Source organism: Spinacia oleracea, chromosome 1 (genome assembly GCF_020520425.1).
Source record: "Spinacia oleracea cultivar Varoflay chromosome 1, BTI_SOV_V1, whole genome shotgun sequence".
NCBI classification, from domain to species: Eukaryota; Viridiplantae; Streptophyta; class Magnoliopsida; order Caryophyllales; family Amaranthaceae; genus Spinacia; species Spinacia oleracea.
This window is the reverse complement of record NC_079487.1, coordinates 127625681-127769242: the sequence shown is the minus strand read 5'-3', so window position 1 is coordinate 127769242 and position 143562 is coordinate 127625681. Positions and strand designations below refer to the sequence as shown.

At 35.5% G+C, this 143562-nt stretch overlaps 10 protein-coding genes and 2 long non-coding RNA genes across 15 annotated transcripts; 8 read left to right on the top strand and 4 right to left on the bottom strand.

Moving 5' to 3' along the window:
• Positions 1–3337: 3337 nt before the first annotated feature.
• Positions 3338–4484, top strand: LOC110782842 (uncharacterized). The gene is made up of 2 exons (XR_002531986.2): positions 3338–3923; positions 4244–4484. It is a non-coding gene; the product is annotated as an uncharacterized lncRNA (long non-coding RNA).
• A 9289-nt stretch (positions 4485–13773) lies between these two features.
• On the top strand, positions 13774–15674 carry LOC110783005 (photosynthetic NDH subunit of lumenal location 2, chloroplastic). The gene is made up of 2 exons (XM_021987307.2): positions 13774–14374; positions 15384–15674. Exons 1-2 carry the CDS (start codon positions 13877–13879, stop codon positions 15480–15482), a joined length of 597 nt encoding a protein of 198 aa, XP_021842999.1. The 5' UTR covers positions 13774–13876; the 3' UTR covers positions 15483–15674.
• A 116-nt stretch (positions 15675–15790) lies between these two features.
• Positions 15791–17127, bottom strand: LOC110783006 (casparian strip membrane protein 1-like). The gene is made up of 3 exons (XM_021987308.2): positions 16775–17127; positions 16137–16260; positions 15791–16025 (listed from the first exon to the last, which is right to left on the bottom strand). Exons 1-3 carry the CDS (start codon positions 17005–17007, stop codon positions 15807–15809), a joined length of 576 nt encoding a protein of 191 aa, XP_021843000.1. The 5' UTR covers positions 17008–17127; the 3' UTR covers positions 15791–15806.
• A 13138-nt stretch (positions 17128–30265) lies between these two features.
• LOC110783004 (uncharacterized) lies at positions 30266–33295 on the bottom strand. The gene is made up of 7 exons (XM_021987306.2): positions 33186–33295; positions 31813–31941; positions 31549–31611; positions 31381–31428; positions 31206–31259; positions 30710–30767; positions 30266–30616 (listed from the first exon to the last, which is right to left on the bottom strand). Exons 2-7 carry the CDS (start codon positions 31933–31935, stop codon positions 30537–30539), a joined length of 426 nt encoding a protein of 141 aa, XP_021842998.1. The 5' UTR covers positions 31936–31941; positions 33186–33295; the 3' UTR covers positions 30266–30536.
• A 2169-nt stretch (positions 33296–35464) lies between these two features.
• On the top strand, positions 35465–39457 carry LOC110783002 (uncharacterized). 2 transcript variants are annotated; one of them, XM_021987304.2, is made up of 6 exons: positions 35465–35821; positions 37288–37383; positions 37493–37708; positions 37994–38090; positions 38549–38611; positions 38975–39457. In XM_021987304.2, the coding sequence occupies exons 1-6, from the start codon at positions 35531–35533 to the stop codon at positions 39166–39168; spliced, it is 957 nt and encodes a 318-aa protein (XP_021842996.1). In that variant the 5' UTR covers positions 35465–35530; the 3' UTR covers positions 39169–39457. The 2 variants fall into 2 exon arrangements, with proteins under 2 accessions (XP_021842996.1, XP_021842997.1); XM_021987305.2 differs by having other exon boundaries at positions 35680–35821; positions 37283–37383.
• A 4131-nt stretch (positions 39458–43588) lies between these two features.
• On the top strand, positions 43589–51222 carry LOC110783001 (uncharacterized). Its single transcript, XM_021987303.2, has 4 exons — positions 43589–43847; positions 47308–48045; positions 49927–49967; positions 50054–51222. Exons 2-4 carry the CDS (start codon positions 47727–47729, stop codon positions 50885–50887), a joined length of 1194 nt encoding a protein of 397 aa, XP_021842995.2. The 5' UTR covers positions 43589–43847; positions 47308–47726; the 3' UTR covers positions 50888–51222.
• A 41100-nt stretch (positions 51223–92322) lies between these two features.
• Positions 92323–94378, top strand: LOC110783000 (expansin-A10). Its single transcript, XM_021987301.2, has 4 exons — positions 92323–92477; positions 92571–92716; positions 92804–93092; positions 93611–94378. Coding segments are annotated over exons 1-4 (744 nt in total). The 5' UTR covers positions 92323–92475; the 3' UTR covers positions 93918–94378.
• Positions 94379–104379: 10001 nt separating this feature from the next.
• LOC110782999 (organelle RRM domain-containing protein 2, mitochondrial) lies at positions 104380–109971 on the top strand. Its single transcript, XM_021987300.2, has 6 exons — positions 104380–104539; positions 105866–106169; positions 106667–106735; positions 106855–106961; positions 109065–109337; positions 109641–109971. The coding sequence occupies exons 2-5, from the start codon at positions 105866–105868 to the stop codon at positions 109152–109154; spliced, it is 570 nt and encodes a 189-aa protein (XP_021842992.1). The 5' UTR covers positions 104380–104539; the 3' UTR covers positions 109155–109337; positions 109641–109971.
• Positions 109972–111257: 1286 nt separating this feature from the next.
• On the top strand, positions 111258–112793 carry LOC110782998 (pathogen-related protein). The gene is made up of 5 exons (XM_021987299.2): positions 111258–111489; positions 111641–111770; positions 111924–112225; positions 112372–112511; positions 112621–112793. Exons 1-5 carry the CDS (start codon positions 111343–111345, stop codon positions 112628–112630), a joined length of 729 nt encoding a protein of 242 aa, XP_021842991.1. The 5' UTR covers positions 111258–111342; the 3' UTR covers positions 112631–112793.
• A 7157-nt stretch (positions 112794–119950) lies between these two features.
• LOC110782997 (pathogen-related protein) lies at positions 119951–121268 on the top strand. The gene is made up of 4 exons (XM_021987298.2): positions 119951–120159; positions 120265–120397; positions 120520–120821; positions 120905–121268. Exons 1-4 carry the CDS (start codon positions 120022–120024, stop codon positions 121043–121045), a joined length of 714 nt encoding a protein of 237 aa, XP_021842990.1. The 5' UTR covers positions 119951–120021; the 3' UTR covers positions 121046–121268.
• LOC110782996 (agamous-like MADS-box protein AGL30) lies at positions 121117–128390 on the bottom strand. 3 transcript variants are annotated; one of them, XM_056827417.1, is made up of 12 exons: positions 128113–128390; positions 126781–126975; positions 124170–124229; positions 124065–124083; positions 123889–123956; positions 123747–123762; positions 123583–123644; positions 123264–123360; positions 123132–123173; positions 122841–122971; positions 121734–122088; positions 121117–121559 (listed from the first exon to the last, which is right to left on the bottom strand). In XM_056827417.1, exons 2-12 carry the CDS (start codon positions 126963–126965, stop codon positions 121458–121460), a joined length of 1137 nt encoding a protein of 378 aa, XP_056683395.1. In that variant the 5' UTR covers positions 126966–126975; positions 128113–128390; the 3' UTR covers positions 121117–121457. The 3 variants fall into 3 exon arrangements, with proteins under 3 accessions (XP_056683395.1, XP_021842989.2, XP_056683398.1); XM_021987297.2 differs by having other exon boundaries at positions 126781–126966; positions 128113–128388; XM_056827420.1 differs by having other exon boundaries at positions 124170–124226; positions 126781–126966; positions 128113–128388.
• Positions 128391–129874: 1484 nt separating this feature from the next.
• On the bottom strand, positions 129875–132740 carry LOC130466206 (uncharacterized). Its single transcript, XR_008926217.1, has 5 exons — positions 132552–132740; positions 132095–132147; positions 130581–130997; positions 130294–130372; positions 129875–130158 (listed from the first exon to the last, which is right to left on the bottom strand). It is a non-coding gene; the product is annotated as an uncharacterized lncRNA (long non-coding RNA).
• Positions 132741–143562: the final 10822 nt, after the last annotated feature.

The following is a 143562-nucleotide window of genomic DNA, read 5'->3' as shown; positions in this document are numbered from 1 at the left end:
GGTTGTAACTAACTCTTCAAGAATAGAGCTTACTGGATGTTGATGATTGTGAGATGTTTATAGAAATTAAACATAAGTCCCATAGATGGAACTACAAGGCAATTCCTAAAGAGGAACTCCAAACAAGTTGGATTTAACAGAGTTCCTGTGAGGAACTAGAACTCCATACAAGCTAGAGGAACTCGATCTAGCAGAGAAGGAGCAGTTCTTGAAGGGAGACTCGAAGAGAAGAAGTCTATACGTATGAGTTTAATGTAAGGAAACATGAATTGAGATTTGAAAGGAACTAAGTGTCATGGAACTCGTGTAAGTGAAACTCGTGTTAGTGCATGGAACTCAATCTAGGAACTTGGTCTGCATCCTAAATTCAAGAGTAAAAACGCCAGTATTCTTTCATCTAGTTGTCAGGATATAAATGTGCTTCCAGAGTTTTCATTTAATTAAAAGTCTTACTAGAATCCATATTGACTTAGACTATTAAATTAATTGGTTAATTAGAGTCCTATTAATTTGCGAATTCTAGGTAGTCAACGTTTAATAATATGTAACTGAATAAATCAATTAGTTAGGTTTCTATTTACATGTACTTGGAAATCCTATGGAGTCATAGATTAATTCACGTTGCATCTAACCGATATATTAGTGAGTTGATTATACAGAGTAGGAACATAGAGATTATGCCTAGAAAGTAGAAATTATGTGCATTACATGGAGTGGTTAAGATATCATGGAGTACTGGCCAACACTACTACAAAAGTTGGAATACGATACGCTGAATAGAGAACGGTTAAGTTTTTTAAGCGTTTTGTAGAACAATAGAGTACGCATTTCTCTTATAACAGTTGTGCGAAAAAAGAATAGAGAACAGTTATCTTACCCAACTGTCTTGTATCCTTTACCATAATTATAAAAAAATGAATAAATATATTTAAATACTTTTTTTAGGAAAGTTAAATTAAAATACTTGATACAATATAAAACAGTGTTTGTGATCAACGCGCGGATGGTGCAGGGGCCTGCACGTAGATCTACGTGCACCTGCACCAAAACGCAAAAACATTAAAAGAAAACGAAAAAGAACATAACAAACTAAACAGAAAGAACATAATAAAGTAAACGAAAAGAACATTAACTAAAACCTGAAAAGAACACTAATGCTAAAAAACTAAAGAAAATATACAAAAATGAAAATAACATATTCTCTCTCCTGATAAACTATAAAAAGAACAATTATTTTTCAAAAAGAACATCGTGTGAAAAATACGACAGAAAAACAAAAAAAAAATATTATCGATAATGTTATTAAATATTAAAAAACATAAATAAGTTAAAAAGAACACAAAATAATTAAAAAAAGAACAACAACTTTTTTACAAAACAGAAGAAAAAAGAACAAAACACATGGAAAAGAACAACATTTTCTTTTTCCTTATCAAACAAAAGAACAGAATGAAAGGGACGAAAAGAACAACAAATCTATGTTCTTTTATTAGTTGTATTTGTTCTTTTCAAACCACTTAGTGTTCTAATTAAAAAGACGAAAACGACGATATTTTGATGCACTTAAAACTAGATCTATATTTTTATTTAAATGTATTTTTGTTCTTATCCCACGCATCAGAACTATGTTCTTTTATTAAGTGTTATTTGTTCTATTCAAACGATTTTATGTTCTAATTAAAAAGACGAAACGAAGATTTTTTGATGCACTTAAAACTAAATGTATATTTTTTTAAAAAGTATTTTTTGTTCTTTTACCACAAATCAGACTATGTTCCTTTTTAAGTGTTATTTGTTCTTTTTAAACCATTATATGTTCTTTTTTAACAATCTATGTACGTTGATATAAAAGAACAAACTATGTTGATTTAAAAGAACAAACTATGTTGATGACACAGTAAAAGTAAAGTTGTGAAAAGAACATAACAACTTGAAAAAGAACATTAGAGGAAAGAACAAGGAAACGTACCTTAATCACTTGATCAACATGTATCAGCAACATCAATATCTTTTAATAAATCTTAAAAAACTGATCTCAATCCTCGGAAAATATCACGCTCTCTAGAGATTCTCTTGCTTCGAAAACTAACCAAATTGAACTAGTGTTTTTTCTTAATTCACTCATTTTCAACAAACAAGAAACATTCAGAAGGAATTTTAGAGAGAGAATAAGGAGAAAATGTTTTTTTTACTCTATCACTCACCATCTAACTCTTTCTCTTTCAAAAAATCTCTCATATGTTGAGAGAATATAAATCATCTTCTCTTTCTCTCTCTAAAATGCATTTATAAAATGACTAATGGTTATGACTCATAAGTACAATTATTATATATATAGTTGCTGAAAAATAGAAAATGAACAAATAGGAAGTAGAATCAAATAATTGAAGAACAAAGAAGGAGAAAGGAAAAATTGTTAAAGAGTGCATAATGAGAACTGTGCACGTGTTTTTATTTTGTTATTTTAACAGAGTATTATAAAAAGAACAAATGAAAAGACTAAAAGAACAAATATAGAGACTAAAAGGAACAAGTCAAGTACTTTGTCCCACAATAACATATGATTCGGAATCATCATTTTCATCATTCTGTTATGAATTATCAAGCACATTGTTCTTAATATCTGAAAAAAATAATAGGTTAACATGTATAAAAACAAGAAAAAGAACGCAATCAAAGAAACAAAGGATAAATAAAAAGTAACAAGAAAAATAACACAATAAAATAAAAAGAACAAGTTATGAAACGCAAATAAAATTGAAAATAATAAAAAAGAAGAACACAGTAAAATAAAAGAACAAATTATGAAACGCAAATGGTCTATTTTTCTACTATAATGAAACTGTTCTTTTAATACGAGCATAATGAAACTGTTCTTTTAATACGAACATATGTTCCTTTAATAGGTAAAAATGTTCTTTTCTAGGAAAAAAAATCGTAATTACGTAATCAAAATCTTCAAAATCAACGATTTCAACAAAATCACCGTGTTATTACATAATTTGATTCATTAAAATCATCAAATTCATCAAAACACGATTATTACACAATCAAAATAATCAACATAGTCAAAATCATCAAAAACACAATTATTACAAAATCAAAATCATCAAAACATACCATTTATTATTACAAAATTGAAAAATTACCTCCCAAAATCAGATTACCAGCTGCAGAATTCAGGTTTGAAGAAGAAAAATCAACTTAATTTGATGTTGAAGCAGAAAAATCAACGAATTTTTGGGGATTTTCATTACTTTCTCTCTCTAAAACCCATTTAAGAAAACCTAGTTCACACTTTCTCTCTCCTCTTCATAGTTTGAATTTAAACTATAAAACCCAGAAAAATATATATCGCAAAAATAACAACGAATCAAATAAAAACGCGATAAACATAGCTGAAAAGAACAGAGCCTTTAATGTTCTTTTGTTTAGGGGAATTGTTCTTTTGTTCAAGGGCATTGTTCTTTTTTCTGGGAATTTAATAAAAACGCGCGTTTTATGTTTAATGTTGGTCGTTTTGATCCCGGTGCACCTAGAGCTACGTGCACACGCCTGTACCATCCAATTTGCGGTTTGTGATAACCTTTGTGTATTCTAGCTTTTAGAAAATATTTTATAAAAAGAAAAACCTAATTAATTACTTATACTTTTTTAAGGTAATTAATTATCCGTACTTGTATTGTTATAGCCGCATAGGGGGTTCCATACTTGCATATCCATCTTGAGATCTAAAACCCAAAAATACGAATCATTCACATAATCTCTCAAAAGTAAACTCCAGCAAAAACTTAGCACCGCCTTTCCCACCGAACCTTTCACCGATCTCCTCCGTTTACCACCAACTCCAGTGCACCGCCTTTAACCACCGCCTCCCAAACTTCGGTCAATGTCGTGTGTCCCGCAACTTTCATTAATTTGAGGTTAGTATTCTTTTTCATAGTATTCATTCTACAAATAACCTAGGGATTACGAAATTTTTTGTTATCTATTTGCAAGTATGTACTTTTTTAAAATGAATTGGGAGCTCAATTCATTGTGATTGATTATGAATCTTACGACTTGTTTTGGACTTTTGCTATTCTTAATGATTTTAGATCTAGTTAAGTTTCCATTTCTTTTAGTTTTTTTATTAGATCTATGCGGGGGTTATTAATTGTATATACTTCGTATTTGATTTTTCAAGTTATTAATGTTTTTTTTTTATTATATATTGCACTGACATTTTTCCTTTTCTTTCCAGATCTTTGATGTCATTGCAGGTCTGTCAAAATCCAAAGACAATGCCGAAGATGTCAAGCAGATTAATTTTCTATTTTTCAATCGGAGTTCATGATTTCACAACTTTCTTATTATTGTGAATCAACTATCACTTATTTTATAGGAACAATTGTTCATATTTTGTATTCTACTACGAGTATTGTATAAGATAAAATTGTAAACAAATTATTTCATGGGAGCAATAAAATATTCATATTTGAATATTTTTTATTTTGGTATTGTATAATATCAATATTTCATAGATAGGCCCTGTTCGGCAAAATTAGCGGTAGCGGGTAGCGGTTGAGTAGCGGGTAGCGGTTAAAGTAGCGAGTAGCGGTGAATAGTAGCGGGTAACGGTTAGCTGTCAAAGTAGCGGGTAACTAATATGAGTGTTCGGTAAAAGTAGCGGTTGATATTATAAAACAAAATTAAAAGCAAGAATATTATTTAAAACTTTATTATAAATTTGTCAAACGCTACCCGCTACTTTAAACGCTACTAATTTTAACGTTTGACAAAAGCTACCCAACCGCTACCTCAACCGCTAACCGCCACCTAAATCGCTACTTTACCAAACACTTACAAATTTTACAAGTAACGTCTTGACTAGGTCAAAACGCTACCCGCTACTAGGGATGGCAACGGGTAGGATCTGGACCGGATCCTCTAGGATCCAGATCCAGATCCGTTTTTTAGGCGAGGATCCAGATCCTACCCGGATCCGCTGGGTAATTAAATTGAGGATCCAGATCCAGATCCGATGGATCCTACGGATCCGGGTCCAAAACGGATCCAAACTTATTTTTTCATCAAACGACCCTAATTTTCATTTTAACCTTAAAACATAGTTTAATAACTTCAATAACAACGCTATTTGTCCATACAAGCATTCACTAAAATTAAATTTTACAAATCCAACATAAATAATATTAAAAGTTCAACAAACTTCAATAATGCTACAATTCTTAAGTCTTTATTTTTATATTTTAATTTTTTTATTTATAAAAACGGGTAAACGGATCCGGATCCGGGTAATGACTTAGGACCCGATCCGGATCCGTTTTTAAAACCAAGGATCCAGATCCTACCCGGATCCGTCGGGTCCAAAAATTGAGGATCCAGATCCGTTGAAAACGGATCTGGATCCACGGATCCGGGTTGGGTCCATTACCCACTGTCATCCATTATCTTCCACGTTCTTGAGTCAGTACCACGTATTTGTTCCTTTATAATTCCAAGTTCATGTTTCATAGTGTTTATTTATTCTAGTGTCTTTTTATTTTGAGAGAGAGACTTGAGTGAAGTTTTGTTCGGAGTAAGGGTTTGAGTAAACTATTATTGTATAGGCTTTGAATTAAACCTGAGTGTAGAGAGAGAGAGAGAGCTGTTCAAAGTAGAAGCAATAATCATAGTTGTTTGAGGGAACAATTATTGGGAACTTGAGTTCGTAGAGGAACTTAAGTAAGGTCTGAGTTTCTGATAGGCTTGTAACTGGGTTTTATAGCCCTATTATAGTGAAGTGTTTTAGAAAAAAATCCTCAAGCGGTCGAGGTTTTCTTTCCAATTGGATCTCGCTTAGTTTTCTCATGAAATTTTCTCTTGCACTTTTTGTAAAGTGTTTGTATGTAGTTGGAAGGAAAATATGAAATGATACATGTTGAATCTTAAAGGAGGTGAATGTCACATGACATGTCGGTTGTATTCAGAACATTTTTTTAATACATTTTTTTTTTTTGGTGTGAATGAGTCACAAGGGTAATATAAATTACAAATGGAACCGGGAAGATTCGAATCTGAGATTTATTGTACATAGGCCATCGGTCTTAACCACTAGACCAAGACATTATTGATTTTTAATACGAAGTATTTTTTAATTTTTTTTTTTTTTTTTTAAAAGGTAAGAAAAGGAACTTAGGTACCCCTTCGCACAAGGGTGTAGCCTAAGTAGTCACTCTGTACAATTTCATCTAACTTGGGGCTGGAGTTCGGGGAAATACACATAGGATTACAAATAAGATGACCTACATTAGCAATCCAATCGGCTGCTCTGTTTGCTTCTCTGTATATGTGATTGATGTGAGCTGAGTCAAAACGCTGAAGGAGAATCTTGCTGTCATGAATAATGTTTTGTAGTTTCCAAGGGGGCTTCCAAGTACCTTTTAAAGAGTTAATCACTAGAAGATTATCTCCTTCGATGTGAATATCCTTTATACCTAGTCTTATTGCTTCTTGGATTCCTTTGTGGAGGGCCAGGGCTTCAGCCATATAGACTTGAGAGTTGCCGAAATTGAAAGCCTTAGCCTCGATAGCAGTCCCGGTGCTGCTTCTGATAATGATTCCTCCTGCTGCTGACGAAGATTTGCGAGAACCATCGAAGTTAAGTTTGAAGGCGCCTGTGGGAGGCGGAAACCACCTCACAAGGATGGTGGAAGGAGTGGAGGATTGGTTAGGAGTAGTAGAATGAGTGGTGAAATGGGTACCTCTAAGTTGATGAGAGTCAATAAGGATTCTAAATTCCCATTCTTTAAAGGTATTGAGGGCTCTGAAGAAACAGCGGCAAGTAGAGACCTTAGTGTTGGAGAAAACTAAGGCATTACGTTCCTTCCAGATAATCAAGCATAGGTTGATGAATTTGCGAAGAGCAACCTGGTTTCGTCTGAGGTAGTCTAGAGTTTTGAAAAAATCGATCATCGGGAAGGTGAAATCTAGCCAGTTTTTGGTGAGTCTGTGGGTCCAGACATTTTTTGAGTGTTCACAATGGAGGAAAAGGTGGTCTAAATTTTCGCTAGCTTGATTACATCTTGGGCAGCAATTTGTAGGAATGATTTTTCTATGGAAAAGCGTTTCGTTAGTTGGGAGACTTTTATGACAGATTTGCCAAAGGAAAAATTTCAGTTTCGGAGCTAAATTAAGCTTCCAGATCCATCTAAACTTCCATTTGTCGTCAGTTTTGGGGAGGTCGTGAGCAAGCCAGGTTGCAGATTTAACTGAAAAGTCCCCAGAATTTGTGCAGCCCCAGATGGGAATATCCTGAAGGTTGTTCACAGGAATAGGAATTCCTCTAATCAATTGGACCGCATCAGGAGGAAGAACTGAATGTAACTTTGCAATATCCCAGTTTTTAGTCTCGTCAATGAAAAAGCTTACCGTCTTGCTATTGTCAATAAGATTCGTAGCTATACCCGGAAATTCAGCCAAGGCGTATTGACCAACCCAATTGTCTTTCCAAAAATTAATGGTGTTGCCATTCCCTAGTTTCCACCTTATACCTTTTCTAAGAATCTCTCTTTGATTCAGAATATTGGACCAGATAGGCGAGTCTCTAGATTTCTTTTTTGCTGAGAAAAAATTGTTATTTTGGAGATATTTCTTACGCATAATTTTAGCCCACATATTGTCTTCGTCTGTTAGGACTTTCCAACCGAGTTTAGCTATGAAGGCTCTATTTAGCGGATAAGTTCTTCGAAGGCCGAGACCCCCTTGCTCCTTGGGTTGACAGACCTTTTTCCAGGCGATAAGAGGGATTGCATTCCCTGCTCTGCTTTGGTTCCAAAAGAATTGACGGTGAAAAACATCCATTTGATGACATAGTTTTTGCGGAATCAGGAAGGAGGAGCAGATGTAGGCTGGAAGTGACTCAAGGTTACTCTGAATGAGAGTCATTCTTCCTGCTTTCGACAGAAAATTGGCCTGCCATGAGTTGATGCGGTTTTCATTTTTTTTCAGAATGCGTTGATAGTCTGCTTTGGTGGGGGTGAATCCCGAGAAGTGGGCGCCCAGGTATCTACCCAGCGACATGGATTTTGTCATGTTGAAAATGCTAGCAAGTGAGTCTCTCTTTGAATGAGTGATATTCTTTGAGAAAATAATAGCCGATTTATGGAAGTTGACGAGTTGTCCCGAGAGTTGACAGAAATCAGAAATGATTTTTAGAAGGTTATGGCAAGCAGAGCTTGTGGCTTTACAAAGGAGTAGACTGTAGTCTGCGAACATAAGACATGGAATTTTAGCGGTCTGCGGAGCAATTTTAAACCCCAGTCCCTGGTTGGGCCTCGTACTAGCATTGTTAAGCATAATTATAAAGACTTCCATACAGATGATGAAGAGATACGGTGAAAGAGGGTCGCCTTGTCTTAAGCCCCTAGATGGGGTAAAAATCTTGGTCGTCTCGTTATTAACTTTGAGGGAGTAAGATACTGTTGTGACCGTTGCTTTAACCCAGTTGATCCAGGTTGCCAGGAAGCCCAATTTGTCTAGAACTGCCCATAGGAAGTCCCATTCTATCCTATCGTAGGCTTTTTCCATATCTAGCTTAAGCGCACACCAGCCAGTTTTCGATTTTGATTTTTTAAAAACATTCAGAATTTCTTGTACCAGCAAGAGGTTATCGTGAATTGATCTACCAGGGGTGAAGGCATTTTGAAAGGGGCTAATGTGTTTCTTAAGAAAAGGGCTTAGCCTAGTGACTAGGAGTTTAGAGATAGCCTTATAGATCGTATTACAAAGACTGATTGGCCTAAAGTGGTTGGGATTCTCAGGATTGTCATTTTTAGGGATAAGGGCTATCAATGTGTGATTAAGAAAAGGCGGTAGATGACCATGAGAGAAAAAACTCTTGATCGCTAAAGAGATCTCTGGCCCAATAATTTTCCAGTAAGTTTGGAAGAATTTCGGACCAAACCCGTCTGATCCTGGAGCCTTAAGTGGATTCATACTGAAAGAACTCTCCTTGATTTCATCCTCAGAGAAGGGGGCAACTAGGTTTTCACTCTCTGTACTAGTAACTAATTGTGGCAGAAAATCCAGATTAAAAGTCCTGTCATTTTGGACGGCGGACTTAAACCTTTCTTTAAAAGATTCGTAAAGAATGTTTTGAACATTTTCCTGACCTTCTTCCCATGCATTGTCTTTATATTTGAGTCTGTAGATATGATTTTTAGCCGCTCTATGCTTCATAATCTGATGGAAAAATCTGGTATTCCTGTCACCTTGGTTAAGCCAAGTTTTCTTTGCTGCGCTTTTCCAGGCATACTGTCTATGAATAAGAATTCTTTCTCGTTGCTTTAGCATTCTGAAAAGGTGATTTTTCCATATAGGGTTGAAAGGTTGTGAAATCAGTTTATCTTCCAATTCTTGGATTTTCTCTGCGTTTGCTTTAAGTTGCATGGTTTTATGGGAAAATCTTTCCTTGGCCCATAATTTTAGGTCATCTTTAATATTAGAGAGTTTGGTTCTTATTCTAAAGAATCTTGAACCTTGAATATTTGAGTTCCACTTTTGTTTAACAATTTTAGTTGGTTCTTCATATAGAGTCCATGAGTTCTGGAATCTGAAGATTCTGTTAGACGGTAACGCCTCTGCGTTTGTGTCGAAGAACATGGGGGCGTGGTCTGAGCTCGTGAAGGTACCATACTTTATAAAAGCGTTCGGGAATTTATGGGCGAAGCTAGTGCTAGCAATGGCTCGATCTAGTCGTTGATATAATCCTGGGTGGGATTGGGATTTCCAGGAGAAAGACTGTTGCAGACAAGCGATGTCTGTAGCAATGGTTCTATTGATAAATCTGGGAAGTCTTTGACATTGGTTTAGAGTGACCGGGTTACCTCCGAGCTTATCTGAAGGTTGTAAAAGTTCATTGAAATCGCCGACAAGAATCCAAGGGGTGTGGATATTTTCGTAAAACGTAGACATTGACTCCCAGAAAGGGTCTTTGTCTGGGTTGTGAGCGGGAAAGTATGCCCCTGATACTAGAATCTGTTCGTTAGTTGGTTTATATAAAACATTAAGGTGAGCACACCGATCCACAAGCGTGTAGTTTTGAACCAGGATTGAGTCGTTATTCCAGCAGACCCAAAGTCCACCACTATGCCCCATAGGGTTGATGATTATATGTTTTTGGAAACGAAACCCTCTGATAACATTTCTACTAGTGGAATTAGTCGTCATAGTTTCAAGAATGAATAAAATGTCTGGTTTAAAGGTGGTGATGTAGTGGTTGATATCACCAATTGCTTGGAGTTTTTTACCTCCTTGAATATTCCATGTGAGAATTTTCATAATTATGAATTAGCATAAATAAAAGGCCTTTAGCCCATACGTTTCAAAGCGGAGCAAAGTCCGGTTCCAGTTAGCCCAAGCAATGGAGGCTAAGATCAAACGAATAAAAGCAACAACTTTGTAATGAAAAGGAAAACTTATTACATAACCAAAGTTAAGAGGCACATTATTAACATTCCAGGAGAAGGAGCAAAAGATGTTCGAAGTCCAGGAGTGGAAACGCCATACTTGTGCATTGAAGGTATGAGTAAAATACCAACTGAGAATGCAAAAAACAGAAGTGAGAGTTAGCCAGAAGTTTCTAAACAACATTTGCACAGTTGACCAAGACCCCAAGTAAGGGAGCCAAATTGACATGAGGAGGTGATGGTTATTTAGAACAAAAAGGTCCTCAGGTAGGAAACATGTAATGTTTCTTACAACATCATAGGAGATGAACCAATGGCTATCTTTGGACTCAACCAAAAGGCACCAAGCAAAGAGCTTCCTGAAACTTAGGTTCCTCCATTTGAAAGGGAACCAAGAGGTGGTCCAAAGACTAACCTTGATTCTGATCAAGGCAAAAGAAATGTTCCACAGTTTAAAGTCCAAGATAACATGAAGCCAAGGCAAACAACGAAATAAGGAGAGCCAACACAGAACAAAATCCATTAAAGTCAAATTATCATTAATATTACAATTAAGCACAATACAAGATTGCTGAAGCTGATTAACTACAGTAGAAGTATGCCTAGCTAAGAAGCTACCTACAGGTTTGCAAAAGCAGAAAAAAAAGAACCTGTAGGAGACAATAGACCAGCAGCACAAGCTAAGCATATTACTACTAAACCCTAAAGGCATAACTACCAGTAAGAACTGGTCAAAAAGATGTGTTGAGATAATTGACATCAAAAAAGAAGTAGAAGGAGACACACAAGTCAACCAGCAGAAGGAGAAGGAGAGAGATCACCATCACCTCTCTTCCTTCTCTTAGAGTTCTCAGTTTCCATGGGAGGAGCACAGTCAGAAAATATTGGGTCATTCTCATCAAAACCATCACCAACACAAATCTCCAAGTCCATATCAAGCTCATCATCCCCCTGAACATCCTTGACACCAAGTGGAGCAAGCTCCAGTGGGTCAAAATCCGGCAGAATATCCTCATAGGGTTGAACTGCAGGAGGATTGAGAGTAATGGTGTCTCCAGTAGACACTTGAAAATCCTGCAGACCCTGAAAGCTGTTGGCAAGGGGAATGACAGGCAAACCAGCACCCAACCCTTGAGAAGGGGAGTGTAAAGGTCTAGTCTGGACAGGAGGAGGATGGTGATAAGGCTTGGCATGGGACTTCCTTGTATTACTCCTGGGCTTGGCTCTTCTTCTTGGCACCACAGCCAGCCAGTCAGAAGGAGTGGCTTGGCCTCCACTATCCCCAGGCATCCCCATGGACAGTTTTGCCTCATCCAGCTGAGCCACAACCAGCTCAAGACAGGGAGGAGGCCTCTTAGGACAAGCATTCAGAAAGTGGTTTGGATCACCACAGAGAGGGCAAACCTCCCAAACACCTTCATAAGACAGAAAGTACTCCTGGATATCATAACCAAAGTTAAGATTGATAGACCTAGGCACAGGCTTGGTTATATTAAGGTTGAGACAGACTCTAGCAAACTGACCCTTTTCAGTGTTTTCAGAAGTGAATTTATCAAGTTTGATGGGTTGACCTACACAACTGGCAATCTGGTTTAGGTAGTGCCAAGTCCAGTACTCAGTAGGGAGAAAGGGGATTTTCACCCATTGAACCACATGGGTAATGGAGCTAAACTGAGCTTTGAAGGAGGCTCTCCAAGGCAAAAGAACAAAATTAAGACCCTGCACAAACCAAGGTCTACCCTCCCAAACCTCATCCTTGTCAAGGGGGTTAGAAAATTTGATGAGAAACCAACCATTCCCAATGAACCTAAGAGAAACCTCACCCCTTAAAAAAGACCAGTCTTTCTTCATCCTAGCTATAACAGCAGCCTGAGGCACAAATTCCCCCCATACTTTCCCAAACAGACAGGATGCTTCCATAAGCTTGACTTGCTCATTGTCAAGTTTAGGGGCATCTAAGGTGATGGTGGCACTATTCGAACCAGGAACCTGTGGTGCATTACTGTGTGAACTGTCCTTAGGTGGTGGATTGGAATCATGATTAAGACTGCTACCTCCCAAGAGAAAGGAGCTATGGGTGGGGTGGCTGAAGAAGCTGGAAGAACCTGGATCACTAGGTAAGCTGGTAGGTTGAGATTCATTGGAAACTGGAGAATGGTTCTTCTTAAGAAGTGAGGCATAGCTAGACACTACAGGGTTGTTAGACATTAAAACCCAAAGACGAGGACTGAAACTGGGAATTTTCACTAAAATTTGGAAGTTTAATCTTGCAAACACACAAAGAGAAAATACAGAGCTAAATTGATGAAGACTGGAAAACGTGGAGAAGATGCTACTACTGAGGAAAAAAGACCAGTATTTATAGGCTTGATATAAAGACTTAAGAATACTAATGGTTGCAAGAAAAAACCACATCAGATTGAAAACAACCACAGAAGGATCTAGAAAGCCAGAAATAAATTGCAGCAACTGAGTAATCATCACACAGCTAAAATCGAAACACAAACCAACAAAAAGCAAGCATTGAAAAAACGCGAACCCAAGTAATAAATGACAGAATTGGAGTGAAAAGGCAAAGAAGAGTATAGAGAAGGACTTCCCTGCGACATTTTTTGGAAAAAGAAGAAATCTTAGTGCTCCTGCAAATGGATAAGCTCCTCCATTGGCCCAAACAGGACGGTAAAAATGCATTAGCGGAGTAAAACCTTTAATTAACCCCATTAAATCATCATTATTGTTGAAAAACCCAAGATCTAGTGACTCAGCATCGATCTCCACCTTTGGATCAATCTTGCCTTGCTGAAGAAGGCAATCTGAAGGTCGGAAAAGAGGAAGAACACCTCGATACAAACGAGGCACCAAACTGCTGCCAAGGAAGCCATAATTACCCCTATTAAAGCTTAGTCTAGAGATTTTTTGGGGAATCTCATTCCGGTAAGAGGACAAGGAGGAAGACGAAGAGTTTTGCAAGGCAAAACTTAGATCTGTGAACAATTTGAGCTTGAGAAGGGGGCTAGACCAACCTAGGGTTTTCACTCTCTCTCTAGAAAACTTAGGCCTCTCATGTTTCTTTTTTTTTCTCTCTCTTTTCATTTTTTTACTAATAATACGAAGTATTAGTATTGAACTATTGAATATCGATAGTAAGTTCCGTATCACGTATAGAACTATAAATTGCAATAATGGAAATATGGATATCATTGGACTCAAAATAAGTTATGATTTTTCCAGATCAGCCCACAATCAACAATGAAGATATCATGATTAAAGCCCAAAGAACGTATAGATAACACATGCCACGTTAACAAAACCATAGGTCCAAATTACACCAAGAAAAATCGGTCAGCGCCAAAACTTGCCCAAACAAATTGAATCCCTTATCCACAAAAACACAACCAAAAATGCAACCAAGCTAACACTGCAAAACCATGACCACCATTTTGAATCCTACCATCACATTACTCCAAACCAAGATTAAAAAATCACCACCTTACACCCACCAACACCCCCATAAAACGTCGGCGATTCGATCATCGCTCTTCGATGAAGTCGAAAACCTAACGAACCGGCGAAAGATATTGGTTACAACATTGCTAGGAGGGTTAGGCCTAAATGTTGCATGTTCACCATTGAAAGCACAAGCAGAAGAATTTAAATGGGGCACACGTTCTTTTATTTGGGAGCGGTTTTTTGAGCCCGGTTTATCACCGGAGGATGCGGTGTCTAGGATAAAGAACACGGCTGAGGGGCTTCATAGCCTAAGGCACATGTTGGAGACTATGTCATGGAGGTATGTCATATTTTACATTAGACTAAAACAAGCTTATTTGAAGCAGGATATGAAGAGTGCTATGATTATGGTTCCTGAAGGCAGAAGGGATGATTATTCTAATGCTGCTAATGAGTTGGTAGATAACATGGCTGAGGTAATTACATTCATCCCTTTTGTCATCATTCCTTAACTCATTAATGTTTAAGTTTGGTTATTTTTGTGTTGGTTATGGATTTATTTATTCCCGGTTAAATTTAATAAGACGGACCAATGAAATGAAGTGTAATACTCCCTTTGTCCCTTAATACTCGCACCGTTTTTACTGGACACGCTTGCCAATGCACAACTTTAACCACCAATATCTTTACTACATATTATAAAAACTTATAAAAATATTAATATTTTGAAAATATATATTAAGATGAACCCAACAATATATTATATACTAACATTTGTTTTCATATACTATAAATAAAATAGGGTCAAAGTGAATTATGTAAATAGTGCAAAAAGTCAAAACAGTGCAAGTAGGAATAAAGGGAGTAGTAAATGACTCCGAATGAGACGGCAATTATGGGACAAAGGATTCGAACTGATAATCAATAGTAAAAAAGAATTGATTGAGTGAATTCTATTTCAATTGTATGAAAAGCTAGAAGTTTGAGTTTCCAAGCCCAAGCCCAATTGTAGTGGTCTCACCTTCCTCAATTCTCAATACCCCCAATTTCATGGTCGGGTAACATGGTGATTCTTTCCTTCTAGATAAAAATTTACAATTGGAACTTGGAAGGTTCAATTGTATGTCATCTATGTAAAAAAAAGTATGTTTTAGTTTTACCACCAAAAAAAATAACCACCTTAAAAAATAGTGAAACATACATACTCCGCAGTAAGTTTTAATCCGCAAAAAGAAAAGTTAGAAAAAGAAAAGGGGTGTGGTTAGCAGTGGGTTAGGTGATTAGGTCATTGGGGGATAACATTGTTATCCTAGTTGATAGAATATCACAAGTTTAACTGTTTAAGGGTAAATACGAAATACCTTAAATTGTCACACAACTTGCATTTTCTCTATTCTATACTCGTTCATATTGCTAATTTTCATGACTAAAAGACTAACATTGGTTGTTGTTTAATGCTAATAATCCTAACACTTTGTTGTGCAGTTTGATTACTATGTCCGAACACCAAAAGTATACGAATCATACGTATCCTATGAGAAGACATTGAAATCAATCGACAATCTCTTGGGATTCTTAGCATAATAAAAACAGGGGACTCTGTTTAAGCTCTGCCATTATATCGATCTGCAGCACAAGTTCAGTAAATATAATTCTTGTTGTAATATTGAACATTACTCAGCCCGACTTTTTTCGCTGATTAATGTTCTATTTTAGCTTGATATTCAAGAAGATGATTAAAAATTCACTTGATTAATGATCATGTTCAAATATGAAGTACACACTAAGATAGATACATTCACAATTACATTACAGTCTCAGATAAAAACCAGTAGAAGGTAAAGAAAAACACGCAAATTCAAGTAAAAGAAAAATATACATAAGTCCTTGAGGTTGATCTAACAGCTATCAGTGATGGCGGGAGATAGCAAACGATGACAAGAATATAAGTAGTACGAACATAACGATTGCAACAAAGGAGCCGATCAATGAACCAGAAATACGCTCACAGAAGCTGTTAAACTGCTGGCAGATTGCGAACCAGTTGGCTGAGGTATTGCCTTTGTGTGCTAAGTATACAATTGCTGTTGCTGCTGATGCTGCTGATGTTAATAGACCCAATGCAGCCTGCATACCATGAAAATTACTGATTAAAAGATGCATAAAACTCGAAAAAAACAGTTACTCTACTCGAGTTATATATGAATAAGGAAGGCGATGGAGTTTGTGTAATATTACCGTGTCAAGAATGACCAACAAAATCCTGGTTCCTTTAGCTCCACTTCGAATGACATGGAAGATTGAGAGTGTAAGAGAAAGCACCAAGTAACCTGTTATTATCGCGTTTGCCACCACGAAAAACCTTCATACAAGTAAAAGGAAAACATTTATTAGATTGAAAATGATAAAGGTCGCAACATGCGACCTTTAAGCCGTGTCACAATGATGACATGTCATGTTTTTGTGTCGTGATTTAAATTGGAAACTAAAATATTTGACTTATATAACCTATTATATACGGAGTATATTTCAAAAAAATGTAGGAAAATCTTAATACTTTAATTTGTTTCCTTCTTATATCGATTACCTTATTTACATATTTCATAGTAAAAATATTGCATTTATAGTAAAAAATTGTGATGACGCAAACCTATGTGGCGCCTATATGTACCAATTAGATTCCAACACGTAAGATTGCGACAACTAAATGTTGTCGCAACTTGCGACCTTTATCATCCTTATTAGATATTAGAATAAGAGGGGTAAGAGAGTGAATTTTTATGTGAGTAAGTAGTTTATAACACAATTTAAAGAAATTATAAAGCAGACTACAACGGAAAGTGTACAGATCATTATGAAATGGAGGTAGTACTTACGTGAATGTTGGGAGATCATCATATTCAGCTCTAAACCGAATAAATTGTGTAAAAAAAGGGAGAGTCTCATTAGTTGTTCCCATGGAAATCGCGCTTGCTAGAGTAGCAAGGCCAGCAACAACCCTAAAGATGAAGTCAAGGATGGAAAGTGGTCGGCTTGCACCAGCACCAGCACCAGCACCAGCACCAGCACCCTTAGAGGCCACACCGGCTTCAAGTCCTCCCTTTGACATTTTGCTTCTTTCTGAAGATGATTTGATTGCTTTTACGCGTAATTTGTTAGTATGTGGAACTTCTTAGGCTTTTTAATTACTCGAAAGTTGTAGAAGAATGGATGCTTGATGATGGTAAATGAGTTGCAAATGGTATATATACTTCAAAGAATAGAAATAATCCAAGAATGAAGAGACAAAGAAGGATTGGGTTAATGGGTTTGCTAGAAAATAAGTGGGATTGGTATTTTGCTTCTCTAATAAGGACAAATATTAATGTATTTGATAATTAATTGATTACATTATTTTATAATTTATACTTGCTAAAGCTAACAATTATGATGCTCTAAACTTTTCATAGGACTTTCTACCTGCTTTGTATATGGATATTTGGTTAGTTTTATATTGGATAATTTAATTTCCAGCTCAAAATAATTTCAATTTGTTTTATAAAATAGAAATAATTGAGTTTCTTTTTCTTTCAGAAATTAATTTTGGAGTGGGTTTCTAATATTAAAACATTTTCTTATTCTTTTAAGTCAACTCTTTGACGTCTATGTGTAATTTAATTTTATAATTTTCAGTCAAAAATGAATGGAGTTGGGGGTTTTGGATGTTCCTACGTGGAGTGAGACATAGGTCAACTCTTTGACGTGTTAATTTTTTTAGGAAAAAGTTTAAAGGTGAAATTTTTAGGTATTTCTTCCTTTAAGAGAAAATTTTATCTATTTTATTAGAGAAAGTCTGAAATTTTTTATTTCTTCGGTTTCCTGTGAAATACCTAATATTTAACACTTGTATACACCTGCCTGACACGCTATTTTATATTAGGAGGTCATTAGCAAAGATATACTACCAGAATAATTTTTTATACCGTAACTTAATCATTTCTGATTTTCAAAAGTTATTCCGACCAATTTGTTCATTTACCTTACCTAATCTCTTTCTTAAATTTTGTGCCATTACACACACTAATGTGTTAAATTTGTTTAAATGAAAAATATAAATTTATATGTTTCTAGAAAAGGTTATTTCAAACCAAAATATTCAAGTATTTCTTTCTATTTAAGCAATCACATACTTTGAATGAATTTTATTTATCATTAAAACAGCTTATTATTCTTCTAGCCCGTTGTAGAAACGAGTTATTAAGCTTAGAAAGATCGAGTTACAAGCGAAAGCTAGAAAAAAAGTTGTTTTGTTGGAAATGAGTACTGCAAAATCAGAAAACGATATAAAGAATATGTGTATAATAATTATATATGCATGGGTGAAATTGTTAAGTATTGTTGGGGTGTTAAAATGGGCCCACCATTTTAACCCAAAAGCCAATAAAATCCACTCAAGCCCAATACCACCAACAAGGCCTCAAAAGGCCCAACAAGGCACTATATATACCCCTCAAAGGGCAAGGTAAAAGGGGTCATTCTCTAACCCTAGAGAAGCCACCCTACTCTCTCTCTCCCCTAAAGACCTCATTTTATACATCAATTGTACTGACTTGAGCGTCGGAGGCTCCGCCTCGGGGACCCCCCCTTGGCCCGGAGTTCATCTTGCAGGCACCGTACGTGACCAGAACTCAAGATATCAAGGACGCTCCTACCATCGTTTCAACCCCGAAACAATTTGGCGCCGTCTGTGGGGAGAGAGTACAATAACCCATGAAGATCCACTCTTCCATGGCTATCCTGTTCAAGCACAAAAGTGACCGAAAAATTCAAAATAGCCGGTCAAGAACTACCATTTTGCCAACAAATATCAAATATTACAAAGTGGTTAATATTCGGTCACAAATATTTGATGACATCTCAGCCCTGGACTCATCACTCATCAAGGTGGGTGATAACCAAGTTGGTAAACTTACACTGACATCTTAGTCAGAAGCAACAAATGGCAAAATCCAAGAAGATGATGGCATAATTTTTCCTCGAGATACCATCATTAATGAAGGAGCTCGAGTACGAAATAAGGAAATCAAGAAATTGATGGCCTAATTTAATTTACTCCAGCAAATGGGGAAATGAAAAGCTATACTCCGTCAAATGAATGCGAGGTAGCGAGTACCGCTCTCCTACCTGTACTCTTGCCGGAGCACTTTCATAGTAGTATATTAGACTACTTCCTGAAGATACGAGAGGAGGATATGAGATATAAAGCTCAGAGGCCGAAGCCGAAAGCTAAGCTAAGGTTGATGGTCATAAACGAGCGTAGTCGAAGCTAGCCTCCCGAAGTTGGCCGGAGGCAAAATGGAAGCTACCACGGAGAAGTGAAACACTTCACACCTGTGAATTACAAATCTCATTTCCATGGCCCAGTTGCAAGCTCAAATTAAGCTAAGTTTCTTTATAAATTAATGTGATATTTTATGAAATCATCATGCTTTCTTATACCATAACTAATTTGGTTTGGTAGAGAACTAGTATATCTATGTTGTTTGTCATTGATACACTGTTGTTTAGCAGACCTTTTAGTTGAATTCATAGTGATCAACTTGGTCGTGAAAGCTACTGCAAAGGAAACTTCATGCCTACAACTTCAGTTAACGCCCGCAAGGTGTTTGACAAAATACCTCAAAGACTAGCAAAAGGTGAAGATTAGTCTCCCGAAGAGCTTCCCGAGGTCCAAACAACATGCCGAGCATAGCTTCGCTTCCGAGGCAACAAAAGCATACCCACATTCTGCTGCTACCCGCGAGTTCAGCAAGGAAAAGCTCCCCCGAAGCTCATTTACCGAGGTTGATTGCCGAGGTTGATTGCCGAAGAGAAGCTCTCGAAGCCCATAACCAAAGCTCAGTGTCGAGGCTCCGTGCCGAAGATCAATGCCGAGGCTAGCACCAAAGTTCAGTCTGCCGAGGCAAGCATCCCGAAGCCAACTAAAGAGCTTTGATAATTCAAGTCTCATACAACAGAAGCTTTGGAGCCAAGGACGATCTCCCGAAGCAAAGCCTACTGCAAACCCAAGTTTCGGTAGTGGAAACTCATCTCTCGTGGCCCGAGCCAAAGCCTTCCGAGGTCTGAGCTCATGCCCCCGAGGTCCGAGATAAGGCACCCCGAAGCAGAGCATACTGGAAAAGAAGTGGGAGTCTATCGAGTGATCGTCAATTGGCATAACTTCTTCAAGAAAGTCAAGCCTTACACATTGATACATTCTCGTTGATTCCTGTTATCTGGTAGATGCATTTTGCTTGCTGAAAGTTCACTCATTGATAATATGCCAAGTAACGTAGCAAAGCAGCTACTACTATCTTACGAAAGCAATTCCATTATTGCAACTCTAACTGACACCCACGAGGTGTTCGTTAAAATGCCTAAATGAAGTTCAGCAGTTGAGGCTCATTGATAGGAGTTGTTTGCAACCCCAAGCAGTGCCGAACCTCTCGAGCTCAGGGCCGAACACAGCCACCTCCCGAGGTTCGACCTAAGGTCCAAACCAAAGAGACCCAATGCCCGAACGAAAGAGGATGATGATCCCTAGTCCCGAAGGTTCTTGCAGAAGGTTCTGACTAAAGGCTCAGTGCCGAGCTCATCTCCAAAGAGCATGGCAGCTCCCGAGCAGTGCCGAGAAACAGAGTAACTCATGCCCGAGCCAAGGACCGAACATGGTGTCAAATAAAGAGACCATACCACATGCAATACTCTCCTGCGAGCTCAAAGATAATAAAATTCGGAGAGGATGAGCCATCTGAAGTCACCTTCAATCTTGTTCATCATCCGAATAGAATGTTGAAGCTCGAATGCTAAATGAAAGCTCATAATGAGGTCACGCTGAAGTAGAGCCCTACAACTAACCAGGTGGTGCTCAAACATTCGAGCTTGCTGCCAAGTTCTGAGGCCGAAGCTGACCATAGCACCAAGCTCGGAGGTCAAAGATCAAATATGCAGAAATTTCCAAATTATTGGCCAAAAAGAAAAGCCCCGAAGCTTGGTGCCGAGCATGGAGGTTCCCAAGCATGGAGTTCCGTATCCCCGAAGTCGACCCGAAGCTTGGTGCCGAGCATGCAGCTTCCCGAAGCTCGTAGCCATAGCTCAACATAGCAAGAACAACAGCAAGTCGGTGCCGAAGCGTACTGGATTAGCAAGTCGGTGCCAAGGTAAATTGGGTAAGCAAAAGCAAACAAGGGCAGAGCACCAAAGCTCAGTGCCGAGTTCGATGCCGAAGAACAGTACCGAGCATCTTAGCTCCTGAGCCGAGCTCAATGCCGAACACAACAGCCCAGCCTTGACTTATAATGTTGACAATCCAGCATCGGCAAAGCATAATAAACTGCTGCTACCTACGAGTTCATTCATGATCGTACCTGAACAATTTTCTACGCTGAAGGTAGTCAACAACAATAATCCTTGCACCAAAGAATTTGGAAATTCTTTTGGCTTATAAAAACACGTAAGTCAGCAAGTGGGTGATATATGTGTTTATCCAAAATGCACGCAAGTTGAGGAGAAAAATGTTACTAGCATCTACAAATTACATCCTCGGCAAAAGAAAAATTTATCCGACTTCAAAGCTAAGTCTTCTATTTATTTAAGCTTTGTACTTTATATTTTGTCAGCATATAATTTACTTGACTTGATTAATTTGGTAAATGCAAAATATTCTTGGAGACTTAATTTGACAGATATTGTCTAAACAATAAGTCATTTTGTAAGAGCATATACCTCAAATTGTTCATCATGTTCAAAACGAATTATAAATTTATGTTTGACAAACATAAATACATAAAATATTGAAGATCAAAATTGTGTAGCTCCGAGATTACAACTCGAACCGATGTTACAATCTGAGCCGATTTTAGAAGCACGTTCTTAAACAGATCTCCGGATTTGAAGAGCGAGGTTAAAAATCGCTCCGAGATTACAACCCGAATCGATGTTACAGTCCGAGCCGAGGTACAAAACCGCTTCGAGATTACAACTCGAACCGATGTTACAATCCGAGCCGATTTTAGAAGCACGTTCTTAAACAGATCTCCGGATTTGAAGAGCGAGGTTAAAAATCGCTCCGAGATTACAACTCAAATCGATGTTACAATCCGAGCCGAAGGTAAAAACCGAGCCGAAGGGTGATCAAAATCAAAACCCAACCCATTTTTCAAATAGAATTGGGTCTGGGGGGCATTTGTTGGGGTGTTAAAATGGGCCCACCATTTTAACCCAAAAGCCAATAAAACCCACTCAAGCCCAATACCACCAACAAGGCCTCAAAAGGCCCAACAAGGCACTATATATACCCCTCAAAGGGCAAGGTAAAAGGGGTCATTCTCTAACCCTAGAGAAGCCACCCTACTCTCTCTCTCCCCTAAAGACCTCATTTTATACATCAATTGTACTGACTTGAGCGTCGGAGGCTCCGCCTCGGGGACCCCCCCTTGGCCCGGAGTTCATCTTGCAGGCACCGTACGTGACCAGAACTCAAGATATCAAGGACGCTCCTACCATCGTTTCAACCCCGAAACAAGTATTAAGGAACTACGGAGTATGTCTAAGAAACCAAATTAGTCCCGGATATGGTGCAATCGGAATTCAGGTTGCCCCCTAAGATTACAGATCTTAAATTTCCCTTAGTGTTCACTCAAATCATTTAAGTAAAAGTAGGAATGGAGGAACCACACAACTATATATGCTCAGAAGTCATAATGTTTTTATGTAAGTTTCAAAACCAAACCCAAAAGATCCCTTAAAGTAGAAGACAGATATGACCAGCGAGAAAGGAGATAAATTAGTAGAGTGTTGAAAATCAAGCGGCAGTTACAAACTCTTTTAAAAGAGTAGAAAGGTAGAATGATATCTATGTTACATAGTACTACGTAGTATACGTAGTATTTCATAAACATAAAATATTTATCTATTTACCGGAAGTAAATAGCAACTCACAATTAAATTTTAACTACTATAACATCCGAATATCCGATATATGCACCAACAACAATCATACTCACGTCTACAGTAGCTAATCCGTTACTTAAGACAAAACGCTGTATTCAGCTTGATCGTTTGTACTTTTCTTGTGAAAGTCACTCGATCTCCGTCCTCTAATCAAGTTAACGCGCGGTTGATTATTTGGAATTTAAATGTGTGTAATTTTGTGATAATTTTGGGGGGTCAGCATCGTAGATTGTTCATTGTTGAACCAAAATTGGAGTATTCCTCGATCTAGCATTTCTTCGTATAATCAAACCCGTCGTTCAATTTTATCATGGCTAAGTTGAGAATGCATTATGCATGCTGCATGCAACATCAACGTTGTTTAGTGGTTTATATTAGACTTGATGAAAATGCGGGCCGAACCACGTCCAATAAATTCAGCCCATTATATCGGGTTAGATCGGGCTATACTAAATTTCAGGCTGATTTTTTATGCTCAAAACCCGCTAATTCCGGCCAAACATAACGGGCTAATGTCATTTTCGAGTCGGGTCAATTTTATAACTAAAAGGATGATTTTACAATGGCTACATCAATTTGGTGGCCATTATAAGCTTTTAATTTTGACCGTCTACGAAGTATATATTAATCTACACCATTAATTTTCTATTGACTTGACTTTTATTTATTTTTTAAAAAACAAATGTTAATATTTAAAAAAAGTGAAGAAAATAATAATTAGAAGGAAAAAAAACTAATTTCGTTTCTTCTCCTCTCTAAAACTCCATGATTATCATCAACCAATGCTTTTTTCGTTTTACAAGTATTAACTTGCACGGCTTCTTTCTGAAAGAGTTATCATATACGAGGTATTGTTTTACAAAATTTTACACTATTGAAAATTGGGTTGTTTAAAGAAGAAAATCACCATTAGAATGAAAACAACCAACACAGTATAAATCCCAAAATTGATTTCAACATTTAGTTTAAATGGTATTTTTAATCGTAAAACTAATCATAAAACTAATGATAGTATGTACTACGTATTTGATTATTATTCTTGTGGGTTTGGATGGGTAAACAATCAGATAAATATGAAATTGTGCTAATTTTTATGCAAGTGAATTTTCTGAAACCGTTTTTTTCGTAATGCAAACCGTTTATTTTTTTAAAAAAAAAATCTTTATTTTTTTCTGAAAGATTGGGGTCAAACAAATAGAGGGATGAGATTCAATCTTTATTATCGAACGGTTTAGATTCGATATAATTACAGTGGCTACTATTTTATTGTAGCCATTGAAAAGTCTTCCTAACTAAAATTGTTGTTTAAGTTGCCCAAAACCCGCCCCAGAAAAAATTTAACCGGTTTAGGCCGGGCCTGGAAACATGCCAAAACCTACTATTTTTCGAGCCTGACATATGGATCGGGCTCAAGATGGTCGATCAAGTCTAGTCTCTATACTATAGTATCTAATTGAATACTCCCTCTGTCCCTTAATACTCGACCTGTTTTGACCGGACACGCTTGCCAATGCACAAGACTAAATCTTTAGGTGAGTCTCAAGTCTAATTAAATCTTGGGATAATGTGGTAAAAGACTACACCGAGTCTTAAAGTGAGTTCGAAAATCCAAGACTCACTCAAGACTCACTTAATACTCCACTTTTTTCTTCCTCCAATCAAATCATGCCACATCATCAAACTTAATTTATCTTATTTCACCCAACTAAATTATTGATGATTTGTGTATTATTTTGTTTAATTTGCCTTTAAATTTATGTTCTAGATCTTTTGAATTTAATATGTTGTGTTATTGTTTCTAATTTTTATGTAATATATGTCAATTTCGTAATTAACATTTTCTATTTTTTTCATTTTTTTTTCTCGAATTATAAATTATTGTATATAAGAAAACATAGTTATAATATTACTTAGAAAATTTACCAAAAATAGATATATACATAAAATATTATTTTAAGAGTTATATGAGTCTGAGGTGAGTTTTGGGATAATGTGTAAAAATAGGCTGAGCTTTATATGAGTCAAATAATGAAAAAGTTGGTGAAAAGCTAATGTGGCAGAGTTTGAAAATTGGACCTAATGAAACAAATAAATGTAGGGAATAAAAATTTTGTTATCGCCAACAAAAATAGAACTGCACCTCTTGAACGTCTCGAGCAAGTGAAAGAAAAGAAAACAATTGAAAAGAGATTTTTTTTTCCCCCCCTTCTCATTTCTTAATTGTCAATTGTACTTGTCTTTTTTGCTTGAATTCCCTAAATAAATTTTAATATAGTTTCGTTTGAAATGGAATTTATTTATTGTTTATTTATACATCAATTATAATGCCTTCATACAAATTAAATAAAGTTGGCGATTCAACCTTTTCTTCGTAACATTTTTACATTGTTCGTTTCTTTTACCAAATTGAATCCTACCTCTACCTCGTTTTACTAGCTTCATTATTGTCAGATCTTTGTGGGTTAAAATTGAGCAACTAAAATGAGACGGAGGGAGTATTAGAGTATCCACCATACTAATATCTAGTTAAGGGTATAATAATCAAGAATAATACCTTTTTTATTTGTTTAGTGTCATGTTGATTAGGAACTTGGAGATTTAGAGCACATGTTTGAGTTTGTGATCGATTTTCTTAATTTCATATATATACATGAAAAAATGAGATGATTTACCTTGGATCTCCATTGAAATCATCATAGATCTAACATGTTGATACAAGGTAAGTAATGTAGCCAAAGACAACTTGCCGGCAACTAGTAGATCTCTAAAGTCTCAACTTTCTCGATCTTCATAATTTTCATTATTTGATGTATGAAGAAATGTCATCAAGGAAACTAACCCTAGCACGGACGGCGGCCGGCCGGCAAGTCATCCTTGGCTGCACCGACTATACCTTTGCAAAAGCATGCAAGACCGTTGATGATATATAATCATATATATATATATATATATATATATATATATAGCTAGCTTAGGTTACTAGCTAGTTAAATGAATGAAGTTTTTCTTAAAATGGAAATGTATGAATGACTAATCATCAAGAATACAAGGGTTATAAAGATGAGAAAGGAAGAAGTGAAGAGTTTGTTAAGCCGTATAAAGAGGGGATGTTGTTGAGTTCCATTTGCAAGATACGAGTAGATAGGAGTGTTGTTTATGATTTAACTTTAAAAAATTACAAAGATTTCCCACCTCATCACCTACAAGGCTAGAAGGAGGTGGGGTGGCCGGCATGGAAGCGCAATGGATAAGGTTGTGTGAATATTAAAAAAAAAAAATGGGAGGTGTAAAATTGTATCTAGTGTATCTAGATGTGTTTTTACTTTATATTTAGGTCTTGTTATTTTTACCTTAATTAATATTACTCATTTTAAGTAGATAAGTAAAGATAAGTTCGTATAAGATCAGTTTGGTTAAATATTAGGGAGTAAGGGACACCAAATTTGTGTTTGAGTAAAGTTACTTAAATTAGCGTGTTCATATAACTTTTTCATAAAAAAAAATTGCATACATAAGAGAGTAATCCATCAAAAATTCAAAATTCATTTTTTATAAAAGGGTAATGGAGAAATAGGTTAATAATTACGGAGTATAGAAATATGTTAATAATTATAGAATTATACTGCTATTAACCTTGATGATCAAACATTTATGTTGAAACACTACAGGATTTTGTATCTTTAACGACAACCTAATTACGACGGGTCAAAAATCCCGTCGCAAAAGTCTTTTGCGACGGGACTTACAACCAAACAATGACGGGATTAACCGTCGCAAATGTCTTTTACGATGGGTTTACAACGGGATTTTATATTAACGACGGCCCCCTTTTATGACGGGTTCGCGACAGGAAATCTCGTCATTAATCAACGATTATTGGCCTTTCGCGACGGGATTTCCCGTCGTTAATAATACAATTTCTTGTAGTGAATGTTTAAAATTAATGTCAAACACTCAAAAACGTACCGACGTATGCCTAGCCTCAAACAACAGTAGTAACATTTTGAAGTCTGCTGATCGATACACTTGAGAATAGTAACTAGTAAGCACCAAACAAAGGTTGAAGCCAAAACCATTTCTCAATGATGTGTGAAATGCATCATTGGACTAAAACATGTGTGAAATGCACGATTGGATTAAGCTTTGTAGTAAATTAGTTAGTTTTGTACGGTCATACTATCGATATAATCTATCATTGTTGCTTCGTGTTGAAGAAAAAGAGGCTAAAATTGACACTTGTGATTGTGATGTTCATTTGATCAAGAGGTGGAGATCGCCCTTATTTTTAATTGTCATGTCGGAGTAACTCTTATCTACCTACGCTTCTTATCCACTTTCACTTGGTCGATAGCCATTGCCAATTTGTACGTACGTACCATGCATTAAACATGATAAGTATTATATTGTTTGATAATCATAAGTTGCATAATGCCATGTCAAGACGCTACGTGTTTTTTAGTTATAATGGTGCTCAAACTATGAAAACATATGGTCTTAATTAATTAATGGAGACAACTTTTAATATAACTATTTGATTTTCTTTAAAATTACCATATGAGGACTTGTGATTTTTGGTAGTATATAAATTAAATAGAGGTGTAATTCGAAGTAGGTTGCAATGAATCGGAGGTGGATCGGGTGGAGATTCATCCGCCTCCATCCGTCAACTTTTCATCCATCATCCATGTAACAGTCCGCCCTTAACGAGCTGCTTGCTAATTATACTTAAATTTACTAAACAATCTTAACCTCACAAACAACTCTGAAGACTTAATCACACCTGATCAGCAAAAAAAAAAAAAGTAACATAAATATTTTGCCAAAACAAAAATATCTAGTTCCGTTGATATTTTCCATTTATTTATTTTTTAAAAGTTTAAGTTAAAAGGCCGTAAATAACTCAACTTGTTATTTTTATCAATTGGGTTTGACTACTGTTCAAGTCTCACAGGTGTTTGGTTCACAAATTTTAGATATGAACGAGCTACGTATATATATAAGTTATGAGTTTAGAATGGTATAAATTCATACCATGTGTTTGGTTAATAATTAAAAAAGAATTAACCCTCAAATTTTCAAAGTATTGAATTTAGAAATATTATGGGAGTGTGAATTTGACTCATACCATTATCGTTTCATTATACCAGTCTCGTCTCACTGTTACTTTAATGAAGTATTCCACTATTCCGTAATGGGTTGTTTTTGTACGCACGAAAGGACTAGACACACGTCAAAATAGAGTATTCCTAGTTTCATGCAAGCAACTGTACAGGTGACTGTGCGTCTGTGCCTAAGTTTTAGCAACAATATCTTGTGAAGAGATTGAGGTCTTTGCTAATTGGACCTTTGAAGAAGGTAAAGGTCAATGATGATGTCATTTACTGCATTTTATTAGGCTGTTGTCAGCTAAATGTTGTTGTTTTATCTAACACCACCCTCATCTCAATTCGATTTTAATTCAAATACTCATGTGATGTATTGTTCTTCGTCCATGTCACTCCATTTTGCAAGGTTTTAATGCACCCTCTTTCTAATTTTTGAGTGTGAAGTCATCCTTTGATATTATCACTAAATTAGTTGACATTCATAGTAAACGTTGTACGAAGTACATTGTAATTAACCTCTAATCAAACTCGTTTTAAAAAAGAAGATTTGGAGTGGATCATATGTTACCATAAGAGTGTTCCACCTTGTAAGACCTGGGGAGGGTAAGGTTTTACATATTAGTATAGTTTCAAATGATTTTTACTGTTTATACAAATATTATAACAAAGTAAGAAAAATGGGTAAAAAGATGGTTGAATGTAATTAAAATAAAGATAAAGTAAGATAGATGTGTAAAAAGATAGGTGATATAAGAAAAAATGAATAAAGCAAGAGAAAGTGAGTGGGAAGTTGTAAATGTTGTGGGGTAAGATGGGTGAGATAGTAAATTTTCATGTCCAAAAATAGAAAAATGCACGGTGTAAAGAACATTATGAAACGGACTAAAATAAAATGTAAAGATCAATTTGAATCGGAGGTAGTAGTCTGGAGTATGGACTGAGTTTTCTTAGTAACACGACTAACGCTTACCCCCAACAAGGCTAGCTCATATGAACTATGTGTCATTGGATTACCGAACTATGAGCCACCTTAGGAACACGAGCATAGCTATCATATGCCAGGGTAACTTGAAATTATTGATGAAATTATTGAAGAAAAGTTTGGGGTGGAACATATGATTAAGGTATACGTTAAGATATTGCCCACGAAATATCACAATGTAATTGTGTCACATTGATAAAAGAAAAGAAAAGTCAAATTTCAGAGGTGTAATGTGTTAAAGTCTTGATATTGTGAGATGGACTATCTCTTTTCTTTTCTTGATGGATTCGGCTCAGGCCCATAATTAACAGTATCCATTGTTGGACCAGTTGACACTAAAAAATCTGTTAAGTGGTGTCAGAAAGAAGTCATATAAGATCATTTGTACATCTCAAGAAAAGTTCAGAAGAATCTTACCCAACCTGCCTATGGGTTGAATTATTGATACTGTGTGATCTACAATATTCTTATAAGATCCACGAATAATGCTCTGACAGGCTAAAATCGACTAAAATCGTAAGGAATTATTCTAGGTGCATACTCACCAGTCACCACCACGACGTTATAGAACACTAAAAACATAGCACAAAATTAGCACGATACTTGTTCATCCACAAGAGCACATTCTTTGATGTTTACAGAAATTCCGGCTGCTGGTGTTCCTTAGACGGTGGTGGGTGTATAAATTCATTCTGTTGAGGTAAGCGTAATCGTAAACTGGTCTGGAAAAAAACCCTAACAGTTTATAAGCTCGTATCCATGAGATCGTTTTAAGAGTTGACTGAGAATAATCTCGTGAAATTTAAGTATTTATCTCCAAAGTAGATGCAACATGCAAGATTAGCCTATCTATTATATACCTCTGTTGGTAAAGAGATTGATAATTTGGTATTACTTAGTCTGCAACAGAAGATTTTTAAGTCAAAAATAGAAGTCGAATGACTAACAGCCTCAGCTCGTAGACCTTCTACTCGTTTTTTCGTGTGCCTATGACCAACTCAATGATGTTATGTTACCTCTTTACATTTTCAAGAACATTTTGAAGAGTTCCAACAAGATCAAAGGAACCTAATTCTAGCTTATGTATTCTGTCCTGTACAACCAGAATAACTGCCAAAGGAACGAAAAACATAAGGATGTAATTTACTAACAAAAGCCAACGATGGCATCAGAGAAATTTTCAGAATTGAAAACTAGTCAGAATTGAAAACTAGTCAGAATTGATAACTAGTTAGAAGTTCATAAGCAGAACAGATGCTACTACTAGCTTCAGCAGCACTGAAAAATTCCTCACAGATAAGAAAAGTGCATACGCTAGAAAACCCTCTTGCAACTACATTCACAGTTAAACTTAAGCATGTCTTGCAACTACATTCACAGTTAAGTAGATCAACCAAGTACACAGCACACAATCATTTACGCGTTGTTTCAGCTTAAGTTGTGTATGTGTTTTTTTTATAACAGAATGGTCTGCATTTATATGAAACCGGATTCCTGTATCTCACTTTTCCAACAATGGAGGTATTTTTTTTTTTTCATTTTTACATGATTGACTGCAGAAGAAACTTATTATTGGCAGCTCTAAACCTCAGGAACGACCTTTTCATGGTTGTCATCGTCTCCAACGCAATCAGGATCTTCAGCTGACATTCCGGAAGCATCTGTTCAAAGGGGGATAGAATATATGAGATATAAACTGATGTCTCTAGTCACTCCAAACCTCGGGTAAATAGGCACATAATTGAGTCATATACCTTCACCATCAGCAGGAGCATAAGCTGAGCGCCTTGATCGGGCTTGCTGATATGTCGGCTAAGAAATAAAAAACATAAGTAGCATTTAGACTTTTAAAGTAATGTAAGGAGTAGGTCAAATAGCAGATTGCCTTCTTAATGGAAGTTATTTAAACACTTAATCAATTTACAGATATATAACACCATTCAAGAGACAGCAAATAAGGCCGATGTTCCAAAAAGCATCAGCTATATTCTGAAAGGTTAAAGACCAAAGAAATAGTCCAGCAATAACAAAAGCATCCTCATGCCCTATTTCTGCAGAACTCCTCTGAGGAGTGCTGGCTTCGGATTACCTCCTTAATACCCACAAAAAACTTCATGCAAAAACTGCCTCAGGCTACTAAAACATCGAAAAAAATACTAAAAACTCCAGTAACAAATAACATTTTATTTTTTTCAGACAGAAAACTGGAAGTTGAAGCATCAAGAGATCAATGGCTTTATCAAGGGATACCTGCAACTTTGGGCGGAGTGCCTCGAGTGGTCCTTTAGGTTTCTGGCCTCCTTGCTGTTTGTATGACAATAAGAACATAGAGAGACACATGAAAAATATGAAATGATCAGCCCCAAATAAAATTGATGGAAACGATTGGTAGTGTGCAAGACTGCAAGGGATCCAATTCATGTACCTTTCCCAATGCCCAATCAGCAGAATCAAAAAATGCATGTTCATGGTCCTGCAAAAGGATGCAATTGTTGTAAAATGTTCTATAGCATTCTAAACAGAAACAGATTATCATCTAACCATTTACTGTTATTATGAGACAAACTGACAAAGACGAGTAGTGAACTCTTGCCTTCGAAATCAGTGGCTTCTTCTTTGGCAAAATCCCTCCATACTTTTTCTTGATTGTTTCCTCCTAAAAAATAACAGCACACCATCGCAATAGATTGTAGAAGGATTGATTAGACAAAGTTAGAGAGGCACAGCTCCTTTAGAAAGGAAAATTTTAAAGAACCAAATCCCACACTGACCATTCACAAAGCATGCAATTCAGATAGTCATTGACCAAGTTACTTTATTGGACCAAATTACAGGAAGATCAGAGCACTAATAATACCTGCTGTTGTGGGGAAGGCATCTGATGTTCCTCATTCTTCTCGGCATCTCCAGTCTCTACCTCCTGATGTTCTTGATCAACAACAACTTTCTCTTGGACACTTTCTTCACCTGTTCCTGACATGTTGGCCTGGCCGAAGAATATATGTTGGATAATTTCAAACATCAATAACAAAGATCACTAATATGGCAAATTATCAGATTCAGTAAGGACTCATTCAGCCTTCTAGTACACAGGGCAAGCCTTACCTCTCCATCTTCCGGAAATAAAATCTAGGATAAGAAACGAGGAGGATTGATTCACCACCAAGTACCACATGAGTCTTCCATGTTCTAACTAATCCTAACTTTCTAGTTCCGATCCTTTATAAACTAGAAACCCACGTAGATCCCCACTTCTTGTCTCAACAAAGATAATGATCATCTTACAAAGAGAGCACTAACAAAACCTAATGAATAGTATGCTAATTAGAACCACTAGCTCATTTGAACTCCTCCTGCTTCCACCCACAAATAGTTGTCTCCAATAACTTTTTCTCTTAACTTTCAACCTATAAACAAGATTTATTGCTCACCAGTTGCACCTAGTTTATACACTCCTCATTTTAGAAAATTGAGAATTATTAAAGGGTGTAACGAAAGACAAAACACATTATCAAGGTATGTTATTCGGACTGAGTACGGTATCATGTTCAAATGTCCGGCTCATCTATTTTATGAAAAGTTTCTTTGATTTTGGCCCAAAATCAGGTGTCGGAAACGTCCATACCCATGTCGGGGTGTCGTGTCAAAGATCCAACACTGGCATTTGAGATGAAATGAAAAGTCCGAGTAACATAGTTGACCCAAGATGTGCAAAAAAACACATCCTAATTCCTATCCATAAACAACTTCCAACTTTCCCTAGGTTGATTTCACAAAATCAAGGATATGATTTGACCTCAAACATATTGGTGCCCATGTAAAGAATACTCCTAGATTTTAAAACATTATTCATAGAATCAAGTTCCCATTTGTGCATAACTTCCGCAATTAAGGATTGTTCAGATTTCATAATAACTCCACATAATTCAGAATTTCCCATCACAAAAGCAAATTACCGACAATCTAAACATGCTTAATCGCACTAATTAATTACCAATCTCACTAATTAATTACATCATGCAAAAACTGACCAGAATATTTATTTATTTCAAACAAAGAAGAAGAAAAACGAAACCCCAAATGCGATGAGATGCGATGAATGAAATAGTATAAAATAAAATTCAGCTTAAGAAGTACGAAACTTATGAACAATCTAACCAAAGTTGCAGATAATTTGATCAAGAAAAAGAAGAAAATCAAATTTAAAGAAGAGGGTTGATGGATGAATACCTGATAAATTGATTGATTGATCGAATATGAATGGGGGAGTGGCAGAGCGAGCAAATGGCAGCAGAGAAGAGAGATGTGGGAAAGCTGAAAACTGAGGAAATGGCGTTAGTTATATGCACTATGCTTTGTAGAATGAGAGGAGGGGCCTACCTCTTTGTGTGTCCTTTGTTTGTTGGAAATCTTGGAATTGGCCTTTTGATTTGGGCTCAACTTTCTTGTTGGCCTTCTTTGATTGCATAGATTCCCAAATTCCTCCTAGACCTGTTAAAAATTGACCGGACTTAAACCCGATCCAATGTTTATCGGAGTTTGAACACAATTTTCTCCATAGACCTGTCCAAAATTGATCAGAGTCAAAACTCAACCCATTGTTTGCAGTGGTTTAAATGCGAATATTTTATTTGATGGTATCCCGATTTCGAAAAAGTGTGGCATAGTGGGTCAAAACGAGTTGAGTTACTATTCACTTGTTGGGTAGAGGAAAAAAAAAATTAAGCTTTTACAATTTTTGATCAAAAGCTAACTAGATATGGATGACGATAAATGAACAAAAGAAGTAAGAAGTGTAGAAAAAACTCTTGAAGAATTTGGTGTATACATAAAATACCTAAAATACTCTTATTTTTATATTTACTATTTTAAAATTTAATCGTTGAATTGCCGTACTTTTTAAAAAAAAATTAAAACAAACATCACGTGATTGTGGTGAAATCTAACGGATAACGATAATTTTTTGTCCATCAAAAAGTCTTTTAAAAAAAAGTGAAGTAAAGAATCTTTGAAAACTAAACTAATGTAAGATGAACATTAATTGAGAGTGATTATAGACTAGTCAAAACGGTCAATTAGATCTTTTTTAGGCCATGTAGTTTCATATTAAAGTCTTTTTCATATCTGGTGTCGTTTTCAGTTACGAATCGAGAATACTTGACCACGCCATGAACCAAATTTTTTGGTTACGAGACTCAGTTGGGTTAGGGGAGCTTTTAATATTTCAATTCTATATAAAAAAATTATGTTTTATATTAATGTAAAATATTTAATAATTACATAGTACAGATTATTATACAAACCCTTAAGTATATTACTTGTAATAATTGTTCATAAAACTTGTTTGTAAATGATCAAACTACTACCATAATCAAACAATGCCTTGGCCCAGTGAAAATGATTTCACCTTAGTTTAAGACATAAAACTAGTGTGTGGCCCGGGCGTTGCTCCGGATTTTACTTTTAGTCGGGTTTACGTTTTTTAAAAATGTGTCCAATTTTAAAAGATTGTATTTTACAATGAAACTTTTAATCCATGAGGTTTGATGTTCGATCCTCATGAGTCTGACACATATACGTTTTCACAAACGTCTTTTAATATATTAGTATAGATAGATTACACTCCAACTTTCTTTTGCCGCTTTAATATAGTTGGAATAAATTTTTGTAGGACTTTGAATTGATTAAGTAATAACATCCGATCGCTAAAATAATCATTTCAAGCCAGATCAGATCTAACCCATTTTTAATTCTCCGAATACTAACTCCTTTAGATTTCATGTTTTCAATTTGTGATCAATATTATTAGGTTGGTTTCGGCTTGAGTTTAATATGTGAGGTTCTAATTAGGAATGACAATGGATCGGACTGGGGTCGGATGTAGTAAACTCCGTATCCGATCCATTTAACATTCGGACTCCAAAATTGCATCCATATCCAAATTCATTTTCAATTCGGACTCTAAAATTGCATCCATATCCATATCCATTTAAAATTCGGACTCCAAATTTGCATCCAAATCCGAATCCATATCCATATCTAAATCTGAATCATGCGTTAACTTTACTTACATAGAACTTGTATTTTTTTAATTTTAAACTAATTTAGAAATCCTATTTCTCATTTACCAAAATCTAATGAGTTTCTAATAAATTAATAAATTACAATTATATGCGCTTTAATCAAATACATTAGATTAAATTAGGAACTTCCCTTTAAAAAGAAGTTATGTACGGAAAATAATACACTTTGAAATAATTTCAGGTCGGATTTGCACTCGAATTTGGGTCGGATTCGGATTCGGGTCGGAGTCTCTGCAGACTCCATATCCGATCCACATCCATTCGGATTCGGATGTTTTTAATCGGATTCGGATTCAGACTTTTTTTTCTCGAATTCGGATCGGATGTTTTAAATCGGGTCGGACTCGGTTCGGATTCGGATGTGATTGCCATCCCTAGTTGTAATTGGTTTTATAAATGTTTCATGGATTACTTCGGTCTCTATGTCATCCTAGCATAAACCAGTAGCAGTGTAATTTATCGTCACTCTACAAAAACAGCAAAAATCAAGAAATGATCCACTCAACCTTGCTACCCACCTCAAATTTCACTAACCCTCTTCAATTTCCCACAAAAAAGACCAATCCCCAGTTCAAATCATCAGTTAGTAATACCAAAACCGATGTAGGGTACAATTTAATTCATACACAAACAAATCAGAATCCCCATAAACCCATAAATTTGCAGTCATTAGGATTCTGCAAATGTGGAAGACGACATTTTCTGGAGTCAATTGCGAGCACTGTGCTTCATACTTCACTCCCCTCTCTTGCGTCAGGGTTAGAGCCTGACTCGGCTTCCATGGTATATTTCATCTCTCTTTCTCTCCTTTCGTCCATATTGAGTTCAGATTACACAACCAACGCGACTATTGATTATTTATGGAGGCCTTGAGGGGTTATAATTTTATATCTTTCCTGTTTTCTCCTTTTGGAATAGTTTAATTTGATGATTTTAGCATTTTTGTATGATAGAGTTGAATTGAACACTAGACAATCTTTGGATTGATGATGTAACTGTTGGTTTTTTTGGGAGACTTTGATCTTGATTCATGAGAATTTGAACAAATGTTGGCGTAAAAGTTCTTATATGCACCTATGATGAACTGAGACATAGGGGCACCAAGGCTTTTATTTTGCTCATATGATCATTTTTACTCATTTCAAAGTCTTCAAATGAGTACAAATTAGCAAATTAGAAGAAATACACTTGGAGTGTAAAAGAGGTTATGGCCTTTGTGGGTGGGTATCCTAGGAAGGAGATGAAAGAAAACAACCAAAGATTGGAACTAATTGTCACGTTGATAGTGTAATTTGAACTAGTACTACATGTGGCAACTGAATTCGAAGGGAGTAATTGACTAATTGTTAATAAATCAGAATGGAGAATTGTCTATACTTCACATGTCTATTTGTGCATAATAAAAAGTGGAGCCAAATACATTTTGGATATAATGTTGTTGTGGTCATAGCTGTAAAAAGTTGTTTGTTGCTTTTGAATATGAGATCTTTGGGGTTGGGGTGGACTAAATGCCAACCTTTCAAAGAATTGAGGAGCATGCATTATGTAAAATTCTAATTTTCTCAGCATTTACGCGGTCAGCTGGGTATAATTTAAGATATTCTCTCTTGCTTATGTTGAGCTAGATACTATATTGTACAGTAGCTGAAAGAGGAAGTCAGTAGACTCACTACTAGGTGCAATTCGGGGGGAGAAGTGGGAAATAACCAACTTTTGGCTAGTGTAGCTAATCCTAGTGCCTGCCATCAAGTTTTCTCTTCTTATTGTTGTAGCTAATCCTAGTGCCTGCCATCAAGCTTTTATGCACTCCGATAGTTCGATTTAAATGGTTTTGTGTTTCAATTAGGCAAAATATTTGATTCCTTTCTGGCATGTAGCAAGGGACAGTGGCCACTGGCAAGTGACAGAGTTAGAGAATATACTCCGTCAAATATATGAAAATATATATGGTTCGTTTAATTTGCAATTCCATGATGCTCTGATTTTGTCTCAATAGTTTTGTCATTGTGGAAGGACGGTTTAGATACAAGTATATCTTTCTGAATACCCATGAACAAATTGGCATTGGTCAATCACTTGTAATGGGAAAGGACAATCAAAATGCTATATTTCTGCCCTCAAAAAAAAAATGCTATATTTCTAGTCACAGTGAGGTTTCAATGGTCTTGACTATGATTGGTTAACGCCTTAACAGTAATAAACAGAATGACCAATCATTAGAGTTAATCCTGATCTTTTTTTAAGCACAGGAGATGTTAAAGAAAATTCACCCTCCAAGGCCAGATTGGTACGAGGAATTCTATGCGTCGGTTCTGAACAACAGCATGAAAGAATATGAGTCTGAGGTCAGTTATTATTGGTCAAGGGCTTCTTTTTATGCTGAGAATTTCATCAAGTTTCCTTAGTACCTGTTACTTGCTTCCTGCATTTGCGAACTCTTTGTTATATGGTAAGGTTGCAGTTTACAAGTCTCAGCTCTTTGATAAGTTGAGGGGACAAGCCAAAGAAGTTCTGGAGATTGGCATAGGGACAGGTCCAAACCTTAAGTACTATGCCAGTGATGCGAGCATGGTTTTTGGCATTGATCCGAACAAAAAGATGGAGAAGTATGCCAGAGGAGCAGCTGATGCTGCTGGTCTTTCACCAGAAAATTTCAAATTCGTACAAGCAGTAAGTTTCTATACATGCAGATATATTTCACATGCAGTTAGATCTGTGCCTAATTTATTATATTTCCAATTTTGGACACTGAAAAAAAGGTGAGATCATGCTAGGACTCTTAGTGCTGCTTATTGGATTCTAAACACCATGAACTAGATGGAAATTTTGATAGGAGGCATTAAAATATATACTTCATGTTTCCTATTGTTTCTTGTAGAATTGGCAAAATTTCATTTGCTTGTGATCAGGTAACTTCATTGTTTGTAATATATATCATCGCTTCTTTTAGTTCAGGTAGGGGAAGCTTTGCCACTGGATGATGCTTCTGTTGATGCTGTCATTGGAACACTTGTATTATGTTCTGTTAAAGATGTTCATGAGACTCTTCAAGGTACCCATCTTTTGTTCCATAAACTTCCCATTAGTAATGGGTTTTAAGACTCTTCAAGATTCTTTGATGTAATAATATTACTTTAGAATTTCACGATAATATCATCGGAGCTGAATCCAATAGACAACTCCTACAATTGATGTACAAGGAATGATAACTAGTAATTGTATTGACTATCGAGTGTTTGCATACAAAAGTAAGTTGGTTAGATTTCTTAATCAATCAGATTTTGTGCAGAGTCCCTAGCGTGTAAGGCTCCTTTTGTTTTAACGGAAAATCATTGGTTTTTGTTTGGTTTGTTAAGTGGCTTGGTAAGGCTTCATCTGAACTAGTTATTTTTTCTAAGCAATTTCCTGATTTTATCAGTTGTATTAGCACAGTTATCGACCACCATTATTCAATTTAGAAAGACACCAAGAATCACAGCTAACATAATTCTGTTTTTTCTATTCCAACAGAGGTAAAGAGGGTGCTTAAACCAGGGGGGCTCTACTTGTTTGTGGAGCATGTGGCAGCAAAGGGTACTGAACTATATTTCTCCTGGTCTGTTTCAGTCAGAAGTTAAATGGATCGGGTTTGGGCCTGTCAATCCTTTTGCTCAAGTTTGTCAAGTCACCAAGTTTTAGAGGCTCTTCACTTAAAAAATTTCATGTTTGGGTCAAGTTGGGTTAGGTTCTCGGGCTATGTTCAATTTTATGTTACTTTTAACCGATTGGATCAATTTCCGGGTTTGAGTTCATTTTCAAAATAAAATTCATGGACTCGAGGTTTCATGTTAGATTTAGGCAAGTTGGGTATCTGGTTGGGTCAGTTTTTGACATGTTTAGTTGGAACATGTTTCGTGTTTGATTCATCACAAGCTCATTTGAATTTTCATTTTACAGATCAAACATCTCAGAGGCTTTTACAGAGAATTCTCGATCCGTTACAGCAGCTGCTAGCTGATGGTTGTCATCTGACAAGGGAAACAGGGAAATACATTTCTGAAGCAGGCTTTTCTAGTGTCGATAGCAACACGGGGTACATATCGAGTGCCCTGTTTATAAACCCGCATCTCTACGGGATCGCTCAGAAATGACTCTCCATGAAGTACATTTCTGAAGCAGGCTTTTCCTGATTTGATTATAAAGGTGTTTATAGACAAGCAAAGAGCAAAGATAAGTGGGTTGGTTGGTTGGTTGGATATCTTAATCAATCAGATTTGGTGCAGAGTTCCTAGCCTCTAAAATGTAATACTATCATGATGAATTTGTTAATTTCATAGGTTAATTTCTTTTTGTAGTCAGAAATGCAAATGATGTTCATCAGTCATCATTATCAGCAGATAAGGTCACTACAAGTCAACGATATAGAATGTTGCTAGTTGACACCAAGATGTATTCCATAAAACTTGTGCCTGGAAATTTTGTTTGAAACCTGGAAATGATGGTCAGGATAACTCACGAGGGTTTTACAGACATAATGGTAGGGACCATACGGTACAATCGGTACATCCGAGGCCGAGTTAGTTTGAATGGGTCAATTTTGGTTAGGATTCATTGATTCAAACCTCTGACTAGGGTGCTAATGAGAGAATTGAAAGCTACTAGAGGTCTGGAGCTTGGCTCAAGACATTCACGAGTTATGTTGAGCAAATTGTTATTTACTCCCTCCGTATTTATTTAAGAGATACACTTGGTCGGGCACGTGTATTAAGAAGAAGAATTAAATGAAATAAAATAATAAATCAAGTGGGGTTGAATAAATATTTTAATAATTAATCAAGTGGGAATCATGTCATTTTGGGGGTGGAAGGTGGGGTGGGTTTATGAAATTATTTGTTTAATAGGATGGTGGGTCATAGGGTAAATTAGATGTATTATTTAATTAGATAGTGTGGTTGATAAGTTACTTGACAAGTGTATCTCTTAAATAAATACGGCCGGAAAAAGCAAGTGTATCCCTTAAATAAATACGGAGGGAGTAACTTGAATAACTCACAAGTAACATAAAATTCTTTTTGGTATATAGCCAAGAAAGGAATATACGTTGTTTCACCTGCAGTTACTTCATAATTAAAAAAAATATATACGTTGTTTTACCTGCAGTTCTATTTTTACTTTTTCAAAGTCACTAATAAGTTAACTCGGCCAAATCAGAATTTTATTCATAACTCGGTAAAGAATTTTGTGATGATGTACTCTGCAGGGTTGTCAGGATCGGGATTCTGCCTTGAATCGATGAAGGGAGTAGTATTAGATCGCTTGAATCAGATCGTAAGGTCGTAAGATCCTACTAAATAGTAAAAATAATATTTAATATTAAAATGAAATTAATAAAAGCATGTACTACGTATTCAAGTAATCTTAATACTTAAAGATCATTTCTTTGCTCATATAAGATTAATACTTGTGTAGATTCAAGTTCAATTAATAGATGTGGGCAAGTTTGTTGAAATTAAGATTTTAGTTATGATCAACTTCAAATCTTAATTGATAAAATGATATGAATTTTCATACTTTTTAGTAAAAATATACCTCTTTTTTTATAACTAACTAGTTCTTTGGCCCGTTCGATGAACGGGCTATTTATAGGAAACATGAGAGTATTATACATAGGCATGCAGAACATGTTCCACCACCACTAACATGTTTACAGCAAAAGATGGAACTCCTTAAGCCTCGATCAAGGTTAAATTCCACTAATACATAGTAGTCTTTGTAGTTTATACACATTACTTGCCAAAGCTAAACAATGTAAATACGTACTCCCTCTGTCCCTTAATACTCGCACCGTTTTGACTTTTTGCACTATTCAAATAATTCACTTTGACCCTATTTTATTTCTAGTATATAAAAACAAATGTTAGTATATAATATATTGTTGGCTTCATCTTAATATATATTTTCAAAATATTAATAATTTTATAAGTTTTTATAATATATAGTTAAAGATATTGGTGTTCAAAGTTGTGCATTGGCAAGCGTGTCCAGTCGAAACGGTGCGAGTATTAAGGGACAGAGGGAGTAGTAGCATATATAAGTACATATATTATACATTGTGAGGACTTTGTAGTAGCTATAAGATTTGATGCAATTGCGGCATTTCCCAACTTGATTGGATTAGAAACAAAATTTGATTATGAGGATTTAATTAGCTCAAAAGAAAAATGGGTAAAAATTTAGGATATGAATTCACATATCCAAATTAATTATAAGACGAATAAATAAATAAATAATTAAACTGGCGTCTGGAAAAAAAATCATCTTGCAATGAGACAATGGATGCAGAAGTACCCGATGCCCATAATGTAGCTATAGTGGAGTTAGTAGCTAATCAACAATATTGCACAACAATGGCAGCAAAGGAAGTTAGCTAATGAAATCAGATCAATTAAAGAGAAAGTTAGCCATCGTAGGAGGCCGAGAAGCCCCTACAACTCAGTAAACTAAATCACCAATCCATGGTTTGTGCCATTCTTCTTCACCGTATACCCTATTATAAATTCATAAAAATTAAACCCATTTCAGATACAAAACTTGGCATGTTAGCGAAATTTTTAATAAAATTCTAAAAGCCACCAAATAACCAATAATCAAATATACAAGAACCTCAATATAAAAAAGATACGAAGTATAATATCCGAAACAACCAATCAAGGAAAATACATTGTTCATCATATACCCACCTGATGTTGCAAATTTTCCCTCAAAATATACTAAAGTATGAAGTTGAACCTGATATAGAAGTCAATGGAGATATAAAAGAAGGTTTGAAGCCCAAATTGACGAAAAGATCGGTATTTGTTGAGCTAGCTGCACCTTCTCAAATTTATATAATTGCCTGAAAAACAACCCAATAGAAGAATTAAAATCAATTGTGGCAACAGATGAAAGGAAAGAAATGTACCTAATCAAAATTGAATGTAGAAAATTGGATTTAAATGGCTAAAAGTAAAGAAGAAACCGTCAAAATGCTAACGGTTTCTAATTCATTTCTCTTAATGAATCAATCAATAGTTCCAATTAAATTATGAAAACGGGTAAGTTATACTCAAGAGACAAAAAAAATGAGAACTGAATTAAATAAATTGTATAGAGGGATTAATTTGATTGTTGAAGGAATTTTTGAATTGAATGGGGCATTAATTTTGAAGGTTGAAGGAGCTAGAAGATGGAAGGGGTGGGAGATGAATAGGAAGTGGCATCACAGGAAGGGGAAAAGTTAATGGAAAAAATGAAAAAAATGGTGAACAAAGAGAATGACACATGGCAATATGGTATACAATGACACGTGGCAATATTGTATACATGGTTTAGGTTTTTAAACTAGTGTGTGGCCCCGGGCGATGCCCCGGTTGCTACATTGAATAACTAAAGTTTTAGATTTTTCTTGAACTCAATATTTGACCAAAATACTTGTATTCTATAGAATGAAAAGTATCCGTTAAGTTCGTCAATTACACAGACACGCTAAGTCATTTATCATGGCAAATAAGTTTTCAATCATATCATCTTACAATTTGTATAATTTGTTTTATCGTGGAACTAAGTGCGTCAAATTAATAAACAATAAATTAGTTATATATGCAGCTATGTAAGGCAATCCTATAATTTATTCTTATGAGACTTATGACATCATGTTTCTTCATGGTTGTCATAATGGTTTAATTTTTTTCTTTTCAAAATAGTCCATAGAACTTTAAAAGTCACATAAAAATTTATTTATTTTAGAATTCATGTGAACACTTATGTATACATTAATGTGAATAGATAAACCACAATTGGTGGTTGGTTAAAATGGTAATGAGAATCATCATCCACACTTGAGGTCTGTTGTTCGAACCTCGTTGTATTGATTTTTGGTTGTCCATTACATAATACTTGGTGAATGGATGATGTGGCGTGAGGAGAGTACTACGTGACACATATACATTTTCCACAACGCCTTTTAATATATTAGTATAGATACTAGGTATAGACTAGGTATAGATTTATTGATAGAAAAAGTATGATATTTCTAATGATATGTGATTATGAACTATTTATTAATAAAAAAACGATTTATTATCTTGAATGTTGTATGTTGGATCGAATCTTTGGATCGTATCGTGTAAAGATCCTACCACTCAAAAAATGTATCGAGGTAAGATCCAGATCGGTGGCGTGTTTTTGGATCGTAAAATCGTAAGATCCGAATCGTAGAGGTTTTTGGGAAAGAAAAAAAAACCTCCAAAATTTGTAAAGTAAATAATTTTTTTTCTGAGGGAATGTAAAGTAAATAATTAAGTGAATAGAGTTTCTTATTTTGGTGATTAAATTAAATAGAAAAATATTAAGATTGTGTTTTATTCAACTTATTTTATTTTATTTCGGATGAAAAGAATTCAACAAGTTAAAATAAGATAAGATATGATAGGTTCCAATGATAAATTTTCTCGTATGTGAGAGAGATTGAGATAGTGATGTTTGAATTTAAAATGGAAAAGGAATCAATGAAAAGAAAGACAAAGCAAAAGGCTAAAAAGCTAATCACACGATAAAAGTATAAGATGAAGGAAAGAGAGCAACTTCCCCACTTTTTTCATCACTACTCCTACTGCACCACTGTTTTGTCTGTGTAAACCCAAAATAAATAAATCAATTTGGTACATTTCCCCTGTTTCCGACAAATTAGGGTTTATGTTCTGCTAAACAAATTATTTGGATTTTATTTTTCTAATGATTTCTCCCATGGCTTCCATCATTCTTCCTCTTAGTCAACTGTGTTTTTTCCCAGGTAAACCCCCTTTCTTTCTCTAATTGCAGAAATAGAAAATTCTACTGTTAAATTATTCCAGTTTTTTCTTTTTTCACAATGAGTTGATTAATTGCTTCTTCTTTTTTTTTGATGCTAAGAAATAAGAATATGATGCTATTTTGTGTTGCTTTTGTTTTTTTTAAAAAAATTAGTTGTTGGGTATGGTGAAAAGTTGAAATGGTTGTGTTTTTAGCTTTTATTGGGTATTTGTTTTTTTGAAGATTAATTGAGACAGTGGAGTTATAATTATGATGAATCGTTTTGTTTATTGGGTTTTGTTGTTAGATGCAGTTGAGAATTAGTGTTTTTAGTTGATTGCTGGAGTTTCATGCATACATAGTTTTCGACTGTTGGGTGTTCGAAATTGATAAAATTTCTGACTGGTATGTGAAAGGGGGAAATGGAAATTGCGCCGAACTTCTTATTCAATCAGCCGGCTGAGGGAAGTGCACTGAATACCATGTTTAACATTGTTCTTAGAGGTGCAGAGAAAATATTTCAGGAAATGAGGGTGACTTCGGCTTTTGGAACGAAATCTGTGAAAAATGAAAATTTTCTGAAAATTCTGAAAAAAATCCTTCTCGTGTGGGGTAATTAAGTGCAAATATATATTTGTTTGAATAGTGGGGGCTGGCTTGGGTAAGGTACCAATGTACCATGGATAAGTCATACGGAGTATTATAATTGCTGTAGGAACAATTCATATCTTTATGGAAGCTCTATAATCGGAACAATGACATTCTTTTGTGATGGAGTGAGTGATTATTCATGTTAGGGTTTGAAATTTCTAGATTGGGTTAGATTGTTGTGCTTCCGATTCTTTTTATGTGGAAGTCTAGTGAGCGAGTACTGCCTTAAATACCTTGTGACTATGTTTTGTAAGGGATAACTGATAAGTTTGACTTATTTCGAATAGAAACTACATATCTTTTTCTGGCCACTAAAAATGACTTTTGTTATATGCCATTTTTTTCTTTTATTTGTTTAGTTAGCTTCAATTTTCTGACAGTCTGACCTAACTGAAAAAATCCCAAGTTTCTCATTAGTAATGGAGTCAAGCTACAATCTTTTCAGTGTGAGGATGGGCATTTTGTTGCAAGAATTATGTTATTTGGACTCAGAGGTAGGGAGCCATTTGAGTGTGGATTCTGTGGAAGATGAGTGTTAACCATAGCAAATTTTAATTTATGAGGACTTCAGTCCTTTTTGGTCCTGTGTATGTAGTGTGATCCACTAAGGTTTTGCAAGGTGTGGAATGAAATGATTAGGATATCAAAACGGTGGAAGTTGGCAATTGATTGTAGAAAGTTCATTTATTTTTTTATTAAATTAACATGGAAGGGACAATCTGGGAGGGACGATTCCTTGAAGTACAGTTTTACTCGCGGTATCTTAGGAGGGTGGCTACCCAAAATTATGGCTGATGCCAAAAAAAAAATAAAAAAAATTAAAGTTGATGTCTGAGGTAGGGGCTCTCAGTAGTGTGTCATCTTGTCTATTTGCATGGCCTCTACTCAACCTTTATCAACCAGAAGTCCAGAACAAGTAGATGACCACACTGAAATTTTATTGACACCTACAAAATTTTCTTAGCTCAGTGTAGATAACTCAATATAAAATTTAGACATATTTTATTGTAAAATTCAATGACAGAATCTGGATAGAGTTTTCCATGCCCTTGGACAATTTGGAATTGATTAAGTTTTTGCATATAAGTTATATAGTGCATCCAAATTTCATTTACTATTAGTTTATTACTCTGGATATAATATTATAGAAAAAGCATCAATACAAAACATGATTTAAGTTATAAGTATCATGAATTAATTGGAACAATGATGTAAGCCCTAGGGAAAAGTAATACGAAGTATATAAAAAGGAAAGAGAGGGCAAAAAGTGGAAGATTAGGGCTCTCATTGTTTTACTTTACAGTTAAGATCAAATGTCGAACGAGGTTGTTTATCAGTTTAGATTAGTGCTATAATTTATGGTATGCTAGAAATGGTAATAGGAAAAGGCATTTATGCGAATCTCAAAGAAAAATTCAGCAAGGTTTTGGGTGGTAATTAGGATTATAACTGACAGGGGAGGAATGCTAGGGGTCAATATGTATAGATCCAGGCATGTAGGGATTAGTTTAGGTGAACAATTTCTCTATCTATGGAAGCGCACGAGATGGACAGCACCTTTTGCTGCTGCCTCTACAACATTGTCAATTTTCCAGTAGCACAAAAGTGTGTGCAAAGGCGATGCCACTGTGCCAGTCATACAGTATCAGACTCTGATGCATGCGCCTTTGGCATCGGCTACCTCTTGGGTGGTGTGCACTTTTAGTGCTTATGTAGCTCTCCTAGACTTATTTGCTTGCATCTGTGAGCTTTCACGAGCATTGAGCTTCCATGTATTTGCTTGCTAGCCATGAATTTTGGATTTGGGTTCGACTGGGTGCACGTAAACATGTCTGTAAATTTGTCTCTAGGCCAGTCATAACCTTTCCCTAACATGTTAGTGGGGTTTGCTTTTCTAGTGAGGATTGATGTGCAACTATTTGGGACTTGCCTTTATAGTTGAGATGTGTAGGCCAGACACAGTAGTGCTTTGCACAACATAGACCTATGGTAAGCTAGTTTGAGATGTGTTTTTGGAGTGCCATGGGCATATGCGAGGGATGTTGCTTGGACATTAACAGCTTCATTGGCTAGTTACTTGGCAATGGCTAGCCATGGTTACATACTAACATATCTTCCAACTCCATTGGGAGATTAGGCTGTTGGATCCAATTGTGGTTCTAGGTTTTCTACGGTTTCAACTACTTTAGGTGTTTTGAGTAGGTAGAACCATTATGGAACGAAGGACACTTATGTTTATGTTCCAGGAAGCATTTTTTGCACTTTGAACCACTAAGCCTATACATAAAGCGATTGACCTTTGAGCATGAAGGATATGTTATATATCGGATTGGGCATCTCAAAGGGATGGAATCAGTTTAGGTATCTTCCAGTTCCTTGGATAAGAATTTTGGTGGTATTTAAGACTATTTAGTGGCCACTAAACGCAAGTGACCTATTGAGGAACTAGAGTATCCATGGTGATGAAGTATTTAGGCTTGTTCCGAGTTCCGGCTTTTTTCATATGAGTCTAACTAGCAGGTTTCTTTGTTTTTCCTGATCTTTTATGAGCCTTAAGATCAAATTGATTTTCTTAATTCAGCATATAAATAACCTCTTTGTCTGTTAGTCTGATAATGAACAATATGGTTAAGCTCTCTCTGTTAATATTGGAAATGGACAATATGGTTAAGCTCTCTCTATTAATATTGTTAATGGACAATATGGTTTAGCTCTCTCTGTTAATATTGGTAATGAACAATATGGTTAAGCTCTCACTGTTAATATTGGTAACAATATGGTTAAGCTCTCTCTTTTTGTGTACTACGCAGGACTGATATCGAGGCTTCAAGTTGGAACCATGTTATAAGATTCTAAGAAGCCGTCGAAGATGGAACAATATCTGTAATATTCGTTGGTGTAGATATCTATCATTTTTTTCTTTCTATGATAAAGTATTAGCATCTCTCTATATCTAACTTCTGTGAGAAATATTTGTTCTCTTTGGAGAATATCTTACAATTAGATCACTGGAAAGCGATAAAATGGTTGTCTTGCGTACATAGGTCTTGGTGAATGGTGTAACTGTGTAAAGATTGTAGTATTCTCAAGGTTCGTATTTGTTAGGTTGGTAAATATAGAACCAAGGGGATTGGTCTTGTGGGTCTCATAAAATATAGCTAAGACGGGGTCCCTTTGTTGTGTGGCCGCTAGGCCACATGGGTCTAATGCAACAAGCCGAGAGTGGCCTATGGGGTCTCATGAACCATATTGGCGAACTAATACAAGCTTCTCGCCACCACCATCAAGATGGGACTATAGCTTCCAGCCTGAAGGAATACAGTATGGTTCTAGTGACAGCATTCAGTTGTTTGGATCTACATCATCAAACAGTAAAGAAAGCAGGAGTTGGTTAAGAGGTGGTTATCATCCAAATCACCAATACTCTGCATCTGAGGGTGGTGCCCTGTATTTTAGTAGTCCGTCTGATGCTTCTCTTATTCAGCCATGGACACCCCCACCAGTACGAGGAGTCAGTATTGATGATTTTGAAACTTCTGCCAGGAGAGGTGTGTATTGCTTTCCTCTCGGGAACATTTTTTTTCTTTCCCACCCTTGCTTTTTGTTATGAATAACCTATTTTTTGTGTGATTTTCATGTTGAAATCAATAATTTGTATTTCACTTCTTCTTATCTTTCAGTAAGAGTGTCCTAAACGGTGCAAACTTAACTGTAATTATGGTTCCGTGGACTTCAGCGTGTAGCAAAAAATGACCATCTTCTTTTAAATGGAGCAAGATAGAGTCTAAAGTAGGATGAAGGTTGTAGCCTTAGTAGCCTATATCTTTTTTGACAAGATACTGCTGGATAACAGAACATAAGGCCATAATTCAACTTTGATATTCTGTTAAGTGTATCTTGATTAGGGTAAACCAAAAATTGAAGGGCATTGTATTTTGGCAACTGGCACGTGGTTGAGTAGCAAGAATCTGGTTTATCTGTCATTCTGGTGATTCTATTGGTGTGTTTGGAGATCATTAGCAAGCCTTAAGTGATTCTGGTGGTTCTATTGGTGTCTTTGGAGATAATTAACATGCCTTAAATTGGAGATTCTGATTCTGGCAATCCCTCTCTCCTATAGTCTGTCCATCTTGAAATTGATGAAAATATAAGGCTATATATTGACAGACATAGTCTTTATGTCTTATACCAATTTTATTCAATTAAATTATGTGAAGGTTGATTGGGACATCCCTTTCTAGGAATTCTATCATTTTAAATACTTTGTTTGTGAATTTCTTTATGTAGACTGTGGCTGTGCATATTTCCTTTTTGTGTGGAGGATTCTGTACATTTTGGTGTGTTATCTTTTGTCTCGTAGGCTTGTTCTCTCCTTATATTCACTTATTTCATGTCTAATAAGTTTGGTTAAGATAGGTTTGGATTGTATAAGTTCATGACTAATATGTTAGGGATCTATTCTCTTCCACCTTATTTTCATTTATTGTATGTCTAATAAGTCCAGGCTAATAGTTCAAATTCAGATAAGATAAATTTAGGTCTTATAAGTTCAGATAATACAAGTTCGTATAAGACAAGTGAAATTTAGGTGAAGTGAACACCACATTAATACACCTTGATATTTAGCTGTTAAATTTAGGTCCATTTTGGATGACTGTGTGTTGGTTGAGCAATTTTTTTGGGACACCTTACAAAGCTGATGGTCTCATTTCTCCCGGCCACCGTTTTTTAATTTTTTTATCCTTTGTGCCGTTCCTTTCCCATTTTTTGATTTATCATTTTATCATGCAGCCTAGGTTTTACTTTTTAGATGTCCATTTATAGTGTTTCTCTTGTCATTTGTCTGCTGGAAGATTCAATTGTAGTTGTTTGTGTGAATAGTTTTCTCTTAGATTTGCAGGAAACCCTGCCAGACATGATGTAGACAATCTTAGACCTTAGGGCTTCTCATATCTGGGAAGTCTTCATATTTTGAACCCATGATTTCTGGATTCTGATGTGCTTGGGTGAATGATAGCACTTTGGTTAGAAGTAAGTTGTCTAAGTGTGTGCAGCGGCGCAGATACCATGGTCGGCCAATTTCTGCATGTTTTTGGCTTAAATATAAATTGTTGATAGTATATCTAGGTGTTGAAATCAAGGGGCTACTTAATGCGGAAAACAATTCATATGCTTGTTGTCTATGAAGTGTTACTCATGGCTCAAAGCTATATATGTGTCAATTTTTCTGGTGTGCATCTAACATGTGAATTCTCAACATCTAATACTCTTAGCTAACGCCTAGCTAGATTGTTCCTCCCTTCTTGGAAAACCGTACCGTCTTATAGCCTTTGCATTGATTTGATTTTCCTTCAGTTGCTTTATTTTAATTGATTTCCAACATTTAATTTTAGTTATGCCCCTTTTGATATATAATATTGATGCTGCAGATACTATATCTGGGCCGTTAAGCTTCACGCCTACAATGGAGGTACTATATTTTAGTGTTTAATTCATGTCTAAAAAAAAAAAAAATAAACCATGCATTTTTTTAGTAAACTTATTCTCTCTTTGAAGGGTACTTCCATGGTTCGAGATGGTGGGGGATTCAATTCACCTCACTCAGATGGTAGTGAGTTTGAGCATGCAGGAAAGCTGAACCTTTCAACACCGCGAAACTTCCCAAGCCGTCGTTCTTTCATGTCAAAACCAATACATCCTTTATCCTTCCCAGTTCATTCATTTACAAGAGAAGCATCTGCAAGCCCTGCTGTAGGACTTTCTTCATATGATGCTATAACTCCCCAGAGGGATTCTCATCGGCTGAGCAGTGGCAGTGGCAGTGGCAGTAGCAGTCTTGATTTGACTGATATTTCTGATCGACTTGAGCCTGAGTTTAATGCAAATGAGGGCTTTAAATGTGGTTTATGTGATAGATTACTTTCGCAGAGATCACCTTGGAGCTCAAGACGGATTGTTAAAACTGAAGATATGCCTGTTGCTGGGGTTCTTTCTTGTCGGCATGTTTTCCACGCAGAATGCTTGGATCAGACAACTCCAAAGTCCCATAAAAGTGATCCTCTTTGTCCTATTTGTTCTAAACTTGAAAGAGAAAGTTCCCCCGAACAGCCTTCTATCTTTCCCAGGTTGCGCAATAATTTCCCTAGATTAAGAACTTTCAGTGAAGAGGGATCATCAAGAACTTGGGGTTGTGTTCAAGCTAGTGATTGTGTTACTCCTCAGAAAAGCAGTATACAGAAAATTAAAAAGAGTCTCTCTAATAAAGGGAACTCTGGCAAACTGAAGAAAACAAGCTCACACCCACTGCATCTTTTTGGTGGAAGATTTTCTGATCACGGCACAGGTGGGTGCTCAAAGACTGCAGCAGGTCCTAGCATTAAGAAAGGATGAAGCGTCCTATCAAGGTAAAATGTTCTTATGTACTCCGTAACTCGTAACAATTGTTTTACTGCTCTGATAGTTTTTAATGGTGGATTGGTGGGAGAAGAGAAGCACGGATCATTTCCGGTGTCTGGTTTTTGATAAGATTATAAATCATAGGTGTAATTGTGTAAATCTGTAGTTTCATTGATCTAAACTGGTTTACATTCTCTAGAACACAATTTGCTGATGGTTGACAAATACCCTTATTCCTGTTAGATTCTTAGATGATGATAGCAAGTATTTGAGGATGTACCAAAAATTCTGGTGTAATTTCACTGATATATTTATGGGGTTTTTCTCTATGTGCTTGTATTTATCTCTGACAAATCATATTTACATTATTCTAGTGTGTTTTCTTTTGGTGTACATAGAATCACAAAGGCGCAATGATATCTACGGGATTTGATCCGATGCCTTAGACAATAGATACCACCGTCAAAGCTTTATTGTGTTTGTAGCTTGTCTGGCATCGCCCGAGCCCAAATACTAGTTATTTACTTCGTAAAATTGTATTAGCTGATTCTAACATTTTTCCTCTTTCTATACGCTTAAAAAAAATTAACTTGATGGTAACACTGAAACAAAATTATACTGATAATGAGTTTTGCTTTGTGATAGCGTTAATTTGTAAATTTCATTGTAGATCAACTGGACGTCTGGACCAATTGAGATAGATAATGACAAATGACGTTCACAATAATATTATCCATAACAGAAAATAAATTTAATCAATTGGTATTGTTTTCGTGTAAATACCTAAAATAACTTATTTTTATTCTATAAGGGAAGATGGAAGGACCAGGTGTCCATGTTAAAAGATTAAAATACCCTTAATTTTTAATTAAAATGTCAAAATATATTTATAGAGAGTATTGTAACATTAGCTGCATATAAAATCTTATTTTTCAAACGTACGCACGCATCACGTACACTGAAAACCAATACTCCCTCTGTCCCGGAATATTCACATCGGTTTGACCGGCACCTAGTTTAAGAAAATTTAATTGACTTACGTGTTAGTTGATATTGAGTATTTTTTTAATATATTTAGTGGAAATTGTGTCAACTTTTTTAGGGTGGTGGTGTTGGGGTGATTTTTTTAATGTTTTTTACAAGTTGGACCTTAGATAAGTGGGAGAAATAATATAAAATTAGAAAAATGTGTCATTTATAGAAACAATATAAGTATTTCGAGACGGCTTTATAAAAAAAGCGGTGCGAGTAGTCCACGGTGGAGTGAGTATATCGTAGCGGAGCATTAAAATGAGCATTTTATTAATGCGTAGACGTGTAAACATAATGTAGCCCACAAATCATGTGCAATATTATGACTAGCAAAGGCAACCCCAGACAGTTGTGTGAAGAAACAAAGCCAAGTTGGTGCATTAACTGCTCTGGTCCATGGTTTAGCTATACAAACAATACAAGTCATAGTATTTGTGTTTGGGACTTTGGGTCCAACTTAACCAGATTTCATGACATTGTACAAGTAGTTTTCTTAGCCCCTATCATTTTCTCACACCATGTGCCTCTAAACTCAACCAGATAAAACTGTACTCCTACACCAACCCAAAGATTTGGAAAAATAAAAATTAAAAATAAAGAAAATACTTGATATTGAGACCATCATTAATAACATTAATAGATTTGTTTTTGCTTTTTTTTTAGAAGAAACTGAACGATATTGGCATAATTTTGAGTGTATTGAAGATCTACCCCATCTCATTTATATATCTAAACAATCACATAGACAACGAAATATTATTGGTTGTATCACACACAAGGTTCAACCTGGTGTTATCATCCAATCTACTAATAATTACAAGGTTCAACTGGATGTTGTCATCCATTCTATTAGCTAGTAACAATAATTTTGATAAAGAAATATTAAACTCTCTATAGTAAGTTAGGGAAGTAGTCTCACATAACCCCGCTACTCCTCCCCCTCTCTCTCTCTCTCTCAAACCCTAGCCTCCTCTAGCGAATATTTTAAAGGGGCTTTCATTGATTTTTATTGATGAAAAGCCCCAATCTTTGTTATTTTGTTGGTTTACTCCTTTAATTTTGTTTGTCTCTTTAGGTTATAATAATGGTTGCTCCTTGTGCGAGAACCTTTTCTCCCTTGAAGGCGAGGCTTTTCTTTTCCTTCGAGAAAATTTGTTTCTTAGGTTATTTCTTAGGTTTATGTGTATGAGGGAAAAATATTACTTGTTGAAGATCAAGAACGTCAAGATGAAGATCAGATTTCAATTGCTAACATCAGATATTAAAGATATTGAGTTATTGAAAGTCGATTATGGTTGGAATATTACCATATCAAAGAAGCGATTCTGAAGCTTAATTGCATACTAGTAAATTGGATCAATGAATTTCATATTGATGTTTTAGATTATATGTTATTTGGGGCTAATTATTGTTGTAGATAACGTATGACGATTTATTAATGATAATTTCCCTATTCCCTTCAAAAAATTAAGTTACGGAAGTATATATATAATTTTATCCGCCTTATTCTTTATTTTAGTTAGAATATGTCTTGAATCAATCAAACCCCTTACTTATTACGCCCCAGCGCGGGCCTATCTGTTATTCTGGACTAGGGTTATCTGTTTTGGGCCTATTTTCTGGGGTTTTCCACATCTATCTAGAGACTAGTATATAAACTCTCTAGGTCATAGTCATATTCTGTAATCTGCACTCCTCAAGATCAATAAAAATTTCCTCCCCTCTTCCTGTGGGCATAGCTAACACATTGTTAGTGAACAGGCCACGTTAAATTTCTGCATTCTTTATTTACGTTATTTAATCTTTCTTTATATCCGGTATAACAATTTTCTATTAAAAAATCTTTCTTATCAAACAAGTTGTTTGCAAAAATAAACTTGTTTGATTAGGTACCACATTTCAACTCACAAAGTGAACCATTCTTAATGAACGCTCTTACAAAAGCATAAAACATATACAAATTATAATCCTAGTCGGTGACTGGGAGCCTAAGAGTATACAACCGGTTATATCTTATTAAGTACAACGTACAATTAAGATTATTTTTTTACTAATTTATTCATCCAAATAAGTAAAAAAAAATATTTATACAAATAAGTATTGAGGTTTAATTGGATATACGGCCTTTTTCCAGGTTTGAAGCACGTTTTGATTTTATTAATTTGATAGCATTGTATTTTTTCTTACACCAAAATAGAGTGTTTTTTTTTTCTTTCAAATTTCCCTAAATATGACATCATAATCAAACATAAATAGCTACCCATCAACAACCTTATAATTAGTTAGTTGTCTAAGGAGAAGTCTCCTTCAATATAATCCAATTTTCTTCACAACTTATCAATGATAGATCATAGATGTTAACATCACGTCGAACTTTGAGCAAAAAAAAGTCGTAAATCAGGAGATTTGAAAATCCAACTAATGGATTATCTAACGTCAATTATATTTACAAATAGGCCAATTTTCCAAAAGAAAGCCACTAGTAATGTAGTGACCTTTTAATTATCCAATAATACGTCCGATACAAAATAGTTGCATGATTTATTTGTCCCCTTTTTAATTACGTTTGACACTATTTATTTTGTTACTTTATCTTTAAAAGTTGGTTTGTGAGAGGAAGAACGATAAACGAAAATGGCGAAACAACGGTAGATAATAAGTATGGAGCTTAATCAAATTATTTGATTGAAATATGAAACTAATAAGTGTGAGAATAAAAATACACGACGGTTTAATAAAAATGAAAATGCAAGAGAGTAAAAATGTACAGTATGATTTAAAAAAATTGCAAGAGAAATGTGATTATGTGATATGTGGCTTCATTGTATACAACTTTTTCTTTTAATTTTCGGATTTTTCATGAAATGCCATTGAGTTTTGACTTAATGCATCAATTAGCCCTAAACTTTCCAGAATGCACCCAATACCTTTGAGGTTTTAAAACGTCTAATGCACGCTCCTCTCTCTCTCTCTCCTTTCTCTCCCTTCTCTCTCATCTCCTAGGGTTTTATTTTCTGGCCGTTTAGGCCGAAAATAGTTTAATTTCAAAAATTATATTATTTTTGACCCTAGCCTTTTTCTTGTTTTTTCATTGTTTTCTTTTCACGTTTTGTCTTTTTTTTTTCTATTTCGTTTCCCAATTTATTCTTGGGTTGTTCCCAATTTATTTGGGTTTTTCCTAGATCTTTCTACGTTCTTGATTCTCATCCATTTTAAATAATTTTGAAGGAGATTTGGATTCATATAGGTTTAGCGTTTATCATCCATTCGTCGATCGGAACATCATGCGCATATTGCGAAGGGCTGTACTTAAAAAGATGCGAAAACATCGAAAATCATTGATCGCGTCAAACTAAAAGCGGTGGAGTACGAGTTGTGCTTTAAGATGCAGAATAGTACTCCCACCATATTTTAAAAATAGATACACGTTCCTTAAACGGACATATTTTAAAAAGAAATACACTTTCATTTTTTGACATGTTACAGTCTCCACCTCCAATTATATTAATATTTCTCTCTTTCTTGTGGTTCCAACACTTACTCACCTCATCTTTTTACTATAATAAATCATTCACCCACTACCACACTTTCATCTTATGTTAATAAATTTAACTCACTCTCTTAACACACGTACCGATCAAAGTATATATCTCTTTTTAAAATACAAAGGGAGTAATTGTTTTCATTGTAACAATTACGTATTTTCTTTAAATTTGTAGTATGTAGATCTATTGTATCATTGTAAATGTCGTATGACTCATTATTAATGACATTGTTTTTCCACGTAAAAAAAAGACCATTTTTCGTCAGTGCCGTTAACTTTTCCGTTAACATTAAATTATTATTTTTTCCTTTTTTTTCCCTCTTTCTCTTTCCTTTATTTTGTCACCTTCTCCTTCCCATGGAGTCTGCAAATTTATTTATGTTTCCATTCTTTTTTCCCTTCTTTTTTCTGTTCTTCATATTTCTCTTTCCTTTTCATTTATTTACAACCTATGGGAAAGAAAATGTCACTCCACAAATTCATTCCCTTTTTTCACCCCTTTTCACACACACTCTGAATCTTTTCCTGTATATCTGGCCCTTACTACAATTATTCACCATTTTTCAACAGACCATTCTGCTTCTTCTGTCTTTTTTCTCACCCATTTCAATATCATATATCTTACCCTAATCTTCATAAAATAAAAAGTAAAAATACAGAGAAAAAATTAATTTGATTACATTAAAATGGAAAAAGAAAAAAATGCAAGAAATTTTACAAAAACCCATTTTTCCCAGCAACATGCAATGCTAAATTTCAAGTTAATCCTATAGAAAAAGGTAAATCATCGGCGGACAACCACTCTTCAGCGGCGGCCAAATCATCACCATCAACAACAAGAGAAACAGGCGGTGGAGGAGGCAGCGGAACAGGAACTTAACTCCAGGCCACTTCTCCCATTTTCTGTTTTCCTTTGACCACCCACACTCCCCACCTCTTTTGCTTTCCTCCATTTCAAACTCCGGCAGTCGAGCTTTAGGAGCTCGAACTCCGTTCCTTTAAATCCACCGATTAATTTAACAAAATCACCCAATCAACATCATTTGACTCTCCCTCCTCTAAATTGAATTTGTTTGAGGTTGGAGATTTGTAATTTGAGTTGCTTGCAATAATTTGGGTTTGGAATAATGTGGATTTGAGAAAATAATATGGGTTTCAATAATCTGGATTTGAAATAATCAGGGTTTTAGGAAAGAGAATGACAAAGGTGAAAGAGAAAGATTGTAGAGATGATGATGGTGGAAGAAGAAGAAAAAAATGATGACGATGATGATTGATGGCGTGAGGTGAAGAAGAAAAGCAAGTGAAAGAAAGTCCAAACAAAAGTTTTGGGTTATTTTTAAATTAATAGTAGTTAATTAATTTTTTGGGGGGTTTAATTAATATAATTAAGTGTTAATATTAGGATTAATAGAGAAAATGATTGAGTAAGGGAAAAAAAGTAAAATCACGCTAATGGAGACTTAACTTCTGTCATCTTCAAGGGCATTTTATGTTAAAATTTTTAAATCTCAGGGGAATTTGGTGCATTCTGGAAAGTTTGTGGGGTATTTTGTGCACTAAGTCAAACCTAATGGGCATTTCATGAAAAAATCTCATGGGCATTTTATGTTATTTTTTTAAAATCTCAGGGATATTTGGTGCATTATAGAAAGTTTTGGAGTATTTGGTGCATTAAGTTAAACCTCATGGGCATTTCATGAAAAAACCGTTGTTTTTTTTTAAGTGCGAATGAGTCACAAAGGGCTCCTTTTTTAAAATATTAGTATACAAAATACTATGTATAATCCCTCCGTCCCAAATTAGTTGTTACACTATCCTTTTTCCGTCCGTCACATATTAGTTGTTACACTTCTAAAATAGGAATGACCCCGCAATTATTATATTGTCTCTCTCTTCCCACTAATTTTTTTGTCCGTACACATTCTCTCATTCAATTTTAAAAAATACTACGTTCTCCACTATCTTCTATCACATCTACTTTTTCAATAAAATAACGATTGATAACCAAACATCCACTTATCACCTAAAACTTTGTGCAAATGTAAGTATAACAACTAATCTGGTATAGATGGAGTACTCCCTCCGTCCCAAAATTATTGTCCTGTTTTCTAAATCGGGCGTCCCAAAATTATAGTCTTGTTTCTAATTTTATCTACTAAAGTCTCCACTTTCCCATGTACTATATTAATTAAAAATGTATTGAAAACCCCAACCATGTACTATATTCCACTTTCATATGTACTATATTCTCTTTCACATGTACTTTATTCCACTTTTCCATACAACTCAATCATCATTTGTACTTTATTCCACTTTTTCATGTACTATATTCTATTTTTCTTAAAATCCGTGTTTTTTTGTCAAACGGGACTATAATTATGGGACAAGGGAAGTATAACATTATGTACTCCTTCCATTTCATGTTAGTTTTCATGTTTTCCTAGTCGGACGTTACCCAATACTTTTACTGTTTCTATTTCTGGACATACAATTTTTCATAAATCATGATTGTTTTTCTTACACAAATTTACTTTTTCCCACACAACCATCAATACATCCACTTTTATTTGTACTTTATCAATAAACAATCATCTACTCTATCTATTTCCCCATAAAAACGCTCTTAATCACCGTTTTCTTACACACTCCTCCTATTTTTTAATGCCCGTATTTTTATCCAAACAGAAAAACTAAGAAACTAAGAGAGTAATATGTTATTGGGTTTGTCTCATTATGTAATTCATACTACATATTATATATATTATCAACAGCGCGTCTCCTGTGAGACCAGTCACACCATCAACTTGATGGTGTGACGAGCTCGAAACCAATAGCGTACCTCCCCTAAAACTATAAAAAAAAAGTAACAGATCTAAACTATAGAAGTAACATACCTAAACTAAAAAAGTACCTCCTCTAAAGTTATATAAAAAAAAGTAACATGTCTAAACTATAGAAGTAATATATAAACTAAAAGGGTACCTCCCCTAAAACTAATCCATAAAAAAAAAGTAACATGTCTAAACTATAGAAGTTACATACATAAACTAAAAAGGTACCTCCCCTAAAACTACTCCGTATAAAAAAAGTAACATGTATAAACTATAGAAATAACATACCTAAACTAAAAAAAGTACCTCCTCTAAAATTATAAAAAAAAGTAACATGTCTAAACTATAGAAGTAACATACCTAAATTCGCAAGTGTGAATTGGTCTCACCATCAGTTGATGGTGAGGACAATCTCATATAAGAATTTGGGTATTATCAATATATGAAGTTTATACTAATTGAAATTATAGATATGCGGTACCTATTTAGAAATGAAGGTAGTAAGTGTCTAAATATCATCAAAATTGTGATTGTATTTATTTATTTGGTTATTTAAAATTAATTATGGCCAGGCTAAAGTGATGTTTGGTTGCACTTAGCAAGTTATATTTCCCACATACTTGTAATTTCCATGTATTTTAACTTCTTAGGAATTGAGAATTCTTGTTTGGTTGAGCATAGAAAATTGTAATTCCCATAGGAAGTTCTACTTAGTAGGGATTAGGTAAACAACTTCCTACATTTAGGGGGAAGTAGAACTTACTAGGAAGTGAAACTTCCTATGTTCATGTCAACAAAACAACCTATTTACTACTTCCTTCCTAGGAAATGAAACTTCTCATACATTAAAATGTCAACCAAACTAACCCTATAAATTTAATATGTATTTGTATTTGAAATATTTGGAATGTTAGAGGTCCAGCCCCACTAATTTTTTATTTTATTTTTGGCCCAAAATAATGTAAATTGTACTTGTACAAAACAGAATTATGAAAATTTAAAATTAAAATGAAAAGGTGAACGCCAGAACTTTTTTTTTTGTTCGGTATGGATTGACTTTGAGCTATGATTATGCGTGTATGTCATGGACTATTTGACTCCCATAAATCAATTATTGGTTATTCACGTATATTCCATGAATTAGTATGACGAGAAAGTGCAAAGATAGGTAGTGAAGTTACTTTTTTAGTGACACATCTCAGGTAGTATCTATAAGTTTTGGAGGGACTTTCATCGATTTTTATCGGTATAAAATTATATTTTTTTGAGTTTTTTCCTCAAAATTTTAATAATTACATTAAAAGCTTTTTCCTTTTGTGATGAAATATCTCCCTTGTAACATATGCATGTAAAAGCTTTTTCCTTTTGTGATGAAATATCTCCCTTGTAACATATGCATGTAACTTATCTCCCTTGTGTCCCTTGTAAATATTTTATTTTTCAATTTAAATCATGACACATATGCATGTCATATCATCATTGTGACACGGCTTAAAGGTCGCATGTTACGACCTTTCTTATTTTCGTATTTTGTTTTGTGTATGATTTAACCAATGTCAAAAGAAATTAAATAGTTGGTATTAAACAAGGATAATATTGTTACATCTTTTTGTTGAAAATTAAATGGTAATTTGGATATACAAATATGCAAAACATCATGAGTTATGAACTAAGGTAAAGCATTAAAGCGAAAATTGATGGATCGATCATATGCGAGTATGCAAATATGCACTAAATATAATATGGCACTGTAACTCGTGCTTCTCCAAAGTTACACTTGTATAACCATGTGACTTCCCATGTGAAATTGGGTCCCATTTTTATAATGCCCTCCTTCCTTAGTCCATGTTTATCATGTCATTTTTTTCATAATTAATAAAGACATCTATCCTCTAAATCAAAGTTTTGCTTGCAATCTAGATACCCATGGCCATGCATATTCATCGCTATGAGCTCATCAGCTCAGACTTTATCATTTGAGAATTTTCACCGTACAATTAAGTGGACTGGTATTACATAGACGATTAATGTACTTGTGAAATCTAATTGGAAAAGACTTTGAAATTACCATCGACACTGTTCTATACAAGGACAATTTTCTGTGTATAATCAATTGTACCTTGTGTATGGTCCAACAAAGACATGACTCTTTTTTTGTTCATATGCGTGCTGACAGGGGCGGGTGGGGGCTGCCACCCCCAACAATTTTAAGAAAAAACTTATATACAGTAGTAAATACTAGAGTAAATGTTTCTTGTCTTAATGGTTATTTTTTGTTCAATGACTCATGTGGACTCTTTGATCAAGGATTCGAGTCCTTTATACTACCAAAATTAATTATACAATGAAGATCCTCTTACGTCCCGGTAAAGATCCCTTAAAATCCCTAGCTAATTGGCTACCATTTTCCTCTGAAAACATTACATGTGATGCCTAAACATTCTTATAGAAAGAAAGGAAGGTGTTATAGCTTTTACATGTACAATGATGTTTTCACTTTATTTTATTGTTGCACTTTCATTAAAAGTGAGTGAAGTGACCTAATTTTTACCAGTAAATTCTTTCACAACTGGGATAGCACAAATGTTACTCCGCATAATTTCATACTGCAATTTTGTGATAAAAAAAACTTCAAAACTTATAAATATGTCATCGTCAGATTCGTCACACACCCTCTTTTATATAGTACTCCATAAATGATTAGTCACTAATTGAATGATTAGTATAGTAATTGATTATGGCAGACATAGAATCTGATGTTTATATACTAAATTGTGCAGATAAAGGAAGCTAATGCAAATCATTAATAACCGTTAGCCTGAATTTGCATAATGACAAATATTTTACGAGTAGTTCGTGCACCATTTCATAAACCTGCCGACACTAAATTATTCATAGCCACCAGCTTTTTGGTGTTACGGTCCTTATGTTGCGCAAAACCAGAAGTATTTCAACGCTTGTTTGCCTAATTTAGATAATAATAATGCACATAAATCACGCAAATGTATCAAGTTTTTTATACCCAAATTTTTATATGAGACTGTCCTCACCATCAACTGATGGTGAGACCAGTTCACACTTGCGAATTTAGGTATGTTACTTCTATAGTTTAGACATGTTACTTTTTTTATAATTTTAGAGGAGGTACTTTTTTTAGTTTAAGTATGTTACTTCTATAGTTTAGACATGTTACTTTTTTTTTTAATAATTTTCGAGGAAGTACTTTTTTTAGTTTAGGTATGTTACTTCTATAGTTTATACATGTTACTTTTTTTATACGGAGTAGTTTTAGGGGAGATACTTTCTTAGTTTAGGTATGTTACTTCTATAGTTTAGACATGTTACTTTTTTTTTTATAATAATTTTAGAGGAGGTATTTTTTTAGTTTAGGTATGTTACTTCTATAGTTTAGACATGTTACTTCTTTTTTTATAATTTTAGATGAGGTACTTTTTTAGTTTAGGTATGTTACTTCTATAGTTTAGACATGTTACTTTTTTTTTTATATATACGGAATAGTTTTAGGGGAGGTACATTTTTAGTTTAGGTATGTTACTTCTATAGTTTAGACATGCTACTTTTTTTTTTTTTTAATAATTTTAGAGGAGGTACTTTTTTAGTTTAGGTATGTTACTTCTATAGTTTAGATCTGTTACTTTTTTTATATATATAGTTTTAGGGGAGGTACGCTATTGGTTTCGCGCTCGTCACACCATCAAGTTGATGGTGTGACTGGTCTCACAGGAGACGCGCTTACACATTCATCCAATATAATATATATACTCTTTACTGACGCCATGTTCTGTTCACCTTATTTCCACTTATTTCAGGAAAAATAAGTTCTGATAAGTTTAGATAAGATAAGTTCAGGAAAAATAAGGGTTGGTCAAGTACAATTTATAACTAAAATAAGTTTTGATAAGTTATAATAAGTTCAGATAAGTTCAAATAAGTTCAGTTAAGTTCAGATAAGATAAGTTCAGGAAAAATAAGTGGAAATCAGGTGAATAGAACGTAGTCTGAGTATGTTTCCTATGAAGCTGTCATACACATATGAATTGGGGTGTCAAATCGGATCAACGGATCGGGTTTGGGCCGGACTCATCGGATTCGGGTTGAAACGGATCAAATTTAAACTGATTAATTTGACTAATGGGTCGGATCGGATCGGTTTGAAAACTTAACGGATCGGATCGGGTCGGATTTTATATGCACGGGTTCATATCGGATCGGGTTGTAAACGGGTCGGATTGTAGTCGGGTTGGGTCGGACCGGATCGGATTGGAACATGACGGATTGTTAACGGGTTTAGCCGGCCTATAACGGGTATGGATTCATATCGGATTGGATTAATCGGTTAACGGACTAACACGGGTCGGATTGAAACGGATTTAGCTGGGTTACATCAAATTCAGTTTCATATATGTTCGGGTTATTATCGGATCGAATTATTCAGTAGCGGGTTGAAATCCGAGTCGAGTCCATTTGGTTCCAAATTATAATTATAATATCGGTGACTTATTTAGGAGACGAAAACGATAACTAGCTTTTAAAAGTAATAAGAATTTAAGATCATTAATATAAGTTATTGAGTATATAGTATATAATTTAGTTTAATACTACATCTGTTTCTGAAAGTTCTTTATGCCTTAAATCTACATCAATTACAAGTTTCATTTGAGCAGAGTATATAAAGGGAGAATGAAGTACAAGTACATCGTATAACTAATAATCATACGCTTAATTGGTAGTGCAACATAATTAATGTTCTCTTATGGGTCGTGAACGGTTTGGGTTAAACGGGTTTGGATCGAAATTGGTTCGGATTAAACGGGTCATGGGTTGAAACGGTCCGGATTAAACGAGTCATGCGTTGAAACGATTCAGGTTAAACGGATTTTCCTCGGGTTGGAACAGATTCGGGTTTAAACGGATCGGATCATAAACGGGTTTCGGATCTCTTCAGTTCGGATTAAACGGATTCGGATTGTCACAGATCGACTTGTTATCGAATTCGGATTTTAATCGGATCAATATTAACGGGTTGGGTCGGATTCGGGTTGAATATAATCGGACCGGATCGGATTTCGAATCTTAGCTCACGGTTTCTAAACGGTTCGGATTCTAAACTGTCGGACAAACCCATCGGGTTAATGTCATTATTTAAAAATATAACTATATAGTGACAAAGTGTAATTATTTACTTAATTATAATTATAGAACAAAACTTTTTTATCACAATACATAACTATTTTATTATAAAACACACTCCATAACTTTTTTGGTAAGAAATTGATCTTATACATAAAACCGTCACATAGTTGTGTAGCATTTTTTTACAGAGCTATGTATTCCTAAAATTCTTTCGAATGTGATCAATGCTTAATTAAGATAATAACCCATAAGAGCATGTACATTGGGGCTCTTGAAGTGGCTCTCCAAGTAGCTCTCCAACAAGAACTAGCTAGCTTTTGGCCAACATTGGGGCTCTTGAGTGGTTCTTGAGGGGCTCTTGAGTAGCTCTTCATGGAGAGCTACTTCAAGATAGCTCTTGACCAAGAGCCCTCCAAGAGTTGGTTCTTGTTGAAAATTGAGGAGTAACTTTTTTAAAAGTAGATATTAACTTTGGGTAAAAATACAATTAAGTAGTAACTTTTTTACATTTAATATTTATGATTCAATAAAATGAAAAACTAATATGTTTAATATTTTTTTACGGAAAATCTACAATAATGGTTACTTTTTCTTTTTTCCTTCCCTATTTAACAAGCCTAATATTGGGCAATTTATTTGCAACTAAAATTATTTTGTCTTCTTCAATTAATCAGTTATGATTATCCTTTATAGCTATAATCTAGGAGATAATACCAGTTAATTAGTACAAGATGTTATCAATGTTTTATCATCAATAATATTTTTTTTTTGAAATCTAATTATTGTTAATATTGCAGTAACCTAAAATTTCTATCATAATTACTTAACTTATTAGTTATTACCAACAAATATTAACATTGTTTGATATATATAAAATAAATGAAGAATTGACATGGGACCACCAAATGGTAAAAAAAATATTGGAGAGCTCATTTGAGGAACCAATCAATGTTGGGTGTTTTTAGGAATGAATTCTTGAGTGTATCTTGTAGAAAAATAATGGTAGAGAGAGAGTGGAGAGCCCTCCAAAAGCTCTTTTGAAGAGTCAACCAATGTACGTGCTCTAAATCACTTCGAATATGTTGAACGTGTATGCAACAGGACGTTGCCACGTTCGGGCATTATCTTTCCCTAAAATAAATTAGTCAGACATTGTTTAGTACATTCACGTGGGGACTTGATTGACTTATTCAACAAAGTTAAACCGAATTGCAAAAGAGTAAATCTAAAAGAGTAAAATTACACGTAGTAGGACCTGGTTACACGTTACAATTGTGTAGAAATAATAATTGGTAGATAAGTAGATTACAACGACTCCACGAGGTGTATGACCAAAATGGCCATTCTTTATTTTTACAATCTTGACTTTTTTCATGAGACAAGTCAAACAACCTTAGTTGGTGTAAATTCTACCTGAACAAGAGTAGAATAATTTTCTCCACGCAATCTACGGGAAGTTGATCAATCTAATTCATGCAAATTGTACAAAGTGAACTAGTCAACTTCTAACCTGTTACTACGTATAAAGTAGATTCAATACAACCTACTTAGTCTTATAATTGACTAGTTTGATGTGCGAAATCATGGATTTGTATTGACATTGTGTTTAAGGCGTTAGGCGATTGATCATATCATATTATGGAAAACAGACATTACAGTGTGTTGTGTGGCGTGGTGGGTTGTAGTCCTTGTAGACTCTGAAGGTGATTCAAGTACTCCTCCGTAAATCTCGAATATTGTCCAATTGTAATTTTTAGGTCAAATTTTGACCACTAATTCTCAATAATCTAGTCATGTGAGATTCTGGTGTATTCTTTATGCAAGTACGACATTGATGACTTTTATATTCCGGATTTTTCATGAAATGACCTCGAGGTTTGCGTTAATGCACCAAATACCCTTAATGTTTCCCGAATGCACCAAATACCCCTGACGTATTAAAAAATAGACAAAATGCCCATAAAGCTAACGGACGTTAAGTCGCCGTTAGCGTAGGTTTATCCTTTTGCCCTTAATCAACCATTTAATCTATTAATTATAACATTAACCCTTAATTTAAGTAATTAAACCCTTGATTATTAATTAAACCCTTAATTAATTTAATTAAACCCTTAAAAAATCAATTAACTACTCTATTATCTAAAAAAATCAATTGACCCCCAATTTTTTTGGCTTCTCCACCACTGATCTGCTTCTTCACTTCTCTCCTCGTCTTTTACCCATCCTAATCAAACCTAATCAAACCATTCATCCCAAACCAAATTCATCCGTATACCAATCAAATCCACCTTCAAATGGCACCGTTTTCGTGTCGATCTCGAAGCTCCGTTTCTCTGATACGTAACACCCACATTTTCAAGTACAAGTGATGAAAACGCCGCTGATGTGTTCGGGCACCAACGGGAGTTGTCGGGTGTCCAATCGTTGGTTGAAAGTTTGTCACCTCCGACGAGGATAGCGAGTTCATCTTTGTTTTCGTTGCTTCTGTTGCTGGGTTTGGTTTAGGGTCTCGATTTGGGGGTTCCCGGAATGTTGTGATTGGTGTCGCGGTTGCCCTTGGAGCTGTCGGTGGGGCTGCTGCTTACGGTTTAAATTCTTGTATCCCTGAGACAAAATTTGATGATGAAGGAAGCGGATGGAAGAAGGTTGGTGGTTTCCATGGCACCTACCTCCACATCACCGACCACTGCTGCCGACGGCCGACCTACCTCCTTCTTTCTTCTTCTTTAATTTCCCCCTTTCTTCAACTATCAAACACTTCTACTACTTCTATTTTGTGATTTTGTGAAATTGATTTTTGGGAATTTAATCTTCTTCGAGTGTTTAGTGATACCAGGTATTCTCAATTTTGAAGATGATCCAATTTCAGGGGAAAGGAGGAGAGAAAAAGGAAGGCCATGGACCCATGGTGCTGCCATTGAAGATCCAAAGAAAAAGTAAAAAGGAAAAAAAAAAAGGGAAAAAGGGGAAAAAACTAAAAAAAATTAAGTTTAATGGAAAGTTAACGGAATGGACGGAAAATGCTCATTATGGGCATTTTGTGTTATTTTTTAATACGTCAGGGGTATTTGGTGCATTCGGGAGACATTAAGGTTATTTGGTGCATTAACGCAAAACTCGGAGTCATTTCATGAAAAATCCGTTTACATTCTATGTCGTGTATTGGAAAATGTGAAAAATTAGAGCAATTTATAAAGTACGACTGACTTATTTATCAGGTTATTTCATACTCCTTGTAATTGAATGATTTGTTTGGATTTTGTTCAGTTTTAGTTGAACAACAATGAGTCCAAGATACGAAGTAGCTCATATATATATACGAAAATGATAAAGGTCGTAAGTTTCGATCTTTAAACCGTGTCACAATGATGACATGACATGCTTATGTGTCATGATTTAAATTAATTAGAAACTAACATATTGAACTTATATAACTTATTATACATGTTATAAAAAAAGGTAGAAAAATCTTAATATTCTAATTTATAATTGAAAAATATATATATTTTTTTAAAAAATATTTATGTCATGTATAGAAAACATTTATTTCCTTTTTTGCATTGACTACCTTATTTACATACTCCCTACGTCCCAGATTAGTTGTTACACTTTTCTTTTTCGGCCGTCCCAGATTAGTTGTTACACTTCTAAATTAGGAATGACCCCACAATTATTATATTGTCTCTCTCTTCCCACTAAATGTATTTTTGTCCCCACACCCTCTCTCATTCAATTAAAAAAATACCCCACTAACTACTATCACATCTAGTTTTTCAATAAAATAACAATTGATAACCAAACAACCACTTATCACCTAAAACTTTGTGCAAAGGTAAGTGTAACGACTATTCTGGGACGGAGGGAGTATTTTCATAGTAAAAATATTGTATTGATAGTAAAAATATTTTGATGACGCATGACCTACGTGGCGCTTATATGTACTATTTAGAATCCGACACGTGGGATTGCGACAACTAAATTTTATCGCAAATTGCGACCTTTATCATCACCATACATATAAACTATTGAAGGATGTAAAGGTATTATTGTATTAACCCAAAAAATCACATTAATCCTTAAGATCGATTTTTACAAATAAAGAGCAATCTTAATATAACTTAATTTACGGTTAAAATTATGCATCGTATTTTCAATATTGTATACACGTTCTATCAGGGGCGTATCCAGGAATTTATAAATGGTGTCCAAAAAAATTTATGATTTTCTTTCTAATTTCTCATATTGTCGAATATTTAAAATAATAAAATATATGGAGGATTTAAGAACTTAAATTTTGGGTTTTCATAACAATAAAACTCAACACCTAATCCAAATTAGAACAATAACTTGGCGGGCGGTTCAATTTAAAATAGGAAAAACAAGTTTTTTATACTTTGATAGATATTTACTTTATTACAAAAATGTCACTAAACAAATAACACACAAAGACACCAATAAAAAAAAGGAACGTCATATCATTCTCGACGCTTATGGAACATTATGCTATTATAAACGAAGAAGTTGTTTAAGCCTCTAAAACGTTCAAAGAAAATGCAACTACTCCATATAAGTCTATAAAAATACATTCGTACGTAGAAGTATATATCTTATGATAATTACAGATCTTTTTGAAGAAAAAATAACATTACTATTTTCTTTTGTGATTAAGCAAAATCATGAACTGTTAAAGAAACAACAACCAAAAAAAACAAACAAAAAAAAAACGATGAGGAAAAACGAGTTGCAAAGGGAAAGTAAAAAAATAATGAAAAAATTGGATGATCAACGAAAGACAAGTAAAAGATAGAAAAAAGAGAAAAACACATTTAACATCCTCTTAGGAGGATTCAAACCCACAGTTCGTGTAGAATATTATTCAAGAAACCAATATGCTACAAGTATATTTCATTGTCATTAATGTAAGTTAACTATTTCAAGTATAATTAATTACCCCAAATTCAATTTTACAGTTTATTTTTCAAGTGGTCCATTTGGACCTCTCCGAGCCTATATAGATCCGCCCCTAGCGTTCCATCCCACAATAACAAAACCAATTTGATTTTTATAGTTACTCCGTATATGTTAAATTTGACCACGTACTCTACTTAGTAGTAATTCGTATTATAAATACTTGTATACAAGTGTTACTATGTACTGTGTAAATGTTGTTGAATTATCGTCTAATAGGCTTCGTTCTATTGGACTTATTTGTTTGAACTTATATTATCTGAAATCTGAACTTATCTGAACTTAACTGAATTTATGTTAACTTATTTTATTTGAATTAAACTTATCTATGTATGAAAATATCTGCAAAAAGCTTTTTTTTTTTTCCGAATTTATATTATTTGAACTTAACTGACCTTATTTTGTCTGAAATAAGTCAAAATAAGTCAAACAGAATAACGCCTTAGGGTGCATTCTATTCACTTGGTTTTCTCTTATTTTTTAATGAACTTATCTTATATGAACTTATCTTATATGAACTTATTAAGTCTTATTGTAGTTGCAAATTGTACTTGTCAAAATCATATTTTTCCTAAACTTAACTGAACTTATTTTTCTGAAATAAGTGGAAATAAGGTGAACAGAATGAACATAGATTAAAGTGAAAATTTTCAAAATAATATTTTTGTATTTTTTTAACTATCCATTAAAGATATTGTGTTTAACACGGAACTAATAGTCACCTATGCACGTGATTCATGTGTCGTTTTAGAATAAAATGCATGCATGTACGCCAATATCAAAGTAATCAATATTTTTTCGTAGAATGATCACCTCATTTTTTTCCTTTTGAATGTACTCTTCCAAAGTTTCATATATTAGTTAGTTAATCACGATTTTTTTATAATCAAATATATATTTGTACAAAGCCGGATAGAAATTGCGTGTACGTATTTATTTAATATCAATTTATACTTATTAAAATAGATAAATTATTTTAAAATTTTAGAAGACAATTAAGGGGAGGGTATGGAGGATATTTCACATTTTTGACGCCCCGGTTCAAGCGTTCATTTATAAACTTTTAAAAATAAAGTAGGATGGGTATATAGGATAGTTCACGTTTTTTACGCCGCCTCAAACTTTCGTTTATAAAATTTGAACAAAATAAAGGTGCATTGACAAATAAAAGAGCAACTTGAAAATCCAATAACACAAAGAAAATGAAAATATTAAAATAAAAATAAAAATGTAGGATTCCGCCGTGGAGAAAGCTGGAAAGCTGGAGTAGTAGTGATATTCTTTCTTAGTATAGAGGGGTGGCTACATTTCAAGTTCAACAAATAGGGATTCTGCTATTCTTTTGTCTTCAATCTTCAACTTTTAGAACTAAAATGCCCAGCATTTATTAATACTCATTTGTTGATTTGTTGTTTTCAAACTTCTCTTTTAAAGCTTACCATATTACTTCACTTATAGTGTTTTCCTACTACTTTTTTTGGAAAAAGTAAAATCGGTTATTCAGATATCAACTAATTTCCTATTACTCTCGAATGTTCTCTATATTAGAAAAATAAGTAAAAGACACCCGAAAGTTAATGATTTTGTCACTCGAAAGTTACTGATTTTGTCACTCTTTATAAGTAATACGGAATACTACTACATGTACACTTAGTGTACAAGGCATCTTATGCACATAAACGGTGTTCTGAAAATAAAAATGACAAAATCAAGTTTAGGGTGGGAAAATGTTGAAGAAAGCCTTCCCAAAGAACACATGTGAGTGTCCCACATTGAGAAGAGAAGAGAGAGTTAATCACTTAATAAGGATAAGGGGCTACTCCCCTTATTGCCATATGGTTTTAAGGTGGAACCTCCTACGGTCTTGTTAAGTGGACTCTCTCTCTTGGTGACGGGTGCGGCCCAGGCCCGTATTTAACAGAAAATCAATTCGAAATACATGGACTAGGTTTGAATATTTGATGGTCAACAAATGAAAATTATGGAGTATGAATAAGAAATTGACTTGTAGTTATTGGTGCAGTAGTAGTTGAGTGTTATTGTGGGGGAAAAGTAGTGAATCTTAAGGAATAGTGAAAGATGAGAGCAAACATAAAAGGTTAAAGTAAATCTGGGAATGCAGCGAACGACTCAGATTTGTCATTGCCTTGATATGATAAGATCGCAGCCTTTGAAGTTTGAACACCAATAAAGAGGAGGATTCTCCTATCTATGTGTATCCTATACATGCTTTTAAAGCTTCATCCTTGTTGCTACCAGTATATGCCAACACGTCAACGACAATGCTGGTCTATGGTTCATTCGCTTTTGACCGTTTCTCAATTATTACGGTGTAATTTGTTCTGGTTTGAATGATCTAATTTCTGATTTATCCTAGGTTAAATTTCTGGTATGATTTGTGTTGTTCTAATCTTCTACGGAGTAATTTAATTAATGTAATCTAATCTTTATTATGCTTGTTAGATTTAACTGTATTTTTTAAATACGGAGTATCTAATTTTCATAATTACTCCTATTATAAAATATACGGAGTACAAGATTAAAGGTACTTCATACGGTGTACAGGACAACAAAGGAATTGATTTTGCCACACCATTTGGTTGATATCAGCACACGCCGCACAGGCGCACACTCCTTACAAGAGCATAGAAATTTGTGTTTTACTCACATGAGGTATGCCAATATCTGTTAATTAGTGTGCTAAAATCATTTTCTGGAAATAATCAAACAGGAAAAAAATAAAAATTGTCTAATATGATTTGATATGAACTTTTTAATTTTATTTTTGACTTTTTGAACTTCTGTGGCCTAATCAGGTATGATTTTAACAAAAATAAGTAATTAAAACATAATAATAAGACAAAGAAATCGACATAACACGTTTGTTTTGCTGTATAAGCAATACTCCGTGATAGCAAAACTTTTGTTTTGGTTTGTTGGTTGAGATGTAACACAGCCCCCTAAGTTCTAAGAGCACAAATTGCAAGAAAAAACAAGCAAATATGGTTATATGGTTGTTAGTTAATCAACTCAAACTTAAACCTCCGAGAATCTCGGTCCTATGATTACGCTGATTGCATCAAAAATCTAAACAAAATCTCATATTATTCCGTAGAAAAGTCATTAAGGGTCAAATCAATACTTTACGGACTAAACAATATCTAAAACAAGATTAACCTACGAGCATAATTAGCATTAGACTATAACGAATTAGAGATTTAGAGAAAGTTCATACAGGCATACAGTTGATACAAATTATCATGGTGTGGTGTGTTCACACTTATAAATAAGCTTGTATTTAAAGCCCAGTATATTGGTTAACGGAACTTAAAAGTAACGCTAATCTATAAAATAAGGTAACATCAGTCTGTACAAGGAACATCTAACATGAAATTAAAGAAACTGAAATAAAACAAGAATTAGTAACAACGAATATAATATACAAGTACCACCGGTATAACATCAGTCTATACAAAGAACCTCTAACATGAAATTGAAGAAACTGCAGTAACGAAAAGTAACACCAGCATAGAAAATCAAGTAACATCGATCTATACTAGGAGTCTCTAACATGAAATTGAATAACCTGCAATAAAACAAGAAAAGTAATAGCAAATACAATGTATAAGTAACACCAGTATAGAAAGTCAAGTAACATCAGTTTATACAATAAACCCACTAACATGAAATTGAAAAAACTACAATAAAACAAGAAAAGTAACAACGAATATAATATATAAGTAAATACAGCATAAAAAGTCAAGTACACTAAATTATACAAATAAACCTTTAACATGAAACTACAATAAAACAAGAAAAGTAACAGTGAATACAGTGTATAAGTAACACCGACATAGAAAGTCAAGTAACGTCGATCTATACAAGGAACTTCGAATATGAAACTACAATAAAGCAAGAAAACTACCCGCGAATACAATGTATAAGTAACATTGACATAGAAAGTTAAGTAACATCAGTCAATAAGCTTCTCCGTAGTAGGTGTGCTCGCGGGAGTTGCGGGCGCGCGTCACACCATCAAGTTGATGGTGTGGCTAGTCACACATGAGACGCGTTGTACAAAGTTATACTTCGTAAAAGAGTATAATGAGACAGATCTAACAATACTCCACATAATACTTCGTCTATTTTTCCATTAAGGCTCTGTTTATTTTGGCGGAAAACATATTTTTGGAAAACGATTTCCCCAATAAGTGTGGAAAACAATTTTCCCAAAAGTGGAAAACAACATTCTCTAAGGGAAAATCAACTTCCCGTTTGAAAAGAAAGAAATGCCACATTTTTAATCAAATTCCTTACATTTCCTTTTCTCTCCTCTCATTTCCACTTCAAATTTATTTTTCTATAATTTTTTTATAAAGAAACAAACAAAGGAAAACTACTGTACATTGATGTTTTCGCTTGAAAATTATTTATGTGTGAAACCATCTTCCTTTGAAAATATTTTCCGTTAGAATAAACGGAGACTTAATATAATTCACTAAAGACAATATATCAAAGTACATTGTGCAAATAATACAAAAATCAAAACATGTCGAGTAATTAAAAACGAGGAAGTACTTAATTCGGTATTATAATCATGTTGTATGCATTTTACATGGTTCAAGTTGTAATAATGGTTACCATAAAGGTCTGTAATCCTTTGATCGACAGTCTAAAAACATATGTTTCCTCCTTTTAACCGCATTGATGCATGCTTAGCTTACATACTTAATTACGTAGTACATGCTTAATTACGTTTTATAATGATTTGGATTAGTCATCATTGTGCAATATGCACTCGATAACACACGGATGCCTAATGACTCCTGTTTGGGCTTCCAATTGACTCTCAATTGGGCCACTAAGTCCAAAGCCCAATGGCTCTAAACAACAGCATCAAACCTACCAATGGCTATTCAGCCATCCATTAAGGCCCAAGGCCCAATAGCAATAAATGACCTATGGGCATTTATTATGCAAACATTATAAATAGGCCGCCAAGGCTCACACCTCAAGGTACGTCCAATTTATCGCCTTAAGACTACTCTTCTAGAGAACTTCTCTCTAGAATCCGAGCATCGTTCTTACTTAGGCATCGGAGGGGCTTTCCTCGGAAACACCCCCGAGGCTAGTGACTTTGCTCTTGTGCAGGTGAATTCGGACTCTACTCATTCAAACAAGCAAGATCTTCAACACATACAAAAGGGCCTTCATTCGAAGCCCATTGTTTCCATCTTTACAACACCGGAACAATTTGGCGCTGTCTGTGGGGAAGAACACTTCAAAGCCTTTGAAAGACATCAATCACCTCTTTCCGCGAAAATGGTGAATGATGTTGTTAACAACAATGACGACGATATGATGGTGCGGTCAGATTCAGAATCTGACCAAGAGGAGCACCCTCGATCGATGGCGAGGTCACAGCCAAGCAGAGCTACGACCGCCACAAATGCAGGACCTCCGATTCCAACTAGGGAAGAGCTCACTGCGGCCATGACCATCATGCAAAACTTCCTCTTCAATGAGAAGCAGCAAGGACTGGCAAATGACCGCAGAGAAGAGAGGAGGACCAGGCGAAGGCTGAACGAGCCACCCAGTGCGGAAGTGTCCAGACCCGAACGAGAACTCCTTCCCTTGACAGGTACACACTTGACGTCGAGGTGGATGGAAAGCACGTGGGACACCCAAAAAAGGGCACAACAGCAACCAGATTGGTTTGCGAGACCATCGCCTACTCCAACAGCTCTCCAAAGCGAATCGACTACTCGTAACACTCGGGTCCGAAGCTCGGTGCTCAGCAGGTTGAGGCCCTCGGTCCACTCAAGGTTAAGACCCTCGATCCATACGAGACTCGGGGTGGGCGAGCCAAGCAGATCTGGCGAACGACCCGAGGTCAGTAGCCGAGAGAGAAGAAGAGACAGGAGGCATGATCGAACCCCTAGCCCCCATCGTACGCCCGAACGTTCTAATCACAGAACCTCGGCAAACGAAGGCATCAGGGCTAGACTCGGGAAAAGAATCATGACTCCCACGTCATCCCCTTTCTCAGACGAGCTGATCATGGAAGAAATACCGAAGGTAAGACTGCCAGCGCACCTGACCTACAGCGGAATCACAGATCCGAGGGATCATGTCATCTCCTACGAGCAGCAAATGTTCTTGAGTCCCTACTCCGAAGCATGTTGGTGTAAATATTTCCCAACCACGCTAACCGGAGTGGCGGGAGAGTGGTTTAGATCGCTGCCGAAGGGATCGATCAAGAGCTGGAAAAAGCTGAAAAAGAGATTCTGCACACAGTTCGTGAGCAACAATCGCCCCGAGCGAACCACAGCAGAACTGACCTCAATCCAACAAGAAAGAGACGAAAGTCTGAGAGAATTCATGGCCAGATTCATGAAGGAATCAACAAACATACCAAACTTGCAGCCAGACGTGGCCATCTTCGCCTTGAAGCACGCGCTCCAGGAAGGGAAGTTCCGTGACGAACTCTCAATGAAGAACCCCTCCAGAATAGCTGACGTGCTCCAAATGGCTGATGCGTTCATCAGAACCGAAGAGTTCAACAAGGCCGCTGCAAGATTGAAAGGATCGTCGGACCCGAGAGACACAAAGAATACCCAGAGCAAGCCCGAGGGCAGCTCAAGGAAGGGGAAAGAGAAAGTAGGAGCTAGAGAGATGAGCCCGAAGAAAGACGGGAGAAGGGGTGAACTTCAACCCAAGTACACCAACTACACTCCACTAGCTCTGCCCCGAAAAGAGATATTTAGCCTCAACAGAAATGACGAAAAGTGGAAACTACCTGGGAAGCTCAAGTCCAACCCAGCTCGGAGAAACAAGAACAAATGGTGCGAGTTTCATGATGACTTCGGTCACCACACCGAAGAATGCAACTCGCTGAAAGACAACATAGAGGACCTCGTTCGCCGAGGCTACCTGAAACAGTACTTGTTAGACCGAAGGGAGGAAAAAGAAAAGGCCGCAAGCGGCAAACAACACGAGAAACCCCAGAAAAAGGTCTACGAAGCAACAGGGCACAAGAAGAATGACATCCTAGTGGTGTTCGGGGGACAGAAGTCCGGCCAGGCCAGCAAAAAACACCTAAGAGCCCTCTCCCATCGGGTCAACTTCAGCGCGGTGGGAGACAACCAGCCACACCCCCCGAACATGACCTTCACTGCTGATGATTGCTTCGGAGTCCAGTACAAACATGACGATCCTCTGGTCATTTCCATGGACCTCAACAACCACAACGTACATCGAGTGTTAGTCGACGGAGGAAGTGCCGTCAATATCATCTTCAGAAACTGCTTCGAGCAGCTGATCCTCGAAGAGCCAGAGGAAGCACTGACGAAAGTCAGTTATCCTCTGATCGGATTCAACGGATCCGCAGCTATCCCTCGAGGAAAGATCACCCTGCCAGTCACAGTGGGTGAAGGCCAGGCAGCAAAAACCCTTCGGGACGAATTTTTGGTGATGGACTGCGACTCCGTATACAACGTAATCATGGGGAGAACCATGATTCACAAGATGCAAGCAGTCCCCTCCACATACCACCAGCTGATGATATACGTCTCGGATGCAGGATTCGCCGAACGAATCAGAGGTGATCAAGAAGTGGCGAGAAGAACCTGCCACACTGCTGTCCGAAAGCCCAAACTAGGGGACGGCCCCGAGGAAGAAAAAGGAGCTACGGGAGAGGAAAGCGAGGCAAAAAGGAGAAGAGCAAGCACGAGCAGCTTGTCTCCCGCAGAAGTTGATGCCCGCCCCGAAACCCTATCTCCCGAACCAGATCAAGAAATGGAGGATATCTTCCTCGAAGAGGATTCAGACAGGAGCGTCCGAATAGGCAAAGGCCTAAGCTCGGGGCTCCGAATCGATTTGATCCGATTACTCAGGGATCATAAAGACATCTTTGCATGGTCAGCAGCAGATATGCCAGGGATAAATCCGAAGCTGATTTGTCACAAGCTGGACGTCAACGCTGAAGCTCGGCCAGTCAAGCAAAAAAAGAGGAACTACTCCTCGGAGAAAAACAAAGCCATCGCCGAGGAGGTGAAAAAGTTGCAGGAGGCCGGATTCATTGAACCATGCATGTATCCGAAATGGCTGGCCAACGTGGTGATGGTCAAAAAAGCGAACGGCTCCTGGCGAATGTGCGTGGATTTCACAGACCTGAACCGAGCCTGCCCCAAAGACTGCTATCCCCTGCCAAGGATAGATCAATTGGTTGACTCCACCAGCGGCCATGCACTGCTCAGCTTCATGGATGCCTTTTCAGGCTACCACCAAGTATTCATGCACCCCGATGACAGAGCAAAGACAGCGTTCATCACAAGCGCAGGAGTGTTCAACTACAAAATGATGCCTTTCGGCTTGAAAAATGCCGGAGCCACCTACCAGAGGCTAGTTGATCACGTCTTCGCCGACCAGAAAGGGAGGAATGTGGAGGTCTATGTGGATGACTCCATCGTAAAAAGCATCAAGGAGGAAGACCACGTCAAAGACTTGGCAGAGACCTTCGGAAATCTGAGGAAATACAGCATGAAGCTGAACCCAAAAAAATGCGTCTTCGGGGTGAAGTCAGGGAAATTCCTCGGATTCATGGTGAGCGAAAGAGGAATTGATGCGAACCCAGACAAAGTCCAAGCGGCATTGGATTTACCCGAGCCGAAGACCAAGAGAGATGTGCAGAGGCTAACCGGCAGGTTAGCCGCACTAACAAGGTTCATATCAAAAGCCTCGGACAAGGGAGCCCCCTTCTTCAAAGCACTGAAACCAAAGAACCTCCCCGGAGGAGAAGCAGAACCAGTCAAGAAAAAGGGGGTCCCGAGGAAAGTGGATCCCGAACTGATATGGGAACAGGAGCAAAAAGAAGCTTTTCAGCAACTCAGAGCCCACCTAGCTCAACTGCCGACACTGGCCAGACCAAAGGAGGGGGAAACCCTGTACCTATATGTCGCAGTTAGCCCTGGAACCGTCAGCGCAGTGCTTCTTCGGGAAGAAGAAAAGAAGCAACAACCAATCTACTTCACCAGCCGAACACTCACAGGGGCCGAAACCCGGTACCCACTCATCGAGAAAGTCGCATATGCAGTAGTGGTAGCTGCACGAAAACTGAGGCCATACTTCGACTCCCACCAGATCACAGTGCTAACTGACCAACCGCTCGAAAAAGTACTCGACAAAATAGAGAGGTCAGGAAGATTGGCTGCCTGGGCCTTCGAACTATCAGAGTTCGGCATCAAATATCAGCCGAGGACAGCAATCAAAGCACAAGCATTGGCAGACTTCTTGGCCGAGTGCTCATACCAGGAAATGCTGGATGATACGAAAAGCACTTGGGAGGTCTTCACTGACGGATCTTCCACAATAAACGGCTCAGGAGCCGGAGTTGTACTAATCCCCCCGACGGGGAAAAGCATAGAGTATGCATTGAAGTTCGGCTTCAAAGCAACTAACAACGAGGCCGAATATGAGGCCGCAATCGCAGGGATAGAGCTTTGTTTATCCCTGGAGGCCGAGCATGTTTGCCTCAAAACTGATTCCCAGCTTGTAGCCAACCAGATCCGAGGGGAGTATGAGGCCAAATGGCCCAGCATGACAGCTTACTTAGCAAAAATTAAATCCTTAACGTCAAAGTTAAGATCCTTTGAAGTCATTCTCATCCCCCGAGGACAAAACACGCAAGCAGACGCACTGTCAAAACTCGCAAGCTCAACACTCATCGACCTAAACAGGTCGGTCCACGTGGAGGTTCACCAAGAGAGAAGCATTGACTTGCCACCCACCACAGTATGCAGCTTACGTACCGAACCCAGCTGGATGGACGCAGTAGTTGCATACAAAGAAAGGGGAGAACTTCCCGAGGATAAGCTGCAGGCAAGAAAACTGAAAAGATTCAACAAGTGGTTCATCATCAGCGCCGAAGGAGAGCTCATGAGGAAATCATTCTCTGCTCCGCTGCTAAAATGTGTGGGTCCAACAGACGCTGACTACATCCTAAGGGAAATCCACCTCGGGATATGCGGAAACCACATCGGAGGCAGGACATTGGCACATAAAGCTCTTCGGGCTGGGTACTGGTGGCCCACTATGGTTTCCGAGGCAAAGCAGATGGCAAGGAAATGCGAGAAATGCCAAAAGTTCGCATCAGCCATCCATCAACCAGCTCAAACCCTACAATCAACACTGTATTCCTTACCATTCCCACAGTGGGGGTTAGACATCATTGGTCCCTTCCCCTCAGCGACGAACCAGAAAAAGTGGTTGATTGTAGGAGTCGACTATTTTAGCAAATGGATCGAAGCCGAAGTTGTCTCCTCCATCACCGAACCTCAGGTCCGCAAGTTCATATGGCAGAACATCATCACAAGGTTCGGCATACCAAGACTGATGGTCTTCGACCACGGGAAACAGTTCGACAACACCCCGTTGCAAAAATGGTGCAAACAGTTCGGCATACACCTAGCGTACTCGGCAGTCTGTCACCCACAAAGCAACGGGCAAGCCGAAGCTGCTAACAAACTCATCCTCAATGCACTCAAGAAAAGAGTCGAGGATGACAAAAACAAATGGTTAGAAGATCTACCCGGAACGCTATGGTCCCTTCGGACCACTGAGAAAGAAGCTACCGGGCAAACACCGTTCCACCTTGTATACGGATCCGAAGCTGTAATCCCTGTGGAAATCGGAACAGAAAGCCTGAGGATCCAGGCATACAACAGGTATGATGGGCTCCAAGGAGAGAGCAACAACCAACTTCTATCCGAAGCTCTCGATCTACTGGACGAAGCTCGGAACGATGCAAGGACACTCAACGCAGCCTATTTGCAGAGGGTCAACAAGCATTACAACCGAAGAGTCAACGCCAGACCCCTAAAAGTCGGTGATCTAGTACTCAGAAACGCCGCCTCGGTTCAGAAAGGACGGATCCATGGCAAACTCTCATCCACTTGGGAAGGACCATACATCATCCATTCCGAAAAAAGGCCAGGCACGTTTATGCTGAAACAGTTAGATGGAACAATTTTGAAGAACCATTGGAATGCCGATGTTCTCAAGAAATATTTTGTATGATCTCTGTCTGTAAACCAAGTAAGTTGTTTAATGAGAAGAGGAAAGCCATTGGCACCATGAGTTTCATTAAACTTATCTCTATATTTATTGTCCCTTTATATATACATGCAGCCTCGGATCTGATCAATCCGAGACTAAAAACAGGATTGACTTTGCCCATTCCTTGATAAAATGCAAGAAATGACCAAATCATACACTTCAGGGAATCGTCCAGAATCCTCGGATTCGCGGTACCCTAATAAAATTTGTTCGCAACAAACAGTCGCTCGAATCAAGTTATAAAACTCCGGCTCAGATCCACGGATCGCCGAAGGCATAACTAAGAGGCAGACTAGCGATCTCTTGCCCAGGTTTCCGAACCACAAGAGATCGGAAGAACAATCCAAACCTCTGAGCAGATCGACGGATTTGAAGAGTCTGGAAACTAAAGAGTCTCTTAGCAGATCTACGGATTTGAAGAACTCACAAAACTAAAGAGTCTCTTAGCAGATCTACGGATTTGAAGAACTCGCAAAACTAAAGAGTCTCTTAGCAGATCTACGGATTTGAAGAACTCGCAAAACTAAAGAGTCTCTTAGCAGATCTACGGATTTGAAGAACTCACAAAATCAAAGAGTCTCTTAGCAGATCTACGGATTTGAAGAACTCGCAAAGTTAAAAAGTCTCTTAACAGATCTACGGATTTAAAGAGCTCGCAAGATCAAAAGGTTTTTAGCAAGTCTACAGAAAGAGGAGCTCGAGAAATCTACGGATTTAAAGACCTAAAATTGCGAAAGTACAAGTTGAAAAGAAGCAGCCAAGTAACAAACATTCATTTTTTATTCAATATTTGGGGGGAGTACAAATACATTGAAAGCCTCAAAAATTGAAAACAAAATGAAACAGTTAAAATCGGCAGCCATCAACAGACAATACCGGCCTACCGAAGTACTAAAGAAAACAAAAAGAAATGAGTACAACGCAGCGCCGAGGCAAAAGGGGGAAAGGCAAGCACATGTTCGGAAGTCCTCAACTGGAACCGACCGACTCTGAAGAAGACGACTGCCCGAATCCCTAACTCTTGGGAGTCTCAGGAGCATCCCCCAGGGGAGCATCCTTCGAAGAACCCCCAGCAGTAGTATCACCTTCGGAAGTCGCTTTCTGGGCCCGAGCCTCTGCAAGAGCAGCTTGGCGCTCAGCTTCAGCTTCGTCTCGATCGGCCTGGCACTCCACCAAGTGATCCTGGGCCCTCATCCAGAGCGGAACCTTCTCATTCCAAGGGAAATGAGGCATATGCTTCGCGAACATCCGCCGAGCACCCAGGATGCCATTCCAGTATTGCTCCCTACACTAATCAGCAGTGTAGAGGTCAACTCTCTCTTGCTCCAATTTCCGAATGGCAGCATCCTTCTCTCGGATCTTCAGCTGAAGAACGGGCACCTTGTCAGCTTGGTTCTGAACAATCTCCCGATGCTTGACAAACTGCTGAAGCCTCGCCTCCGCTTCCTGGCTCTGCTTAATGGCCGCCTCAAATTTAGAAGTCATCTCCGTGAGAAGACTGTCCTTTTCTTCAAGTTCGCTCGCAAACTTGGCGGCCATTTCTTTCCTCTCCTTGTCGAAGGAAGCTATCTTTTCAGCATCCTCCTCGACTCGGAAAATAAGCTTCCCAACTTCGGCCCCGATCTGCTCAGCCGATTCCCTAGCCTCACGACTGTACTGAAGGTACAGTTGCTTGAGGTCCACCATCTCGGCGAAGAGCTGCCCAGCCTTCTGGTCCAAGACAGGGATATCACGAGCATAAGCCTCCTGATACCTCCTCAGTTGCCTCTCCTCAACCGAGCTGCACTCGAAAGCGAACGAGGACCAGAAAACAGCCTGGGAAAGAAGAAAAGACGAGAAAAGATGAGGAAAGGAGAAAACAACAAACCTAAAACGGAACTCAAAACAAAATTTCCAACACTTACCTCATTCAGATAATATTGGGCCATCATAGCTGGGTTCCTCTCCTCAGCTCCAGGAACCCTCCACTGCGGGTTGGCCCGAAGAAGATTCTCCCGTGCAGCTTCGGGACCCACCAAAGATCCCACGTGAGCCATGGGGTTCTCCCCCAAAACCGGAGCTCTAGCATAGCGAGCCATCGCCTCCCTTACCTCCTCGGGGATCCGTTTCAGCGGAACATCCGAGCAAGGGTCAGCGTGGATCAGTCTATCCAGGGCCGAGGTCGAAGTAGAGCCCAAGGTCGAGTGGCGCCTCTTCCTCGTCAAACCCTGCTCGGGTTGCCCCTCCTCAGCAGAAGGGACCTCCTTCTCAGCTTCGGGAACCTGTATGTGAGCTTCGGTGAGATCCACCATCTCCTTATCTGGATTTTTCTCCCTTTCGAGAGAAACGTCAGCAGATTCTTCCTTCTGCTCGGCCACAATAGGGACATCCGAGCCAGGAACAAGGTCGGCTTCAATTGCCTCCATCACCTTGGTTATATCCTGGATCTCGATCCCTAAAGCAGCAGACGGCTTCAGCGGAGAGGGGATGGTATCTTCCTCAGCCAACGGTTGGTCCACGGGCGGCGGTTCCGCAACCACCACACTCTTCAACTTCTGCCCTGGCAAGGGCATGAAGTGAAGGAGATTTTTGGGAGGAGGCATGACTTCCGAAACCGCTTCCTACAGGGCAAACGCTCAAAGGTCAGTTTCAGAAAAAGAGAGAACGGACCACAAAAAACTCCAAGTCAGAACAAATACCTTCTCCGAAGACTGAGAAGCTTTCGCTTTCTTCGGATGCGCAGAAGGCCTCAAAAGAGTGCTGCCCTTCCTTTTGCGCTGATCCTAAACAGAGGAGACCAAGGGTCAATAAATGTAAAAGAAGACAAAGGAAGGAATAAAGAAAAATCGCGAAGTACCCGGTTCCTAGATAAAGAGATATCTATCCGAGCCGGAGATGAAACCGAAGGAACGGCACGCGGCACAGCGTCAGTCCCAGGACCCTAAAAAGATGGTCCAGGACCAAGACGTTAGCCGACGGCCAACCAGAAAGAAAGACAAACAAAAGACTTCGAGATATAGAAACACTCACCGGATCCGAGGTTGTCCTCAAATCAGGGAGAACGACTTTCACTGGAACAGCTTCGGGAGAAGAGGCAGAATCCCACGGATCAGCTCGAACTTCAGATATCCGAGCGACACCCGACGGAGACAGCACGTAATCCTTCAAGCGAGGATTACGAGGATTCTCCTTCCCGAACTTGTAATCAGGGGCCGAGTCGTGAATGGTCTTCAGATCCAAAGAAATGCCCAAGACCACAGGATCAACGCAGCTAAAGCCGTACTCTGCAGAAACAAAGCACAAAACAAAGTCAATAAAACGAGACAAAAAGGAGGAGGACAAACTTACTAAAGCACGGTCCCAGCCGAAAGACACCTACCCCTGTCAAAAATCCTGCTGAGACCGGCAACAGCAAGAATGTCCTCCCGCAAGATATAGTTGAGGTTCGGGAGCCAGTTGGACGGCAGTTTGTAGTTGTCCTCCCGAGCCAAAAACCACTGGAGGAGATCCACGTAGTGGTGATGGTTCCGATCCGGAGCAGCCACGCTTCGCATATCAGGATCAGGAGTCACAAACCACTTCGGAGGGCGGTAAAAATGTGGATGCTTCGGATCTGTCGGCACACGAACGAACAACCACTCCGTCTTCAAATTATGATCAGAGCTGAGGTAAGGGTAGGCCGTAATGTAGTTCGGCTCCCCCTTCCTTCGGGATCTTTTGTTGATGATGGTCCACCAACCATACCCATCCCCCTTGGAAGCGTGGTTGAAAGACAGATCGTGCAGATCCCGAAACACGGCAACAGAACATGGAAAGTTAATAAAATCGCACACCCATCTAAATCCGATGATGTGCCTCATAGATTTGGGGGTAAGCTGGGCCAAACTGATGTTGTACGACACCAGGAGCTCGGAAACGAAGGGATCCAAAGGAAAGCGGAGACCGTTCTCCAAATGATGAGTATACACAGAGATGAACCCCCTCGGCGGATGAGTCACCCGAGGACGCTCCTGGTCGGGAAGCTCGCACCAGTACCCCAAGGCGTGCTGGATTCCGTATAACTCTTCGGCTCTCCGATGGTAGTTCCCCAGCTTCGCCTCCACCAACCAGTCACCACTGACCGATTTTTCCAAGGGACCATCGATCTTAGTGGTCTCATGCAGAATCGGGGCATACTTGCCCTGCGGATCAGCTTCAGTCCAATGAACTGGAAACTCAGGGTAAGAGCGGCGCACACCCGAAGAACCAGCTTTCTTACCAGAAGTTGCGCGTTCAGACACGCTAGACCCGCCGACAACATCATCTTTTGAAGCATCCCAACCAGTCGAACGCCTCTCCACCGGCCTCTCCGAAGGCCGACCCCTCGAAGTTTTCGGTAACCTTCCCGAAGGCACGTTCTCCCTCTCACTAGAGGAGCCAACGACGAACTTGCTCTTGCCCCTATTCTTTGCCATGGCCGCGAATTCTCGGTCTAGGGTTGAGATTGAGGGGTAGAAGGAAAAACGAAGAAAAAAGGAGAATTCAGAAACAAATTACCTTTTTCCGAAGCGGAATTCGCCGATAAAACGAACAACACAAGTTCCCGAAGTCTAAAGTTGGCCGAATTTCGTAGATCTGAAGAGACAAATTGCACTGCGATCGCCGGAATTTAGAGAGAGAATGGGTTTGAAAGAAGGAGTAAAAAGTTCGAAAAGAGCAAAGCACCCCGTATTTATAGAAAAGAAAAGGGGCGCATCAACTTCCTCAACCCACGATCTCCACAACACAATACAACTCCCAACACTTGTCATCAATGCAAATCATCCCTTTTCAAAAAAGAGAGGGAACTTTCGGACTTCTGACAGCTGGAAACCCACCCATTTAATTCTAAATGGACCGGGTCTGGGGGGCATGTTGTTTGGGCTCCCAATTGACTCTCAATTGGGCCACTAAGTCCAAAGCCCAATGGCTCTAAACAACAGCATCAAACCTACCAATGGCTATTCAGCCATCCATTAAGGCCCAAGGCCCAATAGCAATAAATGACCTATGGGCATTTATTATGCAAACATTATAAATAGGCCGCCAAGGCTCACACCTCAAGGTACGTCCAATTTATCGCCTTAAGACTACTCTTCTAGAGAACTTCTCTCTAGAATCCGAGCATCGTTCTTACTTAGGCATCGGAGGGGCTTTCCTCGGAAACACCCCCGAGGCTAGTGACTTTGCTCTTGTGCAGGTGAATTCGGACTCTACTCATTCAAACAAGCAAGATCTTCAACACATACAAAAGGGCCTTCATTCGAAGCCCATTGTTTCCATCTTTACAACACCGGAACAACTCCTATCGATCGTCTATCGACCAGAGAACATTACTTTTGAAAAGTACGAGTGCCTAATAATTCTAATTTACGTCAGTTGAATTGACTAAGAATTTTGCACCTTAATTTGTCTCATATTAGTAGTCACACTGTCAGTAATATCTTATAGTTAGCCATTAGTTTATACCATCTCAATAATGTATTCCATACAATAGTCTTTTTTTTTTTTTTTTTTTTTTTCCGATTAACCATTATTTCAACTCATATGGAGTGTCATTGTATTAGTTTTGTTTTTTGACAGCTATCATTTTATTAGTTACTTTTCGGTTAAGTTCAATACGTCAATCATGAAAATAAAAGGTTAAGTACCCAAATTTTCGAAATAAAGCTGTTTATTGATACAAACATAGCCTAATGTTTACACGGTCTTAGCTCACTGGCCGTATTAGCCGATTCGAGTAGCTAATTACGGAGTACATTATAATTAAGGTTTGACTAGATGATTTTGTTTAGTTGTGTGTAAAAGCTAGTATTTGGTAAATAATGAGTAGCTACTGGTGAGTTGTTAACTGTTTTCCGGTTACAAAATACAGAGTAACCAATAAGCTAAAACCTTTTCTAATAATTTTCTCGTATGAGCTTTCTAGATGACTGGATACAAAAGCTCTTTCAAACAACTTTCTAACTAAGTCTCTAAGTTTCTAAGTTAAAATAATATTTTTAAATAACTAAACCTGATCAAAAGGCGAGTGGAGTCGGGCCATGGCCTAAAAATCATCCCATTATGTTGGGTTGGGCCAAACTTCAAGAAGATTTTGTGTGTCCCAAACCCTCTATTTTGGCTTAAGAATAACGGATTTTTCGAGGCGGTTCAGTTTTATAACTAAATATAGCTTTAAGTTGTCCAAAATCGTCCAAAAAAATTGAAAATTGGGTTGGGTTGGGCCTAAAATTAGACCCCAAACTCACTATTTTCGGATCGTGTCAGCGGGATAGGCTCAAGTTTTGATCAGGTCTAGAAATAACCAACAAGCTAAATTGCATGAAGAAACTCTCTTTGTTTCTAAAAACTCATAACCAAACAGAACATGCATTCACAATTACGATAATATATACTACTTCCGTTTCGCAATACTTGCATCGTTTCTCATTTGTGCATAATTCATCAACCAACTTTGACGATCATTCTTTTGTCATTATGTAAGAAAAAATATAGTCATGTGAGATCTTGTTAATTTCACATCAATGAGGATTCCAAATATCAACTTTTTTATAACGCACTTAAAGATATTAACGTCTAAAAAACAGATGGAAATACCTGGAAAAAAATTATACAAGTATTGTGAAACAGAGGTATGACATGATTACACGAGTGACATACGTGCTGTTTGCATTACTTTACTCCAATGGGGGTTGTAATAAATGGGAGTAGTTTGAGAGAGTAGTAAAATGAGAATAATAAAAACAAGTCAAATTCCGTTTGTTCATTTAATTTCTTCTTCAAACAAATCACCAGAGAAGATATTGCATTAATTCCTTCCTTCCCTCCCACCAGTTGAGTCATATTATGCGGCTTAACATTCTCACACTGGCTACGACATAAATTTGTCAGATATTATTACTACTCATATACGGAGTAGTCATATATGGTGAAAGTGAAATTAGTTCCGGAAGATGGGAAGTTGGGAACATATCAAACCAAATGTTTCTATTTGCAACGATGGTCAACTATGTCATCAGAATTAAATACGTAGTAATACGGAGTAGTAAATGAATGAAGTATATATTCATTTTTCAAAAGATATTACTCCCTCTGTTCCAGAATACTCGTACCGGTTCGAGTTGGCACGCTTGTCAATGCACATCTTTGACCACCAATATCTTTATCTACATATTATAAAAACTTATGAAATATTAATATTTTGAAAATATATGTTAAGATGAAGCCAACAATATATTATATGTTAACTTTTGTTTTCATATACTAGAAATAAAATAGGGTCAAAGTGAATTATGTGAATAGTGCAAAAAGTCAAACCGGTGTATGTATTCCGGGACAAAGGGAGTACTAGACCGAGTCATTAACTTATCTGAACAATTTATTTTTTCGTTTTTTGAGGAGTATTTGAATTTAATGAAATTTTATTAGACCTAACTAAACTCGAATGGCAAAATGTAGTTTAGGTAGTGTTTGGCCAAACTCTCCAAAATGTTTCTCACCATGAGAAACTGAAATTTGGCCAAATAAGGTATTTAATTTATAGAAGTAGAAACACTTTTTATAGAAGCCAAAAGGTCCTAAAATAGCTCCTAGAGAGTGTAGAAGTAGAAGGCTGGAAGCACAAAATTTAAAAATGGTCCAAACACGTAAAATTGTTTATGTTCCTCAAAAATATTTCTCGAACTTTGCGGCCAAATAATTTTGTTTCTCACACGTATTTCTCTAAAAACAATTTTTGTAGAAGTATTTCTAAGAAATAAAAGTTGTTTTCCACAAACTTGACCAACAATACCCTTATTTGATTTGGTTGAAACTTATTGGACCTTATCGAACTAAATAAAATTTATGTAAACTTATTAAATATGTTTTCTCAAAGGTGAAGAGAACGTCAGTTCATTTACACTTTACTTGAAATGACAACAATTTATAATTATTTATCTAATAACCCTAAAATTTCCAAGATAAGAGCTCACCAAAGTGAAATCCAATAATCGAAAATGGGAAAGTTTTCTTGATTACACACATGCATTTCCATTTTCCACTGATACGTTGTAAGAATAAGAAGGGCACTGAAGCCACTAGCCCACTCATAGGTTTTATCAAATTGTTATAATCAACGCTAGTTTGTTAGTCGATGCAATACACTAATTCACCATTTTGTAACAAAAAGACGTGTCGTAATAGTTTACTGATAAGGATAAAATTTATAATACCATTATTAATTGCCTACCATACAAATTCCAAGTCGTACGAGTTTGCAAATGAGAATCTAAAAGCCAAAAAGTGTATACCAATTATTCTACGCTTAATTTTGTTAAAAATATATAAATTTTGCGATATTAATCTAATTACCTAGATTTTTGGCCCGTGCTATGCATGTTTATTTTTTTTAATCAGATTAAAAAATGATGTTGATTTAAAAGTTAAAGGGGAAAAGAACTAAGTAATCAAGCATTGATTAATTAAGAGTTTTAAGAATGTTAAATGTTTTTCAAATTAAATACTTGGGGAGAGTTGTACAAAATAAATTAAAATATATAAAAATAAAAGAGATTTTAAGGTGCTGATAAGTAGCATGTAAATCCTACCTTTTAAAAATATTAAGATAGATTCTTGCCTCTTCAATGGCAAGTTAAATTCCAAATTAACTTACCATGCTATAAGATTACAAGTTTTTTTTTTATTGCTAGCTGATTTTTGTACCACGACAGTTAAATACCTTGCCGTTTAATTGTGTATCACTTGTCAATCAATCAACCATTAATTAATTAATTAATTTTGTCAAGCAAATTAGGTTGGACAAACTAATTCGTCATTTTTATTCCAATGGCCAAACTAGCTAGTAGCTTGAAACTTTTAAAGGATATTCAAAAATTATTATTTAATCATCTTTTATAATACATTGTCCCTTGAAGCTAATGTGTAATTATAAATCTTCAACGTACTCATTTAATCATCTAATATATTTTATATGCTTAATATGATAATTTGACCAAAATATTCGATAGGCTTAACATGTTAATTTGACCAAAATATTGATTAAATATATTTTCTATTATTTATATGAATATTTGACTAAAATGTTACCAAAATCGTCTAATATTGTTATATTCTATAACCCTATATTTTTTTCCATACATAAATAATTTATACAAATTAGAGAAAATAAAATAAAATAAAATACATACGGAGTATGTTATTTTAGGAAAGAGTTTTTTGGCGGGAAAATTTTGCACCATGAAGGAAATAGATGATCGGCAACACCAACATGTGAAGACACGAGTAATAGAATAGGCCAAGAAAGTAAGAATTTTACTCCCTCCGTGCCTAAAAGATTGCCCAAAATAGCATAAATGAACGTCCCTATTTGTTTGCCTCATACCTTATTTGGTTTATGGTCTCCACATGTTTCTCATCACACAAATATTTTATCCAACTAAAAGACAAATCCGCCAAGCAATATGTTTGTTTTGAGTACACCCAATTCTTAATAAAGTGAACAAAGTATTTGGGGCAATCTTTTAGTGATGGGGGAGTAATATGTACGGAGTACTCTACAAGATGATATTATACCAGTAACGGAGTATGGTATATATGTCCCAATATTGTAAAGCAAGCAATGCCTTGGACTAGTGGAAATAATTCACCTTCCAACCAAAAGGTCGAGGGTTCAATTCCTACAAGGGGCACTTTGAGAGGTTTCCCTTTACTATTCTCCCCACTCTTAAAGAAAAATTACCAACTCGTTCATTAAATAGTGAAAAATGTAATTTTTATAGGACGAAAAAAGTATATGTCCTACTCTGTATATACAAAGTATCCTTCCTGTGGCACAACCGTCGTCAACAGAAAGGAAAGAGCGCAACAAAAAGAGACGAAATGCGGGAAAAAGGTAAAGAAGGGCAAATGGTCGTTAGGGACTGTGTATGCATGTGCGTTTGGCAGTTTAAATTTTGGAACTTAATACGGAGTACTCCGTAACAACCAACTATTGCTGCTCTCACTTTACCCTACCGCTCATCAAAACCACAAACCCACTGCACTCTTCAGCCGAGGGCGTCAAAATCGCAGCCAGGCATGTATTATGAAATACATGCTATGGGCTTGTTTGTAATTTCCCAGCCATTTTGAAATTGTTGAATAGTCAACCCCGTTTGCCAACTTGGATCCTATGAATACCATTTTAAAATATTTAGCACCATTTTTGTGATATTAATACCACTTTATAAAATTTAGTACAAAACGAGTACCATTTAAAAAAAGTTTAGTACCATTTTTGTAATACCAATACCATTTTTGTAATACCAATACCAACTCAGCAATGCCAAATCACCACCCCGTTTTACAAATTTACAATTCCGTTATACATTTCCCCCCAAAAATATTTAACATTTACATTTATCTTTTTATTTGGAGTTGGCACGTTTTTGCAAATACATGTCAGACATGTATTTAGACTTCCTCCTCTTCAGCCCTCATTCAGAAATCAGAATCCTTTTCTTTTAAAAAATGACCTGATCATTAGTTCATACTACGTAAAATAGTTACGTCCACGTGAAACCTTGTTAGATACGGAGTACATTAAAAAATAGCACTAAATTTATACATGAGGATTTATTCGGGAGAGTGGAATTTGATTTCAATTTTAAACTATACAAGTAGTATTCCGTATGTAATATACAATTAATCCTTAGTTATTCAATCAGAAATACTCCGTAGTAATTTAAGTTTAGAGTTGCATTGCATTAGCCCTAGTTCTGACATTTTTAGGGCCATAGGCGAAATAAGGGATTAAGACCACTTCCGAAATAATACGTCTTTGACTGAATAATTTTTTTTTTTTTTGTTAAATCCATTATGTTGTTGAATTCAAATTATAAAATATTATTATATATCATTTGTATGATCCTAGAATTCAAAATCATGTTCTAGTCAATCTCTTGAAATATTTCAATAAAATACTTAATTACAAGATAAATAACTTATATTTTTTAAAAAATAAAGGTTCATTTTGAGCATATAAAAGTATTAGTTAATTTTATCATATATCATTAAAATTTGATATCTATTTTAAAACTTATAGACCCATAGTCAATCAAATAAGCATTTTTTTCGCCAACATATAGTTACATCAATTAGAACCGAGTACTAAAAGTCAAATACTAAGTACATAAACTCAACGTAAAACTTAAATATCTTGTAAATGATTAAAGGACGAAGCTAATACAAATAAAGGGTTTAAATAATTGAGACACTATATGTACAAAGCATTGAAAAAGTTAACAAACACAAAAATAAAAATATTGAAAAAGTTAAAAAAGAAAAGAAAAGAGTTGAGCCAAAAAAAGTTAAAAAAAAAAAAAGAGTTGAGCGAAAAAATAAAGATAGAGAGGAGAATCGAACCCTAGACTAATGATAGGTATCAAAACTTTAATATCATGTGTATTTAATGTGTTGTTTATTACTAGGACTAATTAACTGGACATGCTATTATTTTGTGCCCCTTTCCGCCTTGGGCCCTAGGCGGTCACACTCCTCGCCTACCCCCTAGGGTCAGGCCTGCATTGCATATAAGAACCGAAATGTAGAAATATTGCTTTAACTCTGATGTTATTTAACCGGAGTAGTTTTTGTTCGGACAATGTCCCATGTATTATACGGACAACAGTTGTGATCTTCTATTAAATATGGACAACGAATAGATAGAGAAAATAAGATAAACGGTTTTTTAAGAGGGGGGAAGGAGGCTCAAGACTTGAAGAGCAAACATAAATGGTAATAGACATAATCTGAATCGATCAAGGTGTTATTAACAAGGAGATCTTCGTGAGCCCTACTTAATAACTATTATGTATTGAGGCCACGTTACATAGTTCTACTATCTTTCTATTTCCAATGGAATTGAAGATCTAATCTTGTGTAGTCAATTAGTTGGTTGTATGAGCTTACAATTTATGAATTATGATTGAGAGTTTCTTTAGATATTGTTGGGTGATGGTTGCACCTTGTCTACTTTTAGGAACTTACATTTTCATCCACTTCGTATATATATTCAATTAACATTTAAAAGAGTGATTGTGGAACTATGAATCTAAGAAGGACTCCACTGAACCATCACTTATCTTAGATCAGCTAACCCAATTAAATAGATCAATGCTTGAGAACATGGGGCTCAAAATTGTCACCTCAAAACTTATCATATCACTTAAGCCAAGTACTAGCTAGCCGACGCGCGACTACTTAATTTATCATTGAAGGGAGTTTCCTACCTAGCTCTTTAAGAGGGGTTGCCCATATTTTTTTTTTTTTTTAAATAGGTAAGAAGAAGGGACCCTTAACTAAATCAGCACCTAGCACAGGTTAACCAGCCCAGCTCCGCAGGTCATCGCTTGAGCCACTCCCAAGCATATCGCAGTTGATGGGGCTCGAACTTGTGACCTCCAAGTCACAAGGCGAGTTTCCCACCAACTCCACCAACTTATGTTGGTACTGAAACATAAATGGACATTAAAATACAAGTAGTAAAACTAAAAAGGTACTCCGTAGAATACCACAACTTCACTAATTTTTTGAATGAGTCGGGAATTAGAAGTGCGTTACAAATTATAAAAGGGGAGAGGAATTTGAACTTGTACAGACTACACTACAGAGTAACTATTGTAAACAGGCTTGTGGGTAAAAATGCTAACGACTTTAATACGGAGTTTTGTGTACTGTAATACGAGTAATTAATTACGGAGTAATCAATGTTCTCACTCACGTCTCTACTACAGTGTTCCCCCTTTTTTGGACCCAGCAAATCCCCATTTACTTTATCAGCCCTACACCCTCCCCCTAAACCCCTCTATTTATTCCCCCTTCTTCCTCTCCCATTTTCCTCAACTCAACCCAACACAACTCAACTCCCCTCTTTCTCTCTCTTCCTCTGTTCACAAATGTAAATTTCTCTCTCTTAAAAACCTTGAACCAATCAAGCAATTTTTGCTTAAATTTGAAAGAAAAGTAGCTAAAATTCGCTTCATTTTTGCAGGAAAATGGCAGCCGGTAAAATTCTCTTAGTCGGCATTCTGACATTGTTGACAGTCGCTGACGCTTATGGTCATGGTGGAGGAGGAGGAGGCTGGATCAACGCTCACGCCACTTTCTACGGTGGCGGTGACGCTTCTGGCACCATGGGTACGCATTTACTATAAAATTCATAACATTTAGTCAGCCACGAGCCTAACCAACTAACTAACTTATATAAATTTATGATTTATTTAGGAGGAGCGTGCGGTTATGGAAATTTATACAGCCAAGGGTACGGAACTAACACGGCAGCACTAAGCACAGCATTATTCAACAATGGGTTAGCTTGTGGGTCGTGTTATGCAATTAGATGTGTTAATGACCCCAAATGGTGTCTTCGAGGCACAATTGTGGTCACTGCTACTAATTTCTGTCCACCTGGCGGGTGGTGCGACCCTCCTAACCACCACTTTGATCTCTCTCAGCCTATTTTCCAGCACATTGCTCAGTACAGAGCTGGTATCGTCCCCGTCGCTTACCGGAGGTAATTTCTTTTGTCCGTATAATTTGAACCCCTAACGCGGCTACTGAGTCATTGTTTGGTTGTGATGTGTACTCCATGAGATAAAAGAAAAATACCCTTTTCTGGAAATTAATTTCTTTGAAATAAAGAAATTAAAAAAAAGGAGGAGAAAGTTTAGTTAGTTAGGAAGTTGTTGTTTGAAAAGTTGTATGTGGAGATTTACTCTTTTTGCTGAAAAATACAAAAAAAGAAAGAAAGAAAAGTAAAGTAAAATGTTTTAAAGAATCACATGGAACTATAATACTTTTTCTTTGTTACCTTCGTTTAAAGGTATGTTTTCAACCGTAGAAACACACCGCAAATTACGGATTTGTTTTGAGATATGATGCTAGCTTTAGAAAAAAGTGACCATTACAAATTTATTGCCCTTAGTTGACAAATTCGCAACATGTCTACTATGGATAATTAAACTTTTTTAAGTAAAAAAATTTAGACTCTATAATCTGTATTGAGTTGGTGTTTTTTGTTTGTTTGTGTAGGGTGCCTTGCAGGAGAAGCGGTGGGATAAGGTTCACAATCAATGGTCACTCATACTTCAACTTGGTGTTAGTGACCAACGTTGGTGGTGCAGGAGACGTCCATTCAGTTGCAGTTAAAGGGTCAAGGACACGTTGGCAGGCAATGTCAAGGAACTGGGGGCAAAATTGGCAAAGCAACAATTACCTCAACGGGCAGTCTCTCTCCTTTAGGGTCGTTACTAGTGACGGCCGTAGCGTTGTGTCCTTTAACGTTGCCCCGGCCCATTGGTCTTTCGGGCAGACCTACTCGGGTGCCCAATTCCGCTGAGGCCCGAAAAAGAGAATCCTGAATTGACGGTCGTGCCCTTTTGTTTAAGGCTCTAGTAATGTTAAATTAGTATATATACGTACACGTACTCTATAGTTTTAGGGTTTGTTTACTTAGGCCAGTATTTTAATTGGCCAAGGTTTACCACATTACTTTTTCTTGGGGTTTAAAATTGTAAAGACAGCTTATTTTACGAGGCGTCTTTCCAAAACTACCCCTGTTACTATATTAGGTTACCCTTTAGTTGAAAACTTGAGAGTGACCTTTGTAAGTTGTAACTGTTTTAAGCAGCAGCTTGGCAGAGGTGAATTTTACCACCCGCCTTTAGTAACTTAGCATATTTTGGTTTTTTTTTTAGTATGCTATTTGAAGCAATTAGGTAATATTGGCATTTAAGTTTGGAATTTCAGATTGTGTATGAGGTGTGCTTATTGGAGTTTTAATATTAAGCAATTATTCAACTCTCAAAGTGTAAATTTTTCGTTATTTCAATCGTAATGAAATATATTTATCATAAACTTGCTCTACTTTGATTGTTGCGATTTCATTTATGCACAACTTATTGTTTATTTATACGGAGTATTAATATGTGGATTAAGATGGTACACTGTAAAAGGAAAGATTTTCTAGGATATTAAGACTTTTGACAATTGTGATTTTCTTGAGAATGATATTCAAAACCGTCCAAACTTGTGTTTAGTTAAACACAATTGAGCATTCATCTAAAACCGTGCGACGATATTATGTTTAATGTGGATTAATTGTTACGGAGTACTCCTCTTCTTTTGATAACGATAAGAAGTTAAGAATTCATCCAATTTTCCCTTTACTTGTTTTTTCCACCTTCTTAGTAACACGTACAATTGTGGTGTCATTTTCGTGTGGAATAAGTAGATTGAGAAATTTGAGACGAGACCAGAGAGTAGAGGTTGTTTTTTCGGATATCAGATATGTGTGGCAACACACATATCAGCTAAAAGACAAATAGCTAAAAGACAAAAAAGGAAGTACCATTTATGTTAAAAAAGTACCATTCTGTAAAAAAAAGTACCATTCAGTTAAAAAAAGTACCATTTTTGTTTAAAAAAGTACCATTTAATTTCTTTTTTATCATTTTTCTTATTTTGTCTTTTACTATGATATGCATTTGCCCACACATATCTGATATCCGAAAATACTTCCTCCCAGAGAGTATGTGATTGTAAAACTGTGCAAGCAAAACATTATTGACTTGTTGGACAATAGAAGCCCAAAGACAGATCAAACACAAGCCCATAAACCGTACCAAACTTCATGCAATAATTAGCCATTATACAAGCCATCCAGCCCACAATCTTTCTAATTATTATTATTAATTATTATTACTATAATTATCTATTATTATTATTACTATAATTATTTATTATTTTACTACTGCTATAATAATCTAATATATACATATATAAAGGAGGCATATTTGCTGAAAGATTAGAGCGCCACCTAGGATTACTAATGGTTTCGGCCAATGAAAAATAAGATTTATAATTTCTTTTTGAATTAAAAAAATCAAGTGTCACGTAGATAATTAATTAGGTGCCACGTAGATATTTTAATTAATTAATTATTAATATATACAACTCCATTGAAAATCAAACACTCTAATAATTAAAAAATAATCGATTTCCACGTAGATAATTAATTAGGTGTCACATAGATATTTAATTAATTTATTTATTACTAATATATACAACTCCATCTAAAATCAAACACTCTAATAATTAAAAAATAAATCTAAAATAAAATTCATCCAAAATCAAACAATAATCTAAAATAAATTAAATAAAATTCAATTTAAAATCAAACATTAATCCAATATTAGAGCACCACATAGAAAAATCTAATGGTTTCAGCCAATGGAGGAATATTTGCTAAAATATTAGAGCGCCACCTAGGATTACTAATGGTTTCGGCCAATGAAAAATAATATTTCTAACTTCTTTTTGAATTTAAAAAATCAAGTGAGACGTAGATAATTAATTAGGTGCCACGTAGATATTTTAATTAATTAATTACTAATATATACAACTCCATCAAAAATCAAACACTCTAAAAATTGAAAAATAATCGATTTTCACGTAGATAATTAATTAGGTGCCACTTAGATATTTTAATTAATTAATTACTAATATATACAACTCCGTCTAAAATCAAACACTCTAATAATTAAAAAAAATAAATCTAAAATAAAATTCATCCAAAATCAAACAATAATCTAAAATAAAATAAATAAAATTCAATTTAAAATCAAATATTAATCCAATATTATATTTTTTTTATTAATTATTTATTAATATTACGCATATACAATTTCATCCAAAAACAAACACTTTCATAATAAAAAAAAATCTAAAATGAAATTCAATACAAAATCAAAAACTAATCTAATCTAATATACAAAAGTGGTATATACATAGGATTTTTATTTAAACATAACAATTTAATAGAATCCGTGCATCGCACGGGCTAAAATCTAGTAATTATTATTTTAGAACGACTTCATAGAGTATTTTACTTATCATTTTCCTATTAATATTAACAATTTTTTTACTCCGTAATATTGAATCATCTTAAGTGAAAATGCCGAAGATAAGTCCTACGGAGTACTTCGCAACAGTGCCAGATCTGTAAATTGAAGGGGGCGCTCTCATTCATTTGACTCACTTATTATAAACTTACTAGATTAGGTCCGTCCATGCGTGGATATTTGAAAATTATTACTTCGTATTTGATTATATCTTTGAAATAAATATTTAATTGAAATATATATCCCCTAAAGATAATGCATAAATAATAAAATATTGGATGTACTCATTTAATCATCTACTCCGTAATATGCAATTTCCAGCCCGTATTATATATTTTATATAATAATTTGACCAAAATATTCGGCATGTTTAATATGCTAATTTGACCAAAATGATGAGTTTTTTTTATTATTGACATGGTGTTTTGACTAAAATATTACCAAATTTTTCTATTATTGTCATACTCTGTAGTCCAATATTTGTTTTTATACATAAATAGTTTATAAAAAAGGAGAGAAAATAAAATAAAATAAAGTGATACGCTTTTTAGGAAAAAAGGTTTTTTGGCCGAGGAACTTTATCTGAAATAAATCAAAATAAGTGTAACAGAACTGAGCATTAACGTATTCAACCCAAAGTTAACCTTGTCGGAATTTCACTAAAGCTCTTTCCCTATGAAAATATTGCTTCGTATGTCTTTGAAACAAACCCCAATGAACTAAGTTATTCATGATCCATATCCATATTCATTCGTTATGAAAAATATTTATAATTTTTTATATACAGTAGTGAGATTGGTAAAACAAAAATGAATATAGACAAGATTTGTTCTCAATTCTTGAATACCACTTTTAGCTTTCGACCAGCTAACTAATGATCATCCCCAAGATGATACGAAGTACATTTGCTGAACTAATTATATATACTCAGTGATTCAAAAAGAGTTAATTAAATTAAGTGTTAATAAGGTGTACGTACTACGGAGCAATGTATTACGGAGTATTTCTTTAAAAACGACTACTATATAACACATTTTAACTCAAATTCCCATTGAAAGTACGTATGTTAAGATATATTTTTTATTTTTTATTTTTTATTTTTTATTTTTTATTTTTTATCATTGTGATGTTGATTGTTGCTATAAATTATCTATCAAAATTTCCAACAAGTTTAGACACCAATAGTTATGTTTGTCTCAAAAAGATGTAAAACCATTGTTCCACACAACCTTTTCCTTTGAGTGTATGTCTCCTTGTTTGTCTAACTATTTAATTCTACCAAACACTTCCTTACTGGCCATTGTATTGATTTAGAGCGATCTCTAAGGCTGTCTTATCTTAAAACTTTTCCCATATGCTATATCAATTTTCCACTAATATTTATATTTAAATTTTGTTAAGAATTTTCCAGACTCATCTAAATTTTAGCCTTTTATCCCTCAAACTCATTTAAAACATCTCAAATAATATAACATCTTAATTTTTTATTTAACTCACATATTGAGTCTTAATTAGAATCTTATTTTTTCAAAACTCGATTTAAGACTTTGTTAATACTAACCTACTTCAACGCTACAAACTGATACGTCTTATATTAAAACTAGGTAAGTCATATATTATTTCAGCGAAATTCAAGTCATAAAATTTGACGTTAATGTTGCTCTTATATCCAAATGGAACTTGATGACTTGATTCAAATAGGTACTACATGGTCCACACCCTACTTAAATTCCTCATCATTTGGTTAATGCACGGTACAAAATTTTGGATGGTGCTAAATGCTTATGGGACCAAGCGACAACGCTTTAAAATTTTGGAAAACGGATGAAATCGGAAAATGAGTAGGGTTTAAGAAACGAAAGTAGTACACCGTTAAGCATGCCTATAACTTTTCCTTTCTGTAGAAGTTACAAGTACTCCGTAAAATCCATTACTATGCATTAGAAACTACGGTTGAGCATTATAGGGTAACTTCTCAAATTTTCATAATTGGAACCGATTTCAAAAAAACTCATGAAAAGCAGAACTTGAACTTGTTGCAATAAGTTTCTGAAAATGAGAATGGATACTGGGACTTGTTAAGACAGTTTCTGGTCATTCTATAAACTAATTTTTTTATCAAAAGGTCTTGCGCGCACAAGGTGTACAATAAATTTATTGTACTCCAAAATAACTTTTATGCAGTTTTTTGTAACTTTAACCTATTTTTCTGTAACATTTATATTATAAAATTAAAAAGTTGATAGATAAACATTTTAAAGGGTTAAATGATTAATTTATACATTATTAGTGATTTTGAAGAAATAATTTTTATTCAAATGAAGAAATTTATCATTAAAAAATAGATAACTTTTACATATATAAATGTAACTTTTAAGCATTTTGAGTCAACTTTTACTCCGGTGTACAATATTTATTGTATACCCATTCTAAATAAGAATTTGTGTTTTTTTAGTAGGGCTTAAATTCTTGTATGATTTTGACTTATTTATTACACTTTATTTATTATTAATTTTGTAAAATAAGCTTGAAATATTTTATGATTTGAGCTTAAATAACATTTTTGATAAGGGAACCGATGTAAATAGGGTTCCTAATGGATTCGTGTTCGAAAAAATTGAAAATCGTACTAGATCATGTTCAAACAAGTTTTCAGTTTTGTTACTCATTTCGGTTTCAGTTTTGAATCCGCAAGTTCCTAACAAATTCCGATTTCAATTACGAGTAACCTAATTTTTATTCCCCACTATCATAAACCACCTGAAATTTTGCTAAAAAATTTTAACAAGAAGTTACAATGTTTTTTTTTTTTTGGTTCTACTACGAGGAGTTCCCACCGCTTTCGGCGAGTGGACTAATTTCCCGCGGGAGTTTGCATGGGTACCTCGATGGGCAGCATCCCTCCCAGTTGAGATTTTTTCCATTCCCAAGGCTCGAACCCGTTGCTCCTTAACCACTCATGCCAACCTCAATTGGTACAAGAAGTTACAATGTGATATGGGTAATACGCGGTGGTAGATTGGAGTAAAATGTTACAAAAAGTGAAACCAACAGTAAAGACGGTGCGAGGGTTACTTCGTCACTCTCACTCGTACACAACTACACATGGGTGAGGCTGAGGCTGAGGCTGAGGCTGGCCTCCAATCGTGCATCTCTTATAGTCCTACGTACTCCGTAGTATTGTTATGTAATGTAATGCAGCTGGTATAAGGCCCAATTTTGTCGGTGTGACAAAAATTGATAGCGATTGCATTTAATTTTTCAATCTTATAACTGTCCACAATCCACACTACGTACTACCCTCTTCTGTATGTAACGCGTTTTTCTTGACTTTTATTTTCGATGTAAAATCTCTGCAAGTATTAGACAAATAATGCCCTTGTTTCTAGCAAGAAATTTAGCATATTCGTCTCAACAGACTTTGGCTTTTGTAATGGCTTAGTAAATGATTTAGAGACCATATAGTATAATATGATATTGTTACTTTGCTAGCCCTTGATCCAGTGATGCATACTCCTCTCTTTCGTAATGTTCTTCATGTTTTCTATTCATATAGTTTAAACTTTGACCATAATTAATATTATAATTAATAGTAAAAACATTAACGTGTGAGATATCATTGGATTCGTTTCAATATAAATTTTCTAAATGCTTCGTATCATTTATTTTATAATTTTTTATTAATGCAATATTAAAATTATTAATGGTTAAAGTAGTGCATTTGAGACCGCGGATAATGAAAAAGCGAGGAGCATTATAAAACGGATAAAGTATATCGATAAAAGTTGTGAGGTTCCATTATAAAACATAGGGTAATAGATTAGTAATCTACAACCTTATAAACTACTCCGTAGTCCCATGTAGAGTTTTAGACTCACCTCTCTTCAATTTTACAGATGTGTGACAATTCTTCTTAGAGCATCGTTAATGGTGTGCAAAATTTTTGCAAAATTTTTGCATTTGGGGAAAAATAAGGGAGAAAAGTCAAATTTAAGGGGTTAGTGGTGTGCAAAATTTTGCACTTGGAGAGTGCAAAATCAAAAACCCCCTTGGCATGGGGATTTTTTAGATTTGGAGTGGGGAAATCCACCCAATCTAAATCCGCCACGTGGCATTACATAAAAAATTCACGTAATAATAATTTTTCAACGGGAATTTGTTTATATTTCTGATTCATAAAAAAATAAAATAAATTTACCATCATTCATAAAAATTCAAGATCTACAAATAAGCATCCATTTTGATATAATTTAACCCAATATTTTTTTTCTCATTTCTCTCTCTAATTTGCTTATTTACAACTATATGCACAAAAAACTTAATTACTCATTTTCTAATTTTTTATTTTTTTTTATTAGTGTTGTTATTAGAGAGAAAAGTAGGGGTAGAGAAAGAGGGGTGAGGAGTTTTTTTTTGCTCATGGATACGAGAGGGATGGAGAATTTTTTTTGTTAATGGAAAAAATGAAAAATGATGAGTGAGAAAGTGGGTAAAGAGAAAGGGATAGTGATTTTTTTACACATAATTAACAATGGTCTAAGATGCGCACACATGGAAAATTAAACTTGATAGACGCGTGCGCGCACACACACAATATTTAGTTCCAAAAATAATTTGGAAGAAAGGGAGTAGAGATTTGGGATCTTGGTGTGGAAAGAGAGTAGTGTAGTCCCTTTCATCATCTCACTCTCGCCAAGAATCCTAAGTTATGTGAGAAAGATATTGGTGTAAGTGTTAGGAGCTGTTTCCTAATTTGCCCTTACATTAAGTAAATATTTACTCCCTCCGTATTTTTTTAAGAGATACACTTGGTCGGCCACGGGTATTAAAAAGAATAATTGAATGAAATAAAATAATAAAGCAGGTGGGGTTGGATAGATATTTTAATAATTAAACATGTGGGGACCATGTCATTTTGGTGGGTGGAGGGTGGGGTGGGTTTATGAAATTATTTGTTTAATAGGATGGTGGGTGATAGGGTAAATTGGATGTATTATTTAATTAGATGGTGGGGTTGATAAGTTACTAAAAATGGCAAGTGTATCTCTTAAATAAATACGGGCGGAAAAGGCAAGTGTATCCCTTAAATAAATACGGAGGGAGTATAAACAATTTATTTTTTAGGTGCGAATAAGCCCCATAAAACAATACTCCCTCTGTATTTATTTAAGGGATACACTTGCCTTTTCGGCCGTATTTATTTAAGAGATACACTTGTCATTTTTAGTAACTTATCAACCCCACCATCTAATTAAATGATATATTTACACCCCACCCACACCCCCACTCCCTAAAATGACATGGTCCCCACTTGTTTTTCTTATTAAAATATCTACTCAATCCCACTTGTTTTATTACTTTATTTCATTCAATTCTTTTTCTTAATACCTGTGCCCGGTCAAGTGTATCTCTTAAATAAATACAGAGGGAGTATAAATTATCAATGAGGCGGAAGATTTGAACTTGTGATCTATTGTATATAGACTCTCAGTCTAACCAATAGGTCAAGACCTCATTATTCTATTTATAAACAATTAAACACTAAGCCCAAGTATACTAAACTCCGTTGAACCCGCTAAGCCGCTTTCCCTCAAAAAAATGAAAAGAAAAAGTATATTATTCTGTACTAGTGTTTAGCTCGAATGATGCATATCTTTACTCTTATTTTAAAAAATTTGTTATGTTGTCTTTGTTTGTAATAAAGGAGAGGGGAAATGGAAAAAGAAAATTTGAAAGCAACGGAATAGGATGCGCTGGAAATAATAAAAATAAGCTAGTGTATGGTCCGGGAGTTGTTCATTATTTTACTGAAAAGGTATAATATACATTGAGAAAGTGTAACTTTTAATTTAGAAAGTTCGATGTTCAATCCTTGTTACATGTTTTTTGGTTGTCAATAACATGTCATGATGCTTATTACTTTTTCTTTTTGTTGTGTTTGGTTGTTAGAGGATTGACAAAAAAATTAGAGGATTTGACCAATTTAGAGGTTTGTCCAATTCAATCCTCTAATCTGGATGTTTGAAAAATAGAAGGATTAAATAGAGGATTGAAATTAATCCTCTAATTTCAAAAAGTTGTTCCATGCAGCTTTTTCAATTAGAAGATTGTATTGAGTAAGTTGAAAAGACAATTAGTCCTCATGGTGAAATATGGTTGATATACTTTTTTCTTTTCTTTATTCACTTTAGTACGGAGTACTTAACTTTACTACTTTGCTTACCTTTTATTTTAATTTTATTTAACTAGATATTTTTTTCTTAAACAGATGATGTGTAATATAATTAAAATAATATTAAAAAATATGTTTCTTATATAAATTTAATGTATATTGTTCTTAGTCATTCCTATTTTGCAAATTTTACATTTAATAATTTATTTTCGTAAAAGTTGTTTGTGGGACTAACAAATGTTCAATTTTTATATGGATGTTGTTTAATTATTTTCATGTCAATACATTTCATTCCCATAAAAATCTAACTATACGTATCCTTATATTGTAATTAGCAATTACTAATTCTCTATAATTAAATAATTCAATGTCCTTATTTGTAATTTTACACAATCAAACAACTATTATATATATCAGCTATTTACCAAACACTTTACATAACCAACTAATAGAATCAGCTAGTCAAACAAGCTAATACCAACAACTAGTCAAAACTGCTAATATGATCCGGTACAACTAACAACTAACCGCTAGTTGCCAAACATGACCTTTAAGGGAAGATAAAGAGCCATATGTCTGGTTGGAACCCCTCTCGGATTAACCCAACTCGGATTAGTGGGCTAGGCACTTTAAGAAGGGGGGGAAAAGGACAAGGGGAAATCTTTCCCCAAAGTGTCACTAGTCCGAAATTGAAATATTCACAAAACGAGGCCAAGCTTTGCTCGGTAAGTAAATGGAAATATTGAGGAAAATGTAAGTAAATGGAGATATTGAGGAAAATGTACAGTGGTTAAAAAAAAAAAGGAAAACACGTGATATCATGATAAGCAATTTTTCATGTTTTAAAATATTTGTACTCCGTGGTATGGCAAAATCTCTATAAAGGTTTGCTGATCTACTTTCTTTACTTTACAAAATTACTCCCACTTAGGCTGTGTTCAATTCACTTTTAAAAAATACGAAGTAATGTTTTGTAAAAATCAATTCTATCATGTGAATGACAATTCTCATAAGTGTAATTTTTTTTTTTGTTTGCCGGGCATGAACAATATCGTCAGTAATCAGCTATTTTGTATACAATATCTAGAAAGATAAAATATATATATATATCTAAACCACATATTTAGAAGAAAAAAACACAGTGGTTATACAATCAAAATAATTATCATCCTGCATCCTAACGCACAACTTTGACTACACCATTTAGCTTGCACGAGTAGCTCGATGTTTTCGCATCTTTTCAAGTATAGCGCTTCACAATCTGCACACGAGTTCAATAGACGAATTGATGAAAAAACCTAAACCCATACGAATGCATACCACCTTTTCCATTATTCAAACTCTAAAAAACAAAATTTGCAATTACGGATGAGAATCAAGAATCTAGCAAAACCTAATAATTTCAAATACAATAAAAATGTTATAAACAGTAACAATCAATAATTTTAAATACCATTTAAAACACTAGAAAATCAGTAAAAAATGTTATAATTAATTAAATCATTTTTAATAAGTAGAAATAAGTGTAATCAGTAGAAATAATCTGGGTTCAGTACTTCAGTTAAGTTCAAGTGAAATGAGACGATCAAAAGGGTCGGGCCAAAAAGACGGCCATTCGAGTGTGACACATGCAAAAAATGGGCTTAATCTGAATATTTGGGCCAACATCAGGCATCCGGCCCGGGAGGGAATTGGACAGCACTAACAGAGTCACAGCAGTAAAAGTATAACTATACAGAACATAAAAATGATTGGTTCTAAGTTTTGTGAAACGAAAAACTTTTCATGTAATCATAATCCAAGTTTAGCAGATAAACGGATATCGGAGTTCTGCAGACTGCAGGATTGGGCTAACAGCAATTCGCACATTTTATATTTCTTCAAGAGGTAAATTTCTACTCCGTGTTTTAATTTTCTGTCATTTTCAACAGATTTCATAAAAAATTAGTGGATTTTATTTTGCAGTAATTCTGTATAGAAAATCGTGTAAAGTTATTGCATTGTTTGATGTTTATGTTTTTTAAGAGAAGTTTGATCAATTCATATAATTTGTCTAGCTTTATTAATGAATTTGAATTTTAGGTTTTAACTGGGTTTATTCAATTTAGTTTCTTATTCCAATTTGATGGTTGTGAAAAGATAAAGTAGTTTTGGGGATAAAATGGTTAAATTTGTTCAATTTTTGCAAGGGTATGTGAAATATAGTACTCCCTCCGATCCTAAATAATTGTCACTGTATGTAGGAGATGCTAATGAACTAGCAATGGGACAACAAGGAATATCCACCGAATTTTACTTAGATCATCGGTCAATAGGCTTGATGATTTTGATAACTACCACTGAATTAAGAAGGAATGTCTACCGAATTTCACCCAATTTGCCGGTTCGCCGGCCATTATGCTTGATTGACATTGCAATTGACATTTTGTTTACAAGACACTTATGCAGTTATGCCTAATCTTCTGAAGTACTTTGCTGTAAAATTTTCATAAACTGTTGCTGCTAGGGAGTTTGTTTCATGAAAGAATGAACTCTCTTAAGCATCTGAAATTCTCAACTGATGCTAAATTATATAGGCTCTAGTGTAAATAGTATAACATTGCAAAATGGTACACCAAATTAGTGAAACAAATGAGTGTTGGAAAGAAGTATTTTGCACACACTTATAGTTTGGTGACAATTCGCACATTTTGTTCTTATAACTAGAACTTGCATACAGCATACATTAATTCCTCAACTAATTAGAGGTGATGCTGTGTGCAGTAAGATCACCTTGAACAATGCCAGCGCCAATAATTAATATTGTTGACAAAAGCAATGTAGATCAAAATATGACATTGAAAAGGATTCAGAACTTTTGTGCAATTTTATTACTCCGTAGCTGAATTTTGTTATAGTGCCTTCACTGTTGGAATGTAATGTAGGATCTTTTCATTTGATACAGATAGTGTAAGAGAATGAAAGTCATTTAGTTGCATAAACAAGATCCTGGAAGTGCTTCTAGCCTATCGGGTCTTTTTAGATTCACCTTTTCTTCTGGAAGTGCTAGCACCTTGTAAATTGTAATATTGTGCTACACATGTTTATTTATCTTTTAAGTAGCTCATTCTATTTCAATCATCTATTTTCCTTTCATGTTGCAAAGATGCGCATATACTTGTGTTTACATGTACAACTGAAGATCAAAGAGGTGACTTTGACATGTTTTTTCAGATGACAATAGCAACCGGCTTTTGCACTGTTCCTTGTACCACCACATCAACAACAAAAGAGGCTTGGAAACAAAGATCACCAATAAAGAAATATTGTTATCAGCTTATCTCCCCGAAATTCCACCAAAACATCTCCTCTTTTTCTTCTTTGTGTTCTTCTAACTTTTGCTACCTACCAAATCCTTGTCTCTCTTCTCATGTCAATGACCAAGGAAGAGTTCCCTCAGGTCGTCAATTTTTTGTGGCTTGTGTCTCTTCTCCATCTGGTTCTACTTCATCCATGTCTACCAGGCTCTATGTTAGTGGTCAGTGCTTGCTATCTTCTCGTTGTCTATTACATAAACAATTCTCTTAGATGCATTAGAGGTTAAGTTGATGCATTAGCCTTGATGACAATTCGCACAAGGGTATCTGCTTAGATGCATTAGAGGGTAAGTTGAAGCACATCACACAGAAATGACAACAATCATGAGAACTAGAGGCAGCTTGATCCTGACTTCCATCAGCTTGAAGACCCTGGAAAATACTCTTTATGGTTATCTAGTAAATAGTTTGCGATATTGAAGTTGGATAATAATCATGTCACAACACAGATCAATTAAAGAGATGGAATTTTTCCAATGGCGGTGATCCCTTAGTGTCTCCTGGTTTTTTGTATTGTGATAGCATTTTTTTTAATCTAATAAATATTTCTAGTTAATATACGAAGTATATAATTTGGGGGTTGGTTGTTGTAACCCTCCTTCAATAGTAAGCGTTTAGCAAAGTTTAATGGTTGCCTAATTTATGCTGCTGCATGCAGGTCTCTCATTCAGCACTACGCAAGAAAGTTTGCGAAATGCTTTCCAAAAGTTTGGCCAACTAGTGGAAGGTGACTAATACAGACAGCAGTTTGTTCACCTATTCAGATATGCGTCAGCCAATTTTTTTTTGCAGTCACTTTTATTGATTAAACTGAATTCAAAAGCCTTATACCTGAACTTTCTGCAGTTAACCTTGTGATGGATAAAATTGCAAATAGACCGAGGGGCTTTGCTTTCCTCCGTTATGAAACTGAAGAGGAGTCTAAGAATGCCATAGAAGGAATGCATGGAAAGGTATGTTCTACTGTAAAAACACTTCCGGGTTGAACATCAATTCTCAATTCACAGGTTTACATGTGTTATGTGAAAGATTGCTTTTGAGGGCTTCTTTCCTTAAGATCAATGGTTGGTCTTAGTTCTTTTCATTAAATGCAGGCAAGCGGTGCTATTTGAGGTGAGTGAGAACCTGGTAGGACTTTGTAGCCTTGTAGGGTCATATTTTCCTATTCAAATGTTAGTTCGAGAGTAGGAAATTGGGAAGGAAGGACAGCTGCATGCTGTCAATGCTGTTGGTGCCTCTTTTAAAAAAAACTTGAGCCCTTTTTGTGGCACAGTTTTGTCTTGTAGAGGCCGAAAGATCATTCCGTTCAATCCGACTGTGTCTTCTCATCAGAACACATGTCCCATCCACAATGGGATTCTACTACCCAACATGTCATCTTGAGAACAAACTTAAATGGAGTTTGCACAAAATCATAAAAGATTGATCTTATACTTGTCACCTATACAGCTACAGTCCCCAAATATAGAAAGTATCCATGTTACCCAAAAATGTATTCTAATTGTAAGAGTAGCTAAGTTGAGCACAAAATTGAACATGGACCCTCCCTCCAACGACTTAGAGCTAGCGTACCAGCGAACTCTGACCCTTAATTCCTAGTTTGTTGCTAGTCTAGTCTTGCTAAGGAACATACTTGTCACTAGAATCCTTTTGGTTTATGCTTATCTAAGAAAATCTGGCATACTTATTGTTCTCTCTTTGTGCCCCTGTAGATATATAATCTCATTTCTAGCATGAAACACTAGATTCTGCTGACAATTGCAGACAGATAGCTACAAGCAATCTTTGTCGGGTCTAGTTACTGGTGATCCAATTCAAAAAGAATTATTCTCAACTGGGGGACAACATATATTTAGCTTCAGCTTAAGAAAGTACCACTCTTTCTTGTTTCTTAAAACACCATGAGATTGTTTTTGTCCTAAGCAGAAAATTCTATGCTGATGTGCACTTTTGTTCATGTACGGAACTAACCCAATCTTTGCCACTGTAGCTGATCAATTTCATTTTCTTTGACTTGATACCTTGATGATATCACAAGATCCTCTTTCACTGTAGTATCACCTATGTATCCTGAGAGCATATGTCAGGCATTGCGTGAGTTTGGTAGAGTAGAGAGCCAACCAAACTCCTGTATATGTTGTCTTAGCTCAGCATCTAGACTCAATATGGACTCAATAGACGTGAGTTATCCTAAAAAAGCTACAATTTTCTGCTGCAAAGAGTGATCTTGCACTATCTTCAGAGTACTAAGAAAAGAAGATTAAGATACCAATTTGAAGAAAGTGAATAAGGCTACATAGACAGTGACTGCTCGTTCTGTAGATGATCGAAAGAGCACACCACCATACATGTTGTGCTTGGGGGAAAAAAAATGTCTTATAGTGTTCCAAGAAGCACAAAATTATGGCAATTTCTTCGGCTCAAGCTGAACATATTGAGAAACAAAGCTGTCTCTAAAGCAGTTTGGTTGAAAAGAATTCTTATTCTTTAGACTTCTGGACTTTCTATAAGAATCTGGTGTTGCATGCTAGAAGCAAGCACATATAAGTTTGAAAGATTCCAAAATGATGTTGAATATTGCAAATTAAAGAGGGGGGGGGGGGGGGTGATGTGTGAGATTTTTAGAAAAAATACTCCGTATTCACTTCTTAGTTCAGTTGCATGTTTCTGTCAAAATATAGTTCTTGGTAGTGCACTATCTTGGTCCTTTTGGTTGAAATTTATGCTACTCAAAGCTTAAGGTATCTTGTATAGCTGCTAGTCTTGCTACATTCATTCAGCCTGTTGTTTCTTACAGTTCGAGAACACACATGCTTTCAATTTACTTGTAGTTGTAACCAAACAATTGCACTTTTTGCTAACAGGTTATCTTCTTTGTTATTAGATCCTACACTTCATACTGTAGATATAAATGTGGTGGAAAACAAAACTATTTTTTTTTTTCTCGGTTTATTTCCTGATTTCATTTACATGTACAAACTTGGCCTTAGTCTCTTCTATTTTTGAGGAGTATATGAACAATTAGTCATTTGAACATATACAATTTCCACTTTCAGTTTCTTGATGGCAGGGTAATATTTGTAGAAGTAGCAAAACCAAGGTCTGAAACTCGCAATAACCAGCAGATTTCAAGAGAATCACGCTAACATTCAGTGCTGCTGAGCATGCAACTAAGAGCTAGCAATGTGAGTTCTGCTGCCGTAGTGTACAAAGGAGATCAAGATGTAGGCAGCCTTATTGCTGATAAATAGAGATGCTGCAGAAATCTTTATTTTATGGCATCCTTCTGATTTGGTTCAGTTTACATCGTAAACTCTTGTTACATTTTGGTAAGTATTTCAGATAAGAGTTTATGTAATATAGTAGAAATGATCAAACAATCCCATGTTTAAACAGGAAAGGCATCAAAAGCTAGAGAAAAAGAACAAAGCCTTTAGCCCTCCCTCTTTTCCCACCGAATTTGTCCAAAAACGGAACTCTACTATTGAAAAGTATTTCTGGTTCTGATTTTGTGTACTGTAAACTGTAATACAACTGAAAAAACAGTTTTATGTTAAATTGTGTGACAAAACTGTTCTGTACTTACATTTCATTCGTGTTACACATGTTTCATATGATGTTTTCTATTGCAGATTCATACAGCAAGTTATAATGCATCAAATCAAGTACGGAGTAAACGTTTTGGAAAGCTGGGTATCAAGCCATCAACACATTTTGTGTACTGATCTACCTACTCGAAGAGGTTTGTTATTCTAGTATCGTTAGATTCCTTAGAGGTTGATTATTGTCAAATGGATGCCAAACATTTACAAGGTTTTGCATTCATTAATTGTAATCAAACAATGTATAGAAAACTTTATGAATCTATTCAAGTACTCATCGATTGGTACTTCTATTTGACTACTAGCTACACTGCCCAGACCGGCACAGACATGCAATGCCTATCTTAATCTTCGTTCTTCATTCTTCGTTCTCCTTAATCTTTGTGTCTTATCTTAATCTTAGTTCTTCGTTCTTCGTTCTCCTTAATCTTTGTGTCTAGATAACCGAGTAGAACAAAAAAGAGTGGAAGTTGTACTAGAGAATGATCTCTAAGACTCAACAAATGTTATTTTACGGCAACTTTTGTGTAAGACCGCCTTACCGGAAAGACCACTTTGGTTGCTTAACTAATTGGTTCCATTTCTTAACTAATTGGTTACATTGCTTAATTAATTGATTCAATTGCTTAACTAATTAATTTCTTTGCTTAACTAATTGGTTTCAGTGCTTAACTAATTGGTTCCAGTGCTTAACTAATTGGTTTCATTGCTTAACTTATATGATACCAAGGTGGTCTTTTGTGTAAGACCGCCTTATAGAAAAGTTTGTAGTTATTTTAAGGATCAAATCCGTCAACTAATCAGCAAAACAAATGCGAAGATCATTAATGATAAATGAAAAAATCTTGTTTTAATCTTCTAATGGTGTACAGGAGCTGCACGTTTAGTTTATTTTAAAAACTTGTAAGTTTAATATGAAGAGTACAGTCGTTTTTTTGGACAAGTGACCCCCATGGTTACCAATTTCCCTCTTTCCACTAATAAATTAATGGTTTCGTAGGAAACGTCACTGAAAACGTCACTGAAAACAATCAATATATTAAGGTTTTGTGAAAATGTTCGTTAATTTGTCTGCTCCGTACTGGTTGTAACTTGGGCAATTTTTTATTTTAGCATGCTAGTACTCCCTCCGTCCCTTAATACTCGCACCGCTTTTCTTTTTGGGGCGTCCCTTAATACTTGCACCGATTCTATAAATAGAAATTTATACTAATATTATATTATTTCTCACACTTACTTTCTAACCCCACCTACACCCTATTCCCTACAAAAAATCATTTAAAAATTCACACCTCCACTCACTACTCCCCACCTCTTACATATTTTCCACTAACTATATTAAAAAAATACCCCACTATCAACTAACACCCATTAAACTAATAAGTCAATTCAAATGTCTTAAACTCCGCACCGATCAAACCGGTGCGAGTATTAAGGGACGGAGGGAGTAGTCATTTTTGACTGTTTTGTAGTGAGCTGATGTAACAAATCAATTAAAATATAATTTCCTAAGATCTTCATAGTAAAATAAAATTGATTTTCTGATTATAGATATTATTGTAAATAATTGACATGTAACAAAATTCCAAAAAAGAAAAGAATCCTTTAAAAATGGTAATTGAGCAGTTGATTTAACAAATTACACTGAACCAAATTGACCAATTGGTAAACAAGTCTAGCAACCTTTATAAATAAACCTCAAACTATTACGTCTTGTACTGAAAGAATAAAGATGGAGAAAATGGAGTCAGCGAGCGAGAAAACAAACAAGTACCGTTCTTTCATGTATGGAGAAGGTGAGAAGAACACCAAATGGGTGTCTGGAGCTCCTCCTAATTTCGACATCGTCGACAAACTCTTCGAAGAAGGCAGGACCAAGGTATTTACTTTGTTGATATGCTTTAATTAAAGAGTATATATGCACCTATTCATTTGAAAATAATATAGTATGCATTTGAAAAGTATAGCTAGTTTGATTCAACATGTTGGATTGTATCTTATAATTGATAAAGTCTTTGGTAACTTGCAAGATATGGGAGGTTGGTTCACTGGAAGAGAAAGTGCAAAATCTGGTAAAGACCATGGAGATGGAACTCTTTCATAAGTCCCCTCAGGATTATAAAGCTATTGATGCTACCAAGTTTGCTTTTAGTGTTAATGGTATTACATTTCTACTTCACTCTTTGCAATTTCTTTTTACTTTAAATTATATATATACGACTTATAACTAATGAAGTAAATATGAGCAATTTCTTCATTCTAATTAACTTGTATGATTTGTCTAATGAGTAGTTAATTAATTGGAATGTTCAGGGAGGAAGGCGCTAACATTGGAAGGAATAAGGAAGATGGGTGGGGGATACAATGGGTTTCTACAAACATCATTACCAGAGGAGTTGCGTTTGTATGACCCAACAAAGGAGACAACAGAATCATCCCACAGGCTCTTCACTACTACATTCCCTCGAGGGTTTGCTTTCGAGATTCTCCAAGTCTACTCCGGTCCACCGGTGATTGCGTATAAGTTCAGGCATTGGGCTTACATGGAAGGTCCTTTCCTTGGCCACCCTCCTACAGGAGACCTAGTTGAGTTCTTTGGGTGTGCTATTTTTGAGGTACACTTTAGACAATATCACATTCTACGTGCTATACTATGTTAGAACAAGGCCACTAATATCGGACCAACCTAACTTATTAATATCCTGGTATGTTATCATATATAAGAAAATAACAAGTTTTTGATTTATTGTGTTGGATTTAGGTGGATGAACAAATGAGGGTGATCAAAGTTGAGTTCTTCTATGATCGTGGGGAGTTGCTTGGTGCTCTTATGAAGGGTTCTAAATTGGAAGGGTCTTTTGCTGATATGAAACTAGGTTGCCCTGTTTTAAGAAATTCAGGGTAGGAAATGAAAACCCTTTTATGGGTTCTTTTTCTTCAGGTTTTCTTGAAAAAGCAGCAAAATATTTCTGATATTATGTAATCAACTCATTTTCATACTGTATTGCAGTTTTAGATGACGCTTTCGCAGTCTCCTCCTATTGCTTGTAATGTTCACAGAAGTTTGATTTTGATCTTCTTTCATGTAGACAGCAGATCACCTCTGTAACTTCTGTTCGAAAAAGATGAGCTTCAAATATGCAATTCTTTGCAATAGAAATAAGATCAAATAAGTTGAGAGAAGGGCTCATAAACTCTTATCTGTAATAAGTTTAGATTAGTTCAATTCACTAAGGGATATGAATCATATGATATCTTACTACTGCAGTTCAATTTACAACAAGTCAACAACTACAATGAAATCAAATAAGTTCAACAACTACAATGAGATCAAATAAGTTAAGTTCAGTTCTAAAGCGTAGTGGCAAAGACATGAAGGGGAAGGTAGGAGCTGACGCCCCCACAAAGATTAAATATATTTGGTTAAATACAGGCATATATCATTGCCTCCATGATAACATACACCGTACTAACATATGTAATGTGTTGAAATAAGTCACATTGGAACAACAAAAGGTCTTGCGCGCACTAGGTGTACAATAAATTTATTGTACACAAAGATAACTTTTACCCAATTTTTTGTAACTTTAACCTAATTTTGATTAACTTTTATATTAGTAATAAAAAATTTGATAGATAAACATTTTAAAGGGTTAAATGATTAATTTTATACATTATTTGTCATTTTAAAGAAATAAGTTTTACTAAAATTAAAAAATTTAACACTAAAAAATACATAACTTTTACATATATAAGCTTAACTTTTAAGCATTTTGAGTTAACTTTTACTTTGGTGTACAATATTTATTGTACACCCATTGTAAATAAGAATTTGTGTTTTTTTATAGATATTTTTCTTTGTCTTAATATTTGTATAAATAGTAATTTTAAATATATTTTTATAAAATAGAGGTAGTACGTAATAAATTTAGATACTTTATTCATTTATTAAATTTATCTTAGTCATAGTACTCCGTATTAAAAATGTGCAATATTTATCGATCGAGTCAATAGGACATATACCCTTGGGTGCATCTAACCAAGTGCTCTTTGTACATAATTGGTCATGATGCAAGTTTCATTAATTTGATAAGTTTATCTCGGTAATGATATATTGTTATTCAATTAATTTTAGTTTAGTTTAGTTGTATTTAATTGCTTTTCAATACCCAGAACCGGAAGTTACCTACTTCTTACTTCTATAGGAATTAGTAAACTTAATTATCAAGTTAATTACCGACTTCATCATATCCTCTATACTTTGAATTAGTAAAGTATAAATATACCCAAAAAAAACACACAGAAACTAGGAAATTAACAATCCAAAAAAAAACAGAAACTAGGAAACAAACGTTGGATAGCAATGGAGTTGCCAATGGAAGATGATGATACTACTCCACTTTGTGATATGATCCCTATGGATAATTTGGATACTGATGGTGTCATAAGTGACTCTTGGTTAATGTCCGACGATCAACTACTACAACTGAGTACTGGATTGTTAGACCAGTCATCGTCAATGGCGCCGTCTCTGCCGGAATTACCACACCGTCATGGAAAAGGGAAAGAGTTCAAGACTCTAGTTTCCGAACTCCTCAAACCTAAAGGAAAACCACACTGTTTTCTTCTGCAACAACAAAACATGTCGTCAAAGACTCTCCTCAACAACAAAGGAAGATTATGAAATCGTCGCAAAGTGTCGTCAAAGACATTCCTCAAGAACAAATTAAGATTGTGAAATCGTAGCAAAGTGTCGTCAAAGACATTCCTCAAGAACAAATCAAGATCGCGAATCCGTCGCTTAATGTCGTCAAAGACTTTCGTCAAGAACAAATCAAGATCGTGAAACCGTCGCTTAATGTAGTCAAAGACTCTCCCCAGCAACAAAACAAGATGATGAAGACGACGGTTAGTGTCGTCAAAGACTCTACGCAACAACAAAACAAGGTGATGAAGACGACGACGTCGTCGTTACCGAGAGAAGTAGTAACCGAAAGCTACAACAACAAAGATGTCGAGGGTCAAGATCAAATGGTAAAGTCGGTGCCGAGTAGTGTTTTGAATGAAGATGACGTAAAATAAAAAATGGAAATTAAATAACAAAAAGAAAGTTACAAGAAGGTTATCAAAAGAGCAATGAATCGAGGAAGAGAACATGTTTGTTAGACGTACGGGCTATTCCACCGCAACAGCCGCCTTGTCATGCTTCTCTCGCTAAAGAGAATAAACGTCGTCGTCTTTGTCAATATTTCAAGCACACGTTTGATCCGTTGAAGCAGCAACAACAACAATAACGCCAGTTGATTGATAAATGGCGTGGCGGGGACGATCAAGTCGAAGCTTAAATACGGACGACGACGTAGATTGCACAAAAGGGGGCAGGTGTTCCTCTACATAATACTTACGTGTATCCCAAGTGTATATTCCAAATTCAAGCTGGGATTCAAGTGTATCAGGTTTTGAATCACTACAATTTTTAATGTCGGAACTTACTAATTGTCGCATCACTAGTTTAAATTATAACTTTTAGCGTGCAGTTATGATTAATTCGGGCATATATATGGAGTAATATAATTGGTAGGTACTACGATCCCAAACAACGTTTAACCTTTACTCCGTATTATTGTCTCGATCTTGTGCTGATTGTACGCGTATAGTTGCTGATGAGGGTAGTACGTACCTGGCTGAGAATATATGAGATGGATCAACCTTCTAGCTGTTAAATATTAATCTAGAAAAATCTAGAAATATGTGATTGTAAATTATAATTTAGAATAATTTTAGGAAATATCTAGGAGATAGACTAGAAAATCTAGTAATTAAAATATTTGGAATTATCCTAAGAAAAATCTAGATAAATGAGGAGAGTAGAAGAATTTAGAAACCGGAATACAACCACTATAAATATGTTACATTTGCATAAGTTTAGAGGTGAGCCAATCAAGAGAGCTCTCACAAAAAACATGAGTGAGGCGTAGAAACAAGAGTTCTATGTACCAAAGATATGAGTGAGAGAGATGAGCTCTCGCAAATATTGTTATACAATTCTTATTAATGTAATCAATGATGAAAATACAATTTTGTTATATAATTGAGGTCCATCAAAACTTCCTCAAATTTCTATTATAGTTGAGCTTTGTGTCCTCAAAACATCGATCACTTCTCTTCAATATAACGAGGAAGATTGAGAAGAATAGTTTCATGTTTGCTTGTTTAGAAGACACCAGCAGGACCGGTATCTAACTGTTCTTAGTCTCTTTATTTGATGTGTTACATGAACTGATGATGAAAGATTGAAACTTCAGAAGAGATTTCAATGACAATGGCAGAACGCTTTTGTATTGTTCTGTTTTAATTTGTCACTTTTGTGTACTGATTATGTATATAGACAAATACACAAGCTACGCATAGCTGAATACTTATATATTGATTCCAAATAAAGTTACTACATTCACCAACATATAAACTCCCTACCCTGGCTTCTATTTCTGCTTCAAACTCAACACCAGCTAGCTTAATTATCTTGCTTCTTACAAAAGTAGAATTATTTTTGGTGATATACAGTGTAAATTATTATAAACAAAAATGGTGACATATATTGAGCATTAAATCAAGTTAGATTATGGATATAAGGGACATACTGTATTATAGTGTAGCACTATTTAAATGTTTTCATATAGAGGATGTTTAATATCATTTTTATTTTTTATACTCCGATGCGTACATATAATACTAGTTACTAGTATTAAGTATTCAAACCAAATTAAAAAAAATAGGCAACCAAAACGTGTCAGTCAAACCGGAGTCCTGAGAGAAGACCTCAAACATCCTCAATTATCTTACCATGGGAGTTCCGTTTCACGTTCGAAAGTTCCGAGGTTAGTGGAGTAGATGTAATTTAGGTGCTGAGAATCATTTGCATCTTTTTCGGGATTGTTGTGAGTCTAGTATAATATGGAACTTTGTTTTTCAAAGAATCAGCTTTGCAAAGAATATTAATCTAAGTTTGTTTTTTAATAGTAATTGGAGTCAGTGGATCTGTTTTAATATGTCACAAGGAATGGATTGGAAAGTTCTCTTTTGTGTTTGTTTTTGGCATCTTTGGAAATCCAGGAATATGGCAGTCTTTGATCAAAAAATGAAAAAAGTTTTCTCCATTTTTAACTCAATATTCGTGGATTTCTCTGCCACTAATCACATTTTGCAGGGTAAAGGAAAGGCAAAAGTGAGCCATGCTGATAGATTAAGCAAGGCTTGGAAAGCACCCCCAGAAGACTACATCAAGCTCAATACAGATGGAGCCTGGAAAGCAATTAACAAAGCAGGAGGTGGGGGTGTTTTTAGGAGACCTTCTAGTTCCTGTTTTTTAGGATACTCCTGCAAATATTTCTCTGTTTCCCCCTTGGCAGCTGAACTTGATGCTGTAAAGGATGGGTTAATCATGGCGGAGGAGTATGGAATCAAGAAGCTGGAAGTTGAAACTGATGCTATCTCTTTGAAGATTATGCTGGATACTTTGGATCAGAATTACCATCATGAGTTGTCTCCAATCATCAATGATGTTGTAAGTTTGTTAACAAAATTTGAGAGTGTAGAGTTCATGCACATCCCAAGAGCAAATAACACTGTTGCGCATGAGCTTGCTGCATATGGAATGAGTATGTTAGAGAAAAAGAAGGTGCATTTTGTTATCCCAGAATTTGCAAAAGACGTTTTTGAGAAAGACTTTCACATTATCTCCCCTCGTGCTGGTGTTGAGGATCCTTTTCCACCTATTGGAGATGATGGAGAAGTGCTGGAGTTAAATGATTCAACCATGGTGGAGGATATGGATACCTCAGAAGACCACTTCCTGGTAGGCTCTATTCCAATCTCTGTAAGGCAGGATGGAGCATGCTCTTCCTCAGGTGCTCAGAATGAATCAGACTTCAAATGGAAAGAGCAAGGATAAGGGGAAAGCCATTCTGCTGGAAAAATAGAATTAAGGAGTCCCTCTCTCTTCACCTAGATGGATTAATCAGTGAGTATGTAATTTATGTTTTGTTTGTCATTTGGACCCTAGGTGAAGTTTTTGGTTGGAACGTTAGTAGGCTTAACAATAGCTATAACTGTATCTTTTGGGCCGCAAGTTTTTGGGTTTGGGCCATTGTAGTTTGTAAACTCGTCTCCGCTGCTGCGGTTTAATCTAATATAATTCTCCGTTGTGTGTTAAAAAAAAAAAAGTTCCGAGGTTAGTGTCCAATTGTACGAGAAAGGGAACCTAGGCGGATTGAACCCCCAACCTTTTAGTTGAAAATGAATTTTTTTCACTAGGCCAAACATTATTTGGTGTTTATGCTGTAACATACTAACATGTGTCCCAAAAGATTTGTGGGTGATTTCTACTATATAATGCAAAAGCTTTACTTATCAAAGCGCTTTAAGTTGAGTGTGAAAGGAGAAATCAAGACATGAAAATCTTTTTCCTTCAAATTTTTTTTTGGTAATGGTAATATCAGGAGTACTTACTAATTGTCGCATCACTAATTCAAATTATATGATTTATTTGGGCATATATATGGAGTAATATAATTGTTAATGGTAGGTAATTGTAGACAGCCGATCACATCTGTAACTTCTGTTCGAAAAAGATGAGCTTCAATGCAGTTCTTTGCAATAGAAATAAGATCAAATAAGTAGAGAGAAAGGCTCATAAATTCTTAACTGTAATAAGTTTAGATTAATTCAAAGAGACAAAGAAGTTTCAAAAGGGATATGAATATATGATATCTTACTACTCAAGTTCAATTTACAACAAGTAAGCAACTACAGTAAGATCAAATACGTCCAGTTCAGTACAAAATGATCTCTAACTTAGTGCAACACACGGATGAGACTAAATATTTTTTCTGTTATGAATAATTTACTTAAACGGAATTTTTAATAAAATAAAATCAATTTTTATCAACGGTTGTTGAGGAAATCAGAGAAAATTATTATTTATTTGAATTGTAAAGTTCTTAGTGCGATTTTAGGAGTTTAGCGTTTTGATAAAAATACTTAAGTTGGGAAAATATAAGAAAAAAACTTATCAGACAATTATTATATATCATTTTCTTTTGGAATTGAATAATATCCGTAGGCGTAACCATACCCGTACCCTCGATCTATCCAAATTTTTGGATATGGTATTGATTTAATAACTATATCAGTTATAATACCCTATTTTCTAGATTGGGTATATAACAGGCTTTTAGGTATATAAGTAATTTTGTTGGACCCACATTTTAACAGTTTTTACATTAAATAAAATAAAAAAATTGTTTATTGTTTGGGTATGGTCGTATAATAACACATTTCAGTGTAATTTGTTTATTAACTAGTGTAGATTAAGAGTATAATGCATTTTTAAAAAAAAAATTATATGAAAATTAAAAAAATATTTTGCTATTTTTCTTTTATGGAGTTTCTGTAATAGGGTACTTTGAATCTTCAAACATTCACCTAACCAAAAGGTGACCAGGAAATCTCAATCATAGAGTCGTAAAGACATTTTCTATTTCATTCATCACTGACTAGGCAAACAAATATATTAAAAAAAAGTTAAATTTCATTACTTTGAATCTTCAAAATGTTTTTTAACTTTGAATCTTTACTTATAACATATCCTTGTCCCTAACTTTGTCTTTAGTTTCTCTAATTATTTTCACTTGTAGAGTTGTAGATAAGATAGTCTTGGAGTGGCCAATTTCTTGTTGTCCCCTTGGGATTTTATTTCTTTTCCTTTTATGGACATGTTATCTGGCAATTTTCTACATTCAATCATGAGCATGGTACAACAAAAACTATTATTTCTCACATACTTAAATATTATGTGCATATATGTCTAAAATTAGCGTTGGTTGTACCTCTTAAGGTTCAACGGTTTATATGGTGAAGTACTTAAGATTCTTTTTTTCCTTGTTAACTTGGTAATCTCTAAACAACTTCTATATTAATCAAAAAATGTATTAATTGATCTCAACTCTCAAGTATATAAGTGGTAGAAAAGTAGTCCAGGTTGAATTTAAGGTGGTGTAAGTTGGTAATGTTCACCTTATTTTCACTTATTTTTAAAATATTTAGTTTTGATAAGATAATTTCATGAACAATAAAAACACCAACATGCAATTTACAGCTAAAATATGTTCCAGTAATAATTTATGATAAATTTAGATAATTTAAAATAAGGTAAATATATATAAAGCCGCCTTTAGACAATTGTTTGAAACTTTGACCAATATTCGAGTGGCTGAACATACAATTCAAGTTTATGTTTTGACTAGAAGTATGATAAATGGGCATTGTTCTTTAGCAATTCCTCAACCATATATACACGACAATTAATTATATTGCTTCCTTACCAAACACGGCCTCTACCTTGAAAGAGAAAATGGGGTCACCAAGCGAGAAGAGAGACAAGTATCGTTCTTTCATGTATGGAGATGGTGAGAAGAACACTAAATGGGTGTTTGGAGCACCTCCTAACTACGATGTTGTCAACAAACTCTTCGAACAAGGCCGTACTAAGGTTTATTTTTAATAACTTACAGCTGATGTTACTACAAACTTATGCCTTATTATTGTTGATGCCTTGGCTTTATGTGTTTATGTATTTTCGATTGCACCTTGCAAGATATGGCCGTCAGGATCATTAGAAGAGAAAGTGCAAAATCTGGTGAAGACGATGGAGATGGAACTCTTCCATAAGGCAAACCCTCAGGATTATAAATCAATTGATGCTACCAAGTATACTTCTAGCGTCAATGGTATTTAACTCATCTTTTTTTACTTCTCTTGTATTCGATTCAAAGTAGGATCTCGATTCTGACAACATAGCCGATTGATTGGTGTTCTATCCTTGTTTTCTTTTAATGCAATGCAATGCAAGGAAGAAAGCCTCTAACAGTGGAAGGAAAACGCGAGATAGGGGGTGGTTATAATGCATTTCTGCAGACTTCATTACCAGAGATGATGCGCTTGTATGACCCAGCAAAGGAGACAAAGGAATCATCCAACCAGCTCTTCACAACTACATTTCCTAGAGGGTTTGCTCTTGAAGTTCTCCAGGTCTACTCCGGTCCACCCGTGATCACGTATAAGTTTAGGCACTGGGCTTATATGGAAGGTCCTTTCAAAGGCCACCCCCCTACAGGAGAACTGGTCGAGTTGTTTGGATTCGCTATTTTCGAGGTACACTCTTTACACTATAGGAACAAACTAACTTATCTCCTTCACTAAAACTGGGATTTCAATCTGCATTTGATTTGAAATAGGTGGATGAACAGATGAGGATCATCAAAGTTGAATACTTTTTCGATCGTGGTGAGTTGCTTGCTCCACTTATCAAGGGTTCTAAATTGCAAAGTGCTGGTGAATTGCAGGTGGGTTGCCCGGTTTTAGGAAACACGGCTTAGTAAAGTTAATAAAATGAACCATGGCTTTACCAGTCATAGACATACATCAGTTTACTATCAAGTAAGAAGTATACAGTAGCAAATATAGTACTTCATTTCTTTATAATTATGTAAACAGCATTTCAAATACACACTGTACTGTACTTTCAGTTCGCCGATAGCTGCTGTATGTATTGGTTACATCAGTCTGAAAGAATAAAATACAGAGTTGGCTGGTCATTCATATTCATGCCTATAATATTTAACTATGGTGTAGATATTATATCTAATACAGAAGTGCTTGAGGTGTGCAGATCACCTCAGCAACATTCGTTGATGTTGGGGGTGTACAAGCAACCCATATAATAGAGTTATATGTATAGTGCATATATAGTGGTAAATAAGTAATAGAACCAGAAAGAATGTCAGCTACTCAAGTATAATGGTTATGATTATTGTCGAATAATAGGTGACTGGAATCTCCGGCCATTCTCTCATAAATAGACGGCATTGCAGGAGCTGCTATACTTGATTTCTGCCACCAAAAAGAAACAAATTTACTACAATTATTAGAAGAGCAGTAAGAAAGTATTTGCAGTTGTAAGCAACATGGAAGTTCAACAAACAGGGTAGAAAAATAGTTTCAAGTGACATTGCACCTAAATCGCGCTACTAAAAAAAACAGCAAACAAAAAATGTTATACTATACCTGGTAGTTGGAAAAGTCAAGTGTAAAATCAGCTGGACTATCAATTGGAAAATGATTGCTAACATCATGGCACTGCAAGTTTGGCTGATAGTTTCTAGCAGGATCATAAGCAAGAGTGTTTTGTCGTTGGTCAAAACTTAACATAGACTGAAGATTAGTGTTACCAGTGCTGGGCATATTGAGGCCGTATGGAAGATATGAATACATGCCGCCAAATTGAAGCCCCTGAAAAGCATCCTGACCAATATTGTCTATACCACTAAGTTGGCCAGGGCTATTATCCTCTGACTTACTACTTGTGCTTAGACACCCAAAATAGCTCCCAGAATTAGAACCAGTGCAGCTATCTATATCCCTGTTCATTCACATACAACCTTAATTACAGCATTAGAAAGACAACTAGACAAGTAGAAAATTGTTGAATGTCATGAAAGCATTAATTACTTTTGTCATATTTTACTGTCATGTGGCTACAGAATCCAATCCATCAGAAATATAACCACCATGTTTGCAATCTAAACAAAATAGCCTAAACTGCCTAATCATCAATTGAGTGCAATTATTGTCAGACCATGACATGTACGGAAGCAGAAGGAAAACTTGTGTTCCATCTAACGAAAGCCATGAAAATTTAAAGCCGCTTATAAATAAGGAGCATATTCATTGACAAGATACATGCAATAACCCTCTACAAAACTCATAAAATTGTTTCATGACCCAAATGCCCTGCACAAACTGCAAGTAGTTAACTATGAGTATCTAAATTCTGCAGAATCTTGTTGTAATATGGTAATGAATTTTCAATATTGATCTATCCTGATGCATATTTCCAGCTTTACAGAGGTTTTCCGGTTTCCTGTAATTTTGAGACTATGGTATATTGGTATCTAAACAAAACCCAAGACAAAGAAACTAACAAGTGACAAAAGTAATCCAAATTCCAACATGAAAAAAAGTTTCACCCTTGCATCCCTTCTTATAGTCATTTTATCCAATTATTTGGCAATTCAAAGTAAAGTAACCCCATCTTAAAGAAAAAGGCTTATTTTTCAACTCAAATGAAGCCTTACACACTTCTTAGTGCAAACAATTTAAACCACGGCTGACCTTTGGGTAGGTAACTTTGGCTCCTGAGTTAGACCCATGTGCTGAAAATTATCACTTGCGGTCCATAACAAGGGCTGCTGAAGATGTTGTCCACCACTTGCTTGAACAGGTAGATGTATGCTCTCTTTTAACTGCAGAACATAGACAACAAGTAGACCAATTCAAGTCACAACATAAGCAACTACTCTAACATTTGTATATTGGTAATGAGAGACTGAGGGCGGTGGGGAAAGGTAATGCTAAGATCCCAAATTTTTTTTTTCCTCAAGGTGAATGTATATAAGGCATTACCTCATTCTCCAAGGCCAAACGACGTCTGTTTTGAAAATTTTCCTGCATTTTTTTTATTAAACATAAACCTATCATATGAGAACTGGATTGTAGAAAAAAGCTAAAAAGAGACTATTAGAGTAGGACGACTACCTTTTCCCTTTGAATTTGGCCAAGTGACTTCTCAAGTGAATCTTCCATTTGCATTAGAAGTCCAAAATCGCTGACATTTTCAGGGTTTGTCCAATACCTGAAGGCAATATTTTTTTTTTAAAAAAAACATGAAAAGTGAAGAGAATAAATGTGCTTATCTACTACACTACCACAGTACATATTAAGAGGGTAATAGTGTCGAAAAAACCCAGAAACAGAGGGGTGAGGAAAAGAGGACAGATTTTACATAATCAACAAAATATGTAAATGGGGCGGTGATAAGCTCAGAGAAAGCAGTGCAAGAAGTTTGAAATATTACCATAGTCTTTCATGGATCTCTGCTAGTCTTGTTTGTAGTCTAGAAGCCTGGTCAGTCACATCCTGTAGAGAAAAAAATTCTAAAGAACCAACCCTGGTTCAAATATAAAAAGGTAGGCGGATCATATCATGGATAACTATTGAGTACCTGGGTTCCATGCATACCTTAATATTTGGTCCACTGGTGAAGGAAAAGAAAATAATATATTAGAGGGAAGAAAAGAAGAAGTACGTAAGTATTACCATGAATCCAACATCAGAAAACCAAAAAAAAAAAAGTTTTGAAGTGCATGAAACCACTATATACCTTGAATCAAGCAAATCTTCTATATTTACATCATGTTCCGACTTCTTCTTGTATGCTTTCTTCAGTGCCTAGACTTTCAAAGAGGAAAACATAAAGTTCTTAAGCAGACAAAGCTGGCATATGTAAACAGATACTTGGAAAATCAACAAATTAAGCATAATGGACAACAGACTTACTTCAAGACCTTCCAGCTTTCTGTTTCAGTTCAAAGAACAACCAAGGGGAGCTAAGTTAGTAAGGAACTAAATTCATTATCAATTTGACCAATGTTCAACGCATACCTTTTTGTCCTCTCCTGTGGAGGCAACTGATTAAGCCTAGCAATGATCTCCTCTATGCTGCTACACAAGCAAAAGTAAGACAGTGCTCAGAGACCGAGTAAGCAATCTGAAATCAGCTAGTCACAGCTCCATAATAACAGTTAGTGACAGTGATCAGAATTCGTATAACACAAAATCAGCAGCTATTTTATCTTCAGATTTCAACTGTGTAAACTAAGAGTCTAAGACCAACATTGTAAAGACTAAAGAGCTACAAGAAACAAGAGTTTCCCCTGAATGAAGAATCCAGTGATGTTGCATCAATACGACTCATAGCTTAAAAATAATGAATTAATGGATAAATACCAACCAAAGAGATATCACTCAGTAAGTGTTCCATTTTACTATGAGTTCCCTACCTTCTATTTTCATGATGTGTTAAATTGACTGTTTTAACTACATAACATTTACTTAGTACTATTAGTCATTTTTAACAGTCCTGTCAACGAGAATTACTTTATTGTAAAGGAGGGTGTATAATACTTCAACATTTCAATTTCTGCATAGACACCAAGGAAATGATTCACAATTATCTAATGTTTTTCTACTTGTTCTGCAAACCAACATCTACTATTGTTGCATATATGTTAACAAGCTCAATTGCTCCCACGGAAACTTCAAGCAGTATATAGCCCCGCCCCCCAATTTAAACCCACTTCCCTTCCCTCCCTTATCTGAACTCTGAAATTCAGAAGATCCAACCCATAAACCCTAATTTTCCCCTACCTGACCATAAAAGAGCATAATTTTAAGATTACCGCAAGGTGGTGGTTGTTGAAGTTTATTTCAAGATGAAGTTGTCAAAAAAATAAAGTGGAAGAGTAAAGCATCTCCTAAAGCTTTTGGAGTTAAGTAGAGTGTGTGTACTATGGGATTATGCGCAACCAGCATTGTCAATTAACCAAAATTTTAATTTAATTGAAGAAGTTGGAAAAGGTGGAAATGTTTTTTTTTTTTTTTTTGAGAACCTAGGTTCAAGTAAAAGAGACGCAAAAGGGTAACTAGATTTTGTGCACGTGTGACGTGTATTACAAGAATTGACAATAATAAATTGGTCTCAAGAAGAATAATGGAAAATTTGTTTGTTGTTAATATTTTTATATCAGTGATTGAAATCCAGAGGGAAAGGTTAGACAACTTAGACTTCTACTTCTGTTTATTAGTTCATATGTAAATGGCAACTCAACCTGGTGGTTGCACCCTTGCATTAATGCAGCCTTCAGCTATGTTATGGAAGACAGAAAATTGGATGAAGGGCTCCAACCTCCTTATTGGCTGAATGTTGAAGATCCAAAAAGCAGGTAAAGGGTGGAAGAGGTCTAGAGGACACTGGTTTAATTTTCTAGCAAAGAAAATTGATTGAAATGTTCTCTCTTTTGCAAGTGAGTGAACCGCATGATGCTTATTGAAATCAGATCATGTTCAGTGGGAGCAGTTTTCTGGGTCCATGGATAAGGTCTTCTAAAGCTCATTACTCCATAGCTGTCAAGAGTTACTAAAATTTCTTTTCTTCAGCAACTATAAGAATATGGAATTACATTAGTTTAGTTTATTTAAAAGTATCCTTAAAGTTCAATTTCATGACTACGCAATCCTTGGAGTGTCCCAGAACCCATTGGAAGCCCTCCAATCTTCTAGGTTTATTAATAACTACATGTTCCATATGTCAAACTCAAAGTCATTGGCTTCCCTACTTGTTAGCGAGTTTGATCTCTTACTCTAATTTTATCTTAATGGAATGGTTGTAAATTGTGGTTAATGGCTTTGATGGAAACCTTGAACATAGACTCCTGCTTTTCTCAATCCAACTTGCAATTCCTCAATATACACCAAGCATGATAGGGGAGGGGACAAAAGAACCCAAAAAAACCATAAGATGGAAATAGCTTTAATCACTAAACATGTAAACGATGCAATTGTTTGTCCTTGAGAAAGAAATTGCTAAACACACCAAAGAGAATTGGAAGTAGCTCTAAGCTACAAATCACCCTTTGGGAAAGAAAAACTTAGTTTTAGAGAATAGTAATCGGTAGGGAAATCATACCTGCTTTTAACTTACAAGGTAATATTAGAACTTGTACATATATATCACAGTCATAAGTTTTGGTTATAATAACCCTTATAAAGGAAAAGAAATGTACTCCAAAGGGAATCACAGATCCTAACCTCTAAAATAATACAGATATGAGTCTCATCTGGTCTTTGAAGGATACAAAATATGCATTCTGATGAAATCCTAAACACAGACTTTGTTCTGAAGAAAGTATTAGTTTCTGCAGGACTGCTACAGGATCAAACTGCACATTTCACGTTTATACGGTGCTGAAAGATTATGTAATCCCAGTAAATAAAATTTTCTGGATATAATAAAACCTTCATACAGGGGTTTGTCAAGGCTTCAAGCCAACATAAAATTCTAAGATATCGTCATCACTTGTCAATAGTTTTCAAATAAAGAAGAGGAAATGAACAAATGAAGCTGTGAATATTAACAACAGCCTAGAGTAAGTAATGGTTGTGAAACTAGCTGCATCAAGTTATGCATACATCAAAATGACAGAAGTTGTAATACCTGTGCTTTCCACAACATAAACTAGGTTTGCCACCTGGTGAGAACATGACAAGGGCTAGGTCTATATCACACAATATAGATAGCTCTTGCGCCTTTTTCAAGATTCCATGTTTCCGTTTTGAATAAGTGGCTTGACGGCTGCTTGCATTCTCTAATTTCTTTATATCCAGCTTAACCTTTCCCATCCTGCATCATCTAATATAGATATTACTATTTAAGCTAGTTTTAACCAGTGAACATCTCAGTTTCCAAATTTAAGTGAAATTCATAAACTCAACCATCCACTAGCATAGTCCGCCTTTCTTATAGTTCACATAGAATTTCCCTTTTCAACGAAACAGGATGCACCAAATGAAGAGCTAACCACGAAATACTAGACATGAGTACAGCAACATCACCCCAATGCTTCAAACAACAATTATGCACTAAAGTAGGGAGTGGAGATGGACGTATGCAACCTAATGTCTACATTAACAAAGAGGCCATTACCCATCAGATCGAGTAACTAAATTAAACCAACATAATCAAGGGTCGAACAAGAGTTAGGGATTTACTTGATACCGCAAATTACCACATTATAAGCAGGAGGGAACATTGTCAAGTCTGATATGATAATGAAAACAACCTTCCAAAAATCCGAATTCTAGATAGCTAACTACTTCTACATACTCATCTTTGTATCAGCGGTGAGGCTAAATCTCAAATTCTAGATGGCAAAATGTTACATATCGAACATCTAGCTTGATTTTGCCAGCCTATAACTGGGGAGGCCACATTGTCACCGAGAACCTTTGAGGTTTCTTACACCCTAAAGGCCCTAGTTAGTTAATTAAACACCAAACCCATAACCAAAATACCATAATTATTCAATCCCCAAGTCACTTGCACTTCAAATATTGCCATAAAGTGATAAAGCCATCGACTTTGACATGAATCATGAATATTTTATAAACTAACAAGGTGGGCGTATGTCTATTATTGAAACATGATGTCAGCTAGCTTAGTTGGTTAAATTTTTTTGGTAGTATCCCAATCCCACCTATATAATTCACCCTTTGCCACTCTCTCTACACCTAAAATAACAAAAAAAAATCCCACCCTTAAAACGTTTCTTCTCTAATCCAAACAATGAAACAACAAACTTACAAACGCTCACCACCCATTTCATACTGATTATCATAATGATCGCACAATACACTAAACACAATGCAATGAATTCAAATAAACTACCAAAACAGAAGGGGGAAAAACAATCCAACAAGTGAAACAACCAATTATCAAGAATATACGAAAAACGAAATTGGGCGAAAAATCAAAAGAAATAAAGAATACCCAATATACGAGAATGAAATGTAGCAATGAAATCCAATAATCTGGGATGAGAGACAAGCCAATTGCTAAACGGAAAACGGATAAATTACGATTAAACGGAGTCTGCAATTTTAATTATTAGAGAACGGGGGATTTAAATGGAGGGAGTATGAAGATGGGTTAAGCTTCAAATTCGGGTCATCCAGAAAAAGCGGGAGAATTGGGATCAAATTTTTACTCTCCACTTTGCGTTGGACTTGTACCTCTCATTTTTACACCTTAACTTGCTGGCATAAGAAGATCTTCCACCGGGGCAACTCGGAGCAAGGCCCTATTAATTCTTTTTAATTGTTATACGCCCTCCGTTTATTAAACATTGCGCCATGTTTACTTTTACTTCTCTAACTCATTTCTTTGACTATTTACAAAAGCCACTTTTTATCTGAAAATATATATAAATAAAAATTATTAAAAGTTGATATTTTCAAAATATATTTATACGAATATAAAATGATCTCACGTGAGTATAATTTTTATCATGTATGAATCACAAAAATGGTTAAAGTCGTATGTGAATAGTGTAAAAATCAAAATGGTACGATAGTTAAGGAAGTACAAGTTAATATCACTAATTCTTAAATGGACATTCTTCACACTAAATTTATGGTGGACCATGGCTAAAATAAAGGTCAACACTTTGATTCTAATTTATTTCAGCTTGTTTATTATAATTATTATTAAAAAAAATATCAAATTGGTATCTATGGTACATGTTGTGTTTGAATAATGTGATTTTAAGTCACGAGTCTCTTTAAAATACATAAGGTTACTTTGATTAAAAAATGATTACTATATCTAAGAAAATCGATTTTTAATTTATTAGTCACTATATGTGAATAATAAAGATCACTATATAAATCGTTGGCTTTAGGTCCACAATAATACTATTGTGCACCAGGTCCAGGCAAGAATAATCCAGTTAATATATACGTAAAATTGTTGGTACATACTAATTACAACACTTGTATTAATAACCATAAATCTATACTAATATACAATTTCTACCATCTTTGCTAGCCAATATAGTAATATGTATATTATATCTTTCCATATGAATATAATATACAATGTTCTTAAAATGGGCACATATTTGCAAAAAGTAAAATCCGAAACAACGCCCGAGTCACACGCTAGTTATATTTAAAGGTGGTGTATAATTAATATTGTACATCAGAGTAAAATTTAACTCACACTAGTGCGGAAACAGCCTATAGCGACGCAAACTTTTACCCTATTACGGCGCTAAATAGCGTCGCTAAGACTTATACCGACGCCAGCAAAAGCGCTCTCTTTGCTTGTGTCGCTACCCCCTTTTGCGGCGCAAATTAACAACGTCGGTATATATCAAATAAAGCGCCGCTGATTTGTGGCGCTTTTTGCAACCTACTGAGGCACTTGTATAGCGCCGTTTCAGAAGTAGCTGCGCTTTAAAAGCGTCGTTGTTCTCTGGTTCATTTTCCCTGTAGTACTGACGTAAGAATATGCCGACGCTTTCAAAGCGCCGCTGGCTGGTATCAATTTTAAAGCCCGCTGTACATACAATAACCATTAAAATCATCAAAATATTTATGAAGCAACTAAAATTAGGTTGTCATTTCTTACATTTTCATGATCCACATGTAATATCCAAAACTTATAAATTTAATAGACAAATGAAATGAAAGAACAAAATTTTAACTATTGGTAACTAAATTACATAGTTTGATAGTTTCCAAAGGTCTCTAAAGTAACAACCAAACATGTATCCTTCAAGACAACTCAAGGTATGCTAGTCCTCAAGACAATTCAAGGTATGCTAGTGTATCTAGAACATCAAATGCTAAATCTGGAATCAATATTCTTATACTCTTTAAATGTTCAGCTTGCTGCTTGCTTAATTAAGAAAGAGCATACAAGCGTTGTTCCTAAAAAAATAAAAATCAAGGGCACGTGTTGTCCTCGATCGTCATACTACGCCACATAATTTCCCATCAGCTACTTCTCTATCTCGCTGCTTCGTAGATTAATCTGGAAAAAGAAATAAACATTAGGAGGTTAAAAAGTTCCCCAACATACTCATGCTAGTTTCCTTTGCATTATAAAATACTCAAATAATATTATGGCACAACACAGTTGTGAAAATAAGATTGCAAACAATCTTACCCTTGGGAAGTTAAACCAACAACTAATTTGAGCGTTGCAAAAGAGAACCATCATTGTTAGAAGTTGAAGCATTTTGACCCTATATCAAACACAATTGAAATAGAAAGTCATGACAAAAATTTCAGAAAAGATATATTTTACAAAAAAAAAAGAAGTTATGCTATACTTCAAATATCAAATTAGCCTCACATGCCCATAATTTCAGAACATAGTTAAAGTACAACATCTATCAAAAGCAAGCTTATTATTTTCTTCCTTAGATTTAAAAATACAAAAACAACTAGTACCTTGTCTGTTAGCGGAATATCAGATTCACCAGCTTCAGTATCACTTAAACCATCAGAGTCAGAATCACTTAAGCCATCCGAGTCAGAATTATCGAAGTCAGAACCATAATGTGTTTGGAGCTTCCTTTTCAACTTATGTATGGTCATTCCCTGACTTTTGACACGTTTTCTTAGTCTTTGTGTTAAACCCTCCAGTTTGCGAAAATAATACAGAACCAATGTTTCATCTTTTGTGGACATGTTTAGGCCTTTATGACGTGATGGCCCAGAAGATTCTACAAAATCTGACGGCTTGACCCCTAATCCCAAACCACGAACACGGCTATATTGATCTTTACCTAATACCTTTGCAACAGGATCATCATTTAAGCTTACTTCTAGCCCGCCTTGTTCATCAACAATTTTCCTAATTTGATTCTATAATGAAAAGTAATAAATTCAGTTAGAGTAATTACGCATCATTCCAAAATGAAGCAAGTGGTAATTTACATCATCTGGACTTAAAAGCTTGGTATTAACACATTTCACACAAGGACATCTAAGTTTTCCATCAGATGTTAAATTCTTGATAGCATAATTCATAAAACCATCAACCCCCAATAGATATTGTGTTGCTTTTAATGGCCAAGTCAAATGTTCCTTGATTGTTTGCAAATCCGTAACTAACTACAATGGAAAATAAAAGTCATTCACTAAAATACTAATATTCGGAATAAAGGTGTACTATTTTTAACACAAACAAGAATCAGTGATCATATTAGGGCCAAATTTTGAAGGACTCGTTCTAAGTTTTGCTTAACAGTATACTTTCTTTTGTTACTAAAATTGTTAAGTGGGTAAAGGGGACCTATACAAAAATAATAGATGTTATTATGATTTTGACACCCACTTAGAAAGTAAACAACTTCTACCTAAACATAAGCCCACAATCAAAATATGCACATTGTCCACACAAAGAAGGATGCATATGCAATAAGCAATTAGCCTACTTTTTTCTCATCAGATATCCTCATAAGTTTGTTAATCCAGATCATGAATGAAACTTACCCATGTAACTAAACCAATTAAGAGAGTCCGTTTTAAGTTAGCCAACTATAAGGTTCTCTACCATATTACATTAAACTCGTAGTTGGTGTACTTGAAAGGAGTATTTCACAAAATCTGATCATTTTTATATACTGTTTAGGCAAATAGAGCCGGCAACTGGGAAGATGTTTAAGGCCTAATGCGCTACCCTACTTATATTTATTACTTTAGCTCTAGATTGAGTTCTACAACTTAAAACCAGTAAATAAACAAACAAAACTCCCTAAGTCCTAAAATTAAAATGTCCGGAATTAATCATATTAGTCATACCATAGACAATCACAAAAATATCACAATTATGTTGTTGAGAAAGAATAAATAAAAATCCAATTCTTAATAAATCCAATTCTTAATTGAGTAATGTAAAAGGAGATTTAAGTTTGAACTCATAGATCAAAGAAATAAAATTAATTAGAAGATAAACTAACCTGTGTAATTTCGCTCTTAACCAATACAAATTTGAGCGAAAATTAAGACTTTGCTGCAACCACAATAGAAGTGGGTCATCAAATCATGAAATTTTAATTAAAGAGAAAAGTCAAACCCTTTAATTCATTCTAAAACTTACACCTAATCAGATACATACCCAATTAAAGTTAGATAGAAAATTGCAGGCAATATAAACAATGATATACGGTAATTAGGCAAATTTGCTAAGATTTAACACACATTAACTAATTTCGGTATCTATATAGCAAAATTCAACCGGTAATGGAGTGAAATTTATTAAAGAAACTCAAATTAACAACCAAATTAAGAAATTTAGAAAACATAAATCAATTTAAAACTCAACAAACACAAACTATCCTAAGAAAATTGATAATTTAGAATTGAGAGGACCTCTGACCTTAGTTACGAAGTAGAATTGAGAAGAAAAAAACCAACCTGATTGAAGGAATAAACGAGGTTAGAGAGAGGCAGAGTGGTGTATTACTTGAGAGAGTTGAGCCGCTTGAGCGAGGTTTCTAGGTTTTTTTTTAGAGGCCGCGAGTTTTGAAAGACTAAGGGAGTAAAATATTTCAAAGCGCGCGTCTCTTATTTTTCCTTCTGCAGCGCTTTTGAGCCACGCATCCTATAAGCGTTGTAAGGTTTAATGAGGATGTACTCCGTCAACATTATTTTTATTGAGCGCCTCTACAGAAGTGTCGTAATAAGCCATTTCTCTACTAGTGTCAAAATGCTTAAAAATTACGTCGGTAATTTTCTATCGATTTTCTAGTCATAAAGTTTTAAATTTTAATAAAAAAAAATTCTTCAAAATGACTAACCTTTAAAATGTTTATCCATCACAATTATTTTCATAAGGAGTAATATAAAAGCGCTAATCAAAATATGTTAAAAGTTTTTTAAAAAAACTGGGTAAAATATATCTGATGTACAATAAATATATTGACACTTTGTGAATGCAAGACCTTTTGTATAATAAGAGATTGAAGTTTCAAACTTTGACCCCTAATAGTTTTTAGGCCAAGCTCCACCACTGTTTACTTGATTCTTGTAATGTTACATCTAGAAAAATCTAAATCAATATGTATAGTAAAAAAAAAAAATCTAGTAGTGAGTATGTAGAAAAATCCAGTGTAAAAAAATAGAAATTACATGAGAAATATCTACTTGAGTAAGTGTCTAGAAAAATCTATGAAGAAGGTAGAAATTTAGTTAATGAAAATGGCCAACATTGTACAACTATAAATAGATGTATTGTATTGTTGGATGAAAATGCAATACAAGATATTATATAATACAATTTCACTCTTACACCAAAAATTCTAACAGTTAGCATGGATAATAATGGACACATGCGACTTTACTATTTTACTCTTTGTCTATTTGTGATGATCATTGATAAGGACGAAGTAGTTCTTTGATTATGATTACTTTTGGTTATTTTATACTCTTCATCTCAAACTAATATTCGCGTTTATCATGAGATATGATTTTTTTATTATAATTAATAAGGACGAAGTAATTTCTTTGATTATAGTTACTCTGGTTAGAAAATAATTGAGTAGTTTATAATTTTTATTGAAAAGGTAGTTCAATAATTGGATACTTTCTATTTGATGTGAAAGGTATTTTACTTACTAAAATAGAACTGTAAGAATTAACATACAGTAAAGACTTTGTGCATGGAACCTAAGGAGCATAGACAGCCACAACAATGAAGAATGGCCTAAGTTGTTGTATTGTTATCAACTGTATAAAGAATAATGGGACTAGTTGTATCTGTATTATCAGGGTAAACTTTACAAACTTGTTCTCAAGTTAACGAGACTGTATTGCACCCGGGTGTACAGTGCGCCTTTAATAATTGTATGTGTTTGTCTTTATAGTCAGTTTGGTATCTTGCATTTCAGGTGAAAAAATAAAGAATTTGAAATTACATAAACAAATACGTCGAAAACAAGTTGGGCAAGCAATAAGTAATATAAAAGGGCAAAATATGTTCTCGAATGAAGATGTTAGGCGTAATTAATAAAATGAGATTCAAAAGATAAATTGTTTCTTTAACGTTATAATTTGTGAAACAAAAATTGTAGAGGGAAATTGAAATACCTTTAATTCTCAAACAAATACACGGAATATTAAACATTGAATTGAATTTTCGTGTTTCCCAAACACGAACGTATCCTTGGTTAAAAGAGGTGGGTACTTGATAGTCCGTATATGTGAATTGTGATATGTGGGGATTTTGCTATCAATTGAATTTTTATTTTGAGTTCTTAGTATGGATTGGGCCTTGGTATGGACCAGACATTATCGCAGCAGGCACCAGCCCACCCCAAAGATCCACCTAAACAATTGTGTGATTCCTACCGAAGGCCGTATGACGAAAACACCAGGGAACCGCTTAACCCTGATCAATGACCAAATCCAATTACCTGACATATTTTTGAGGTCGGTACGCCATTTAGAACTACTTCCTCAATTAACTATTCACATACTCTATTTCAACTCTCAGCTCTTTGTGTTTTATCATTGAGAAAATGCATAGTAATGCAGAATTTTATTATACACGTACTCCATACCAAGTTTCCCTTTAACAAACTAGGAAAACATGGCGTCAAAACAACTGGAGCCTAAATTAAACATTATTCTCCCACGTTTAAATACTTTGGTATTATTTGATTGTCAATATATAATACTGTAACCTTGTTCAGATTATAACACTGTAACATTGTTCAGAACTTCAGATTGTGACCTTATGGAGTTATGGGGATGAATTTTTTCGTTAAAGACTTAAAGCCTTGAAGGCATGTTTGTTGGACTATTTACAGTTTACTAGGATTCAAAACTATACATGGAACTGACCAGATGCGCGGGTGACGTTGTGAATAATGCATTAAATAGTATTCAGACTCTACACTGTGTGAAAACTCATGGGACTTCCATTTGTTTTATTCTGATCTAGTTGACATCAAGATCGAATCATGACCAGACTTGACAAAACTGACCAGTACTCGATCACTTTTTCCTTCCATATTGCGAACTTTATCCAAACTCATGTTGTGTACAAAAGTAAACTTAATGACCCCGATTTTGACACAAATCAAAACATGATGTCCCTCGACGCGGCTAATATTGATTAGCATGATTAGATGGGCTAAGTGTTTAGAGGTGGCATCCATAAGCAAGAGCCAAAAAATGGTTGTATTATACCCTACATAAACAAAAGGAGAGTAGTCAATCAAAATCAAAATCAAAATCAAAATGCAAATCAATAACATATATTAGGAAATACTGTTAGAGTTTGTTACATATATCAGGAACAGCTATCAGTTTTTGGAGGCCAGGCCAGGTTTGAGAAATGAGACAATATGGTTGCCCAGTAACACCTAACTGTTTCAGCCCACTTGTTCAAATGTGGGTTCAATTTTTGTAGGTCCATTTTTCTTTTGTGGGCCCTTGTTTCCTGTATCTAGTTAATGTTGTTTGTACCATGGATTTTCTGCCCTGTCTATTTTTGCTCTATGAGTCTATGCAAGCCTGTTCACGTTACCAACTTGCAAACATGCATGCTTCACATACAGTTCACACCCTTTGACATTAATTATTGTGATCGAGTTACAGTTTCATACTTTTGTTGGAGCTCTAGAAAAAAGTCACGAATTAAGGTAATGATGTAAACGAGGACTGTCAAATACTGTAATCAATTACTGTAACCAATTGAGTTACATGACATCCACTCTAAAGGATTGCTTTCTTCACCTTTTAAAAAATACAATATTTTATTACAATAAGTTTCAAACGGGTTTAATAAGGTTTAATCAGGTCCTTCATGTTTCTACCTTGTCTTATCTATTTTAATCATATCCAATAAATTCAACTCAGATAAGTTTAAGAGATTTCAGAACATACATGTACTCTGTGTACCTCTGCTCTTATGTTTTTCTTAGGACTATTGTGTTTAGTCTCTAGGAGACACGTAGAACAATACGTGGTGAAGTCGAAATTGAATTTCAAGATTTTCGATACAAAGTTTATTATAACACTTAAGTTGAGTAAGATAGTTGTTATCTGTTGTTATACTTAATTGGTATATAGTTACTTTGATGTTGAAGTTTTCAAAATGGTTAGGTCAAACTAAACCATCGAAGTATCCCTATTTGACCCTTTTATATTAACAACCTCGATCTTAACAAACTAAAACGTACTACAACTCAAATCTTAAATGTATTTTGTCTTTCGCAATGGGGGTTTTAAAAATAAAGATCTAATGCTGCCTCCCTCAAGAAATAATAGTCCGTGTTTCTACTAAGTACGTCGTGAATGTTGGGTACAAAACTTATTTGTACAATGTTCACATACTTGTATACAAATGAAAATGGAAAACAAAAACCAAAAGAAAAAGAAAAAGAAAAAGAAAAAGAAAAAACAGAAAGAAAAAACAGAAAGAAAACATTGTATAAAATTGTAGTAGCATTCCCCAACAAATTCCAAACGAGGATAACTACTGATGACCCAATTAAAATTGTTTGTGGCCCTTAAAAATAAGTTGGAGGCGCTTATGTTTAGAAACAAGTTAAAGTTGGACCCTACTAAAACTACTAAACTAGCAATGTATTGTCCTGGAATGAAGCCTTTAGCTTGGCGTTAATGAAAACGCAAGCCTCATATTCGATCAATCGTCATGACTCATGACTCATGACTCATGACTCGTGACATGACAATGGTGGGACGTTAATCTAACAACAATGATAACAATTGCCCCTGGAGAAGAGCTTGCAAATGCAATGGCATTCGATCCAACAACTATAACAAAATTGCAAAATTATGGCCCAATAGACCTTTATAAGCACATTAATTTTGCCTATATTCGGATTACGTAAGGCCTATATATGTGCACAAATTATAAACTGGTCAAAGATTCAATAAAGATATATTGGGTATTTATAGTGTAATCTAAACACAGAATAAGTATACATTAATACCACTTTTATGGTAATGCCTATATATATGGTCGGGCAGTTGTTCCAACACCAAGTCTAGGAAAGAGGTGAGATGAATGGAAGCTGCATGCCTGCATACATATATTCTCAGGGTATCAAATAGTAACATATCATGGACTCTCATTGATTGTTTTCACATAAGCAACCCCACATGTAATTTAAATTTAAATTTAAATTTAAATTTAAAAATAGCAATCCTACATAAAATTTAAAATTTTAGACCAATAAGAACTCAGGGTATCATACCCTAAGGGTATATATAGCATTTTCGGAGATGAAGTGAGCAAGCAATAATAATTAATGGTGGGAATCCAAGGGGGAGTACTAGTAGTCATAGATCAGCTAGAGTAGGCCTATATGGCTAGTTATATCGTGGTATAAATAATTGGCTGTTATTAAATTGTATCATTATATCATTGTATATTTGTATGTAGTAAAAAGGATTATGTTAAGGTTATGTCAGAGAGGACTATATGAACCGTTGGGCCTGCCTTTGTTTTTTGAAGAAAATATACAAGTATGACTGTATGAGGATGGGGTGGGGTGGGGTGGGGTGGGATGGGTGGGTCTATCGCACGTGGGAATCGTACAATCTTATGTCCTTTCAATTCTTTACCCTGCCCTGCCCTTCTAATACTCGTAAGCTTCATCCGTTCCGTAATAACTTACTCGTTTCTACTCAGACTCACTAAGTTTGCTAACACATAATGTTATAAACTACAACAAACTATACTTTGCATTATGAAAACGTAATTACAGAGACTAGACTAGGACGAGATAATCTTTGTCCTTAGGATAATATTAATTCTCACTATATTGTTGATGAGATTCAAAGCTAATTTATCTCCAGAGTTCCTAATTACGAATGTGATACAACAAACTCAACCATTCACATGAATATGTATTTTGGAAAAAACTGACATTGTGAGAAAATGAGAAAACGTAGTTAACATTAACATTATGCATTAGGTTAAATAGGAAACCAATATGACAGTTACTAAATAACTGCCCTTGGTATAATTAATACCGAAATATTAATTAATTAATTAACCGCGAAAAGATTATCGTTAAATATGTCATTAATTAAATCGTGCGCGTGCAAAGTCCTAAGTCTTGATTACTAATATATACTCCGTAGTCATATTACCAACCCAATACTAGCACATCAATCTCAATGTTTTACTTGGCCCAACAACTCAACCCAACACATATTCAATATATGAGTCACATGGGTATAATCGATATATTTAAAGATATTCTAAAGGCAAATTTGCCAAAAATGACCTTTTATAACTCAAATTTTGCGAGAAAGGACCTTATATAATTTTTTTTGTGAAAACACACCTTAAAGTAATTTTTTTTGCGAGAAAGGACCTAAGGAATGTTTCCGGCATTGACTGAGCTTTTCCGGCCATTAACTTGCACGTGAGCAGCACGTGTGGCTTACGTTGGCTAAAGACAATGATTTTCCTGACTCTTGAATTTTCAAACTTGATTTTATTTCGGTTTTTCTTTTCAACTTTAGGTTTTAAAGCTTAGAATTTTGGAGGAAAATTGGGTGTGATTAGCAAAATAATGCCACACGTGCTTCTCACGTGCAAGTCAATGGCCGGAAAAAACTCAGTCAATGCCGGAAATTTACTCTTGGTTGTCTTTCGCAAAAAAAATTACATTAATGTGTGATTTCACAAAAAAAAATTTATATAAGGTCCTTTCTCACAAAAAAAATTACATTAAGGTGTTATTTCACAAAAAAAAATATATAAGGTCCTTTCTCGCAAAATTTGGATTATAAAAGGTCCTTTTTAACAAATTTGCCTATTCTAAACTATATATTTCTTTCATGTGAAATAATATTCCTAAACACAAACGTTGAAGACTCCTATCTAGGCGTAACACATAACATAGTTTTAGGGTAAGACAATAAACTTGAAATGGCAGATAACTGTGACTCACTTACTCCATCAATGAATGAAAAGAAAATCTTCACCGCCCCTAAATCAAAGGCGCTGTCCTTTTTCCTCCGTATTATTACTGCAAACTCTGCATAACACAGTTAAATAACTTCTTACTCCTACGTACATCATTTATTTATTTATGACACTTTTTTTTATTAACAAACTCGAATTCCCAACCCTTCCCTTCTCTCAATTTGATTTTTTTAGAGTACGGGGTACGGAGTACTCCGTATTAAACTTCTTTCTTTTAACTTACACTTACGACTAGCTAGTGCTCGTGATACTACCTCCGTTTCGAAATAATTAACTCTTATAATTCACTTTAAGGTCAAAGATTATAATTTTTAATCATGTATTCCACTTAATTATACGTACAAACCTAAAAATACAAACGCACACTACAAGAATTTGTATTTTTAATGACAACCCAATTACGACGGGGCAAAAATCCCGTCGCAAAAAAAAGTCTTTTACGACAGGACTAACAACCAAACAAAAACGAGAACAAGCATCGTAAATGTCTTTTATGACGGGTTAACGACGAGATTTTCCATTAACGACAACCCCTTTTATGACGAGTTCGCAACAAGAAATCCCGTCATTAATCAACGATTATTAGCCTTTAACAACGGAATTTCGCAATTCGTCTCACTGATTTAGTAATTGTTTACTTAGTTATCTAGTGAGTTATCGATCCGTTAGAACTGGACACATTGCACATACACGGGTACGCTTAATGGAATAATCCAAGTCGACAATATTAAAAGGTCACTGAATCACTTATCACTGATGAGTGATGACAGTAAATATCATTGGTTATAGGTTAAAAGAAGATAGAGTTAATTGCTGTTAGTCTGAAATAATGATCCAGTACGTAGTTGTTGCTTCCTTCTGTTGACATAGTAATAAGCATGAATACTATTACAACATTGAGCTGTTAACATCTGCCCTTTTAAAACCCCCATTACTATTTATTATTTTTACTATTTGTAGAAGTAAACGCCAAATGGAAGTCATTACTTTAAAGACTAAGCAGTAAGCTAGTAGCATGAGTGAATTTATGTTGTTTCAATAATTACGAGTGTCGTAATCGGTGTACAAGGCTCTCGTTATTTAGTGCAGGTGTGGAGAATTCACGGTTCAAATGTACCCATTTACTCTTGTTTTAAAAAGAGTTTGCTTCCAATTAATGATCGGACTCGTGATCTAGCGGATACTCTGTATCAAGTAGACACTTGAATATCGCGCCTTTCGATACTTACTGACTGTTAAAAAGCTAAAGTTTAGGTACAATTTCAATAATAATTGTCTAAATGTAGACATATATAATTGGTAATGGTACATCCCTAGTTTAGTGCACTGGAGTCTGAAACTGAAACGGCCTATATGTTTAGTGACTTTAGTCTGTCATCTTCATTGTACGTAGCCCAGTATTATTTAGGTCACATGTACTATTATTTAATTAGCTAAGCTACCTATTAAATATTTAATTTACTACGTACCTATGTTCGATTAATTTATAAAGGGTCATATGGTACGTTGCAAATACATTAGGATACAGAAATTGTTTATAAGATAATTGCATTTGTTAAGGAGCGTAAATTGTTGTTTTTGTTGATCATTAAGAAATTTTCTCATCCCGTGCTTCTTCGGGTAATTAAAGTGGAAGTACAGGTTGAAGTTGATCGAGGAGTTAGAAATGATCATGAGAAGTTTGAGTACTAATTTTAAATGTCTATATTGAATAAAAAGTACTCCGTATGACGACCACATATTATATACTTATAGAGTAATAAAAAAGGAATATCAAGAAAATTAAATAAAGAAGTTAAAGATAGAATTGTACGTGGTAGATCGATGATATGGGCAATGGCAGGTTTACGTACAAAGATAGGGGGCCATCATGAACAAAATAACTTTAATCAGAGAGATCAACATTTCTATCCTTTTCTCCTTCCTCTCTTTGGCATCCATGCGCATGTCGTACCAGACTTCTTCTCTTTAAGTTTTTTTTGCTTCAAAGACTTTATTCTCTATATATATTAATTCGCACGGTTTGATTTGCACTTCGTTTTCAACACATATCATCAAATTACATGATTTTTTCATTGTCGCTCGATCTAAATAACTAGGGTTGAATCGATATGGTTATCAGTTCGGGTACCCGATCCGAAATTTGGTTATTGAATATGGTTACTGATATCATTTTATAAATAACGGGTACGCGATAACGATCCGATAAGCACTTTTATTAAATTTTTCCCAATTTAAATATTTTTCCCAAGAGATCAAAATCCTAAATGTTAATAATCAATATATATTTGAGTAAATTCTAATTTCATTAGTAATTCAGTCAAAATCATGTGTTAATGTTGGTGTTTAGTGTTGAATGATACTCTCTCCGTTTTTATTTAAGAGATACACTTGCCTTTTCCGGCCGTATTTATTTAAGAGATACACTTGTCATTTTTAGTAGCTTATCAACCCCACCATCTAATTAAATAATACATCTAATTTACCCACCCCACCTCCCACCCCCTTAAAATGACATGGTCACCACTTGTTTACTTATTAAAATATCTACCCAACCCCACTTGCTTTATTATTTTTATTCATTCAAATCTTCTTCTTAATACACGTGCCCGACCAAGTGTATCTCTTAAATAAATACGGAGGGAGTATTACAATAATCTGGTTATAAAGTCAATCTTTTCCAATTGGATATCATAACGGGTACCCGATATCCGATCCGAAAGTTTGGTACCCGAAATACGGATCCCCGACCTTAACGATTCGGTTCATGGATATAAGTTTTAGCCTTGTTAATTATCGATTACCCGATCCAATAATGCTATTGGTTCGGGTACCAAACCCATACTCACCCCTACTCATAACACGGTACACCTACGTACAATTTTACAAAAATGACATTTCATAACAAAGTCTAATTATTTTCACACTCTCTTGATTAATAGTTGCTCTATGAAACTATCATATGTCCGACCTATTATCACGAATATTGCACGTTATCGGCATATTTAGTTATAATTTTCATTGTGTAATTTCTTCCACCGAAAACTCTCCATGAAAATTTATAGGCAAATTTGTCAAAAACTACCTTATAAAATATGATTTTTGCGAAAAACTACCTTATAAAAAAAATGTTGTAATAAACTACCTTATAAAAAATTTATGTTGTAAGATACTACCTTTTCCCGAATTATGAACGTTTGATCGAAATTTCGGGATTGACTTTACCATATATATGTCACGTGCCATTTAATTACGTCTTTCCCGTTAGATGTCGCGTAATATGCACCTAGTAAAGTCAACGTCGTAATTTTAAATTAATGCTCATAATATGGCCAAAGATAGTATCTTACAACATAAAAATTTTATAAGGTAGTTTATTACAACATTTTTTTTTATAAGGTAGTTTTTCGCAAAAATCATATTTTATAAGGTAATTTTTGACAAATTTGCCAAATTTATATTCTTTCCTACCGCAGATGCTGAGACTTGAGAGGGAAATATATATAATGTTACGTACTGCCGCTTTTTACGTAACTTCAGGTTTTCGTGCATTTTTTTTAGCCCTCGCTTTGGAGGACTATTAGGCACTTATTGGGTTGTCAATTCGGACAAACGAATCGGGGTTGAGTTAGGTTTGTCGGATCATGTTGAAACGAGTTCATTTGCCTGTCGGGTTGGATCGGGTCGTGTTGAAAAATTAACAGGTCGATTCAGTTCAGATTAGTAGACACTGTATCATTTCGGGTTGAGTTCATATCGGGAAAGATAAATTTTAGATCGGGTTCATATCAGGTCGGCGTATAGTCTGGTCGGGTTGGGAGGGGTTATAAACGTGTTTAGTCGGGTTGTAACAGTTTTGCATCATATCGGGTGGGGTTATAGTCGGATCGGGTCAGGTCGATTTGGGTTGGAACACAACAGGTTGTAAACGGATTTAGCCGGGTTGTAACAGACTCATATCATATATGTTCGGGTTCATCTGATAACTGTCTGAAATGAATCGGGTTAAATAGGTTTAGGGGTTCAGGTCCATATATATCAGTTCGGGTTCTTAATTATCATTTCGGTTCTTATTGGTTATGGTTCGTACCGTTTGGATAAATCAGTAATGGGATGAAATGAATAGCAGGTTGTACTTCGGATCAGGTCAATTCCAATTCACACTACAAGAATTTGTATCTTTAACGACAACCTAATTACGACGGGTCAAAATTCCCGTCGCAAAAGCCTTTTGCGACGGGGCTAACAACCAAACAATGACGGGAATAACCGTCGCAAATGTCTTTTACGACAGGTTTACGATGGATTTACGACGGGATTTCTATTAACGACGGCCCCCTTTTATGACGGGTTCGCGACAGGAAATCCCGTCGTTAATCAACGATTATTGGCCTTTCGCGACGGGATTTCCCGTCGTTAATAGTACAATTTCTTGTAGTGTCAAATTATAAACAA

Excerpts from the sequence above, each read along its gene's own strand:
- LOC110783005 (XM_021987307.2), top strand. The coding sequence starts at position 13,877 with ATGACCACCATTTTGAATCCTACCATCACATTACTCCAAACCAAGATT. Across the intron at positions 14,375-15,383 it reads TGGTAGATAACATGGCTGAG|TTTGATTACTATGTCCGAAC; the intron begins GTAATTACATTC and ends TTTGTTGTGCAG.
- LOC110783006 (XM_021987308.2), bottom strand. The coding sequence starts at position 17,007 with ATGTCAAAGGGAGGACTTGAAGCCGGTGTGGCCTCTAAGGGTGCTGGT. Across the intron at positions 16,261-16,774 it reads GATGATCTCCCAACATTCAC|GTTTTTCGTGGTGGCAAACG; the intron begins GTAAGTACTACC and ends ACTTGTATGAAG. Across the intron at positions 16,026-16,136 it reads TGTTGGTCATTCTTGACACG|GCTGCATTGGGTCTATTAAC; the intron begins GTAATATTACAC and ends CATGGTATGCAG.
- LOC110783004 (XM_021987306.2), bottom strand. The coding sequence starts at position 31,935 with ATGTCAGGAACAGGTGAAGAAAGTGTCCAAGAGAAAGTTGTTGTTGAT. Across the intron at positions 31,612-31,812 it reads TGCCTTCCCCACAACAGCAG|GAGGAAACAATCAAGAAAAA; the intron begins GTATTATTAGTG and ends GTTATTTTTTAG. Across the intron at positions 31,429-31,548 it reads AGAAGCCACTGATTTCGAAG|GACCATGAACATGCATTTTT; the intron begins GCAAGAGTTCAC and ends ATCCTTTTGCAG.
- LOC110783002 (XM_021987304.2), top strand. The coding sequence starts at position 35,531 with ATGATCCACTCAACCTTGCTACCCACCTCAAATTTCACTAACCCTCTT. Across the intron at positions 35,822-37,287 it reads AGCCTGACTCGGCTTCCATG|GAGATGTTAAAGAAAATTCA; the intron begins GTATATTTCATC and ends TTTTAAGCACAG. Across the intron at positions 38,612-38,974 it reads GGAGCATGTGGCAGCAAAGG|ATCAAACATCTCAGAGGCTT; the intron begins GTACTGAACTAT and ends TTCATTTTACAG.
- LOC110783001 (XM_021987303.2), top strand. The coding sequence starts at position 47,727 with ATGGGGTCTCATGAACCATATTGGCGAACTAATACAAGCTTCTCGCCA. Across the intron at positions 48,046-49,926 it reads TGAAACTTCTGCCAGGAGAG|ATACTATATCTGGGCCGTTA; the intron begins GTGTGTATTGCT and ends TTGATGCTGCAG. Across the intron at positions 49,968-50,053 it reads GCTTCACGCCTACAATGGAG|GGTACTTCCATGGTTCGAGA; the intron begins GTACTATATTTT and ends CTCTCTTTGAAG.
- LOC110783000 (XM_021987301.2), top strand. Across the intron at positions 92,717-92,803 it reads TGACGCTTCTGGCACCATGG|GAGGAGCGTGCGGTTATGGA; the intron begins GTACGCATTTAC and ends TGATTTATTTAG. Across the intron at positions 93,093-93,610 it reads GTCCCCGTCGCTTACCGGAG|GGTGCCTTGCAGGAGAAGCG; the intron begins GTAATTTCTTTT and ends TTGTTTGTGTAG.
- LOC110782999 (XM_021987300.2), top strand. The coding sequence starts at position 105,866 with ATGACAATAGCAACCGGCTTTTGCACTGTTCCTTGTACCACCACATCA. Across the intron at positions 106,170-106,666 it reads TACCAGGCTCTATGTTAGTG|GTCTCTCATTCAGCACTACG; the intron begins GTCAGTGCTTGC and ends TGCTGCATGCAG. Across the intron at positions 106,736-106,854 it reads GTTTGGCCAACTAGTGGAAG|TTAACCTTGTGATGGATAAA; the intron begins GTGACTAATACA and ends AACTTTCTGCAG.
- LOC110782998 (XM_021987299.2), top strand. The coding sequence starts at position 111,343 with ATGGAGAAAATGGAGTCAGCGAGCGAGAAAACAAACAAGTACCGTTCT. Across the intron at positions 111,771-111,923 it reads GTTTGCTTTTAGTGTTAATG|GGAGGAAGGCGCTAACATTG; the intron begins GTATTACATTTC and ends TGGAATGTTCAG. Across the intron at positions 112,226-112,371 it reads TTGGGTGTGCTATTTTTGAG|GTGGATGAACAAATGAGGGT; the intron begins GTACACTTTAGA and ends TGTTGGATTTAG.
- LOC110782997 (XM_021987298.2), top strand. The coding sequence starts at position 120,022 with ATGGGGTCACCAAGCGAGAAGAGAGACAAGTATCGTTCTTTCATGTAT. Across the intron at positions 120,160-120,264 it reads TCGAACAAGGCCGTACTAAG|ATATGGCCGTCAGGATCATT; the intron begins GTTTATTTTTAA and ends GCACCTTGCAAG. Across the intron at positions 120,398-120,519 it reads GTATACTTCTAGCGTCAATG|GAAGAAAGCCTCTAACAGTG; the intron begins GTATTTAACTCA and ends ATGCAATGCAAG.
- LOC110782996 (XM_056827417.1), bottom strand. The coding sequence starts at position 126,965 with ATGGGAAAGGTTAAGCTGGATATAAAGAAATTAGAGAATGCAAGCAGC. Across the intron at positions 123,361-123,582 it reads GAGATCCATGAAAGACTATG|GTATTGGACAAACCCTGAAA; the intron begins GTAATATTTCAA and ends TATTGCCTTCAG. Across the intron at positions 121,560-121,733 it reads TTGACTTTTCCAACTACCAG|AAATCAAGTATAGCAGCTCC; the intron begins GTATAGTATAAC and ends TTTTGGTGGCAG.